Source organism: Theropithecus gelada, chromosome 9, assembly GCF_003255815.1.
Source record: "Theropithecus gelada isolate Dixy chromosome 9, Tgel_1.0, whole genome shotgun sequence".
Classification (NCBI taxonomy): Eukaryota; Metazoa; Chordata; class Mammalia; order Primates; family Cercopithecidae; genus Theropithecus; species Theropithecus gelada.
Window position 1 is genome coordinate 85,275,828 of NC_037677.1, and position 144,179 is coordinate 85,420,006.

General features: G+C 38.6%; 4 protein-coding genes and 1 pseudogene across 5 annotated transcripts in view; 3 read left to right on the forward strand and 2 right to left on the reverse strand.

Annotated features, from left to right (window-relative positions):
* LIPN (lipase family member N) overlaps window positions 1-1,326 on the forward strand; it is a 16,172-nt gene extending 14,846 nt beyond the window's left edge. Inside the window, exon 9 of the mRNA XM_025397613.1 lies at window positions 1,093-1,326. Within this exon, the coding sequence (XP_025253398.1) occupies window positions 1,093-1,326 (234 nt within the window). The remainder of the gene's footprint in view (window positions 1-1,092) is intronic.
* Window positions 1,327-9,976: 8,650 nt separating this feature from the next.
* LOC112631059 lies at window positions 9,977-11,162 on the reverse strand (annotated as a pseudogene).
* A 14,565-nt stretch (window positions 11,163-25,727) lies between these two features.
* LIPM (lipase family member M) lies at window positions 25,728-43,604 on the forward strand. Of its 2 annotated transcripts, XM_025397026.1 has the most exons (10): window positions 25,947-26,042; window positions 28,816-29,001; window positions 31,295-31,412; window positions 36,080-36,278; window positions 37,522-37,631; window positions 38,080-38,216; window positions 38,358-38,504; window positions 39,817-39,888; window positions 40,845-40,916; window positions 43,290-43,604. In XM_025397026.1, the coding sequence occupies exons 2-10, from the start codon at window positions 28,975-28,977 to the stop codon at window positions 43,557-43,559; spliced, it is 1,152 nt and encodes a 383-aa protein (XP_025252811.1). In that variant the 5' UTR covers window positions 25,947-26,042; window positions 28,816-28,974; the 3' UTR covers window positions 43,560-43,604. The 2 variants fall into 2 exon arrangements, with proteins under 2 accessions (XP_025252809.1, XP_025252811.1); XM_025397024.1 differs by lacking the exon at window positions 28,816-29,001 and having other exon boundaries at window positions 25,728-26,042.
* On the reverse strand, window positions 42,958-71,413 carry ANKRD22 (ankyrin repeat domain 22). Its single transcript, XM_025397027.1, has 6 exons — window positions 71,028-71,413; window positions 54,916-55,107; window positions 51,661-51,768; window positions 48,813-48,890; window positions 46,339-46,437; window positions 42,958-46,079 (listed from the first exon to the last, which is right to left on the reverse strand). The coding sequence occupies exons 1-6, from the start codon at window positions 71,046-71,048 to the stop codon at window positions 46,002-46,004; spliced, it is 576 nt and encodes a 191-aa protein (XP_025252812.1). The 5' UTR covers window positions 71,049-71,413; the 3' UTR covers window positions 42,958-46,001.
* Window positions 71,414-100,934: 29,521 nt separating this feature from the next.
* STAMBPL1 (STAM binding protein like 1) overlaps window positions 100,935-144,179 on the forward strand; it is a 47,401-nt gene continuing 4,156 nt past the window's right edge. The window contains exons 1-9 of the mRNA XM_025396920.1: window positions 100,935-101,829; window positions 103,656-103,816; window positions 125,627-125,709; window positions 129,422-129,639; window positions 132,952-133,027; window positions 135,467-135,562; window positions 137,949-138,306; window positions 139,385-139,509; window positions 141,557-141,694. Coding sequence (XP_025252705.1) covers window positions 125,680-125,709; window positions 129,422-129,639; window positions 132,952-133,027; window positions 135,467-135,562; window positions 137,949-138,306; window positions 139,385-139,509; window positions 141,557-141,694 — 1,041 coding nt within the window. The 5' untranslated portion in view covers window positions 100,935-101,829; window positions 103,656-103,816; window positions 125,627-125,679. The remainder of the gene's footprint in view (window positions 101,830-103,655; window positions 103,817-125,626; window positions 125,710-129,421; window positions 129,640-132,951; window positions 133,028-135,466; window positions 135,563-137,948; window positions 138,307-139,384; window positions 139,510-141,556; window positions 141,695-144,179) is intronic.

Here is a 144,179-nt window from a genome sequence, read left to right on the forward strand (position 1 = left end):
TAAACATGTTATATTTAAAAATTGTTTACATTTACAAGAAACTGAAACAAAATAAACACACACATTCAAGATTATTATGGTCAAGTACTAAAGTATTTGAGAGTGTTAATGTCCTTAGAATTTATCCACAGTTAGCTGATGCTACTCTGCTCCAAGCCAGTCCTATTTTGTGCATTAATCTTAATTGATGCCAATTTTTATTACATTCCCTCCAAAAAACTAGTCTCAACAGTTTGCCCTCTCCTCAAGTTCACAGCATTATCTCTGTTCCCACAGTGACGTCTGACTTTTCCTTCTGTTTGTGATTGTTCCCTTTGTCCCAAGCACTGGCTACTCCTCCTCTCACCACTCTGAAATGATTAGCATTCCCCAGGGATTCTTCAAAACTCTCTTTCTTCCTTGGAGAAGTCAGCCATCCCAATAGCTTTAATTTGGACCATTTCTACTACTCATCTAGATTTTTTCAGGACTTGCCTTCAACCTGTTCTTTCTTTAGGTGATTCCATTAACTGTTGCCCATACGGTAGTCTGAAGACAGACCTCTGAGAAATGACCCTACCTTGTCTCCAAACCTTCCGAAATATGTCCAAATTTCCTAGCCTGACATTCAGACCTTGACTATCTGCCTCCAAGTTTATGTCCTATCACATCCCCTTACCTATTCTGTTCTCCAGGTACATTGGGAATCTTGCCATTCCTGATCATAGCCTACAAACTCTTGCTGCCTCCCACCCACCCTCATCTCTGCTGTCAAAATGCAACCTTCCTCAAGAGTCATTTCACGGGACCCCTCTTTTTATGAAACCCTCAGGTGGAAATAGCTTTTTGTCTTTACTTCCATTTTATTTTGGGAGTGTTTATGGCATTTAACATAACTTACTTTGTATACAAATATTTGCTTAGCTATCTTGCCTTTCTCCCTCTTTTGCAAATTTCTTAAAGGTAGAGACCATTGAAAACATTGTATGTTTTCTTCCTATGTCACTGGTGCCTAACACAACTATGGCCATCGTCCATATTCATTTAGCAGCCTTTGTGGTTATTGCTTTGAGGAGCTTCCTCTCATGTATGACCTTGCTTTCTCTCCTACAGAGTCATCCGCCTATATATGACCTGACTGCCATGAAAGTGCCTACTGCTATTTGGGCTGGTGGACATGATGTCCTTGTAACACCCCAGGATGTGGCCAGGATACTCCCTCAAATCAAGAGTCTTCATTACTTTAAGCTATTGCCAGATTGGAACCACTTTGATTTTGTCTGGGGCCTTGATGCCCCTCAACGGATGTACAGTGAAATCATAGCTTTAATGAAGGCATATTCCTAAATGCAATGCATTTACTTTTCAGTTACAAGTTGATTCCAAGCCCTTAAGGGACTTTAGAAAAAATAGTAACCAACAATGATGTTGTCCCCCTGGGGGAGATGCACAATGGAGTCTGTTTTCCAAGTTAATTGTGTTAGTGTTATTTATGTTTAGAGACATCTTTGCATGGGACCATCTACAGGTCCTTATAAACAATGAGGTAGATTGGGCAAAAAAAATAAATAAGTTGCCACTCTGATATTTAAGTCTAATTAAATTGTAATTTTTAGGGCGTACCATGAAGTATAGAAATGTCTAAAGCTTCAAAGGAACAGTGAAATTCCTTTAAGGTCCTATATGGAAACCTCTATTGTCATTTTATTTATATGGGTTGCTACGGCAATGGACAGAGTGTGGGATTCGGAGGAGGGCCTGAAGCTTCTTTATAAAAGTTTCTTAGCTATCCTGAATATGTACTAGACATTTTTATTTTTTAGGTATTTTCAACATGAGAAATTCAAAAAAGTCCCCAATGATTCTTCCAGAGAAGCCATCTCCTCTTATAATCTTATCCCTGGCTATCTGGGTAAACGGAAATCTTGAACCCATAATAGGATACATGTATAAAGTCTTTCTTATTTAAGCAGAAATAAATTCTGCAACATCAATATCATTTTATAATCATAGGGAGGCTTCTTTGTTTAGCATGTAATGCCCCCTTTACAGGCTTTTTGTTCTTTGAGGGGTTTGAACATTCCATGAAAAACTGACAGATAGGAAACTGACAATAAAAGATTAAGCTAAAGATAGAAGCAGAAACTACTAGGCTAGTTAGTCTCTAAACATTAAGCATTTTCTTCATCCATCTTAAAGGCAATGAGAAGCTACCAAAATATTTTACGTAACGGAAACCTGATCGCCATATTTTTATAACGATCACTTTGGCTACTGCATTGAAAATGGATTAGAAGATGCAAAAAAAAGATTCTGAGCAAGTTTGTAAATCTGATCAAGTGTTCTGATGCAGGCCGATATCCTTCCTCTGCGCTCTCTAACAGAGATGATCCTTGGAAAATCCAGAGCCAGCTCCATAATACTGCCGTGCTCTGCTGGCAAATCCACAAGCTGCTGGCCCCTGGAGCCATTGTCTCAAAACTAGCATTCATCAATTTAATGTATATGTATTGATGGGGAATAATGGTCACTATGAAAACCATGTGATAATATGGAAAAATACCCATGATATAATGTTATGTGTGAAGAGAAGAAAATGAAACTGGTAGAACTATGTGATTGCAAATATATACAAATATTAAAACAATTATTTGACTTTATAAAATATTTGTATATAATGAAAACTGAAGCAATATAAAAAATAAAATTAGTTGTGTCAGGGTAGTAACATGAGTGATTTATTTATACTTTTAAATTTTTAATATAGTAATGATATAATGTTACAACTTGTCTAAATCTCACAAATTTAACATTCAGTAAAGGAAGATAAACATAAAAGAATACATATTTTATTATACATTTTTATGTAGGCTAAATAATTGATGACTCTAGAAGCCTTAAAAAGGTTACTTTCAGGAGGAGAATCATGCCTTGGAGGGCTCTAAGGTCCAGAAACTGTCCTAATACTAGAGCTAGGTGCAGTCAGATTAATTATAATACATTTCATTATTTTGTCTGGAATACCAAGATAACTTCCAACCAGGAATGGAGTCTAGCAACGCTTTACTGCTGGGGAACTTGGCCACAGACTTGTAATATAAATTTTTAGATATGTTGACAATGTTTCTCCTTATTTTTCTTACTTATACAAACCAAGAAATTTGACTCACCACCTTGAAACAGACTCACCAGGTTACTCTAGTTTCCCAAGCTTCAATATCCCATTGCTATTTTTTTTTATTATTATACTTTAAGTTCTAGGGTACATGTGCATAACGTGCAGGTTTGTTACATATGTATACTTGTGCCATGTTGGTGTGCTGCACCCATCAACTCGTCAGCACCCATCAACTCGTCATTTACATCAGGTATAACTCCCAATGCAATCCCTCCCCCCTCCCCCCTCCCCATGATAGGCCCCGGTGTGTGATGTTCCCCTTCCTGAGTCCAAGTGATCTCATTGTTCAGTTCCCACCTATGAGTGAGAACATGCGGTGTTTGGTTTTCTGTTCTTGTGATAGTTTGCTAAGAATGATGGTTTCCAGCTGCATCCATGTCCCTACAAAGGACACAAACTCATCCTTTTTGATGGCTGCATAGTATTCCATGGTGTATATGTGCCACATTTTCTTAATCCAGTCTGTCACTGATGGACATTTGGGTTGATTCCAAGTCTTTGCTATTGTGAATAGTGCCGCAATAAACATACGTGTGCATGTGTCTTTATAGCAGCATGATTTATAATCCTTTGGGTATATACCCAGTAATGGGATGGCTGGGTCATACGGTACATCTAGTTCTAGATCCTTGAGGAATCGCCATACTGTTTTCCATAATGGTTGAACTAGTTTACAATCCCACCAACAGTGTAAAAGTGTTCCTATTTCTCCACATCCTCTCCAGCACCTGTTGTTTCCTGACTTTTTAATGATCGCCATTCTAACTGGTATGAGATGGTATCTCATTGTGGTTTTGAGTTGCCATTGCTATTTTTAATAGAACAAGGTAAACAATAACATTAATGTCATTCAACACAAATTTATGTCAAATGTAAATTCTGACTCTGAACTTCGGTGAATTTCTTTCAAACGGTATAATCAGTTTCAGAGAGGCAAAGTCTTGCTCAAGTGACGGCCTTTCTGAGACTCATTAACCAAAGAACAAGGGACCTGTTTCACCATCAGGGCTTTGTTCAACTTTGATCACCTCTGCATTCTCTTCTCATAGGAAGGTTTCCCATATTTACCAAGGTCTGGCCACAATACCAGAAATGTTTTCTGTGAACTATATGCCCTAGAATTACCGTTCCTTCTTCTAAATCACTTTTTGTTTTTGTTTTTTGTTTTTTGTTTGTTTGTTTTTTGAGACGGGGTTTCACTCTTGTTGCCTAGGCTGGAGTGCAATGGTGCAATCTCAGCTGGCTGCAACTTCCGCCTCCTAGGTTAAAGCAATTTTCCTGCCTTAGCCTCCCGAATAGCTGGGATTACAGGCGCCCATCACCACGGCCAGCTACTTTTTTGCATTTTTAGTAGAGATGGGGTTTCACTACATTGGCCAGGCTGATCTTGAACTCTTGACTTCAGGCAATCCGCCTCGCATCGGCCTTCCAAGATGCTGGGATTACAGGCATGAGCCACCGCGTCCAGCCTAAATCACTTTTTATTATGCTTCCGAATTATCTTTTTGGAGAGTTTTATGTAAGTCTACCACCCTAATACATTTTAAGTAGCTTGAAAACAGAAGCAATTAAGACATAGAACTCTCCATTACCACACTAAATTCACTCTTGCTATTCCTTTTTGGTCAACCACCACTACTACCATGACCAGCTCTCCTTGAACTTGATCCCTGACAACTTATCTGTTCTCCATCGCTATAATGTCTTATAAATAAAATCATGGAGTATGTGTCCTTGATATTGACTTTTTTCACTTAGCATGATGTCCTTGAGATCTATCCAAATTGTTTCTTATATTGTTTGTTCCTCCTTATTGCTAAATAGCATTCCACGGTATGCATGCCACAGTTTGTTTAACCATTCACTCACTGAAAAACATGTGGGTTATTTCCAAGTTTTGGCTTTATCTTTTTGGCTTTTCACTGCTTAGTGACATGTCTTGAAAATAAAAAGAACACTCAGTTCAGATTCTTTAATTTGAATTAATTGCATGTCCCACTCAAAGCTAAATTTTCTGTGCTAACACCTTCTGTAATCTGTACACTGCCTCAAAGGGAAAATATGTTACTCAAGCCAGAGTTCCCATTGACTTGACTACACAATCCCTGATTCATATTTTAATTTGACATTTAGAGATTGCAAAATAGTGACCCGGTTCTCATTACATTTTAGAGTTCTAATGTGATTTAAGAAGTGCTTTGGAGTAGGGTGAAAACAGATTGCTAGTATTTATACCTTGACTGACTACGAAGGCCTTCTTCCAGCCATTGTCAAGATGTGACATGTCTTTAGCTCTGTCCAAACCATCTTTGGTATCATCATATCTCCCACACAACCAAACCAAATGAAAATAATCATAATCATAACAATAGGGTACCATCATTAAAAATCTATGTGAAGTATTAATATAAATAAAAGCACGAACAATTTTTAGTATATAGATATAAAAAGGTAAATTCTATAAAAACAGTATGCTTTCTATGGAATGCACCTTCAAGAAAATTTCATCATTCTCCTGCATTCTACTTCCTATAAGACTGTCCATAAATTCCATTTATGGAGAAATTCTGGAGTCAAACCTTTCTTCTTTTTGTACCCTCTATGCATATTTGCCATTTTAGTTTGTGTGTGAATTTCTTTCCTTATCAAAGCAGTCAACTTAGCTAAGAAAGATTATTAATTTGGGATATGATGTGGTCTTAATAAATTTAATCAAAGTAAGCACTTTTATAGTTTTTGATAGCACAACAGGATGACTATAGTCAATAGTTTAATTGTACATTTAAAAATAACTAAGAGTATAACACAAATAGTATCCTTTGTGTTACAAACGATAAATGCTTGAGGTGATGAGTACCCTATTTACCCTGATGTGATTATTACATAATGTATGACTGTATCAAAGTATCTCATATATCCCATAAATATTTATACACCCACCACTATATGCCTCCACAAAAATTAAAAATTAAAAACAAAATAAGCACTTAAAAATATCTTCTACATCCTGCCACTCTACCCCTACCTCAAAGAAAAGATCCCTGGAAACTCTAGGTAATGAAAATCTGGTCCTAGAGTCTATGAAAATATGACATCAACAGTGTGTGGTTCAAAGCATTCTGAACATTCAAAACAGAAGCAAACAAATCAGTATTGGGGTGAAGCCAAGGGAAAATTACTGACCACCTACTCCACAAGACTTGTCTCAGGTATGCATGGAACCAGAGAATGTTTAATGTTATAATGAAATACGTATTCATATCACAAAGTTACACATGTGTATTTTAATAATTATAAAATGCACATATCATAAGTATAATGTGATATTCAGTAGCTTCAAGTGTGTTTTTTGGCATTGGCATAATACATATGTATATTTCCATAGTTATTTATATTTATCTAATTTTAACTTTGTTTTCCACTTTTTTGATATGCCTATTAGCTATTTGATATGTTTCAAGGAATTTTTTTAGGAAGAAATGTTTTAAATATTGTTTGCACCCTTGAATGTCTGAGAATGTTTTTTGTTGCCTTAACACAAAAGGTTAAAACATCTTTCCACCACAAGATTCTGTAGACATTTTTCTATTTTCTTCTGGAGTTTAGCATTACAACAGAAGTGTGTAAAGTCACCTTCATTTTTATCTGTTTGTAGGTAACCTGTTGTGTTTTTTAAGAAAATAATTAAATTTCTGCTTATATACTTATTTTATATTATTGTAGTTTCGTTTTCATCTCTATAATGAAACGAACTTAGCAAGCATATTTTTGCAAAAGTGTCCCCTTTAATTTTGCAGTGAACTCTTTCAATCTGCACTTACATGTTTCTTTAACCCAAGTTTTCTTCTATCATGCCTTTGAATATTGATGTCTCTATTCCTTTTAGTCCTTTGTTTTAATCTAGTCAATAATCTGTTACCTATATGTTTCTTCAATGTCTACCATCTTCTCTGTCAAAGATTATTTTTATTTCTTTGTCTTTTTCTCTGACCTGTGGGCTTAATAATCAAGTTTTTCTTAGGATTACTAACGTACTTCTATGGAATTCGGTGCTTTACAGTTTCCAGTGTGTTTCCATTTTTAGTTTTCTTTCAGTTTTTCTTTGTCCTGTCCATCTTTATTTAGCCATCAAACTATTGCATTTTTATTATGAACAGTTGCAGACCTGCAAAACCGTATCGAATACATTACATTGAACATCTATATTTACTACCAGGGTTTGGAAATTAAACATTACAAATGAAGTTTGTCTCGTTGCATCAATTTTGATATATTTTTTCCAGGATATTGTTTGTTTCATCTATATTTATGTATCTTTCTATGTATGTATATTAAATATGTATTAAATCATACATATCTATGCATGTATTTCTGGATATATGTGTTTGTGTGTGTAAAATATTACATAGGAAAGCCACTTTTTAAACTTTTCCTTTTTATTTCATACAATATTCTTTTTATTTCAGTATATTCTTGTTTCTTATATTTTATTCTGAGTTAAAAAAAAAAAATCTTAGCATTAGCTGTTCTAAAAAATGAAAGTACTCCCCGAAGAAGATGCAATATTTTTAACAGCTGTGATTCACATGTGGCCAGGCTTTAGTGGTAACCACATCCTTCCTGAGTGACCTTTGGAGATCATCCACCATCTATCTCACCATAGGCTGGTAACCATATTTCTCAGCTTACTCCACATGTTTTCTTCCCTTTCCAGAATGTGAAAAGCTTGTGAATGGGAGTCAGGTATCTTAATTTCTAAAACCAAGAATCTATATCTGTTTAGTTCATTTGATTTTTGGAGGATTATTTTGTTTTACCTTGAGCAAGTCACATTTTCTGGGCCTCATTGTCTTCTACCATAAGATAAAATAATTTGATTAGATGATTTTTTCCCTGTTATCTGCAAATAAGCACCTTATTATCAAATAGTTCAGCATCAGAACAAGATTCCTAATTCCAAAGGAGTTTTATTTACATAATATTATATTGTGAGATACATATTAGAAGAATCTGACACTATGTTCCATTCCAGTTTCTCTTTTGCAATTGAGTGACTTGTTTTGATCTAAAAAGTATAAATTCTCATGCCTGTAATTCCAGCACTTTGGGAGGCCAAGGCAGGTGGATCACTTGAGGTCAGGAGTTCAAGATCAGCCTGGCCAACATGGTGAAACCCCGCCTCTACTAAAAATACAAAAAATTAGCCAGGCATGTTGGTGCATGCCTGTAATCCCAGATACTCAAGAGGCTACAGCAGGAGAATTTCTTGCACCTGGGAAGCAAAGGTTGCAGTGAGCCGAGATTACACTGCTGCAGTCCAGCCTGGGTGACAGAGCGAGACTCTCTCTAAATAAATAAATAGTATAAATTTATCTCATTCTTATTAATGCGGCCCATGAAATGTAAGTATTAGTTCCTTTTCAGATAGTACTTTATAATTATACTAGTGCCAAATTAAAGGACCTATTTTATAGTGACATGAAAGTCAACTGCAAGAAAAATACATAGTCATTTTCACTTACAGAGGCAAATCCCTCAACATAGATAAAAGTAAAAGACCTTATGTCAGGATGTGAGGCAGATCAGTCCAGGGATTTCATTCAAAAATAATACTTCATACTCAATAATCCCATGTGAGAATTTAATGACTCAGAGTAAACAGAAAATCAAAATTAGCACTTGAATCTTGGGTAATTTAATAGCCAAGGCATTTTGGTGAATTGTAATTAATGCTCTAAATTAGCCACTATTTCTCAGAATCATGGACCAGAAGAATAAGAACTTCAATAATTAGAGTATTTTAGATTTACTTTGTGCAAGTTATTACTTCAGCCAGTACTCCACAACTAAAGTTATTATCTGGGCATACTGAAGATTTAGAATAAATTGAGTGCCTACTATATGCAAGGCACCATGCCGGGTACTGACAATGTGGTAGGAACAGCACTCCTTATCAGGCTGTCTATGTGGTATCAGCCAGCTGAATAATGGAATGTTTGGGCCAGAATAGCATATACTGAGACCAGGGTACAAAGGTATCCAACTTAAGTGACTCAAAAGCAGAAATGGTAAATAAGATATTTCATTTTTTTTTCCTTGACCTTAGTCACATCTGATCAGAGTATTCAATGCTTTCTACATAAACTCTGGATGTAAGCAGATGAAATTACTCACCATCATCCTTCTTTTGACAGATGCAAGTACTCAGCCAAATGTAACTCTTCAAACATAGTATTAATTCAAGAGACATGATTACCTCTGACTTTTGCAGGGGAAACAGAAAGGTTCAGAAACTCCTTTTCTGAAGATGGGATCCATTTTTAAAGGCTTTAACTCTGCTTTCTTTTCTGAAAAAGTTCTCCAGGAAATCATAGTCCATTTATGCAAAACCTGAAATTTGTTACTATAGTCAGAAGGTTTATGCAAAACCTGAAGCAGAATTCTTCCAAATCCCAGGCGTCATACTTCACAGCAGTTCAGAGCAGAGTGACTGCACTCTCCTCGCAGATGCCTTGATTGTTGGCAGAGCTTTCTTCAACTGATTTTCTTTATAAAATGCAACCAAATCTAGCAATCCTACTGCCTCCTCAGGAGAAAGACTGGTACGGTTTGTGTACACGAATTTCAGGAAGGCCCAGTAAACAGAGTATGAAAATTCACTCATTTCTACAATATTATCCTCATCACCTTCCAAAAATGAATGAACATGCTCACATGCATCAAATTTTGAGAAGAACTTTATGTGCATAAATGTACTTTCCATCGACCACAAATTTCAAGACTGCAGTGTCCAGGTTGTCAAATTCCCTCTTCAGTGACTCAGCCACTGTGAGGGTGGTCATCAGGTTCCACAGAGAGGAGGCGCCACATGATGGCAGGAGCAGCAAAGCAGACAAATGTGTCATCAGTGCAGACGTGCAGAGGTGGGTGAGGTGAGGAAGGATCACAAACTGGCCCTAGCCCCACATGTACACATGCCCACCCTGGGTCTTGGCTGCACATGTGTGGGAAGAGTGACAGACTGCAATCTCTGTAATTCTGTCCTTTTCCACAAGGACAAAGGTAGAATAGGAATGGTGGCTTTTATTGCCAGTGCCGAACTGCCCATAATTGGCACCCCAAGCATATGCTTGGCCTTCATCTGTTAATATTAATGTGTGTCTGTAATCACAGGTAGCCTTCCAAGTGTCTACCGCCACCATGGAGCACACCTGTCCACAAGCTGTGTTCACAGCCTCTTTATTCCGTAAGCAGCCAGTGACTCTCTGAGCAATTGGCTGATTAACTGTCGATCCATATTTTACATGTCTAGAGTTATTATAACCCCAGGCAAATACCTCTCCATCAGATATTAGCACCAAAGAATGGTGAGACCCATAAGCAACCTCAATGTCTTGTTTGACAAATTAGTAGAGAAACCATGATTAGTTGTCCCAGAGCCCAGCTGACTGTACACATTATGGTCCCCAAGTAAAGACTTATTTTGTTGCAAGGACAATGTATATACCACTCCCACACCTGAGGCTGGCTATCTTTATGCCACTTAAAGAATCCAGTCTCCAACGTTTGATGGTGCTCTGGATGTTACCTAACCTCAAACAGCCACAGCAGTTTGTGCCAGGATATTACTATTGTATATAAAACTTCAAGACCAGCACTGACAAAGACACAAGCCTGAGGAATTAACTGCAGTTCTTCCTCAGAAAAAAAAGGTAAGAAAACTGGCCACTTTCCCACATCTAACTTATTCAAAGATGACAGAGTGGCCTGTATTGGCTTTCAGGGATTTCCTACCATTGTAACATTTTGTATGTAATAAAGTAACTTTATTGCTGATCCTGTGAATCCATTCATTTATTTTATAAAACCTTCCCACTTTCTTCCTAGAGAAGATGAAGTTCTTCCATATGGACTCAGTCTTGGGCAGTTCCTTGGTCAACTTTTCTCTGGGACTAGAAAGTTTCAAATCATTATGAAGAGCAGACTTCTCAATTCTCAGCTCCATTGAAGAATATATGATCTGCTAAGCTGATGGTTACAGATTTCTGGAGCCCGTATTTAGTAATCTTTAATCCTGTCCCTTTTAGTTCCTTGTAAAGTTGTCTTCTAGAGTAAAGTTAATGTGACTCAGGATAGCTTGAGCCATATCTACTCTGCCTCCTAGATCACTGTTACTGCCTGGATGATTTTAACTTTAATATGATTGAGTCTAGTTATATACTGCTCTGTTCAGTAGCCACTAGCCACATGTGGCTATATTAATTTAAACTCTCATTAATTCAAATCAAATCAAATAAATTTAGTGCTCAGTCTTAGTCACATTTTATGTGCTTGATACCACGTGTAACTAGTGGTTACTGCACACGTATAAAATATTTCCATCAGCGCTGTCCGTTGGACAGCTCTGGATAAAACCCTAGGAAGAAGATTAGTGAGACTGGATAAGTTCTAGCTGAAGCAGGACACATGGACACAGAGCTCAATTAGTTCAATTAGTTCCAGACTGGGAGAAGCACTTTAGACCAAAGCCGCTGAAATCAGCTTATTGCAGGGGAAGTTTATCAACGTTGCAACCAGACAGCACTTGAAGAAAATGTCTGCTACTTACAGGCAATATGATCTCAGGCAAGTAACTGAGTCTCTCTGAGACTCAGTTTGCACTTCTGAAAAACGGAAATAAGAAAACCAGCCTCATCGCTTTAGCATTAATAGTATAGTAGCATATATGGAGTCCCAAGCGTAGTGTCTGGCAAGTAGTTGGTACTCAGGAAAACTTCCTAATACTGACAATATCATCAAGAAAAAAAAAACTGAAGTATTGGTGATGATGAGGCCCCCACCCTAAATGCCCTTGAGGAAATTGTTGGCAAAGTTTCTGAAGAAAAACTGTCTTCACCATGAAAAGTTTCCTGATCCTCCCTATTCTCACTCTTCCATCCTCTGCTTCCAGCTAAAAGGATCGCCTCTCTGTCTGAACTCCACAGCACTTTATTGTTCCTTTTCCTATGGTCCCATCCATTTTCTACCTTCAACTGCCCTGACTTGTAGTCCTCTACCAGAAAGGGGCTCACACCTGTAATGCAGGGACTTGCCTTTACCTCTCAGCAAACCTTGCAAGGAGATTTGCATATAGCCAATGACCAATACATAATGTCCCAGAGATTTGCCATTGTCAATTTTCATTCTTCATGAATAAAATGGATAGTACCTCTCCCTGTCTTGCTGGCTCACCCTCTACCCCTGGAAAGAATCAACTGTCAAAAGAAGCAGAAAGAAAATAGTGTCACATTCCTCAAGAGAGGCCTCACGCAGAGCTAAGGGAGGGAGCATAGTCATCCCCAAACAACATGACCCTTCCCTAATCTTAAGTAGGGCAGTATTCTCCTATGGCAGTATTTCCCAAACATTAGTCATTCACATTCCTCATTCACAATGTTTGCAAAATCTGCACGTTACCAATAATATTGTTTGTTTAAAAGTCTCAAAGTTGATTCACTGTTTCATTTTTTAAAAGAAATTTTATGCAGCTATAGTATAAATGAGAAAAAAAAAAGTATCATTTGCCAAAACTTGAAGGTAACCATAAAATAATGAAAAGTACATGACTGATAATGAAGTAGATAGATGCCATGCTTATCCAGTACACCTGAGTTTAATATCTGCTTTCTTTTTGTTAAATGCATGCTCTTTGTTTGAAAGGGAGATTAGCAAGTGCTAGAAACAATGACATAAGCCAAAACTAGATTTTCTCCTTGATGTGCTCAGAAGACTGAAGGAAACTCGATAGGGAGACTGTAATAGGATGAATAATGGCCCCCAATGATGTCCACATTCTAATCTCAGGAGCCTGTGAATATGTTATCTTATATGGCAAAACGAACTTTGCATATGTGATTAAGTTGGGATCTTGAAGTAAGGAGTTCATCCTGGGTCATCTTGTTAGGCTCAGTGTAATTACAGGGGTCCTTATAGGAGAGAGGCAAGTAGGCCAAAGTCAGCAAAAGGAGATGTTACAATGGACCTGAGGTTGGAGTGATGTGCTACAGGCCAAGGAATGCAGGCAGTCTCTAGTGGCTAGAAAAGGCAAAAAGTGAGTTCTTCTCTGGTCTCCAGAGGAAAGTAGCCCTACCAACACCTTGATCTTAGAATTATGATCTCCAGAAGGTAAGAGAATAAGTTTATGTGCTTTTTAAGCCACTGAGTTTGCAGAAATTTGTTACAACAGCAAGAAGAAACTAGTACAGAGACTGACTGGCATACCATGTTATTCAAGGTCATGTAATACCATGTTAATGTATCAGCTAAACCCTTCCCTAGCCCCAGTGATGTACACCTACACATCGGGACACTGCCTAATGATTCCCACTAGGCAGACATGGAAAATGGTATCCATAAATTAAAGCAGCTACAGAAGAATTTAGGCCTGAGGCAGCGAAGCTGGTTGCTAAGGTGATGGCTGATTATAGGGAAAGCTCTGCATGGTCAACATCCTGTTTCCTCCACTACTTTGGCTTTCCTTTATAATATAGCATCTGACCTGAAGAAAAGTCGTTCCAGAATCAGCCCTCCTTCAACAAATGGACTCTGCATTTAGGTAGGTCATGCCTACGGCTCTTTCCACTCCTAAATTGAACTATTGCTTTCTTAGATTTAAATAGACTTGGCAATATTTTCTTAAATTAAAAAAAAAAACTTACTGTATTTGTCTAATTATAAAAATAAAATGTGTTTATTATAGCCATTTTAGAAAATAGAAACTAACAAAACTAATAAGTTAATTTCCTTTTCACCCAGAGAAACCTACTTGGTTAATATTTTGATAGATTTCTCTCTGGTCCCATTTCTGTTCACGTCCATTGATAATTGGAAAGTATTCAATAAGTATTATTTAGCAGCCTTCGTTTTCTCTGTTAAAACATATTATGAACACTTTTGCACTACCTGTAATATACCTCTATAATATTTTTGTAATGACTGAATATTTTGTTATAAATATGAATTATAATTTCTGTAACCAGTTCACTCACATGACTATTTATGCTACTTTCAATTTTTCACTATTTTCTTACAAATATTTTGGTTCTCCACAGATGGCTCCTAAAAATAAATTTATGAGTTAGGAGTATTTAAATTTTTTACACAAATTGCCAAATTTCCCATCAGGGAGTTACACAAATTTATCTATAAAAAAGAATAATTTTAAAGGGAATTAATTGCAAATTTGAGTAAATATGAAAGAAGGAAATAAGTGGTAAGCATTTTGGGGGAAAGAAAGAAACCCTTTTATTTTGTATTCATGTGTTAAGCAAGAGAATCTGCTTGCCTTCCTCTTGACCTAACAATCTACTGGAGAAACAGGGAAGGAGGAGATGCATGGAAATGGAGTAACTTCTTAAAGGGGAAAAAATAAGGGAGAAATTTTTTTCCTAGAACAGTTAGATGAATTTAAAAATACTGTTAGGGCCAGGCATGGTGGCTCCCACCTATAATTGCAGCACTGTGGATGGCCAAGGCGGGCAGATCGCTCGAGCCCGGGAGTTTGAGACCAGCCTCCTGGGCTCAAGGAGCAACATGGCAAAACCTGTCTCTGCAAAAAACACAAAAATTAGCCAGGCATGGTGTCATGCACCTGCAGTCCTAGCTACTTGGAAGGCTGAAGTGGAAGGATCACATGAATGTGGGAGATTGAGGCTATAGTGAGCCGTGATCACACCACTGCACTCCAGCCTGTGCAACAGAGCAAGACCCTGTCTCAAAAAATAAAAATTAAAAAATACAGTAAAATAAAAACAAAAACACTAGTAGTATCACTGTTTTGGGGTGTTAGAAAGGTTTTGTGGATGGACAAACCTCATTATGGCAAAACGTAGAAAGTCTTTTAGGCCTGCCTATTTCAAAATTCTCTTGGTACATAGCCAACCAACGATAGATCTGATGATTTAATCAACACAGAGAATCAATCTGTATAGCCTTAAAGTACATTTCTGCTTTGGCTGTCTACCCAGATTACTACATGGAGAACATTCAAATTCCTCACTTGCTAAGTATTGATGTGGCAAAGCCCATGGCCTCCACAGTAGCTGAATACTAAGCCAGCTTGAGCTAAACCCAGCCCAGTATACTGTAATTACTACAGAGCATGGTCTGTTGTTGAGAACGCCTGTTCCAGGTTTCTTATATATTAATATTTTAACTGAAAAATGAGATAGAATATTTCTAAGTAATTAACTTCACTTCTAATTTTTTCTATCTCAAGCCGACAAATTAATATTCATCCTAATAATAGCAACAACATCTTAAGTAGCTTCTGTACGCCAGTCACTATGCTATGCACTTCACACATATATTTTACTCAGGCTTCACAACAGTGCTGTGAGAAAGATGCTGTTATTATTAGCCGTTTATGAGTGAGCAATCTGAAAATCAGAAATGTGCCCAAGGGCCCATAGCTGGTGAGAGGTGGAGCTGGAATTTGAATCCAGGTCTGTTGAATTCCACTCTTCTCTACTGTATCTTCTAAGTGAGACTCCCCGCTAGGTGACCCTGTGACTTTAGGCTTCATCTGGGACTCCCAGGCCCCAAACCAAATCTGCGCATCTTTGTGCCTGCCCCTCTAGTGGCCCTGGGAAAAAAGTTTTAAAGAAATCCAATGACAGCTTGAGTCTTTTCTGATCCCTGATTTTCCCATCTTTTAGTAGGTATATTACAGGTTTGAAGGGGTGGGAGAGGGGGAAACAATTTTCTTCTATATCTTTAAGGGCAATGTTTTTTAAATTGTCTATAAAGTTTCTGGATTCTTTTTGTTGTGTGTTTTGATTATTTTGTTTGGTATGTATTAATATGATTAAGAATAGGCTCCATTTCCTCTGTTGGAAAGATATGCCAGACATCACAATCAAATAAACACTCTAGGTTAGGAACCTTTGGGGGAAAGCTTTTGGGAATGGTATATGTCAACATTAGTGACAGTTCAAGGTAGGCAACATGCTGATATGTTCTGGAAATGGAGCTGAGAATCCTAAGGCCTCAATCCAAAAGCCAGAATGCGTAAGGAGAGGCTATCTCTGAATACAGAGACACTTACCATTTATTTCTTTTAAAGCGCTGGGCTGTCTCCTGAATGCTATGAGGTGCTTAAAAGGGCTTCTTCTTACCCTACTTGCTCTCTCTCCTGTCTTCATTTCCTTCTGCCCCTTGCTTGCCTTAGCCTCCATCATGCTGAAGCTGATCTTAAACATTCGGACAAGTTGTTTCCCTTTCCTTGGCCTGAGTTTACTCATCTGATCTGCCAGGGATTTGTCAGCCTCAACACCGCATAGTCCTGTAACGTGATCACTTTAAAAATCAGAGCAGGACAACAGCAGAGTTGCACAACCTTGCCCTTCTTCCCCACAGCAGCCAGGGAAACCGCAATGCCTGCCACTTCAGTGTCTGGGTGATTCTCCCATCGTATAGTTCCCCTCTTCCTCCATAAAGGTTTATGGTGCTTTGTGCTGCTTGCTGGCTGATCCTAAACCCTAAATTTGGAAGCCGCACAAGGCTGACTCCCCTCTAAGTGCTTCAGGACTAAAATAATTCCCAGCCATTTATCTACTTCCTACTTCAATTCGCAAAGGCTGAAAATATAAGTAGACATTTTCTAATTTTTTAAAAACATCTAGATATAATGTCAGAGGAGAGAAGGATTATAGAAACCAACTTACTCAGGGACATATTTAGAAGCAAAAAATCTTTTCAAACAAAAAATGTTGGAGAGGCTTCAACACACATGAAGTAAATGAGTAGCAGTAGTATACATTTATCATATAAAATTCAAATTTATGACCTTCACATATCATGAAGCACAGTGATAAGGGTGACACTACTTTAGTGATCCCCAAAATTAGAAATGGGATTACAAAGAACAGAACTTTGGTTATATCCACCTAGACTTACACCATAGTGCTTTGTTTTATTTGGCTATATGATATGATAGAATCTGCACAGATAAGTAGTTGAAGTCATAGTTGTTTTTAAACAAACGTTTTAAACAACTTCAACTATCTTGTATAAGATAGCAAAGGAAGTTTTACTTGAAAGTTCTGGCAAAAGTTAGTAAATGTGTGGCCACTGATGTTTTGCAATTTGATAATATAATATACATTTTTGGGATTAAAAGTGAAGCAAAAATGCATCCATGTGCAACATTAGGTGATTCACAGCATTTTCCAATTGGAATTCTGCAGATCAAATCCATGTGATCCTATTCTCTAGGCTTTGCTATATTTGTTAAATGCAAGCTGGTTTTATGATGCTTAATTAATATTTAAACCCACTTTGAGATGAAAGAAAATGGAACCAACATAAACTATCATTAAAAACAAGTAACTGGCATGGTTGTGTCTTCAATCTCTGTAGTTTCTCCTTACACATTTTAAAACCTCAAAGAGGTCATGGTTAGTATGAGTCACCATTTTACTACATTTTTGATGTGGTCAATATAGGAAAATCTTTAACCCTAAAAAAACTAATCTTCTTTCACTTATTTTTATTTTTAATTTCTTCACTATCCTATTGCAGACATGAATCGTTCAGTTTCTGAGACCAAATTCCTCTCTAGGGACAGGAGCCGAGCTAGGAGAATTTGTAGTACGGGGATTAGAGCATCTCTTCCTACAGGTAGCATGCCTGTGAGTGCGGCACAGCACTGGCTCCCAAACTCAGCTCACCCTCAGAATCATTTGGTTCACCTGATGAAAATACAAAGTCGTGGGCCCCAAACCTGGAGTCTTTGCTTCAGTGGATCTGGAGTGGGACCTGAAATCATTACCATTAATTTGGTGCTTCTGATGATTCTGTGTCTGATTTTTTAATATGAAAGGTAAAGTCATGGTTGAAAATTTGTTTCCACTTGGCATGATTAAAACCAGTGCTTTGAAAAGAACACACAATTATGATATGCAGTTGCTATCCAGAGGATTCAACATCTGTTCTAGAGTTTATGAGAATGAAAAATTTCAGTGTCATGAAGAACAGGCAGCATCTTATAGAAATGAAGTAACATTACTCCTGAGACAATGAGAAAAGCTCGCATCTTTTTCTCACCTGGAAAATGGACGTCTACTAACTCACAATGGCAAGCTTATATGCAAACAACTTTTGGAAGATTTATCAACAGATACCAAAAGCTAATAATTGTAAATACCTTAATACACATGTTTGTATACCTTATTAAGTAATTCTTTTAAGACCAGTATTTATATACTGTGATGATCCCAAGATTTCTCAACCTCAGTGTGATTGACATTTTAGGACAGATAATTTCTTGTGGGGGACCTGTCCTGTGCATTTTAGGATGTTTAACAACATCCCTGGCTTCTACCACTAGATGCCAGCAGCACTCTCCTAGTAATTACAACCAGAAGTTTCTCCAGACATTGCCAAATATTCTCTGGCAGGGCAGACTTGCTCCCAGTTGTAAAGCATCCCTCTAGAAAAATCACATAATCTCTTTTGGGCTTCAGATTTCTGTAATGTAAGATCAGGGAGTAAAGCAGTATTCATAGCAGTAGAATCAGAAAAGACTAATACAGGTAAAATCAAATAACTGGTTAGGAAAAGAATAATTCAGACTTAATGTCAACCCATACTGAAAAATAAATCTCAAATGGTCTCAAATTTCAAATGAAAAAGGAAGTTAAATATTGAGAAAATATAAAGAATATATTTTACAGCCTTAGGGTAAAGACTTGCCTAAGAAAAACAGAAAACGTGGAAGCTAAAATTGAAAACCCCCAAAGACTGAACTCTATTAACATTTTACCACTTCTCTATGATGAAATAATAACTAAAGAAAGGCAAAACATGTAAACTTTTAAAAACGGAAAAAGAAAAATATATTTGTTACATTTATAACAAACTGAAGATCAATATTCATAATAAAGAAAAAACCCAAGCAAATCATTAAAAGATTTAAAAAGAAACGGAAAACAGGTTAACAATTTGATAAAGCAATTCATAACTAAAAATTAAATAGCCAAAATACACAAAAAATTTCAGTCTCATTATAACTCAGAAAAATACAAACTAAAACTACAATGAGATATCATTTTGATCCTATCATATTGGCAAAATTAAAAATACTTGTGAAAATTAAAAAGAATTGATGAAAGAAGAAACAGCCATTTTCATGCCCCATTATGCTACATTGGTTCAATCTTTTAAGGGTTGATTTTGCAGTAGCTTGTCAAAATGTAGACTGTGCATGACCTTTCACCTAGTGTTCTACCTCGATACATCTAGACCATAAAAAAAAGTTTCATACAAGGATTTCTTGCTACAGTATCGCTTTTAATAGCTAAATATTGCAAGCCATCTAAGGGCTATGATTGATACATCATCATATACATACCTTATACATCATCATATACATACCTTATACATTCATATAAGGTAGCTTTATGCAGTAGTTAAATAAGCCATATTTAAAATATTGAAAGGAAAAGGACTTTTGGATGACAATGTTTCAGAACTGTATATAAATATGTAAATATAGACATATTTTAATAATCTATTTATATAAAGTTATATCTGTTTGTATATATAAAATGTGTATATCTATGCACACAAAAATCTCTTGAAGCATTCACATCAAACTGTTAATAGAAATTAATTTCAGGGAGAAAAGTATGTCCATATAATTGTATGTATTTTATAGTGTTTGAAGTTTTACCACAAACATGTATTTTATAATTTTTAATTATATAATTTTAAAATAAATAAATGAGGATATTGAATTAAATGATTTCTGAAATCTATGACTTCAGCCCTAACACACTGTGATTTAATTAATTCTGGCTTAGAAATAAATGGAAAATTTAGGTTGGGCACAGAGGCTCACACCTATAATCCCAACACTTTGGGAGGCTGACGCAGGAGGATTGCTTGAGCTCAAGAGTTTGAGACCAGCCTGGGCAACATGGTAAAACCCTGTCTTTACATAAAATACAAAAATCAGCTGGGCATGGTGGCGTGTGCCTGTGGTCCCAGATACTTAGGTGGCTGAGGTGGGAGGATTGCTTGAGCCCAGTAGGTTGAGGCTGCAATGAGCCATGATGGTGCCATTGCACTCCAGATTGGATGACACAATGAAACTGTCTCTTAAGAAAAGAAAAGAAAAGGAAATTTAAGCTACCAAAGTTGCATTCATACCACAAATTCCTTTAAGAAGGAAAAGGGGAAAGGTATTATAATTCTTTAAGCCCCTGCTATATGCTTGTCCATGTGGTGTAGATTTTTGCACTGATCCTCACAGCACCTTATTTTTATGTTAGATTAACTGAGGCTCGGAGAGTGGCCTGACCAAGATCATTGGCTCAGAAAGGGAAGGAGCCAGGATTCACACTTGAATCAGTCTGTGGGAAATATTATTGCTGCTCTCTACAGCAGATGTTTTGTAGTTTCATGAGTTGATGGAGAAACTCTGGTTTACCTTATAAATTTCAAGGCAGACAGCAAGAGGCCATGGTGGAGGAGCAACTGTCCAGTAGCATAACCATCATAACCTTGCAGGAAGTAAAATTGCTGAGATGTGGTGGATGCTTATTCTGCACCAGGTCCTGCATTCATATCACACTTAACCCTCACAGCAACCTTAAGAGGGAGGTACCATGTTGTTACCATCTTGCAAATGAGGATGCAGGCTCAGCAAAGACAGAAAAGTTGCCCAAAGTCACATATATAGAAAGTGGTGGAGGTATCGGTCTGACTCCTCATCCTATGTTAATTACTGTATACATAGACTAGTGTAGAAATTATTTGCTACTAGCTGGACTTTGAAAAAAGAACCTTAAAACTGTAAGATGGTAGGTGTTTAAGCAATTCGTAGGCTAATGCTCAGAGTCAGAGATAAGGTTATTTGCTTACTTTGATACGGAATGGTTTGCAATATTTCAACACTGGAGTACAGTATGTGAAGAACAATCACACGTCGATTGATGTAGCTAAGTTATCAATTAGAGTCTAATTGCACATGCAGGCATGTCTGACAGACTGGGAGGGCAAGTAATCCAAACACACTGAAGACCATTTGCCTGAAGACCTCAGGGTATCTCATGAGATAACTCATGTTAAGAGAAGGAATGGGACGTAAGCTTGACTCAGTACAACAGTTTTAGTCATTATTATAGACTGGTTCTCACAAAAGCATTGACTGACTTTCAGATTGGTTCCATGGCACAGCCCCGCACTAGACTAAAGGGTGTAGTTTTCAAAACCTGAAAGAATAGTTTAATAAAACTCAGTAACTCAGTTCAACACTGGGGTAGAACAGCACTATCCTGCAAGCCCTCTAACCTGTAACTCAAACAGAAAACATTCTGCTGCCAGTTTCTTTACTAAAACACAGCAAGAGTCCAGCTTCCAACAAGTTCCTCATCTCCATCTGAGACCACCTTAGCCTGGATTTCATTGTGCATATCATTATTAGCCTTTTGGTCAAAGCCATTCAACAAGTCTCTAGGAAGTTCCAAAATTTCCCACATTTTCCTGTCTTCTGAGCCCTCCAAACTGTTCCAACCTCTGCCTGTTATCTGGTTCCAAAGTTGCTTCCACATTTTCAGGTATCTTTTCAGCAGTGCCCCACTCTACTGGTGCCAGTTTACTCTATTAGTTCATTTTCACGCTGTGGATAAAAACATACCCAAGAATGGGCAATTTACAAAAGAAAGAAGTTTATTGAACTTACAGTTCCACGTGGCTTGGGAGGCCTGAAAGGCTGTCTCGAATGGCGGCAGCCAAGAAAAGAGAGCGTGCGCAGGGAAACTTCTGTTTTTAAAACCATCAGATCGGCCGGGCACGGTGGCTCAAGCTTGTAATCCCAGCACTTTGGGAGGCCGAGACGGGCGGATCACAAGGTCAGGAGATCAAGACCATCCTGACTAACACGGTGAAACCCCGTCTCTACTAAAAAATACAAAAAAACTAGCCGGGCGAGGTGGTGGGCGCCTGTAGTCCCAGCTACTCGGGAGGCTGAGCCAGGAGAATGGCGGGAACCTGGGAGGCGGAGCTTGCAGTGAGCTGAGATCCGGCCACTGCACTCCAGCCTGGGATACAGAGCGAGACTCCGTCTCAAAAAAAAAAAAAAAAAACAAAAAACAAAAAAACAAAAAAACCATCGGATCTCATGAGACTTATTCACTATCATGAGAACTGCATGGGAAAGACCTGCTCCCATGATTCAATTACCTCCCACCAGATTCCTCCAATGACACCTGGGAATTGTGGGAGCTATAATGCAAGATAAGATTTGGGTGAGGACACAGCCAAACCATATCAAAGCTCAAGGGCTCTACAGAAGAAATGCAAGAGGACCATGCGTCCCTTGAAAAGTTATGAAATTTTGCATGGATATGTACATATTTCTGAGGAGACAGTCTTGTTTTTGTCAGCTTCTTAAAACATTATGTAACTTAAAAATGTTTCGAAACAATTGTTGGAATTTTGATCTTTATGTATTCTAAAGCCAAATAAATGTGAGGAAAAATATATTTCAGTGCATACATATTACCAGGGATACTTACGAACTGTACTGTGGGCATAAATTGGGTCACATTAATAGTACACTCTGACTCTTGAATCCTTACTTGAACCAGGATTTGTAGAAGCTCTAAACTATTCTTTTTACTATTTCATTAATTTTTGAGAGGAATAATTTCTCATGTGCAAATGGAATTAATCCTTGATAGTTTGACCTCATATCTAAAAAAGGAAGGAGAATGTTATTGTTTTACACCTCATGGTTCAAATGAAATGTAAAAGGGACTTACTAAGTCAATTTGAGGTGAGCTTTACTGGGTACCTTGTATAAAGGGTGGAAGTTTCTGAGGCTGATCTTGACATGTATTCTTTTCTCCCACCTCTTTCCCTCAGGTTAGGGTGTTGTTTTTGTTTTTAAAGTTTCAGGCTTTTATTTTTCTTAATCTTGTGTTATTGTTTTTGTTTTGTACCATTTTATTTGTTTGGTTGGTTTTTTAGCTGTTTTGGTTTTTACAGTTTTTACACACAGTATACGAATGTGTAGGGCCACAGGTTGACTTTCATTCACTTTTTTATTAGAAAGCTTTTTCTTAATGCTTATTCTATTTGACCTGTTGCTTTTCTGTATTTTGATATTTAATTTATAGATAGTGTACATTAAGGGAGATCCATTTTCTTCATTTTAAGAAGTCCAGATACTTCAGGTCCTACTTCTTTATGTATTCAGATGACAAAAACCCATTTCCTAAGGTCACAGAGTTCCTGGAAAGAAGCCTCTAAAGAGAAATCTCTCAAGATCAGCACCTTGAAATGGGAGGACACACTGGCACACCCGGACTCCCATCTCTCTCTCTCTCTTTTTTTCTTGAGACGGAGTTTCACTCTTGTTGCCAGGCTGGAGTGCAGTGGCGCAATCTTGGCTCACTGCAACCTCCGCCTTCTGGTTTCAAGCAATTCTCCTGCCTCAGCCTCCTGAGTAGCTGGAATTTTAGGCCCCTTCCACCACACACGGCTAATTTTTGTATTTTTAGTAGAGTCGGGGTTTCACCACATTGGCCAGGCTGGTCTCAAACTCCTGACCTCATGATCCACTGCCTCAGCCTCCCAAAGTGCTGGGATTACAGGTGTGAGCCACTGAGCCCGGCCCCCTCCCATCTCTTTTAAAATGTTTCTGATGCTTTCCATGGGCTAGGGATTGCTAAGGTGGTAAGGGTGTTGTAAAATTCTGCAGTGTGGAAGAACTGCACTTATTTAATATTTGCTCAAAATGTCGCTCTTTGAGTTGACTTGGGATGTGACTTTGCCTTCTTCCAAAATGACAATTATGACCTTATAAAGTTACCCAGGAATTTGAGAGCCAAACTTAATTCTATTTTCTCTGCAATATATTCAGTACCCAAGGAGGCTGGCTGCAGCTGCAGAAAGCTAAAAAATAAAAAGGAATGGGTAGGGTTTGGGCCGGGGACTGAACCAATCAGTTTATTGCCATAAACTCTCTCCTAAAAAGTCTCTACAGTATTCACAAGCATATTAATCTAATGTGGGAGTTGATCTTACCTGAACATATTACAGCAAAGTTGAGTAGATGGTATCTGCCAAACTCATAATGACATCATTGGGAATTACTCTGAATTTTAAATCCAGAAGATAACTTTTTAAAAAGACAGTTCACAGAGATTGATGTAATTGCTTCCTGATAGTAGGTTAGGCTTCATCTTTGAGGGAGAAGAGGACATCGAAGTGTTATATATTTTCCCAAGTAGTCATGACACTAAACAGCAAATTAAAATATCTGAATCTCAGTTCTGGCCTTGCCACAATCTAGCTAGGCAAAGCAAGTCATTTAGCATGTCTTCATATTTCTGAAAATGAAAGCTGAATGATATCTTTTTTTCTGGCTATATAACATTTACGAATCCTAAAATGTCAGTGATGGGAGCTCACATTCTTTTCTGAAATCTCATCTTGCCTACCTTGAGGGAGAACTCATGGGGTACTGAAGACACAGGGCTCTGCAGAGTGTTGGATAAGTGTTTTCTCTGCTCTTCTAATTAGGTCAAATGGCTCCTCTAGCAGGCATCACACTGTGTTAGTGACGTTCACACTGGTCCAGATAAGGACGCAGGCTTACCTCTTCACACCCATGCAACCAGCCCAGGGTGGAGGAGGCTGAGTCATGTGGGAAGATATGTTCTCACAGACTCATCTTTCCGGTTTCAGCATCTGGCTCCTTCACCCACCACATTCCAAAGTCTGCATATTGGTGTGGCTGCTGTTAGCTCAGCCCTGAAGAATTGATGTAATAGAGAAGTATTTCACTTTAAGTAATTTTTTTTAACTTTTAACACATTCTTTACTTAAAATGACAAATAAATCAACCCTCCTGGCCTACTGAATCATTAGTACGCTAAGGAATTGCTCACATTTGCCTCACAGTCAGTTGAACTGGGATATTTAGTTCATGAAAATAACTAGGCTGCAACCCAGTATTTTAAACAAAGCTGACAATGTATTTACTAGACAATCCATCTAATCAATATCCCAGCAATTAACTAGTGATTACAACTTAAATTAAAAATTTTGTGTATATCTATTTAATTGAACTAGACAGAAATGGGCTAAACATGGAAGATTCGTTTTCTTATAATCAATGTTCTCACCCATCCCTAAAAATGGAAAATGTCTATAAAATTTTAGATACTTTAAATAAAAGTACTTATCACAACACTTGTCTTAACCAAATAACAGTGATCGTTGAAGACCCAGAATATGACTATAGAAACTTTCAGTGCTTTCTGTAGACTCCATCTTTTGCTATCTCTCAAAGAAAGATAAAAACTAGGAGTAGAAGGAAAGAGGTTCCCTATAGTCCTTATTACCTAGTGATAAAGTACAGGGGTTTTAATGGACTGTACCAAGTGCACAAAACTCCAAGTCACATCAAAGAAAGTTCTACATACCTGGAAGTTGAAGGATCAGGGATTACAAGTTGTATGAGGGAAGAATGGGAGGAGCCAGATAGTATTGGGACATCCTAGGCAATGTTTCCAGCCCTCTTTGTGTTCTCCCTTCCCTATCAACTAAGCTTGCTTAATTTGCTTCAGAATTAGAAGAAGGAATTGCAGCAGAAAAATATGTGAAAAAGTTTTTAAACCTACAGATTCTTCTTACTTTAGAAATAGTTGTTACATTGGCAGGAAAAAATAAATGCAGATGTTGGACCATGTTGGAAACCTTGTCAAGAGAGTGGATTGTCTCACACAGAATGGAGATGTGGCTTCTGATTCTGGTGGCGTATATGTTCCAGAGAGATGTGAATTCGGTACATATGCCAACTAAAGCTGTGGACCCAGAAGCATTCATGAATATTGTAAGTTGGGATTTTTGGGAAATGAGATACTTGACATGGTAATGTTTGTATCTGTATATCATTTACATTATGTATTATATTTATACATGGTGGTGATTCATACTAGAAGAGCACAGTGATGAAGTAGCAAATTGTACTGGCAAGAATGCTAAACTGGATATCAGTAGACCTGGGGTCTCCTCAAACAAATTTAGTAAACTTGGGCAAATGACTTAATCCCTTTGGGCTTCAAACACAATTTAACTTTTCCTTGAACACCTTGGTTCATTCTGTGAGTGGAGAAATAATTAAGGCCTTTTAAGTTAACCCCAGTCCCTTGATTATTTCCATTTTGTCTGTACTTTTTATTCTTTTTTCCATATTGTAAAGGCATCAGCCTTTGCTTCTTGCTATCAGGGCACCCACTTCTGGTAGCATCTTATACCACTCTAATCTACTCTTTTTATCCTGTTTCTGGACTGGTACTTTGCTAAATAGCAATAAAAGGACCCCCAGTTAGTGCTACAGAGAACCTCCTACAAGTAAAATGCAAAAATGACAATATAGCTGTTTAGGTTTCCCAGGATTTTTTTTTTTTTTTTTTTAGCTTTTCAAATTCTAAGCTGGGTTTCAGTAATGGTCACCCTATGGTAACACTTATCCCATAGCAGGGATTGTGACACAAGGTGCAGAGAGATTGTTCTATTTCAATTTCACTACCCTGTGCAGTAGATAGGATCATTCACATATTTCAAATCCAGATACTGAGATTAAAGAGGTTAAACAAGTCGAACAAGGCCACACCAATGTAATAGCATAGCTACTATTTAAATTCAGGACTGCCTAAACACAAAGTTTATAATTATAAATACTATGCAATAAATCCTCCCAGGTAAGAAAGAGGAGAGGCTACCTCCAGATGAGTAAGATGATCTTGTGCAATGTCCATCTTCCACAGATTTATCTAACAAACTTTCAGGAAATGGAGCTTTAACATATACTCATACTGATTTAAGACCCTTTCTACAGAAGCTTCCTTACATGGGTTCAAAAACTGACAGGGCATAGAAATATTCTGTATCTGCATGGTGCTGAATATCAGGTTTCTTTTGACCATTCCAATGATTAGGTGGTTTGTCTAGGTAGTTAGCACATTGGTGTCAGTCCTCAGGAGTCATCCTTCTGGCCCTGAGACTGTCCCACTTGAATTCCTCTGGTTTGGAGGTGAGGGGAATTTTTGTAGTGGCAGACAGAAATGGTCTTCCTGGGCTCCACCCACTGGGTGTAACCAGCACCTACACGCTATTAGGGCTTCAGGAGTCTGTAGACTAAAGCCCACTGAATTAGGCTCTGCCATTAAGCTACTATGCCTGGAAAAAACAAAAATAGAAAATTCACATGATTGGTGTAAATTCAACAAAACAGAATAAAAGTAGTTGCGAGTTTGAACTGGTTCTGAGGTGGGAGACGGGCAGGACTTACTTTCTGGTCCCAACAGGACACAGCGAATAAACAAGCACAAACTGGCAGGTGGTGAAAAAAACCAGCGAGAACCAGCAGGCAGCCTGGAAGGCATTCTCTAGTTGCCCTGGCTGCTCATTAGCATGAGACACTCCCACCAGCACCATGACAGTTTACAAATGTCATAGCAATGACCCACAAGTTACTACCCCTTTCCATGGCAACGGCCTAGAAGTTACTGCCCCTTTTCTAGACTTTCTGAATAACCTGCCCTTTAATTTGCATGAAATTTAAAGTAGTTATAAGTGGACATAACTACAGCTGCCAATAGCCCATGCACTACTGACTCTGGGAGCACTGCCTATGAGTTAGCCCTGCTTTTCAAGGAGCAGTACCATTCAGTAAAAGATTACTGTCTAATATTACCAGCTCGCCCTTGAATTCTTTCCTGGGCGAAGCCAAGAGCCTTCCCAGGGTAAGTCCCAAGTTTGGAGCTCACCTGTCCTGCATAGATTTGACTCTGTATACTCATGTAATATGGATTATGGTTTGTCTTATACTTTGATAAATAACTGTCTTTATGCATGTATTTTTAAGCAAGTGTTTACTGAGCACCTACTAGGTCCATGATATTGTGCTATGCACTAAGGTTAGAGAGATTTAAGAATATTAAAAGCCCTGACTTTATGGAGCTTATAGTCCAGCAGGAAGGACAGATCCTCAATTAATCATTATAAGAGCAATGAGATAAAAGAAGAAAACATAAAATAAGGGGAACTAATGCAGAAAGCTTAGGAAAGCTTTGCTGAAGAAAGGTTTCAAAGCCTGAAATCTGAAAGAGAAATAGCAGTTACTTGAGAGGGTGGTAGCAACAAGATCAGCACATAGGAGAGCTAGAGCAGCTAAGAACATGCCAGATTCAAGGAGCTGAAAGCAACCTATATCTGGATGGTCTTTTAAACATTGACTTTTTCATACTATTACAAAAGCAATATATGCTTATTATAGAAAATTTTAGAAATACAAAAGAAGGCAATAGTCACCGATGTACTCTGCACCCAGAACGGCTTTGTCATGCCTTTATCTTCATTCTAAGTCTGTGAGGTTTTGTTTTCTTAAAAAGAAATGTCATGTACAATTTACTATTTTCCAACATTTTTTTCTACTTAACAGTGTATATCATGAAGAATTTCCCAACATTTTAAATATCCTTCCACAACATCATTTCACCTTGCTGCATTATGTTCCACTTTTTTGAATAAATATTTGCCCCAGGTTGGATTCTCTGGGGGACAGACTCTGAGGCAGAATTCATACAAAAATGTTTTTTAAGGAGAATCATCATCATCACCTGTAGAAAGGAAGTAGAGAATCAGGAGTAAGGAAAGAAAGAAATCAAATTGTGATACGGACTTCAAAACAGCCTCACTCAACTCCATTAGGAGCTCTGGAGCTAAAACTGCTCTTCAGAGATGTCCTACGTTGGGCTGAGATGACCAGGCCTTTAGACCACAAACAGGTCAGTCCCTGGATGTGGCAGGAAGGGATGTGAATTTGGAGGAAGTGGCTTTCTACAGCTGAGGCCATTCCTACAGAAGATGACAGCCAAGTGTTATCTGCTGACCGCACTTCTAGTGCATGGGACCAGTCATTTATTATCCTGCATAAACTTTCCTGCCAAGAATAGCATGTGGACCATCTTGCCACCTATAGACAACATTTGCAGCATTTGTAGTTCCTTTTCTTCTCAGATGTCCATGTCCCAATCCCTACCTCCTTGGCTCTTTTGAGCAACTTCTATTCAACCTCAAGGCCCTGTCAAATTCTTCCTCCACAAGACCTTGCCTGTCCAGCCCTGCTCATTTTGCTCCTCCTGCTCAGAATTCCTTTGCTCCTTCCTCCACTCTCATCCTTCACCCCTCATCTGATACATTACACATATCCTCTCAATAACGACTTGTCAGATTTCCTCCATTCTCATGTTTTCATATTATATTTATCTTATCTCCCCAAATAGTTGACAACAGTGGTTCCTGAAGGATAGTTGTCAGATCAGCAGCATCTGCTTTGCCTGGGAACTTGTATGTCAATTTTTTTGGTTCAGCCCAGATCTGCTGTATCAGACTGTGAGTGGGGTCCCACAATTTGTGTTTTAACAAACCCTCTAAGTAATTCTGATTCATGCTAAAATTTGAGATACTTCTACAATTTTTTTTTCTTTGAAATGGAGTCTCACTCTGTCGCCAGTCTAGAGTGCAGTGGCGTGATCTCAGCTCACTGCAACCTCCGCCTCCCAGGTTCAAGCAATTCCCCTTCCTCAGCCTCTCGAGTAGCTAGGATTACAGGCATGCACCACCTCGCTGGTTTTTTTTTTTTTTTTTTTTTTTTTTTTTAGTAGAAATGGTGTTTCACCATGTTGGTCAGGATGATCTCAATCTCCTGACCTCGTGATGTGCCCACCTCAGCTTCCCAAAGTGCTGGGATTACAGCTGTGAGCCACCGCGCCAGGCCTATAAAATGTTAAGGTTAAGTAGACAATAGTGTCTCATATACATGCATACATATACACTACATTCCATAATGCTTGGTTAATTGAGTTTTAATTATAGTGGTAGTTAACGCTTATTGAGTTCCTACTATGTCCTGGGGATTACAGTTAGTGTTATGTGTGCATTATCTTTTTGCCTTTATTACAACAGTCCCATGGACTATGAACCATTAGAATTCCTAATTTACAGATGAGTGAACTGAAGCATAGGAACAGTTTAACTAAATTTCTCAAGATTATGCAGCTAGTTCATATATTAGTGTTAGAACCAGGGTTAAAACTCAGACAGTGGGACCTGGGAGCTTTCTCCTAATGACTATGCTTTTTTTGGCCCTGTATTCTACCTGGGCATGTGATGCCTGGCCTTCTTCTCTCTTGCTCTTTTTTAAAGCAGCCCCTAATGCAAATGGTTCTTTCCTTCTCTGCGTTATAACAATGGGCAAGAATAGTGAGGATGCTTAGAAGATATTTGCAGCTGCAAATTTTCCAGAGTGTCTACATGTAACTACTGTGTAGAATAAGGATTCTTAACCAGGGGTTCGTATGTAGGCAACAAGATATCTGAAACTCCTGAAATTGAATGTAAAACCATGTTTTTTATCCATTGTATATCCATTTTTATAGTTCTCCTCAAATTCACAGAGGGAACTTTAACCTGACAATGTTAGGAATCAATGCTCTTGAGTCTGTGATTTTAGAACTGGAAAGAACCTTAGGAAATGCATGACCCAGGAACGTTCATAAGTTGTCCTGGAACAGGTGTCCCACTGGCTGCTTTAGAACCACCTGATCTGTAACCTGAAGTGGGCTCAAGACTCGGCATGTTGCAATGCCCAGATGATTCTGATGAACAAGGTTTTGGAATCAGGGTTCTGGCCCAGTGGTTCTCAAACATTAGGGTACATCACAATTCCCTAAAGAGCTTGAGACACAAACTGCTGGGCCCAATCCTCCGAGTTCCTGATTCAGTAGGTTTGGTTGGAACCTGATAATTTGCATATCTGACAGATTAGTCCAAGTGATGCTGATGCCTTTGTCCCAGGGCCCATAATTGGAGAACCATAATTCTAGTCCAGTTTCCATATTAAGACAAAGAAAGTAAGGACTAGAGAGGGTTGGCAGACTTTTCTAAGGTAACATGATTAGCTTGGGAAAAGCAAGGACTTTGTGTTTTACAGCATCAAGGAATCTACTCTTACTTTTGGATCATTGAGAACATAGCCACAGAGAACTGAACTCAAAAGAAATTGTGCTTTTTCCATAGAGCGAAATCATCCAACATCAAGGCTATCCCTGTGAGGAATATGAAGTCACAACTGAAGATGGGTATATCCTTTCTGTTAACCGGATTCCTCGAGGCCTAGCGCAACCTAAGAAGACAGGTATGAGTCACACCATGTCACTGCAACACAGTAGTCTTCTCTGCAGTCACGACTTCCTTGTGATTTGAATGTAGAAGAGAGCCTGGGTTTTTAGTGCAGACTGACGTCCATTGTTCAGGTCAAAGGATGGTGTCAGTTTCCCCATAGTCTCCATCACCACCACCATATCCCTCCCCACTGCCACTAATTATCTCAATTAAACATAGTGTTTGCTTTTCAAAACACACTTTCAAGAAAAGTTCATTTCTTGACTTATTTTAGCACTTAATTCATTCCCCAAAACCCCTCCTATGTAGACATTCTAGAATATTTACTGACATTTCCTTGAACAGACCATACCAACCTCTGCTTATGAAGAATTCAAGCTTTATTATGGCACCTGGTGCCTGCTCCTATACTCTGTATTCCTCATCTAAAGAGCACTTAAAATATTTAAGATGTTGCCTAGCTTTTTACTAAGGGTTTTGAAAAACAAAAGTTCTATACGTACATTTTATTTTATTATTTTATTTTATTTTGAGGTAGTTTCGCTCTTGTTGCCTAGGCTGGAGTGCAGTGGTGCAATCTCGGCTCACCGCAACCTCTGCCTCCCGGGTTCAAGCAATTCTCCTGCTTCAGCCTCCCCAGTAGCTGCGATTACAGGCATGCGCCACCACGCCCGATTAATTTTTGTATTTTTAGTAGAGACAGGGTTTCTCCGTGTTGGTCAGGCTGGTCCCGAAATCCCGACCTCAGGTGGTCTGCCTGCCTCAGCCTCCCAAAGTGCTGGGATTACAGGCGTGAGCTACTGCACCTGGCCTATATGTACATTTTAAATGTTTGATACATGTTTCCGTAGTTCATACAATTCCACCCTTTTGTATGTGGGATTTTCAGCTATTGTTATCTTTTTAAACATTTGTCTTCATTACTAAAACATGAATATTTTTAATTCTATTTGGCTGGATTCTTTTTAATACTAGCAGTAGGTTTATAGTAGCAACTATATTGTCTTTTATGTGTACAGATAATACCATGTCTTGTGTTATTTTGATATGCCAGATACACTGATAAGTGCTTTATTTGTATTAGTCTCATTTAATTTTCACAATTACCCTAAGAAACTGCTACTCATATATGTTAAGTAACTTACCCAAAAAGTCTGTGCTAGTGCTTGCTAGTGAGGTGTAAAACCTGCACTCAAATCAAATCTGTCTCTCTGCCATTATAGCCCATGTTCTTAACTAGGACCAGAAAATGCTAGACAAATGCTATTCGGCTTTGGTGTAAAGAAACTTTGGGGTTCTGTTTTACTCTAATTTGTACTTGTGTAGCTTTTTGAAAACCACCTTTTTTTTCTTACTAGTTGCACAACTGTGCCTTATACATGTCTAGCATGCACCTTAAGCATCTTTGAACTTAAATTTCTCCCTCTGGACCACTGTTTCATCAGATGTCTATGCAGTTTGCCTTGGCCCTTCTTTCGGCTGACTTTATCAGAGTTCTTCCCTGGCCACCCTATTCAAAATTGCAGCTCTTTGCTACCTATTGAGTTCTAGCCCCTTACCCTGCTTACCTTTCCATATCGCACTTACCATCACCTGATATAATAGATATTTTCATGTTTGTCTATCGTCTGTCTCCCCCCAATCAAAGCGTAAACTCAATGAGAGCAGAGACATCATTTGCTTTGCTCAAGGCTAGAACCAGTAACTAAATGAGCGCTGAGCACATTCTGGTGCTAATAAATATTTGTGGGATGAATTAAAGATTTTGTATAAATAAATGAAGAGCCTGGGGACACAGCCCCATGAATCCCAGGGGAGTGGGCAAAGCACAGTTCTTCCAAGCAATCAAGTGACTTAGCAATTATTAGGCATGGGGGTCATCTGCAGCCTCTATTCATGGATGGAATTTGTTTTCTTACATCCTGTTGATTCAGACTGTTCACACATTGCCCAGGTGTTTGAGATTCAAGGAATCCAGCTCCTTGGTCGAGCTGGTGCAGAATACTTCTCACTAGTGGCCAGTGTTGTTGGCATGTGCCTCTTCAGAGGCAATCTCCCATATCGAAAAAAAAGTTTTTTTCACCAACTTTTCAAAAAGAGAGCCAATGAAATTCATACTGAAAACAACTGAAAAATGTTTACTGAAAAGCTTATAGCTTGTGGAAATGGCCTTTTTATCTTTATCAAAGGATCTTAGTTGGCTTCAATATTGAGAAAGAAAATAGGCTGGGCCATCCTCAGAAATGACAGCTGTGTAGCCCTTACATACTCACCTGCTGGCTGTAATTTAAATAGAAGACCTAGGGGATGTGTGAAATGATATAAATGAGCCAGTCCTCTTGTTAGGGGAATCACAAGAACAAACTGTATGGCTAAGTAGAACCAAGGAGACCGTAACCATGGGAAATGCCCTAAAGACTCAAGGGGAGCGTTGATCACCTTGGTTTGAGTGTCCTGTGTTAACACAGCTGAGGTCACCTCCCTGAGAGCTAAGAGGATGAACTAAACGAGCAGACATCGAGGAAAACCTAAAATAACACCGAGTTCCTTTCTCCTGGCCCTTCACTAACAGTCCACAGTGACCTTAACATTCTCTCCCTTGAGAGATAAAATGAGGCAGATAGAATTCATGAAGACTGTCAAGATGCTGGATGAGTTTGGTGTAGAAGGGCTTTTGTCCTACAGGGAGACTGCAAGTGTATTTGGTACCCCTTTACAGCAATAATAACAAGAGCTACCCATCTGATCTGAGGTTGGGCAGCATGCTGAGTGTTTAATGCACAGTACCTCATTTACCCCTCCCCTGCCAAAATCCTGTGAGGTGGGCAATTGTCCTCATTTTGCTAATGAGGATGCTGAAGCTCAGAAAGTCACTTGCTTTAGAGAATTATAACAATAATAATGAAAGCAATAAAGCTGTTTTTACTACAGGTGTCTTCTAAGCCATATTGTGGTGTGGATATTGCACTCATGATTTGATTTAATTCTCACAAGTCCTGTTGAGGGCATGATGTATTTTTTCCTCCTAATAGGGCAGCACTTTATTAATCTTTCAGTCAAATGTGCTAATGACAAAATTATATATATGCCTTAATTTATTGAACACGTTAGAATTCTTAAAACCCTTCATCCTTCTCTATTCTCCACTGATATTCTTGTAATTCTTTATTTTGATGTAATTTCCAATTTATGGAAAAGTTCTGGGAATAGTACAAGGGACTTCCATATACCGTTTGCCCTGATTTACCAAGTGTTTACAGTTTTACCTCATTTATTTTATCATTATCTCTCCCCCATCTCTTACGTGTATCTTAATGCTTTTTCCAAAACCTTTGATGGTAAATTTGAGACATACATCAGGCCTATTTGCCCCTAAGTAACTTCAGCGAGTATTTTCTAAGAACAAGAGTATTCTCTTCTATAACTGCAATACATTTATCAAAGTTAGAAAACAAACATTGATTGACATTAGTATTTAATTCATAGCCTATAGTCAAATTTTGTCAATTGTCCCAAAGTCCTTTATAGCTGTTTTCCCTCCTCCGGTTTATAATCTAATCCGGGATCATTTACTACATTTGGCCATCAAGTCTGTCTCCTTCATAAACAATTCCTAAGGTTTTGTCTTTTTGATTTTTGCATTTTTGAAGAGTTTTGGACAGGGATTTAATTTGCTTTATCTGATGTTTCTTCATGGTGTGATTCAAGTTATATGTTTTTGGCAGGAATAACACAAAAGTGAAGTCATATCTTTCTTGGTTCATCATATTATGAAGCAAATAATGTTGGCTTGTTCCAATACTGATAATAGCTAATGACTTTGTTAAGGTGGTATCTGCCAGGTTTTTCTAAAGTTAGTATTTTTCCTTTTGTAATTAACAAATAAGTTATGGGAAGATATTTTCAGGATACGTAATATTCTGTCTTTAAACTTTTACTCACTAATTTTAACATTCACTGATAATTTCAATCTTTCTGAATTTGTTAGTTGGTATTATACTGTAAATCAATGTTTTGTATTTACTAAATGGCATTCTGTAAATAAGAGCTATTCCTTCCAATTATTTATTTGTTCATTTATTTATTGGTCTCTACATGGACTCGAGCATTCTTATTCAATGGGATATAATTCTTTATTATTTATTTTGATGCTCAATATTTTTGTATTTGAACAGTGGGAGCTCCTTCAAGCTGGCTTGTGGGTCCTTTTGACAAGGTCTCTTAATTACTAAACGATATATATATATATAGTGTGTATATGGTGTGTATATATGTTATATATATGGTGTGTGTATATATATGGTATATATATACCTTAATAATCATACTATACCATCTACTGGGGCACTTTCAATATTTCTGAAGAGCCCAGACAAGTCTGATAATAATTATACAAAACTAACAACAGAAGTTAAACTTTATAGATTCTTTTTCTGCCAGGCAACATGCCATCCGTTCCTTGTGCTCTATTTTATTAAAGCATAACACAAATCTTATTTTACTGATGAAGAAATCAAGACACACAACAAAGGTTAAGTAATTGACCAAGATAACCAAGCTAGCAAGCAGCTGAATCAAGATCTGAACACAGGTTTGTTTGATCTGAAAGCTCTTATTCATTACTGGATAACAAGAAAGGGAGAGAACATTTTACACAGTTGAAATGGTCTCTTTTTGCAGGTTCCAGGCCTGTGGTGTTACTGCAGCATGGCCTAGTTGGAGGCGCTAGCAACTGGATTTCCAACCTGCCCAATAATAGCCTGGGCTTCATTCTGGCAGATGCTGGTTTTGACGTGTGGATGGGGAACAGCAGGGGAAATGCCTGGTCTCGAAAACACAAGACCCTCTCCATAGACCAAGATGAGTTTTGGGCTTTCAGGTACAAGAAAATCTTGAGAATGGAGGTAGACATGTCTGCCTTTCAAAAAAATGGGTAAAAAATTATGGCTTCTAGTATTTGGTTGATTTATTTTGGTTGAGTCATCATTATCCTAACATGATATCCCCCAATTTTCTTGATTAACTAGTGATTCCTTGATTGAAGTAGTGAGGAATGCTGAGTTCCCCATGTAGAAGGTTGGGTCTAGCTAATAGGGTGAGAATGGTGGTTGGTGTCAGGTGACTGAGATTGGAATGAGAGAAGTGTAGATCCATTTCCTTGTAGGGAGGTAATAGTATAATAGTACTCCAGAAGGAGAAGAGACCAGGCAGCATTAACAAAAAGAAGGGAAATTATTAAGCCTAGTGTGTTAGTCCATTTTCACACTGCCATAAAGAACTGCCTGAGACTGGGTAATTTATAAAGTAAAGAGTTTTAATTTACTCACAGTTCAGCGTGGTTGGGGAGGCCTCAGGAAACTTACGATCATGGCAGAAGGTGAAGGGGAAGCAAGGCACCCTTTTCACAAGGCTGCAGCAAGAAGTGCTGAGCAAAAGGGGGAAGACCCCTTTATAAAACCATCAGATCTTATGAGAACTCACTCACTATCACGAGAACAGCATAGGGGAAACCACGCCCATGATTCAGCTACCTCCACCTGGTCTCTCCCTTGACACGTGGTGATTATGGGGATTATGGGGATTACAATTCAAGATGAGATTTGAGTGGGAACACAAAGCCTAACCATATCACCTAGGGACCATCGATTTGACTTACACATCTCTCATGCTCATACAAAAGATGTTTAATGCTTTTATTTAAATTACCTATTGACATTCAACTCACTTTTTATACCTATCAGAGAAGGGCCACTTCTGCATCTTTACAACTATTCCTGTAAATGAATCTGCATAGCCCCGTGCTGTTCTGCTTAATAGTAGAACAGGACACTTCCACTAGGAGTTGGGTTATGTGCTCAGCAAATATTAGCTGAAGATGATTATTGCTATGTGACAACATCTTGAGAAAACAGCAGTTCACTGACAGCCTGTAACTCCAGAGACACCCATGCACCATAGGTTTGAAAGAAATCCATTCTGAGTGTTGTGAGGGACACAGTAACAAGCATTCAGGGTTGATAACTCAAGGGCTTATTTGTAAACCCGGTGGCGGGGGGGGTGGGGGTGCTTTTGTTTGTTTCTGATTATAACTTTTCATATAACTTTGTCTTTTCCCCTTGTAGTTATGATGAGATGGCTAGGTTTGACCTTCCTGCAGTGATAAACTTTATTTTGCAGAAAACGGGCCAGGAAAAGATCTATTATGTTGGCTATTCACAGGGCACCACCATGGGTAGGTTTAAAGAAAAGCAGGTTTGTATACTCAGAAGAAATGTGAGCATACGATGTGAGCTATCCCTGAAATCAGTCACCTTGTGCTTCCTTCAGATCTGGTCTTGTCATCTTCAGATTCATGTAGTCCCCAGCAATGTGTCTAGCATATACACACATGTGCTAGATATAGCATATCTCTGTGCTATATGTGTCTAGATATAGCATATCTCTCAGTATAAACATTTTCTCAAAGCCAACATCATTATATTCAATTATTTATTTAACTCATTGAGCACCTACTACTTGAAAGCAAATATGCTGGTGTCATAAGGACCTTATGATTTTATAGGAGAGGTAAGATACAATCAAACACATAATTATTGAAATATCTTGTTAAAAGCAAAGTACACATTTTATGAGTTCTAAAAATATTCAGTATTTATGTTGACATATTTCTTCTTTTGTAGGCTTTATTGCATTTTCCACCATGCCAGAGCTGGCTCAGAAAATCAAAATGTATTTTGCTTTAGCACCCATAGCCACTGTTAAGCATGCAAAAAGCCCTGGGACCAAATTTTTGTTGCTGCCAGATATGATGATCAAGGTATGTGACTCCTCAGAAAATTTCCTGTTTACGTAGGAAAATCTTCTAGCCCAATTTCCTAAAACAGAAACTTTTTAAATTACCGTCACATCTTTTCTGGCTGTCATGTAATGACTACTATGTCACTTCATATTTTTACAGGGATTGTTTGGCAAAAAAGAATTTCTATATCAGACCAGATTTCTCAGACAGCTTGTTATTTACCTTTGTGGCCAGGTGATTCTTGATCAGATTTGTAGTAACGTCATGTTACTTCTGGGTGGATTCAACACCAACAATATGAATATGGTAAGTGGGAGCCTAGTAAATTCCCAGAATCCCAGCATAAAGCTGGGAGTCATATGGCTCACCCCTGGAGGGAGAGCTAATGCCAGTGAAGACTCATAGTAATGACATGTTCCCAGTAACTCAGTTCTCTCCAAACTGTAAGGAAATAAGGGAAATGCTTCAGTATGGACTGAAACAAGGTTAACATAAGGGCATTGCTAGATATTAAATCACAGATTGTAGATGGAAGAGGTCTGAAAGCAGTTTTACTACAGTGAATTAAATTAAAAGGCGCGATTAGCACATGTTAGACAACAGAGAGAACTGTCATGCATCATCCATCTCTACCCTCCACTGGGGTCCTGTAGGTTTGTAGTTTAAGTTCTTTGATGGAACATCAGGGACCTTTGTTTTGGCTTAGGCCACCAGTTGGTATCACTCGGTGGGTTCCCTAGGAAGCATACTCTGAGATGGAGATTAATGTGAACAATGATTTGGGTTCTGCTCTAGGGATAATACCTAGAGAAGGAAAGGAAACAGGATTAGGTAGATGAAAAAGTCAAGTAGTGACGCAGTCTCAACAGGAGCCTTCGTTGATCCTGCAGGGATTTGTGAAGTTAGGATGACCCTTCAGAACCATCTCAAGTTAGGAAGAGAGGGCTGCGTCTTTATACACCATGTCAATCAGTCATTTAATGTTGCCACAACAGTAACAGGGGAGCATTGGGCAGTGTATCTCCCTACAATTGAAGCAATCCTCAAAGCAGGCTGAGAGTGGAGGGCTGTTTGCCAGCAGCACTGCCAGCAGCTGGGGCAACATTTCTTTAATTCTGGAGACTTTTTCTTCTTTTTTAAGATTAATGATTTGATTTATAGTAACCATTTGATAAGCATATATTACGTACCAGGCTAATTTGTAACCTATACCAAACCTATGAGTGTTATTAACATCCCCACTTTGCAGATTAGTATACTAAGATTTAGTGGATTAAATGACTCACCCAAATTCACCTAAAAATGAAACTGCAGAGCTAGGATTTGAATATAGGCCCCATACCAGAGCCCTCATCCTAAATATCACTAGTAAATTTTTTTTAAGTAGAGGCCAGATCTCTGATAAGAAACTATTCTCAGATGAAAAATACCAGTGTCTGGCAATACATTTAGTGACATTTTATTTATGTGCATGTACATATTTTTGTTTCATAGATAATTGCTGATAATTTAATAATGTTCCCATTTCTTAGTCTGACACCCAGGAGACTTGGTCTTGACAGGGTATACATCTTGTGAGTTTTTCTATGTCCCCCAAAATACTCATGCTTTGTTACAGAGCCGAGCAAATGTATATGTTGCCCACACTCTTGCTGGAACATCTGTGCAAAATATTCTACACTGGAGCCAGGTAAGAATGTTGAATTTGCAGTCTTTGCTAAATGTCCTTTCATGTTTTGTGTAGAATAGTCAAAGGACACCCTTTAGATAGCCCCGGGATTACTTCACACTTCTTCTAAGATGAAATGCAATATCGTCGATGCTATTTTGATGGAGAATTTGATCTAGATCACTGAAACTTTTCAAGAAATGGGAAGAAAGGACAGAAGTAGCCTAAGGACTTCTTTAGATCTTAAAAGTATGAATTTAGATGATCCAAGTGAGACTTCTTTCTATCTCTAGACACCTCAAAGATGTGGCTCGGGAGAATTATGTTTCTACATCTTCTCTTCAGCTCCTCCAACAATACAGTCGAGTAGAAACAACAATGCTAATGTGGGGTCTGTCAAAAGAGAGATTCACAGGAATCCTTCACACTGCAAACTTACCTGCAATTACAGAAAACACACACCTCTGTGTGTCTATGTGGTGTCTATGACAGACAGAGGGATGGGGGAAGGAGAGAGTTCTCTCTGTTGAAGGGTGGAGGATGGGGGGAGAGAGAGATAGAGAGAGAGAGAGAGAGAGCAATTGTACCTTCAAAAGCAGAGAAGAATTCTAAGTTGGATTAAATTTTGGTTGCTGTCTTCCAGGATCACTACATTGCACAATTCCAGGGCACGATGCCCCATTGTAGCCCACCGAGTGGTGGAGGATACCCACTCACATTAACTACAATGAGTATGCATTCCTGGAGTTGCTAATGCAATGATTAAGAATTTATGTAGTCCCTCTTTCTTCTCAAAAGGCCTCATTCTTGTCTTACCATTTTCCTGAGACGCTTATCCCAATGTTGAACAGAAGAGCAGCTCAGCCTTTGCTCTCTGCTTCCCTCACGAATCCACACTGGGTAGCACATTTCCACCACCCCACCACGCTTATCCACTGAAACACTGGAATACCTTGCAAATTTTTGTTTCCTTTTAGGCCGTGAATTCTGGTGAACTCCGGGCATTTGACTGGGGGAGCGAGACCAAAAATCTGGAAAAATGCAATCAGGTAAGAGAATCAAATACCATCTGCTGAAAATATATACACTGGAAATGTATGATGGAGAAGTTATAATGACAGTTTATTCTAGATATGGGAATAAAATATGAAAATTTAAGCAGAAAATAATAGTTCATGTTTGACTCCATGTAAAAATGGTTAAGGTCACAGCTTAGCCAAGAAAACTCTCTGCTTTTACAACGGAGCAGGAGGCCTTTTTTGCTGAGGCTGTCTCCCTGAACAAGGTACTGGGCTTCTCAGGAGCAAGATGAAGTAGATTTAGTCAAGAGAAGAGTGTAGTCTATGGTAGATACTAGAAGGATTATTTTAGAATAAAACAAACGGGATGGTGGCGGTAAGTTTGTTTCATAGCACAGTAAAAGGAACATTAAATGGCAAGTCAGGATTGCTGTATAAGTTATGCTTCTGCACTATAAACTTCTGTAATAGGGGCTAGGCTGCTTTAATTTTTCAGGCTTCGATTTCTTTACCTTTAAAATAAAAATTTTGGGCTTAGAAAATCCATAAGCATTCTCCCTGGTTATACTTTCAATGAATCTGTAATTTGCAAGTTAAATTTTTTTAAATGTTATTACATTACCCAGGAAAATATGTAGCTAATGCTATGAACTAAAATTAGATTTCAAAGTGTGGAGATTCAGAATTGCGTAGGTATGCCCTTTAGAATGTAAAATCTTCTGAAGATTTTTGGTAATCATGTGTGTGAATGTAAATAAGTATTTACCAGAGAAACAAAACTGGAAGGGGCAGATTAGACACAGTTTAGTCTTTCTTTGAGAGCCTCACATCATAATTAACATCCTCTGCCATACATCGATCTAGATGTAAAATGCTAGGAAACTGGACAAACTGTACAGTGCCCCTGGATAGCGAGCTCTCAGTCTCTGGTATCAGCTGCTTCTCTTGAAGTCTTTCTTCACCGTGTCCCATAATATGTCTTTAGGGAAAGTATTCCTGTTCAAAGACTTTTTTTTTTTTTTACATTTATTTATTTATTTATTTATTTATTTATTTTTGAGACAGAGTCTTGCTCTGTCACTCAAGCTGGAGGGCAGTGGTGCAACCTCGGCTCACTGAAACCTCCACCTTCCAACTTGGAGCCATTCTTTTGCCTCAGCCTCCCAAGTAGCTGGGACTACAGGTGCATGCCATCACACCCAGCTAATTTTTTTTTTTTTTGTACTTTTAGTAAAGATGGGGTTTCACCATGTTGGTCAGGCTAGTCTCGAACTTCTGACCTCAAGTGATCCACCCACCTCGGCCTCCCAAAGTGCTGGGATTACAGACATGAGCCACTGTGCCTGGCCCTAAGATGGTTTTAATTTATCAACATTTAATGTTCTCTGAGTTCTAGAGAAATTGATTAATGCAGAATAGGCACCAGAAAATGGGAGTGGAAGGGAAGAGAAAAGAAACACACAAAAAAGTATCATAGAATCACAGAAACTTAGAGTGAGACATGACATTTAGTTCAATCTTTTCACTTGTAAGATGACAAAAAATATTACTAGCCCCATAGAAGTTTTCAACCTTCCTTATCCAAATTAGGCCATAGCTCTAAATTCTTAGGGAGCCACAAAGAGAAACCAGAGCATCTAGGATTGGAGCTAAGACTCCATGGTGGATTTCCTTAGTAAGAAATGGGCCTTACCACTTTTGAGGAAAGTTCTGGATGCTGATTAATCTCAAGGGCTCAGCTGGCTGAGCTAATTCTACTAACACTGCATGAATACAGAAAGTACCTAGGAATTAGGAATACTAATAGGTATATTTGGTGGGGAAGGGTGAGGAATAAGGGTTGGAGCAGGTATTTAACTTTTACTTCCCTTTAACTCAAATTACCCGTGTGCCATAGGCCATGGTTCTGGCAAATGCAGTCATGCTGGGCCTGCCCCAAAGGCTGCCTGGGATCACATAAAGACTGTGAAGATGCAGAGCCCTTCCCAGCAGGTTCCTTGCTTTTCTCTGTGGAATATAATTCTTGTCTCATGAAATGTTTGTGAAATTATCTTTTAAAAGAACAGGAGAATTATTTTTAAATACAATTTATTTACAAAATATTTAATAGGAAGAAAAAAGAAGTACAAGACATTACGTGTTTTTTGTGTTTTCTCATTTGATCTACAAGTTATTACAGATATTATCCCCAGTCACAGAGGAAGAAACCGAGGTTCAATAATGTTAAGTAATCTTACCTTTAAATAAGGACGGCAACAGAAATTCTTAAGAGTTGTGTGGCTCTGACACCCGTGTACCCTTCACCACAACAGATGGCATGTTTATTATGTCTATTTGAAACATAAATTATGAGTCTGAAAGTCCAAATGTTACCTACAGTTAAGAACTATTCCTTTTCTCTAGCCAACTCCTGTAAGGTACAGAGTCAGAGATATGACGGTCCCTACAGCAATGTGGACAGGAGGTCAGGACTGGCTTTCAAATCCAGAAGACGTGAAAATGCTGCTCTCCGAGGTGACCAACCTCATCTACCATAAGAATATTCCTGAATGGGCTCACGTGGATTTCATCTGGGGTTTGGATGCTCCTCACCGTATGTACAATGAAATCATCCATCTGATGCAGCAGGAGGAGACCAACCTTTCCCAGGGACGGTGTGAGGCCGTGTTGTGAAGCATCCGACACTGACAAGCTTAGGACAGCCTCATGAGGGATGGGGCTAGGACCCATGAAGGCAGAATTACAGAGGACAGAGACCTAGTATACATTTTTCAGATTCCCTGCACTTGGCACTAAATCTGACACTTAACGTTTACATTTTTTTTCAGTAAATTAAAGTCCTTATTGGGTAAATAGAGGTTTCACATGCTATTATATATTCTACCATCTTGAAGGGTAGTTTTAACTAACAGTCAGAAAGTATCTAGACATTCTCTATATCATTCAAGTAAAACTTTTTAAAACACTTTTTTTTTCTATAAGCCATATTTTTGGAGCACTAAAGTAAAATGACAAATTGGGACAGATATTGAGGTCTGGAGTCTCTTGATTATTGTTGACTTTAACAAAATAAGCTAGACATTTTCACCTTGTTGCCATAGAGACATAACACTACCTCAGGAAGCTGAGCTGCTTTAACAACAACAACAACAAAATCAGTGTTACAATATGGATGAAATATATGTTAAGCATTCTCAGAATAAGGCCAAGTTTTATAGTTGGATCTCAGGGAAGAAAATTTTATAGGATGTTTATGAGTTCTCCAGTAAATGCACTCTGCATTACATAAAGCATGTATGTGCATTTCAGTGTCTAGACTCTAGTCCAAGCTTGTTGGAGGCTTTACAGCTTGTTGCTAGGAGACCTAATGGCTAGAAATTTCTGGCTCAATTTTCTGCCTCCAAAAATTAAAAGCTAGGGAGAAAATTGCATAATGTCATGAGCTTGATTAAACAAATTGTCACACATTTTATCCTTTAATCTTGACAAAGTTAATGTCAGACAGTCACCACAACTCATTCACAAACCACAATTTATTTCTTCAGAAAATTATTCCACTTTTACACAATTTCAAAGATGACAGTTGTAAATAACATTGGTACTATTTTGCAGAATCTCTGAAACAAAGTCAAAGGTTTGTGTGTGTCAAAAGTATATTGTTGAAGGTACACTGGTGTGTAAAATTCACTTGTGTGGTTTTTTTGGTCCCCAAGGGTCACGTGGTAGCTCAGCTCAATGCCAGTGAATCTTAATTTATTAAGACACATTTAAAGACTTCAGAATCTATATCTACACACTACTACTTCCTTCATAAAATAAGTTTCTTAAAGCCCTGTACACAGTTGAATATATATTGCTGGATTCAATTTTCCTTAGAGCTTTCAAGGATAGTAAATCTTTCATTCTTAGACTGTACTTGTTACCACATACAGAGAAGGTGGCTTAGTCCCTGTCTGCAGCTATATGAGATTCAGTCTTGATTTTCAAAATTCAATCGTATTTTTAAGTGAGTTTATTTCTACTCTGTCTCATTCACAGAAGAAGTGGGACAGACATTTTGATATTCACAATCTCTCACTTAGACAAATAATCCAGATCCTACCTCATTATATAGCTCTGTTTCTTTTGAAGAACTTTATCCAAATAAGTTACAATAATATTTTACATTTATCAATAAAAGAAACAAAACTAACAAGCTTGGTAACCACCTTGTATTTACAAAAGGATCATGAAGATTTTTTTAAACGAACATTTGCATAGATAGTTGCATAGTCTTGCTCAAACCAAGATGGCTTTTATTTGTAAACCGAAATCTCTAGTGGTATGCTGGTAAACGAACTTTATGGAAAGCAAAACCAAACAAACAAACAAACAAAAACTCTGATTTGTCAATTTGCCAGTTTCTGTGGTGTAAACACACTCACCACTGATACTTGATAGATGTTTTCATTGAAATTGCTTCATCAAAGGAATATTTACACATGAATCTCTAAGCCCACACACATACACATACCATTCTATACAAACATATATATTTAATAATTTCATTCTTCTGCTCAGTACTCAAAGGGGGCTGGGAGGAGCAGTCTGTCTCCTAGGGCATGACATAGACTGGACAGTCTTTTTATAAGAGTGATGCAACTGGGAAGAGAGAACGCTGTTTCAGAAGATAACTCTGATCCTCTCCTTCAGGAAAGACTGAGTTTGGAACACCACGGCTTTTTTTTTTTTTTTTTTTTTTTGAGAGAGGGTCTTGCTGTGTTGCCCTGGCTGCTCTCAAACTGCTGAGTTCAAGTGATCCTCGCACCTCAGCCTCCCGAGTAGCTGGGGTTACAGGCATGTACCACTGTGCCTAGCTGAAACATCAGTTTCTGACTGAAGTGCAGACCACAACAACTTTCGTGTTTCCCTTAGAAGGATATGGCCATGGTGAACTTGACTGAGTAAACAATGCTATAAATAAAAAACTCTTCCAAAACATTAACCATGGTAAGCATCATTTTCCCCATAAAATGGTGGCATCCAGGTTAAGTGGCCCACAGACCAACAATCTAAAATGAAGATAGAATCCAGTCTTTAACTTTTTCTGTCTCTCCATCGGTGTGGTCACAAGGATTACCATGCTTTCCTTAGCATTAATTCAATCTGGGAAAATTTTAATCTCCGTGCAATATCCAGTGAGCTCTCACCATGCTGAGGGGGGGAAAATACAGTTATTTCCAATAGAGTGCCCAAGATCTCATAAATAGCTTAGACTGATTGACTCTCTGGGTTGGCAAGGGCTTTAAAAGGTAGTCAGTCCTAATAGTAATAGGACAACTTCATTCCTTAATGAAGATGATTAATTTTACTGTTGTTTACATTAGAGGCAAATAATTTACTTCAACATAAGGCCTAGATTAGAAGATGCTGCTGCTAGAGGAACCTCAGACCACGGTCCACAGACCCTTACCTTATTCTTTATTGTGGGGTCTGCACGGGCTTCCAAGAGCAGAGGGATAAGAGACTGGTTTTTCATCTCACAGGCATAATGTAATGCAGTACAGCCATACTGAAACACAAAGGGCCAAAACTTCAGCTCATAAGTTGGGCTTTCCACAGACCATAGCATGTGGATTCATTGGCAAATCCTTTTCACACTTTGTAGCATACGACTAAGCAGAAAAACAGTCTGCAAACCATTGATAGACAACTATTTCTAGTACTTAGAAAATTTTCTTCTCTGCCTCAGTGTATATGTATGTGTCATATAAGCCATCAATCTCTGCCTTTTTGTTTTTCATTTTCTGTTCTAAACTAAAGAATGCAACTTATAATAAGCTGATGCTGAATTGTGCCAAGGTTTCTTTGCAGTGTGCTGTATGCCTCAGTGATCATCACCTTGATCATGTCACCATATTTTCCCTTAAAGAGTCTCCACATGGACCTTTACATAAATATTATCCTCTATGGTTTTGATGATGATTCCTACTGAATAAGTCGGGTGCTCTTGCTGCTGCAGGACACCTACAAGATCAGTGCAGTTCTACAGAGATGTCTCCCAAATGTGATTTGTTACAGCTTTTATTATGTGTTATACGCTAGTGCATCTACTCTGTTGGTCCTAATTTAAAACACTACAGTTCAAAAAAATAATAGCTAGGGCGTTAGTGTCCAAACTTTGGCCTTTGGAAAAGTAGCCAAGCAACCATGCTGTTAATAAGTGAAGAAATAATATCTTTGGCTATCAAAACTAACAGAGTTAGCTCTGGATCCTATTCCCTACAAACACTTCTAAAATTATAGATCATGTTGCAATTATGTATTTTTATTAAGTGGTAGCATGACAAACGGAAGTTCTGGCTCTGAATTTTTTCATGTGAAATAGAGTCTAATTACCCCAAAATACAAAACACTGTTTTACCTAGAAAGTAGATTTTAATATTCAGATAGTTTTTGAAAAGTTTTTGGTATTAGAAATGGCATCTGTGTGTGTACACGCATGTGTCTCAAACTCCTGAATTCAAGTGATCCTCCCATCTCAGCCTTCCAAATAGCTGGGACTACAGGCGAGTGCCACTGCGCCTAGCTGAAGGAATGCAATATCTCTATCTAGAGAGAGATACACATAAATAGCTGGGAAAATATCCTAGAGAAATTTTGGTTATGGGCACGAATTTTAAATCTATTGAATTTAAATGAAAAGACCCAGAAAAACCTTCAACAAACTTTTAACTTCATCTTTAATAATCTCTTACTTAATATATTTCAAAATTATCTAAAAAAATGGTAATGCACAGTAGCTGTCAATACAAATTTATCCAAAAGTTCTATTTGAAATAAAAGGAAAATATATATTTCGTAAAGTTATTTTTCTTGTGCTCTCTCTCTCTGTCTCTCTCTCTCTCTCTCTCTCACACACACACACACACATACACACACAGACACACACACACCTGCCTGCATTTAAACATGATACCAGCATAGGCAAAACCGAAATGATGTAAATAATTGATAGAAACAGGAATGGGGCCATGTTCTCTATTATAAAACAATGGTAATACACAGACGTGCCCACACATAAAATATGTTAGGCATCACAAACAGAATGTTAGTATTTTGGAATCAAATTTCCACTTGCCTACTTTTTCAATAAGGAACTGGGACTCCAAAATTTCATGCAATCATCATAAGCAAAACACCATAGAAATAAACTTGTCTTCCTGTGATTATTGAGTAAGGAAGACGAGTGCAAGAGCACAGAGGTGAAAGTGAAAACAAGACCTTATGCTTATAAACAGGAAGAAGTGAGTGGATGCTGCTACTGTCGTTATCACTGCTCTTACCATCGTTGGGATTTTTCTTTGACTTTTGTATTATCTATCTTTAGTTTACACATGGGGCCTCGCATCAGTGGGTTGGGATTTTGGCTACGGAGGCAGTTATTGTCATTCAATGAGCACTTACTACATTCCAAGCATGTGCGAAGTGTTTTACATGAACAAGCCCGTTAAGATAAGTATTATCCATATCCCCATTTTACTGATGTGGATACTGAGAGTAAAATAAATTTACAACTTGCTCAAACTCATAGAATTAAAAAGTGGCAAGCCCAGACTTACTCGTGGGCTTTCTCACTCCAGCTTCTTAACTACTATGGCTGGTATTTTGTTATCAGAGCCTTCGTTTTCCTTAATGTCTCAACAACATTAAAGCCAATTCTTTTAAAAATGCTTTATAATCAATAGAGGTATTATTCCCATGAGTTCAGCAGAATATAAATAACCTCACGGTTGCCTGTCAGTGAGAAAAAAAGGAGAAAATAAAAGAAAACTAAATGTAAAACTGTCTAGGAAAATAAAGCAAGCAACAGTACAGATGACAAATACACTACCTACAAATACCATTTTGAATATTTTTTCAAAATGGCTAAAAGTATAAACTTACACAATCTGTAGCATTAACTTCGACACCAGCATCAAGTAGCATTCGTACAAGAGCCTCATTCTGCTTTGTCTTTGATACCTATTACAAATGATAATTATAAGAAAGGTTTATTTACAAATAGTTTCTCCAATTTATGCCTGAGACTATTTAATTAATAGACTGCATTTTAATCCCAACACTCCTATGCATGCATGCACCTTTCCTAAAATTTCCCCCAGCTTCTCACCACCCCAATATCAATTAATTAAAGCCAGGTTCTCAGACTGTGGTCCTGAAGTAGCCGCATTGGCACCTAAGAACCTTAGAAATGTACTTCTCGCCGGGCGCGGTGGCTCAAGCCTGTAATCCCAGCACTTTGGGAGGCCGAGACGGGTGGATCACGAGGTCAGGAGATCGAGACCATCCTGGCTAACACGGTGAAACCCCGTCTCTACTAAAAAAAAAAAAAAAATGCAAAAAACTAGCCGGGCGAGGTGGTGGGCGCCTGTAGTCTCAGCTACTCGGGAGGCTGAGGCCAGAGAATGGCGTGAACCCGGGAGGCGGAGCTTGCAGTGAGCTGAGATCCGGCCACTGCACTCCAGCCTGGGCGACAGAGCGAGACTCCGTCTCAAAAAAAAAAGAAATGTACTTCTCAGGTCCCACCCCAAACTTACCTAATTCCACTGAGGATGCGGCCTAGTACCTGTCTTTCCCTTCCTGGCTCAAAGCTCTGCAATTACTTCCCATTGCTCTGAGAACAAAAGTAAACTCTTCAGCATGACCTACAAAGCCCCGTGTGTTTTGACTCCACGTATGGCCCTGCCCTGGGCTCTTTTTCACTCTGCACCTCCTGACTCACTCTGTTCGAGTTACATTGGCCTTTATTAGTCTTTCATTCCCACCAGGGTCTCTCTTGCCAGAGAATCATTCCACAGGAAGTTCCTTCTGCCTAGAAGTCTCCTCCCTCCCTTCTTTGCCTGGCATGTTCACCTTTCATTCATCAGCTCAAGTCTCCCTTTCTCCAAGAAGTTTCCCTGACCCACCTGACCAGGTGAAATCCCTCTTTCTTAGCTATCCTAACACCAGTCGCCTTTCTGTATCATCTGCTTCATGGTAATTTTACATGTGTTTGTGCCATTTGATTAATGACTCTCCCCACCACCCTCTGACTCTCATGGGGTCAAGAACTATGCCTATTTTGTTCATCATTGTGTCCCTAACAGCTAGCACAGCATCTGGCATATAGGAGGTCCGTAATAAACATGTGTTAAAGAATTGAACAAATTAATGAAATGAACTAGGGCTCCTCAGAAATTCACTTTTCCTTCCCAGTCCCCTGAGATTCTGACCACAAGCCTGTTGGAGTCTTCCCCAACTTCCAGTCTCCTGAAGAAGCAAAGCTCTCCCTGCTTATCTGGGTATAGCCCTGGAGTTCAACCCTGTCATCACCTGGGGAGCTCCATTCAGTTATCTCTCCTTAGGCTTCCCTCTTGTGTCACCTCCTAAACGACCTTTCTCGGCCTATTTTTCTCTGAAATAACCCAATGCTTTCTTGTCTCCTCCCCTATCATTTCCTCTCATGTCACTTATTTTTTAATTCATCACAAATTTACAACTTTAGGCCCCATTAATAAATTGCAAGTACATGAAATTAGAGCTGAGCTATTCATTACGATTAGTATTTTTGTCCAGGCCTCCAGCCTCTAAACATTGAACCATCTTAGAAGGTAGAGTGTGTGTCAATACATTCTGAATGAGCCTTCTAATCACAGTTGTGATTTTTATCTTTAGAATCTCTAAAAGTGTTTGTAAATAAATGACAGATCCTCCCTGCCCCCAAACTACATATATTTAAATGCTATGTGCTAAATACACGATGAATTTTTAAAGAATTATTTGAGGATATGAGCAGATTATATTTTTATCAGTGAATTAAAGTTCTTTTCTCTCTCCTATAAATCCAAATATAAAAATCAACATTATCATGTTTAATTATAGTTCCTCAAATTCTGTAGCATTTAAATACCCAATGAAATAATAACGTTTTTGATTGGCAGACTTGTTCCGTGGCTTATGTTAACAGGTGTAACCAATATTCGCAGTTTATCAGCTACAACGAGGAGGGAGCTTGGTCATTTAACTAGAGTAAATTATGCATCTCTTGAGTCATGTCTGAGAGGTGGAACTGGGCACAAAGGAAACCAGATGGATAAAAGTAAGTCAGTGCAGATCTGTTATCCAACTGGGAAAACTAAAACAAAAACCAGCTCAAGCTTCATCTTCTACTCCTCATATGACTGAATCCCCATACCAACTACATCTTTCTTTATTCAAGAAAATTGCTGTCTGCCAAGATTCATCCAAGCATGAAGAAATTCATCAAGGTGAAAATGGGCTTAAATTCTCAACAAGTATCTTCTGTGTGTGTCAACTTCTGGATGCAAACTCTTAGGATCTGTTTTTCAACACACCATCAGAAGAGTACTTAAAAATCAGAAAGTCAGATAGATAAATCCAAAAACACAAACTCCTCTTTTTAAAAAAAAGGAGAAAAAATATTAGAAGGGGTGTTTTTTAATATTCAGATTTTTTTTTGCTCCCTTCAGAAAAGTCTTAGTTATGATTAAATTATTTTTCTAAATCGACATTGAATGGATTATGTTACCATTGATTAACTATTTTTGCTACCTTTCTTCTTGCTGTATTTCAATTACAGCACTGGATGTATGTTGAACATGTCAATTACAGAATACAAACCAAAGGCTTCTTTTGTTATTATTTCTTTTCAACATCTTACTGGCCTTGCAAGAGTCAATGAGTCACACCATTGATCTCCATATTTACCCTTTGCTCTAACAAGTGTACTCACCATGAGGAAATACCCAATAAGCAGAACAGGCATTAAGAGGATAATTAGTAGATAATCAATGAAGGTAAATTTTTTCTTCACAGCATAATGCAAGCAGGTTCTCTCTTTCTAAAAATTAAGAAAAGGATTCTTTACTAATAAAGCATTTCAAATCAAAATTTATTCAGATGGCCATCTCAAAAAGTTTCGTTTGTGCTTTTTATTTTTCCGGTAGCCATGGCATCTTTTCCTGTGGGATACATCTGATTAATGAATGCATGTTTCCATGGAGCAGAACAGGGAACTTGGTCCAATGTAAAGGAAAAGCTAGGGAAGGGCTCTTGGAAGACAACAAAGGTGAAATGTACACAGTAGAGCTCATCACAAGACAGATTCTCACACCCATTTGGTGTCTGGAAAAAAGATACACTGAGATATAAACTTAGGACTGAATTTACTATGAAAATTGATAGTTATCCCTTAATCATCTACCATGTATACGATTATCCATTTTGTGGTTTGTTCATAGGAAAACTCTTAACCACATGGCTATTTTTCATGTTCCTTCATGTGCGTAGTCTAGAAGAATGCATATAACTCAATTTTATTCTTCAAATATGTGAATATTTGTCAGGTAATAGATGTAAACTTCCAAGGGTTGTGGGAGATGTGAACTCTTAGGGCCTCATAATCAAAGATGGACAGAAGCATGCACAAATAAATATAAGGCAAAACAGGAAGTGGTAATTGGAATACCAACCAAATCAGTAAGAGGAGAGGGAGCTCAAGAGAAAGAAAGGAGGTTAGTTTCCACTTATGTGAGGCACTGTACCTAAATAAGAACACTTTTTGTTTTTCTAATATTAAGGCATTTATATTTTCTGTAAAAAATTTTAGAAACTAGAGAAGAATATAACAATAGAATTTTAAATTGCCCATTATTAAATGGCCCAGAGTTAACTGTTGACATTTTGTTGTATTTTCTTCCAGTCTTTTTAAATGCATAAATGTGAAATTTTGAAATGTAGAATTATATTGCATATGTAATATCACATCTTGCTTTTTCAGTTTAGAAGTGTATATTTAGAATATGTACATTTCTCCATGCAATTCAATATTTTTAAACATATGATTGTAATGGCTGCATGGCTTAGTATTGAGTGGAACTACTCTGATTTATTTAGTCAAGCCCTGCCTTTTGAACACTTCAAAGTTTTTGAGGGGTTTTTTTTTGTTTTTATTTTTCTGTGAGACAGGATCTTGCTCTGTCACCTAGGCGGGAGTGCAGTGGCACAATCCTAGCTCACTGCAGTCTCGACTTCCTGGGCTCAAGCAAACCTTCAACTTCAGCCTCCAAAGTCGCCAGGACTACAAGCATGTGCCAACACACCTGGATAATTTTTTACTTGTTATTATTTTGTGTAAAGATTGGGGGGGTCTCGCTATGTTGCCTACACTGGTCTTGAACTCCTGATCTCAAACTATCCTTCTACCTTGGCCTCCCAAAGTGCTGGGATTCCAGACATGATCCACTGCACATGGCCCGTTTCAAGTTCTTAACCTTTCATTTTTATAAATAATATTGCCTGAACCTGCTCATTCATAAAGTTTGGTCAACATTTCCAAATTTGTCCTTTGCATACATTTCTGAAAATAGAATTTCTGGCACAAAAAGTATTAATGCTTTTCATATTGTGCTACCAAATTGTGTCCTAACAAGACAATAATAACTAAAACTTTCTGATCAACATTTGTTTTCTTTTTTAATCTTGGTCATTTTGACAGACAAAAACAAGGATCTTTATGTTTTAATTTAATTGCTATCAATAGAATCCATATTTTCTATAGGCTAGTGCTTCTGAACCACCAGCAGAGCTTTTTGTTTGTTTGTTTTTAAGGCCTTTGTTTAGTGCTTCTGGAAATAATTTATAAACAGATTTCAGACATGAGAAATCACCAGTTAAAATTATTAATGTACAAAATTAATATTTGGAGAAAATAAAAATATTAAATGCTAACACATTAGAAACATTTGAAAGTGGAAAATGCAAACTGAAAACTTAATGTATCCACTAAAGTCTTTTTCATGGTTTTTATGATACCAGAAAATCCCAGAAGGCTAGCTGAGGCCCTCCTCTTCTGCAAAGCAGAGATAAAAGCGTCTCCTCAGCCTTGCCCACAGGCTAACATCTCCTCCCTCCATTTCCTAATGAGCGCATCTCTTAAAAGAGCGCAGGAACCCACAGACGTCTGTCCTCTGGCACTACCACTCACCGCAACTCCACATATCTGGTTTCACAGCAGTGATCTACAGAGATCCTATTATACTCTACGATGTCGTATATCTGTTCAATTCAGCACAGTCATGACTTGCTTTTAATCCCAACCAAACGTAAAATAGTAAGCACAAATAAAAAAGTCCAATAGCGATCAATTTTCTGATAGTACATCGTTACTCCCAATGAGCTAGTCTCCAAATGACTTAGAAGAGGCAAGGGGAGAATTCCAGTGTTTTCTCGCCTTGAATGCATATGAGTGGGTATAGGACAGTCATAATGATTGCAAAAAAATTACTTTTAATATTTATTCAGTGTAATTTAAACATTGCCTTCACTATGATGCAAATGCTAGATGTTCAGCAAGGAAAGGGCTCCACAAGGATTTTCACAGCGATACACACATAATCTTCTCTTCCTTGGTCCTGAAGGCTCCAAAGTAGCTAATATTGCATCTTTAAATATATTATTTACATCTTTTTGTGTGACTTCAAGTAACCTCTGGTTCATGAGCTTATCTGTCCTTGGTAAATTTCTCAATAGTACTCTTTCATTCTACAAGTACACTATAGGATCCTCTGGAGATCAGGACATTAATACAGCAGGTAAAAATCTAACTAATGAAACAGCATTTCTTTTCCAAGAAATCTTTGCCATTGCTTCTGTGTTAGTGACAAGAAAGAGAGGAGAGGGAGAAAGAGGAGGATGAAGACAGGAAGAAGGAAAAGAAAGAAGCTCTATCCAGCCAAATGAGTGAACCAGAGGTAAAAAGATATAATTTATCACAAATTATGCCTGCTGATTGAACTATGTTTTATTTTGCTGTTTAGTCTAATAAAGTGTCCTTGCTATGTGTCAGTCTCTCTAAAGTAAAGCTAAGATAATTGTTGGTATTAGGAGCTACAAGCAATTTTAAAAATAACATGCACCACTTCTAGTGATTCAAGGAGAAAAGAATGACCATGAACAATTACACTCTCCTTTTGTGTCATGACTTCACCTGGTTTTTGAGGTTGACATTAGCATTTCTTCTTAAAAGGAAGGAAACGATTCTCACATGCCCTCGCCTGCAAGCACAGATCAGGGGAGTGTCTCCATTAAAGCCATCTTGAACGTTGGCATAGCTGCTGTCTTCTTTCACCCACCGCCACACTTGTCCAAAGTCATTCTGATAGGCCGCTTGGCAGATGGGCTGAGTCAGCAAAAACAAAAGCAGGTTTTTAAATACTGGCATAATTAAACCACAAAAAGGAAAAAAAAAGTCATAACCCAATACATTAAAATTTAAATGTTTTAAAATTGTAATATATTGCTTTGTAGGTGAGATTTTCTGGTCTCGGTTATGCCAAGCCTTAAGTCTAGATCAAGAATTAGCCCATGAGGAATCTCTTACATTTTCCTAAGTTTTCTTGGCACACACTTATGCCCATCAAATAGACAAATGGATGAATAAATAATGAAATACTACAAATTCAACTCAGTAAGGAAACTATGTATGGTGCTTACAGGTAGGTAAGCCTGTCAGAAAAGCAGACATTTTGTTTACTAAAGATAAAATACCTTTATCTTTATCTTTACTAAAGATAAAATAGAAAACAAACATATGGGGAAGAGTTTAGGGCAGCACTATTGATGAAATAAGACCTGCATCGCACCCTGTATTCAAGGAGCTGAACAGAGCAGAAAAGACAGTTTTTTAAGGCAAATAATATACAAATAACAAATTATATGACTAACTACACTTGCTGTTTGGTACCTTCCATCTGGGCCTCTGCCCTGAATACTCCCTCTGCATAAAACATACCCCCTGCCCTTCATCTGAATTACACCTAGCTCACCCTTGGTGTCATAACTTAATTTTCATTTTATCCAACAAGTCTTATCTTACTTCCAACATTCAGTATCTCTCCCTCACAGCAACTGACATAACCAAAACTCTTTTCTTAATTATGTACAATCATGCATTTCGGGCTAGCATGAATCAGGAGAGGTTTGAGGCAGTGCTGAGAAGGAAGGCACTGAAGTTCAGGCTGTAAACCCCATTTGATTCACTGCTGTTTCCCCAGCATTCAACACAGCAAACAGTAAATATTTTTGGATTAATCTTCTTTACATGATGTTTTTCAAAAAGCATTTAGAGTAATACCTGGCATACGGATGGTGCTTAATGTATAAAAGTTATCGTTATTGCTACTGTCGTTCTTTAATAATCAAGCCAAATCCCTACTGTGTGCCAGTCACAGGTACCAGAAAATAAAGAGTATAAAATACATCATCTTACCCATGTAAATGTATCCATCAAGTGGGGAAATAGGACAGAGACACTCACATGCAGAGTAAATGACAAGAAAAAAAAAACTTTTGGTATGGGTAGGTACATAAGCACCTGTGGAAATTGGGACATATCAAGGGGAAAGTCAAGTGAGTGTATTTGCTAATAAACTGAGGTTCTAACATAGCCAAATATCACAATAAGTGGACTATAATATACTTTTAAACCTAAAGGCCTACTCATGAAAGAAACATCCTAACAGAAAATTAACTCAGCAGCAATTAAAGGCAAACTTCTGTACCTTAAAAATGAAATGAACGTGATACATGGGCTTTAAGTTTCAATAGAAATGCACAATTACACAAATCCCGTGTTCTGTCATCCTGAAGTCTTCCCTTTACTAAGCTTTCCAACAGGTGGGCACTTCAGTGTCTCAGCATACCGTGTGGCTGATGTAGAAAGGACTGGGGCAGTTGAAACACTTGTCTCGTGTCAGAAAAACAGGATGTAATTGCGGCTCTGTTACTACCTCCCCCGGTGACTGTGGACAATTCACTTCCCTACTCTATCTCAGTGTCCTCGGTCATTAAATGAAGGAATAAGGCGGAAGTTCCCTTGGGTTTTCATATTCTATTACTTCTGGGACTCTAGTCTCAACCAACAAATCTTCCACATCACTGCTGGAGTCTAGGGTTATGTCAACACAACAGTGCTTTAATAAAACCTTCAGTGACTTGCCATTGTCCTAGCAGCAATGCCCAGTCATTTGGATTTCAAAAATAAGTGAAACAAAACTAAATGCAACAAGACAGTGTTAAGTCACCAACTCTTAATTTTTCCAATTAAATGTATTTAAAACAATACTTTTATTTCATAAAAGATATTTGAACAAATACAAAGATAAATGAAGGAGATTTTAACAAAATATGTAAGAATATAATCACCAGAGGAGAAAGCAGTTCTTTATATTGGATAGATTTAGTTAGCTTTATAGAAAAATTCATTTTATTGTCCTTTTAAAAGATTTTACCATCAACTAGTGAAAATTTAATAATGGAGTGATTAGCAGTGGCCACTACTCATCAAGCATTTGAAAATTGATGGTCTACCATGAAGAGCTTGAAAACAAGTGGCATTAGAGCTCTCGTTCTCTTTTCTCAAATATTTACATTACTTAACAACATTTTAAAAACTAGAATATTTCATGTAGTAATCTGGCTTTCCAGCTTCTCTTTAAAAATGGAAACTTTTGGTTGGGCGCAATGGCTTACGCCTGCAATCCTAGCACTTTGGGAGGCTGAGATGGGTGGATCACCTGAGGTCAGGAGTTCAAGATCAGCCTGGCCAACATGGAGAAACCCCATCCCTACTAAAAATACAAAAAAAAAAAAAAAAAAAAATAGCAGGGTGTGTTGGCTGGTGCTATAATTCCAGCTACTCGGGAGGCTGAGGCAGGAGAATCACTTGATTTGGCAGTGATCCGAGATCATGCCACTTCACTCCAGCCTGGGCAAAAGAGCAAAACTCTGTCTCCAACAAAAAAAAAAAGAAAGAAAGAAAGAAAAAAGAAAGTTTTGCTAACATTGGACCCATATTCCTGTAGGATACCAAATAACTGGTGCTTAGTGGTGGTGACTCCAGTTCTCCATAGTCCCCTCCACTCGCCATCACATTACACTGGTTCACTTCACTCATCTATGTTACCCTCCTGGTAACATAGACCTCCAGGAGCTCTCTGCTTAGGCTTCTCAATATCTTTACTAAGAGCTAACTAAAAAGAAGAAGAGAAAAAGATGGGGAGTTGTCCTGCAAGAGTCGCTCAGTGCTTTTGAGGGCTTTCTCAACCCAATTTGAGCAATATTACATAAAATACTAACCCTGTCTTATCTTTAGTCTTTCTTAGGCTTCCTAGATCCAAGACACAGAGTTACCAGGAAGCTAAGTGTCTCCCTTCTCAGTTGAGATGTACAAGTACAGTCATGCTTCACTTCACGACAGGGATACGTTCTGAGAAATGTGTTGTTAGGTGATTTTGACATTGTGGGAACATCATGGAGTGTACTTACACAAACCTAGGTGGTAGAGCCTATTACTAATATGGTATACACTGTGGCTCCTAGGCTAAAAACCTATACAGCATGTTACTGTACAGAATACGGTAGGCAGTTGTAACACAATTGTAAGTATTTGTGCATCTAAACATAGGTGAACATACAAAAATATACAGTAAAAATATAGTGTAAAAGATAAAATGGTACACCTGTGTGAAGCAGCTCCATTATAATCTTACAGGAACACCGCTGTATATGCTGTTCATCACTGACTGTGAGCTCATGTGATACGTGACTATAATTTAATGTGAGAGTCGCACTAACAGCTGAAAAGACTCCATGCTGTTATGAACTTTCGGTTTCCACTAGGGAGCAGCAGAGCGTAAGAAAAGCACTGACAGCGGACAGAAGGGAAGTCCAATAGAAAGTGCTGGTTGACAAGCCAGGAATGAAAAAGAGAAAGGACTGTCCATTTGGGTTGCTGGAAAAGCTATCATAAACCCCTTTTAACTCCTTAAGCTCTGGAATTTGGGGGCACCCTGGGTGTAGAAGAAACACACTTGGGAAATTATTATAATAACTCTATCCCCTAATAGTCTCAGAACCCTTCTGTCCATCCTCACTGCTAAAGTGCTACTTCAGATCTTCGTCATTCTCACCAAGACCACTGCACACAATTCTTTCAATCTCAAGTATCCCATATGCCATTTTTCCAGCTTCATCTCCTACCACTGTCTTATCCATACCCTTGATCTAAATAAAGGTATGTGTGTTATTAACAACCATCTCCCCAGCTAGACTGTAAGCTATATAAGGGCACTGTGGCTACATGAGGCTACATTGTGTCTGTACTGATTCATCATTGTACCCTCAGTATCTAACATAGTGCCTGACGCATGGTAGGCATTCAATATGTACTTAGTAAGTAAATAAGAGAAGAAATTATAAGATGAGTTAACAGTTATTGAGTAGCTCATTTATTCTACTTTAATCCTCACAACAACCCTATAAAGTAGTATTAATATACCTATTTTGAACGGATGAAACTAAGGGAAATTGTCTTCCTTGCCCAAAGTGACATAGTTCACAACTGGCATGGCCAAGAGTCAAATCAAGGGGAATGACTGCAGGATGCATACATTCTATCTCCAATTACTTCAGTCTTGAAAATAAGCCTTCAAAATGTCTTCTGGCTACAAAACTTCACATTTAAGGTTTGTGTCCAGAATTAAGCTACAGTCTATACTCAAGATATTGATCTGTACACTTGTGGCATTGGCTTGCTGGTGCTTAGTTATACATCCAGACTCCTTCTCCAACCTGACTTGAATCAGCGATATCCACCAAGAGATAAGAAATGTCATCAGAGAGCCTGCAGGAGAAACCAGAAAAAGATAAGACCCAAAGGCAAAGGAGTGAAAGTTTCAAGAAGGAAGACAGAAAGATCACTGGATGTGATCATTAGCAGCCATGCAGAGGCCAATTTTCATACAGTGATGGGGCTGAAGGAAAAATACAGAGGCCTGAGCACACTGTCTATGAAGAATTAGAGAATGCAATTGGAGAGGAATTGTGGTCAGTTTGGCAGTGAAAAAGCTGTTAGTGAAAGCTAGAGACTTCAAAGAGGTGGGTAGCAGTGTCCAGCCAACGTTCCACACGTTTATAGGCAAAGTGGTGTCATCAAGTGGTTACAGATCCAGGCTCTGGAAACAAACTCTCTGTGTTCCAATCTCAACTCTGTGACTTAACAGCTGTGCTATTTGGACAACTTACCTAAACTTTTCATGCTAAGTTTCCTTCTGTTTTTGATAATCATGCCTTCTTTATTAAGTTTCAGAAAGAATTAAATGTAACTGTGTAGATGAAGCACTTAGCTCAGATCTGAGTCACAGTAAACCCTCAATTAATGTTAGCTACTCTTATAATTATTAAAGCATTAGGAGTCAAAGAAGATGGACAGAAGTGGTTATGAGAGGGTAGATAATTGCTCAAAGAGAGTGAAGAGATGATAGGATAGAGAGTATTAAGATGGAAGCATTAGGAAGGAAAATTCTGGCTCTAAGGCCAAAGCAAGGGAGAAAAGAGAGCTATATGGATGGAAAGAACTGTAGACTGACTGAAATTTTTTGCCAGAAAGTCAGAGGTTTGATCTTCATTCATTCTACTACTATATATTTGTCATAAATAAATAGATATAGCTAGATAACTGATATGGTTTGGCTGTGTCTCCACCCAAATCTCATCTTGAATTGTAGCTCCCATAATTCCCACATGTCATGGGAGGGACCCAAAGGGAGGCAATTGAATCATAGGAGTAGGTCTTTCCTGTGCTGTTCTCGTGATAGTGAATAAGTCTCACTAGATCTGATAGCTTTATACAGTGGAATTCCCCTACACAAGCTCTGTCTTGCCAGCTGCCATGATTGACTTTGCTCCTTATTTGCTTTTTGCCAGATTGTGAGGCCTTCCCAGCCATGAGGAACTGTGAGTCAATTAAACGTCTTCCTTTATAAATTACCCAGTCTTGGGTATATCTTTATTAGCAGCATGAGAACAGAGTAATCCAATAACTAAATAAATAGCCTTGACATTTAAATAGATGAATGGATTAATGACAGGAGATGTGATTGAGACAAGGGTAGATGAGGCTTTTGAGCACGATGGGGAAGATTTTGGCCCATCATAATTAAAACTGTCTACATGAAATGAATAAAAATATAAAATGGCATTGAAAACCAGGTTGTAGAAACATAGTAGGAAGACGCAGCTTGCCATGTAAGTTTGCGATTTTCTCCAGCAAACCTAGATGAGGGAAGAGTACAGAAAGTGAAGAGGCTAAGAGTAAGGATTAGGAAACATGTCTGGCAGGAAGAGAAATGAGAGGAGAGTGGTTTACCATTAAATTCAGACTGAACGAGCATCATATGTAAGCCAGATAAAGACAAATGAACTTGCAAAAAGAGAGAGAGAAGCAAATAGAAACACAGAGAAGGATCAGGGCACAGTTCATACATGTGGTCTATTAGAAAAGTAATCAGTTAAGAAGTTGTCATGAGAGATGTTACAGATAAACTGTCTAGGAATGAGAAGTCAAGGGTGGCCTTGTTGGGTATTTGATTTGGAGTAGAAACACAGGTCAAGAAGGGAGAATGAAGCTTGTGGATGTTGAGGTCACTGAGGATGACCCTGGGGGACAGAAAGAAAGGGGAACTTGTGCTCCAGGGAGGCGGAAGTGGGTCCTGGAATACAGTGGACAGAGGTGAGAATATAGAGAAAGGGCCATAAGCAAAGATTTCAAGTAAGAAATTGAACCATGGTCAAAAAATGACAATGGTGACCAAGAAGCAGACTGAATCAGCAGCCACCATAAGAGAGGGTGTCATAATGCCCAGGAAAAGCCAGATTCCAGTGAAGGCACAGAGGAAAACACACTAGCAGGTGAGGAGGAGATTGAAGAGAAAGAGTATTTACCAGCAGGGTGCATGAGTTCCCATGGGTCAGCTGTTCCCTGTGAACAGCACTCCCTAGAGCTGTGCTCTGGACAACCTGAAAAGCTAAGACACAGGATTAACAGGGTCCACTGACTAATTTTCTCTTCAGCCTCATCTATCAGTCTCCCTTTTGCTCACAACTTTGTGGTGATTTCTGGGGCATTCCAGGTTCATTTCTGTTTTCTGGCCTTGACACTTGCATGTGACCTATGTAGTGGGCTTCCTGCTAGACCAGATCAAGTATCAGCCCATGAATCACCTCCTCAGAGAGGCCTTCCCTGACCACTCAGCCTCCCAGCCCAGGAACTTTCTCTCTCTCACATCTTCCTGTTTTATCTTTTTAAATTGGACTAATTGGTATTGAAATTGGGTGTAACGTGCCAAATTTCCTAGAGAGTGAGGTATCTATGACTTTTACCTGGTTTTTAAAGTGCCCCTCAGTGTGCCAACTGTGTGCCAAGTGTGTGTGCCAACAACCACTGCTGTTCTGCAAGCTCTCCCATCTCTGGTCAGGCCAATTTCCTCACTTCTATGTTTGGGCTACCTTCTTGCCACCCTTACCGTTTAAATTGTGCTATCTATTCTTCAAGGCCCATCTCATGGTTCATCTCCAAGAAATCTCTTTCATCTTTCTTACCTGCAGCAGGAAATATACAGAACCTCAAGCAGCTCATTGGCCTTAAATGAGCTAGTGGGTTAAATTTAGTTTCTTTAACTAGACTATAACCCTCCTGAAGTTAGGCTTCCATAAGGTCAAGCACCCAGAACATGGATAAAAGTCGTTTGTTGGTTGACACACTGATTCATCCAACCTGGCTGGGAAGTGAGGCTAGGAAAGGGGTTGATGTTTACAAGGTAATAGATCATGTAAGGACCAGGACGATATTTTGCCTCAGTGGTTCTCAACCTTGGCTAAGTATTGCAGTCATGTTTGCACCAGCCTAATATTTAAAACATGACCCAGGCCTCACTATTGACCAATTAAATAAGAATCTGTAAGAATAGGATTGGGGCATTAGTGCTCTTTAAATTTCCCTGGTAATTCTGATGGACAGTGAGGGTTGAGAATATCTGGAAAAGTAAAAGAAACAAGCCCCTATAATGGAAGTAAAAATTTAATGTAATATTATAGCTTTTAAACTCATATTAGCTAAGAAGCATTCAAAACTCTGGAATAATGAAATATTAGGAAAAATCTTGTGTGTCCTTTCACCTTCCCACATGTCTGTCTTAAAAAGTAGTCAAGAATTTGGAGGTAAAGTTTCACTCTGTCCACTTTCCATCTTACTTGCCCAGGCCCTAAAATTTAAGAAGTGTCCATGGGTAGAGTATGACGCACCCGGTATGTTGATGATTAACTAAAATAATCAACATGTTGACGATTAACTGTATGTATTACTTAATAATGTTTTGCACTGCTCTAAGTATAATAGATATCACAGCTGAAGAAATACTTAGTATTATCTTAATGGTGTAGAAACATCTGAACAACTTGTACCATTATGGATGTCTTTAAAAGCAAAGCTTCCCCCAAATTACCCCCACTTTTTGGTGCTGTTTCCCTAAACTATAATGGAGCTTCTGTAATTCCCAATCAAAGGAAAGACCATGTGGAACTTTGCCTGTGGCTCAGAGGAATTGGTTCACTGTTTATTAGCCATCTCTATGCTACAAGCTCCCCTCACTTAAAATGTTCCATAAAAATTTCTGAGAAAGATTTGTAGGTTTTGGAGCAAAATAATTCCAGTAAAGAGCCTTGTGATTCATGAAATGTCTTCTCAGAAAAGGAAGGAAGATATTTTTCTTTCTCTTCAAGTTAAGAAACCTTGGGGAATGATAATAAGCACTAATTTGATTTCTACAATTAATCCCAAGCCTTTGTTTCTGATGACTCATTCTTCACATACTGTATTTTACAAATTCCTTAGTAAATTTCTTCTTTCAGACAAATAAAAAAGGCACAATAACTTTTTTTAAGGCTATTCTAGGCCCACTCAGTCTTTATGCAACATGGAGGAAGGTCCCAGCACTGGCTGGAACAAGTAGAGAAGTCATAGTTCCTCATGAACAGTAGCAGAAGGGGAAATAGAAGCAGGGCACATATTGATCTATGTTTTCTACTCTTTATCCTGAAAGGTCTATTTGAGAACATGATGTTATGTTCCTTGCCAGGAAGCTAAAGAAAGCCCATTGCCACACTTCTGATTCCAGGACATCAGAAACTGAGGTCATGAGGACCAGGGGAAAGCAGAAGAGCCTTCACCTCCAGCGATGAGGAGAAAGGGTGGAGGAAGAGTGGGCTCTGGCTGCTAGAAAATGGCAAATCGGAAGCCCTGATATTCCCCTACTACCCTCTGACCACCACAGAGGTAGGCATAGAGAAGAGAGAAAGCAGTAGGGTGCCCATAACTAGGTAACATTCAGTTTTACAAAAGGAGGGAGTAAGAGAAAAGAAAGAAAAAGAGAAAGAAAGAAAGAAAGAAAGAAAGAAAGAAAGAAAGAAAGAAAGAAAGAAAGAAAGAAAGAGAGAGAGAGAGAGAGAGAGGGAGGGAGGGAGGGAGGGAGGGAGGGAGGGAGGGAGGGAGGGAGGAAGGAGAAAGAAAGAAAGAAAGAAAGAAAGAAAGAAAGAAAGAAAGAAAGAAAGAAAGAAAGAAAGAAAGGAAGGAAGGAAGGAAGGAAGGAAGGAAGGAAGGAAGGAAGGAAGGAAGGAAGGAAGGAAGAAAAGAAAGAAAATCTTCTTTGTGGTCTTCTTCCATTTCATTGGTGTTACTACTCCTACCTGGCTAGTTTCAACCCACCAAGAAGAGGGCACTAAACACAGAGTTGGGAAAAATTGGCTTTCACAAACCAGTTCAAGCTGACTCTAGCCAGCTCCAGTCAGCTCCAACACACCAGCAGTAGGAACTGGCATGTATTTCTGTTGAAGTAAATTATAATGGAGACCAGGCTTGAAGAATTTCTGGGCCAGACAAATCCATTTAGACCTCATAAGTGACCTTGCTCAATTTGCAAACATAAGCAAAACTTACCTTTGGCTATTTCTTATAAATTTCTATATTAAAGAAAAAGGAAACAAGGTTAACTAATCCGAAGCCTAACTTACATAGAGACTTTCCAGCAGAATCGACCAAATAAAGCAACTATATAACTGTAACCAATCAAATATTTTATTTGCTTCACTACCTTGTTCACCCCATAAAAGCCTTCTCCTTGCATTCCCTCCAAGAAGACCCCAAACCACAGCTGTCCAATTCATGAATCAGTATTTGCTCAAACTCTTTTGAGCTTAACTGTGCCTCAGTTTACCTTTTGACATCCCAAGACTTTTCTACACTGTCTTATTTGTAACGTAGAAGACAGTTTGACTGGGGAAGGGCCCAGGATTTGAACTCTCAGAAGCCAATGTCTCTAAACATTTAATGGACCCAAACAGGTATTTTAGCATTAAATCTCTAAATGTAAGTTTCCTTTGAGAAAAAATAAAAAATAACTGTTTTGTCCTGTCCTCTTACAAAACTTGAGAAAATCACTTTTCTCCTCACCACTTTTGGTGCTGATCAGCTCACTTCATATACAAAAGTTGAAACTCCCTAAGTTTTCAATTTTGCATAAAGAAAAATGTGTTTCCCCCTCAATCCCAGAAAATCTCCTGTTTGACTAAATGCTTATGTTTCTTGAGTGTTACAAGCTCTAAGGGTGCTCAAAGGAGGTTGTCCTTTAATATTGCCTTCCTTCTCTAGCAAAACCATACCTTCTTATAATGACCTGGTATCCTTTGTTATCTCTACATTCTTTCCATATCTAAACTCATCCCTTCTCTTGGCATTAAATACCAAGAATATGCAGACAAGTCCTAAATTATTACCTCTTGACCCAGCCTCTCCTTAAAGGTACATTTCCTGTATTCATCTTCCATCCCCACCTAGATGTCTCACGGGTATCGCTAAGGTACCATGTCCAAATAGAACCCTGAAACGCATCCTTCCTTCTGCCCCTCTCTGAGTGTTCCCATCTCATCAGCACCACCAAGTGCTGGCTGTCCTAAGGCAGAATCCTGAATATCAACTTTAATTTCTGGCTTTCTTTCACTGCCAACCTACAAACCAGGAAATCTTTCAGTTAAAAACTTATCTAAAATTCATCCATTAGTCTAATGCAACCATCATTATCACTCCATAAACTACTGTAACAGCTTCCTTCCAGGATCCAGCTTCACCTCTGGCATCTCTCCAGTTTATTTTCCCGTGCTATCAGAGTGGCCTTTTAAAACCCTAATGGTCATATTATTCTTCTCTTAAGATCCTTTACTTACTTTCCATTGTGTTTTGCATAAAATCTAAATTTCTCATCTTGGCCTACAAGACCTGCCTGATCTGGCCCCTGACACCCTCTTTACAGTGTTAACCACCATCCTCATTTTCACTATTATCACAATCACCTTGAACCATTTCAGCTATTTCACCATTGGTTAATAAATGAACAACTGGAGCCTCATTATCAGTGTTAAAAAAAAAGCTACATATGAAGCTTTGTGGAGTGTTTTTTTTTTAAATTTTTCATTAACTTCAGCATAGGACTTCAACAGTTTCTTTGAGTTTCTTTGAGTCATACATGGTGGTCATTTCAACACCATACTCTTTTTTTATTGTTTCTTTTTTTGAGGTGGAGACTCACTCTGTTGCCCAGGTTGGAGTGCAGTGATGTGACCTCAGCTCACTGCAACCTGTGCCTCCCAGGTTCAAGCGATTTTCCTGCCTCAGCCTACCAAGTAGCTGGGATTACAGGCATGTGCCTCCACACCCAGCTAATTTTTCTGTTTTTAGTAGAGACAGGGTTTCACCTTGTTGGCCAGGCTGGTCACAAACTCCCAACCTCAGGTGATCCATCTGCCTCAGCTTCCCAAAGTTGTGGAATTACAGGCATGAACCATCGCACCTGACCTCAACACCATACTCTTCTATAAGACATTTTATAGCTATACCACTGTCCAATTTATCTGAAAGCTTGACTTTCTGTGTTATAAGTATAAATAAATACTTCCTTTTTTTCTTATTACTGTTACCCATAACTATCTGCAGACTTTTTGGATATTTTCAGTAGTATATTTACATTACAGAGTAGAGAAAAATAACAACAACAAGAGAAAAAAAAACCACACACACAGAGAAATACACATAAATCTTGACCCCATTAAAGCAGAGTGGAAAATCTGCTGTAGGCTCATTCATCCTGCACAGGTGCCATTTTTTACCCTTTGTGGACTTGTTTTTGGGGATTTTATGGGAAATTTATTGGAAAATCTGGGTGTGCAAGAGAAAGATAACACAGCTGAAAGGGGCTGGGAAAATCTTTTTTCTCTTGTTAATGCTTAATAAACTGTGCATTGTGCACCTGCATTTTGACTGTGACCCTCATGATCACATGAGGTCAAACAGGAAATGTTCTACTTGTTTCATGTTTGTGCTCAAAAATTTGGGGTTTTGGAGCACTTCCACTCAAATTTTCAGACTAGGGATGCCCAACATACATATATATACCAGGAACTAGCAGATGCTTGAAATATAATATGTACTCAATAAATATGGTTGATTAAACAAATGGATGAGTTAATGACTAAATAAATACATGTATATAAATTTTCAATCCTGGTGTCTTTTCATATGTGAAAGTTATCATTTTCTTTCTGAACTGTTGTGACTCAGCACAACATTATAATTTGTAAAATTGCTTTCAATATACAAGGAAAGAAGTAGAAAACCAATTGGGGTGAAAATGCCTGATGCTCTTCTTGCATGTGTTGTTGAATGCCAAAATCCTTCTAGGAATTCATACATAAACAAAGTAGATGGAGAGAGTTGGGAAGATTGTGAGAATGCAATTTTTCCCCATTGTCTCTGCCTTGCCTTTCTCATATCACAGAATGACACGATGTTAAATGTTAAACCAGATCTCATTAAGCTCTCTTGCTTTATAATATTAAAACTGTGACTCAGAGAGGTTAAATGACTTCCTCTCAAGTCCCATGAAGTTCCTGGCACAATCAGGACTAAAATATAGGTTTTCTTGACTTTCAGTCCAATGGCCATTCAATTAGTCACATCTCTATTCCTGTACCCCCTGACTTCTCCTCAACTGTACCAGCTTTTCCAATAAAACTTGCTTGACCTAAATTGCTCTCCCTAGGCATTGTATATTTCAAGACAATCTTTCTGTTTTTTGAACTATATTTCCTTTTTCTGGAGTAACATCAGCTTCTCTGAAAAACATATCTATTGCCAAAGGATTAATTTTAAGTTTGTGTGTGCATATGCATGTGTGTGTGCGTGTGTGTGTGTGTGTGTATCCTTTTACTCACTGCCTTATAATGAAATCTTCCCAATGTTTAAAGGAATACATCATTTAAGATATGATTCAAGAAACACTTTTTGGCGCCTATGTCTGCAGTTGACAGAATCAAAAGTCTATAAAGATTCTTTAAGTCTTCTAAGTGTTAGTTCCTGAACTCTTTTAAGTTCTCAGCATTTTTCTTCTTTCCAATTTTTGTGCTACTTCACAATGCAACAGTTCTCTGTTGCAAGGTAGGAGTAGAATGTACCTCATTGGACCTGGATTTAGTTTACCCATTCTTTCCACTAAGGGAACAGGGCACCATCCTAGTTAGAACAGTGGCAGAACAGCAGAGTGGTTAAGACCAGCTCTCTTACGGAGCATGACATATCTGTTGAAATAACAAGTAGTAAAAGAATTTAGTAGTTCAGCAGTGATGTAAGAAGAATCTCTTTGAATGAGTAAACACAGGACTCATCCTAGCCACTAATCTCCAGCCAATAAGCACTTTTCAACTGTATAACTATGAGCCAGTGACTATCTTTTCCTCAGTTTCTTCATTTGTAAAATAAGGATACTAAAAGTGATTCTTATAAGATTGCTGTATTAAATGAGTTAATACATATAAAGTGCTTAAAATAGGGCCTGATATATAAGAAGCCCTAAATAAATGTTTGTTGCTATTGTAAATATTATGAACAAATATATTTGATAAGGGTTTAAAAGAATCAGCCTTGTTTAAAAGTCCATCGTACACAATTGGAGTTACTTATTCAAAATTAGGGCCTCTCACAGAGCTCTAAGCTTATCCTCTAGCGCAGATTTCAGGACCAACTCTCTGGGATCCTCCCTCATTCTCTCCTTCTTTCTTAAAAATATATATTGTGGCCGGGCGCGGTGGCTCACTCCTATAATCCCAGCACTTTGGGAGGCCAAGGCGGGCAGATAACAAGGTCAGGAGATCGAGACCATCCTGGCTAACATGGTGAAACCCCGTCTCTACTGAAAAATACAAAAAATTTGTCGAGCGTGGTGGCGGGCACCTGTAGTCCCAGCTACTCAGGAGGCTGAGGCAGGAGAGTGGCGGGAACCCAGGAGGCAGAGATTGCAGTGAGCTGAGATCGCACCACTGCACTCCAACCTGGGCGACAGAGCGAGACTCCGTCTAAAATATATATATATATGTGTGTGTGTGTGTGTGTGTATATGTATGTGTATATATGTGTGTATATATGTGTATATATATGTGTGTATATATATGTGTATATATATGTGTGTGTATATATATATTGCATAACTATTAGCACTGCAAAGCTCTAAGGAAAAAATGGTAATCCTATGTCCCCAATCTAAAGGAGCTTCCCACACTCAAATTGGGGGAAGTTTTTTTAAAAAATAGATTCTTCCAGGCAACATAGGACCAGGGATCCAGCAGCCTTTTTCTTGTCCTTAATGAGTAGCTCACAGTCTTTATTCTTAGGAAACACAGAGCAAATGGTGTATAACAAATGAGTAGGCTATGTTTAAATATTTAAGAGATTTAAGAGATTACTATTTAAAGATCCTACTTCCAACTTTCTACGTCAGAAAGTTGAATGAAAGGTGCTACTTCCAACTCTCTACATCAGAATACCTGAGGATGAGACTAGGCTTTTTTTTTTTTTTTTTGGTTTCTTTTTCCAAATCATATATAATTCCCACATGCAATGCGAAAAAGCAACCAAAATGCAGAATCTTAGGTCCCAGATCTACAGACTAAAAATCTGCATTTAAACACGACCTTCAGAAGATCTGTATGCACATTAAAATTGGAAAAGCACTGGCCTGTGGTAGTCTTTCTTTCTCAGGATGGTGGTAAACAGATCACCCCTGTGTCAGAACCACCTGGGATGCTCCTTCTAAAAAGTATACTTTTGTGTCCCACCACAGACTGAGTGAAACAGATTCTGGGTTGGAGTCCCTTGAAACTGCGTTTCAGACAAACTTCTTTCCCTGACACTTGGGCAATCTAAAGTTTGAGAGTTACCAGAGTAGCTTTTAAGAGCACTACATGTTTTGTCATTTTCATGTATATTATCTCTTCATGAGACTAAAATCACTGAGCAAGACGTACCTAGAGTTATAAACCAATCAAACAGTACGTTTGCACACACAGAGAGATATACACACACGACATTAGAAATAACTGCAAATAAACTGTCTTTAATACTGTGAGATCAAAACTATCCAAGGAGGTTCCCCTGAGCATCTGCAATGAAATGCAGATTAACCAATTAATTGTGTCAGAGAGGAGAGGTTGTAAATTATGTATAATGACATCATTATACCTCTTGTACTCTTGTCTAAATATTCCTTGCTTGTACTTTCTTGAAACATTATTAAAAATCCATTTGATTCTAATAAGTTACTTCCAATACAAGTAAAAGTATAGTATCAGATGTGAAAAGAAAATAATCAGATTATCAAAATATATTGTTATTATTCCTCTTCTTCATAGTGATGGTCTTTACTAATAATTACTAAGGGTGAATTTCCCTTCAAATACCAAGCTGAAAGGCATTACTCTGGTCATGTGGTTCCATAAAAGAGGCAGTCAATCCTTTGGATATTTAGAAAATCCAATTGGGTAAAATTTTCTCTTTTTCTCTGAGCGTTTGTCATGAGAAAAGCACAACTGAAACTCAATTTTGCCCAAATTATCCCTGCAAACATCCAGACACTATGAAATATGTGTTATATTCATCTCACCTTAGATCTAGCTAATATTTTAGAATTACAAAATACTTTGTCTTAAACTATTAAGAATATCAAAAAGAATAACACATAGGACTTTATTTTTTCTGACTTAATACTCCCCCAGGGAGTTGAACAGACAAAACAGAAATATATTAACAGGGATAGACAATTGCATTTGAAAAGCATGAGCAACTTTTAACATCTTTGGAACTCTGCTTTCAGAAAGGTGATGTACCTCGGAGTATAGGATTCCCATGCTGGTCCTTCACAGGCTTACTTCACCTCTACAGCTTCTTGAATCTTCCAGAGGTATTTCTGATGAATATCAAAATCCTTCCTGGCTGAGAGGAAAGTCTCTAGAAGTCCAAGCTGGTGGCAAGGCTCAGGAGTCCTTTTCTAGCAAACACCTGTGAGTGGTTTTCCAGCAGCTCAGGCAGCAGCACACCTTCCAGGGAGCCCAGCCCAATGAAACAAAGGCACTGGTGTCATGTGTAATGACCCAAGCCTGTATCATCTAATGTTACAACCCTGAGGAGCCGGTTTCTGAGTCATATTTGCTCTGCCAGTGGTAACATGCAGGAAAGAAGGAAGCAAATTAAGGGAGGAAGAAACGTTCTTACACTGGCAGGAAGGACTCAGGGTTCAAACCAAGGTACTGTATTTCACACATTTCCTAATCAAAATCTGGTTTTCAGCGGTCATTGAGAAAGTCTAGAGACCAACAAACTTACTTGTGAGAGCCATATGTGTCTGGCAAAGAACTTGAAAAAATAATCTTCAAAATTCGCAGCCTAACAATTAACAGTTTTCCAGCTATTTATGCAGTTTTGTAAACTAATAAATTTACTAACATAATAAATCTTAAGTTGTTTTAAATATTCTAATACTATTCACACATTTAGCCAAATTACTTTATAATATTCAATTTAAAATCATAAGTCTAAAATCAAATACTCTATGATGCATTTTAAATTGCATCATCAATTTATGTATCAAACATGCTAGTATGCCAAATCTCTTAAATATTGTAAACATTTTATATGCTATATATAATATTAATTATTCACACACTTTCTCTGAACTGAATACAATCACATCAAACTTTCCTAGAACTGAAACACCCAACCATCCACACACCCATTATAATCATGGGAGCAGCCCAAACGCGCCCTACTTTGTTGATAACAAATGTCAAGTTACTTGGTAGCTATAACAGAGTTGAAAACTGTAAGTCATTTAGCCCAGGCACGCACAATTAAAATGCTTTTGCCTCTAACAGCACCTAGAACCAATGATCCCTTCCCTGGGAACCAAGAAGACAAGGACATGATGGGAACCTAATGTAGGAACTCTTTCAGAAGCTAGGGGCTCATTGGCCCAGAAGATCCAGGACTGAAATCTGCTTCAACATACCTTTCCTTAAATGGTCAAATCTGAAGCCCTTCAATCAGTCCCTGCCAAGCCAACATTCCTAAATCCTTTCCCTTGCCCTCTAAGCCATACATTTTCTTGGATTCCAAATTGGGAAGACAGATTTGAGCCCACCTCCTGTCTCCTAGTAAAATATTTCTTTCCTCAAAACCCAGTGTTCTGGGTATTGGCTTCTGTGAGCACAGGGCAGCAAGTCTATTTGCTCAATAACATCGTGGAAGAACTAGTTCAACCATCTCAGACAAATTGATGTGATTTTCCCAATCGGTTGAGGCTCCTTAGTGGCCAGAAAGTAGTGGCCAGAATACTAGGCCTGTGCCTAGCATTCAAGGAAATTCTTCTTACTCCACTGGTGGATACACTGAGCTATTTTTATAATTATTTCAAAGATTTTATGTTTCACTATGCAGTTGGCATCAAGGCCAGCCTCCCTGGAGTTTAAGAATTAGCTAATTCTTCCGTTGGAGGAGAGGGAAGTCTGCAATACCCAGAAAAATTGCAGCTGACTTCCTCTTTGGCTTGGTTTGATTTTGTATTTCTGTAGTCTCTTAAGACATTTAAGTGTCTTCTCATTGACTTAGAAAAACATTAATGGTATATCCATTGGGTACTTCACTCTGTTATGCAATATTTTGTAACCTCTGGTAGCCTGTTTTGTAAGCTCTTTCAACTAATTGTGTGGACAGAACTCTTCACTGTCATTGCTTCTCTGCTAAGGTTGCTGCTAGCTTTCTTCTTCAAGCTCTTTCCTCCCTGACTGAGCTCTAAATGTTTCTTTAATTTTCGATCAGGACCAAAACTCATTTTATTAGATTCTGCATCTCTTGACAACATCTGGTTCTAAAGGAACAATACTCATTATAATTGCAAATGATGTAGGGTTGGCTCAATAAACAAACCAATGAAAAAAGCAGTTGACTCATTGCAATTGGTAAAACACTTGGATTTAACTCTAGGCCATTGGGTCTCAACCAGGGGTGATCTTGCCCCTATATAGACTGCAGATTTTGTAACTAAAAAGATAAGATGTTCAGTTAAATTTGAATTTCAGATAAATTTCTGAAATGTCATATGGGACATACATATACTAAAAAATTATGTTGCTTAATGGAGAACATTGTTTTATTGGAAACTAAAGACATTTGGCAATGTCTGGAGACATTTTTGATGGTCACAACTAGGAGTGGGAGCATGGTACTCTAATGTGGAGGGCAGAGGCCAGGGATGCTGCTAATCATCCTACAGTGCACAGGACAGCCTCTTAGAGCAAAGAATCACCCAACTCAGAGGAGTGCTAAGGTAGAGAAACTTTTGTCTAAGCCAAAAGGAGAATTAAAGGTGAAGGAAGAGGACTTAGTAAACTATACTGTCAAATTGGAATATGGCAGCATACTATCAGAATGAAGTTGGATAAACAGATATATTTTTAAGGGTTTAGGCTTCTTCCTCTGGCAATTTGAGCCTATAATTACAAAGACAGATAAAGGAAACAAGTTCCAGAAAACAACTTTCACAAGTAAATGTCCTCTGTCAAGAAATAACATTTGAATTAAACACTAGGGCCTTAAAATTAGTGATATCCTTTGATCCTGGCTGTAAATGCAGCCAACCTCCACTAACCAGCAGCCAACTGTTTATGAGGGGTGAGTCTCTGGTAAGGTGTATCCCAAAGACTTTCCCCCAAGAGGGGTTCAGTAGAGCATAACAAAGAAGTGTGGTCCACAGAAGCTCAGTTTTACGCTGATATCTTGATCTTTCAACATTATCTAACATTGTCCAACATTGACATTAGCAGCGGAAGTTATCTGAGTCACATGGCACCAAAATATGTTACCGGCCAGCAGTGAATCTGTGCGGGTCTGCAGCAAACTCAATTCCTACCTTCTCAGAAGAAAGAATTTGACTGGCCCATAAGATGGAAGAAGAGATCAGGGCAAGTTTTAGAGCAGAAGTGACAGTTTATTAAAAAGCTTTAGAGCAGGAATAAACAAAGTAAAGTACGTTTGGAAGAGGACCAAGCGGGCAACTTGAAAGACAAGTGTGCAGTGTGACTTTGACTCTTGGTTTTCATACGTTGACATACTTCCAGGGTCCTGCATTCCTTCTCACCTGATTCTTCCCTTTGGTGGGCTGTCCACATGTGCAGAGTGGCCCACCAGAATTTGGGAGGGGAGCATGCACAGTGTGTTTACTGGAGTTGTACGCATGCTCACTTGAAGCACTCACTCTTCCCTTATCAGTTGAATGTCCCTAGGAGGTAATATACCAGTTAAACTCTGCAATTTTGTATCTTAATGTGCATGCTTGAGTCCACTTGCCCAACTCTTGAGATCTTATCAGGAAGCTGCTGATCACCAGTTTCAAGTTTTTTCTATCTGTTTGACGGCCTTTCCCTGGCACTGGCTGTGACCAATTATTGTTTTATTATTTATTTATTTTTGAGATGGAGTCTTGCTCTGTTGCCCAGGACGGAGTGCAGTGGTGCAATCGCAGCTCATTACAACCTCTGCCTCCTGGGTTCAAGCAATTCTCCTGCCTCAGCTTCCAGAGTCACTGGGATTACAGGCTCCTGGCACCTGTATTTTTGTATTTTTAGTAGAGATGGGGTTTCACCATGTTGGTCAGGCTGGTCTCCAACTCCTGACCTCAGGTGATCTGCCCACCTTGACCTCCTAAATTGCTGGGATTGCAGGCGTGAGCCACCATGCCTGACCCTCAACTATTATTTAGACAGACAGTTAACAAACTCCTTACTATCACCGAATGTTCACCTGACATTCCTGGTAGGTGGGGGGAGCCCTCTCCTACTCTGCTCATGTCTGACTAGCTACTTACTGTAAAATTGGCTCCCATTGGAGAGATTTAAGTAGAGGAGTGTTGTGATCAGAATTTTATTTATATAGTAAAGCTCACTCTGGCTGTTGTATAGAGAGTGGATCTGAGGCAGGAAAGAAGAAACAGCAAGTAGTTAGGAGGTTATTGCATTAGGTCAGCTGCATGATAATAGTTACCTGGGGCAGAAGAGCGGCAGTGTGGATAGAAAGAATAAAATAAACTCTAGAGTTTAGGAGGCAGAAATAACAGACTTTGCCAACTACAAGTTATTAGGCTAGCTCCTAGCATCGAACACACTTTTCTATGTTTGTTACTTCAATGCCTACCCTGGCATTCTGCAAGCTACTTTTTTTTTCCTACTGGTCTATGGAGACAAAAGTAACTTCATCTTGGATGCTAATCCACCATGTTGACTTCTCATTAACCCCAGTCGCATAAATGCCTTCGGATTCCTACTTTATTTACTGTCCTTAGTGTAAGAACACATATTTACTGTAAATCCTGCCTTTACACCAAAGCAAACTTGATGTTATCACACAAATGATAGGTTATGATGCACATAGCACTCCTGCCTGTTCTGGGGGGTTGTCTTTCATTGTCTCTATAGTGCATGTATCCCCTTCCCATGTAAGCCCGGGGTCTGGGGAGTAATGGTGTGGAGATCTACCTGTCTTGTTACCGCAGGCCACACTTCTGTCTATAAGTTCCCCCAATAAATTACCCTTTATCAAAAAACTGATTTTGCCTGTCTTATTCTTTGGTTTCTTGGCTCCTTCCTTGTTTGGAGATTGCTTTGCATACATGACCCTTTCATGAAACCTGGTCTATTTTCTAAGGAGCACTCCATGTGAGATTACAAAGCTAAAGAGGGAGAAAGAGACCTACTCATTTCTACATGCTTGCGATCCTATTGGCCTCATCCCACGAATAGCTCTTTATCCTAGAAAAAGCAGTTGATCAAGCATATTTTCCACATTCCCAGAACCAGCCTACTTACATCTTTCAGAGGTTCCCAGCACTCATTGTTTCTCTCCCCGAGCCCAAATTCATGCAATTCTTGCCTTGAGATTCTGAGGTACGAGCAGCTACCTAGAAAAGGCTCCTCCTCGAGGCCTGGGGCCCAGAATTTCAAGGCCCCTTTCTCTCCTAAGTACTAACAACCACAACCTCACTCTGTTCCCTCAGTCCAAGAGGTGGTAGCTTCTCCTGCAATTCTATCTCTGTGTTACCTTAATATTCTCTCTTTACTTTCTAGTCTTCCGATACCTACTTAACAAATTCCAGACATTAAATTCTTTGTGTTTAAATAACTAGGTGGTTTTCTTTACTTAAGTTGGACTGACATAGTACTATGGGGATGTTTAGAAGCTAGAAATAACAGGAATTATCCATCTGATATAAGACACATGGGAAATGGCAGAACAAGGATAATATGCATGTATCTGGCTTGGGAAATTTGGTAGATTTTTATCTTTCACAGAAAACTCTGGAAGAGTAAGATTAGGGAAAGGCTGGGAAGAGATGATTAGCTCAGGTATGCACAAATTTTATTTAAGGAACATATTTGTAGCACACTAAGTGGAGATGCCAATAGAAAGCTTGTTATATGACTCTGGAGTTTTAGAGTAAGGGTTACACTACAGATTAAGATTTTTGATGGTCAGTAGCATTACATTAATAATCCTCAAAGTAAGAAATAGAAGAGTTGAGAAACCTTATTAAAGTTATTTTTTCCCTCTACAACTTTGTGAAGTCCTTGGTTGTACAGAGTTATTTCTTCTTTAACTCACTCAAGGACGTTTTTTATTGTATGCCTTTTAATGTTGACAGTTACTATTTAATCAAATAAGTACATTTGCTAATCAGAATGTTTATGTTTCTGAGTTTTATGCATTGGACCCCTGCTATCTTTTTCTATTTTTCTCTTACTTGTGGAGGTTTTTTGATTTTGAATGTTAACTTTAAGTTAAGTACAGGAGTCAGAGGCCAAATTGTAATAGTAATAATTGCTTTACACTAACATAGGGTCTTTATTCCTTTAAAAAGGTAAACTGAGGCACAATAAAAGTCTAAAGAGTTGATTTGAAGAAATAACAATTCATGAATTAGGCAGCACCAAACTAAAAGTGGTTTGGGGGCTCTTTGGAGGAAATGCAAGGGGAACAAAGATGAACATGGAAGTAAAGCAAAGAAAATATTTGATTGATTATATTTATACAGTTGCCTTATTTGGTTTATTCTGCTGGAAAGTCCCTAGCCATATGTTAATTAGCTGTTGACTTCTGATTAGCTAACTTTAAGTTTCCTTTTTCTTTAATACAGAGATTTAAAAGAAATAGCCCAAATTAGTTTTGCTTATGTTTGCAAATCAAGCAAGGTTAAGCTTACTTATGGGGCCTAACTGACTTTGTGTGCTCAGGGATTCTTCAGGCCTGGTCTCTAATTTAATGTACTTTAACTCTCCCAAGACTCAAAAAATCTTGTAAAATTTGAAATCAATTTTGAATTTTTTAGTAACTAAGAAACTTATTATAATGGAGGAGGAAATGGTGTCAGACAGTCCTTAAAATAAAAATACTGGCATTGTAAGCTTAAAATAAGTCACTTAATTGTTTACCACTTATGCAACACTTAATTTCATGCTGTTCTATTTCTTTGTCATCCTCTACCATGTACTTGCAGCTTTAGTTATTATCATTTGCTTTAATGAAAACACACAGAGTACATGTCATGATCAAGGTCCCATAATCATTTAAATGTTATGATTTGTGTTTCTTAATTTTTGAGGTATCTTAATATATCTAAGACAAGGAAGTTTATATTTCTTGGTAAAAATAGAATAAGAAACAACTCTATTACTGATAAATCCTTACTGAGAAATCCTGTTGTGCTAGATGACTGTTTCCAGAAAGAGTCACCTGCATCTGCAAACTGTCTATTACTTCTCCAGTGACTCAGGACTTGTGTAGTAAAACCAGTTTTACAGTATGAGACAAGCTATACTTTTTAGGGTATAAGTCTACTACTCTGACCTAAGATGAATGGTGCTGCCTACTTTAAACTTTGCACCACTTTTTTTTTTTTTTTTTTTTTTTTTAACTCCACGTGCCTTTTCAGGTTGAAAAAGAGATGTTGTATCTCAACTCCCTGCAGGGCCTTAATGTTCACACACCATATTCCATTCTGAGTCAATGAAATGTAGTCTCACATTTTCACAGGGTTTTGTCTGTTTATTTGTTTTGTCCTTTTTTATATGTAATAAAGGGTTATTTGGACTACGTTGGAGGGAGAAGGTTTGCTTGTCTTTTTAAATTAAGTTGTTGTTAAGGTCATGGCAGTCAGCCTTTAGGTTGGCCAGATGCCTATCCTTCCTCTCTAAAATCCGACCTACTTCCTTACTACTTCTTGGTAATACTCAGACCTTTTACAACCAACCATTTATCATGAAATAAGGCAGCTATCTAAAGAAATACTATCACGTACCTCATTATCAAATCAAAACATTATTTCACTTCCTCTATCACTCACAAATCCACCAAAACAAGTGAACAGAACCCATTCACCAACCTGAATTAAAACATTCTATTCTGTCGACTTTAAAATTGCTTTGAAAGGACTGAGAATTGAGCATCTAAAATACTTAAAAACTATAAGATTAAAACTTCATTCATGGCCAAACATTTTATAAGGCACTCAGCACACTACTATATCGAATATTTTTTTCCACGTTCTTAGCCTCTTTTCTCCTCCTCTACTTTACATTTCTTACCCCCACAATTATGTTTTGAGCCAGGTGTATGAGGCAGTGTTTAAAAAGACTAATAAAACTGTGACAGAGAGAAATTCGGCTGACATTTAGTGTATAAGAGACATCATACATTTTTATTTTTTAAATCAAATTATAAGTGTCTTGAGTCTTTCCAAAGTTTTGAAGAAATCCAGTATTGAACCAGTTTCCTAGGATTTTGTTTTCCTTGAGATAACCAAGAATTCTTGGTGTCTGGCACACAGTAATCTCTCTATGTGTGTTCTCTATCATTGTCATTAGTATCATCCTAATTATCATTGTGTAATGTGCCTAAGAATAACTTGCGGGCCACATATGGTGGCTCACACCTGTAATCCCAACAATTTGGGAGGCTGAGGTGGGCTGATCACGAGGCCAGGAGTTTGAGACCAGCCTGGTCAACATGGTGAAACCCCATCTCTACTAAAAATACAAAAATTAGCCAGGTGTCGTGGCACATGTCTATAATCCCAGCTACTCATGAGGCGGAGGCAGAAGAAACGCTTGAACCCAGGAGGTGGAGGTTTCAGTGAGCCGAGATCGAGCCACTGCACTGCAGCCTAGGTGACAGAGCAAGATTCGTCTCAGAAAAAAAAAAAAAAAAAAAAAATAACTTGGGGACTTACTAAAATGTAAATTACCCCCTCCAACATGAGAAATAATGAATCAGAATCTCTAGGTGACGACGTGAGAACCTGAATTTGAATAAGCATTCCAATAAGTGATTCAAAAGTTAGGGGTACAGTTAGAAAAAGGCAATTTTTGATCTTTCCAACACAAAAGCCTAAAGAGAAAATAGCACAATGGGAAATTTCACATTTTATCTGGCTTCAGGTACAGTTTTGCACAAATGTGTTTGGGTTTGAGATTCTGATAATTGTTTACATAAAATTAATGAAGGTGTGTAATGAATAATGTTTCTAATCTTACTCTTTCAACAGCTGCACTCATCTTTTGATGGGCATTTTTGGGGCCAGAGCTGCCTGCTCATTTCTATTCCAGGCATGAAACTCAAAACAGCCCTTGCGGTAAATAACCCATGAAATATCAACAGGTTTGTAGGTGTATCTGAATTGCTACTACCAGGATTTTGACCTACTAAACTTCCTAGACAATATAGCTTTCTTCCTTGACCATTAATATGGGGTTGTTTTTTGTATTTTAACTCATACATTCTCAATGAGAGTAATATTGTTTTCCCAGGAAATGAAATTTGTTCTTGAGGGGAAAAAAGTCTATTATCCTTATAAACATAGCACAGGTAGACATATACGCAGGGGAGGGGGAAAAAACTTTCTTCTACTTTCTTTATGTTTAGTCACCAGGGCCTGCGAATCAGACTAACAAAAGACAGATTAACAGGAGAAAATTACAAAGTTTATTCATTCATGCAACATGCATACATGTGGGAGAGCTTGGCGATGAATAACTCAAAGGGGTGTTTAGAATTTGGGGCTTATATACCATTTTAGTAGGTAAAGGGATAAAGGCACGTATGGGAAACAAACGACTTTTTGGAAAGATAAATGCATTTGCAGGAGCACAAACAGGCAATAAGAAAGTTTGTGAAAATGTCTACACAGGACAAAATGGTCTTTCATCTCCTTAAGGGTCATAAAAGTTCCTGGAGGAGAGATTTGGGGTAGGTTTTATTTGTTTTCTCCCTTCTGGGAGTAGATCTGCCCTGAAAAGGATTTGTGGCAATCTTGTTTCCCAGAAGTTGCTCCTTTAGTCAGAAAAGGGAAGCTTCAAAATTGCTTCTTTCTTTTTCCCCTTTTCTAAATTTGTTCAATCTCAAATGTCTTCAACTTAAAATAATCTTTTTACCAATGTAGCATATTTTGGAATGGCATATTCTGGTTCCCTTCAAGTACATAAATGGATAGACAGTATATATATGGTAATAAAATTTATGGAGGAAGGACAATTTAAAAGAAAAAGTCTACAAAGATTCCTTGGGGAGGAACAATGAAAAAAGATTGAGAAATCCTGCTTCAACTGATCCCAATTGATTTTCTAGTCTTTAAAATAAAAACTTCGAAATTTGGAAAATAGAAAAGAAAAAAAATACCAAGAATTCTGCCACATATATATAATACACACACACACACAGCATCTTCGAACATGTAGATAGTATTTGTTGTACCAGAAAATAGTCTAACCCCTTTACATGTATTAATACCTTCAACAGGGTCAACAATCCTGTGAGGTAGGTACTATTATCACCCCCTTCTAACAGATGAGAAAGCTAAGACACAGAGACATCAAGTAATTTGTCTAGGGTCACACAGCTAATAAATGATAATACAAGGATTCAAAGCCAGGAGATTTCGCTTCAGTATCTATTACTCTAACCACTAAAGTATATGGCATCTCTTTGGGTATATAACCTAATCTCTTTCCTATGGATATGTACACAATTTATGTATTTGCAAAAAATGAGACTTTGTGCACGTTTTACAACCTACACTTGCCTTTTAAAAGTATATAATGACATCCTTCTATGTTGTAAAATAGGCTTCAATATCATTTTTAGTGACTACCTAGCATTTACTTGATACTGATAAAACAGTCCTCATTTATTTAGCACGCAGCATATGCTGAGCCCTCTGCCATGTGCTTAACACATATTGTCTAGCTCAGTTATCATAATAGTCTCTTTAGATAATAATGAAAAATAATGTCTTTTTGGAATAATATTTGTAAAAAATAGTAATAATGTCTAGTATTCATTGAGTGATTCCTGTTCACTGGGCATAGCTCATGAACCTTATCCACATGGCAGCCTTTAATGCTGTTTTACAGTAGCCCTCTAAGATTGACGCTATTATTATTCCCTTTTTACTGATAAGAAAATTAAGACTCTGAGAGGTAAAATTATCTACTCAAGATGAAGACATGAGGTGGCAAAGCCTAGACCCAAACTCCGATGTTTGCCTCTAAAGTCCTCCACCATACTCTTATACACTCCTGCTCCCTCTAGGAACTGTAGTTTATTTCATTTGAATGTGCTTTATTCCTTAAAGGCAAGTAGACTTTCTGCTATCATAATAGTTTCTTGGTTTCCAGACCTTGACACGCTTTGGCCTCTGAGAACCATTGAACCACTGACACTCCATATTGCTAATTGTGATCTTGCACTCCCTGACCTTTCTATTATAAAATACAACTTAACCAGCTATTGTCCTGTTGCATTACAACACTGGTGTTATTAACGCTATATAAATGTGATGGTGGGCAAATTCACAATTCTCAATCTTTCCCTCTCAGAGCAAAAAGCCTCTGACACTAGCCCAGAGGCAAACAGCATGAGGCAGAATCCGTTACAGGTGTTCCAACAAGAAGGCTGAATTAGCTAGTAGCTGATGTGAGATTTTCTATACATTTTCCCAGTCCTTCACCTCAGAGCTCCTCTCCCCCATGGCTCCTGATCACATAGAACAGGTGGAAACAATAATTAGTTCACCGCTGCCTCCTGGATGGCCAAGCACACCCAAGGGGCTCAATACTCAGCAGGTCGTAACACTCAGATGAGATAATGGGGAGCCCTGCAGGCATGGCCACAGATGCTGAGTTACTTCAGTGAGCTGGAGTGGCAGGTGCTTCTCTGGGGCTTTGGACATCTAAGACCAATATAGGACCTTGGTTCAAGCTCCTGCTCTGATCCCTGTAAGAATTTAAACCTATTTAGGCTTCACTTTTCTCATCCAGCCCTTGAACTCAAAGTTGTTTAAATTTACCCCTAAATTGTATCCTGAGCAATACTGCAAAAATGAGAAATGCTATAGGAAACTAAAAAGAACACTATCTTCTTAGAAAAAAAAAGAGAGAGAGAGAGAGAGAAGGAGATACCTTCCCTGGCTTTATCATTACAAGATTAATGACTTTGGGCATTTATTTGACCTACAGATTTCTGAACATAAGTTTCTTCATCTGAAAAGTGGAAGAATAAGCTGGGCACAGTGGCTTATGCTTGTAATCCAAGCTACTTGGGAGTCTGATGAGGATTGCTTGAACTGTGGAGTTCAAGATCAGCCTAGGCAACATAGCAAGACTTTGTCTTTTAAAAAAACCATCAAATTTGCAGAACGGTGAAAGAATAGTCATCAAAATTAGATGAACTAATGATTTGAAGTGCCAAGAATATGAAGAGTGTGGGAAATTGTCTGCAAAGATGGCCACCAACAATTTCTCCCACATCTGTGCCTGCAGGCTGCTCTTGCCATCAACATGGGCTAGCAGAAGGACTTGCTTTGACCACTAGGATGTGCCAGAAGGGATGGTATGCGAGTTCTGCACCTAAGTCTTAAGAGGTCTGCCAGTTTCTTTTCTACTTTCTTTTGAAATCCATCCACCACAAAAATAAACCCAGAATAGGCTACTAAATGATGAGTGGCCATTATCTTTCCCTGTCCTCCAAATTTTTCCCATATAATCAGAATAGGAGAAAGTAGGGATATGGCTGTGGTATGTATATTCAAAATTTTTCAACAGATACAACATACCCTGGAAACAGAGGGAGAAGCCAACCTGATTAAGTGCACTTAATACGAGTTCTCTGCACTCAAGAAGAGGTTAAATCTGGGATGAACAAGGGACCAGCCTTAGATGCGGTAACTCACTGACCTTGAATGTTTCTTTTGCTCTTAATTCAATTTCTTGGACCCAGAGCTGGATTATCCATATGGTGTAGTCAGGATATTAAATGATACGTCCAACATGCTTGGTTGAAATGACTGCCACTAATTAATTTGCATCAATACATCAGCGATTCAGAGAGCCCAGAAAAACATTTGGATTCTCCTTTTAATGGATCTCCTCTCCTTCCAATCTCCATTCATCTCTTGTCTCAATAGCTCTTTATGTATCTTAATCTTGGTGGAGCTTCATCAATTAGTGTAAAAACTGAATTGAACACTTCTCTTCAATAGCACAGTGTAGAAATTAAAAGCACATGGTCTGAACTCAGAGTTGAGTCCACTTGTTGTAGAACAAATTACTTACTTTCATATATTAATTCTTTCCCTCTCAATTGATTGGGTAGAATTTACCCAATCAAAATATAAACATGCCTGCATCGAGACATACAAAAATGTTCAAGTAGCATTATTTGCAATAGACAAATGTTAGCTTAACCCCAATTCCATCAATTGTGGAGCAGATAAATAAAATTTGATACACTAACATAAGAAAATACTACATAGCAATAAAATCTTAAAAATTATTATTACCTGCAAAAGCATAGATAAATTGCACAAATGTAATATTGACCAAATAAGCCAGACACAAAAGAAGATATAATTCCATTTTGATAAATTTTAGAAGAGGCAAACTAATGCATGATGTTAAAATCAGAGTAGTGGTTACTTTTGAGGAATGAAAAGGGATGGTAGTTGGAGAACAGCTTTTAGGGAGTTTCTGGGGTGTTGGCAATTTTCTGTTTCTTGATTTGGGTTGTGATTTTATAGGTATATTCACTGTAGGATAATCAATTGACCTTATGATCTGTATATGTTTCTATATGTATGTTACTCTTAAATTTAAAATACACACACACACACACACACACACACAGGTTGAGCAGGACAAATGGGCTTAAAATTAGTTTCCAAGAACTGTGATTTTCTAGGACCCTCTCCCCTGTATGCTGCTTTCCCACTCCCACTAACTCACCATCCTCTAAGAGAATTCCCATTCTCAGTCTTTCCATCTTCTTGCTGTCCCAGGTAGTAGTGGCTCAGTCCCACCTATGGTTATGTAAGGGCATGGACAACCTTAGCACATGCCTCATCCAAGCTCTGAATCACCTATGGCACCACTGGAAACAATCTTATTTAAGAAGCATGGTAGGAAAAACTGGGATGTATTCCTCTACTTTTCCTACTTTTCCTGGACTCTGATGTGCACTGACTTGCCCTCCTATCAATAGGCTATGGGGGATGAAAACACTTCATTCAGTTTAGTTAGAAGAAAACAGAAGTAGAATTACAACTTAGAGTGCCATCTGGTGTATTTTTGCCAAGTGACACAAACAACTCTGCTAAGAGCCATGGACTTTAAGGCCTTTCCCTGAGGGATGTTATAGACCTATTTTTGTTATTGTTGTTGGAACAAGCCTTTGACAGAGTCAAGTTCCTATTATGTATCAATTTAAAAAATACAGAAAGACTACTAACAGTAGACATTTGTCTATGATTTTGGCTGTGGTCCCAAGCAAGCTATGTTTGGAGAATTTCCTACCATGGAAATTCTAAAAAAAAAAATAATAATAATTAGACTTCTCAGACTCCTTTTCACCTTAGACATATGACCTGGTGTCCAACATTGTAAAACAATTAGAAGTACCTGCCGTCTGAGCATGGCATTAGAAACTCAGAAGAGAAGAAGTTGATATTCTGCCATTTCCATTCCAGTGTCTGCCTCTAATCTCTAAAAGCAGTAATGGCAACAATTCTAGCAGAAAGGTGCAAAAACTGTGAAGGTTTTGAGATTTTACACTACTCGCTGGCTACCAGGTTAATCTGCCATTTTAAGGAATGCTGGTAGAAGACATGAGACACATGGGTCATAGAAAAAAGTCTCTACTACTCAAAGCACATCAAACTACATGAACATCAGCATGTACCCTGTTGCACTTGACCTGCATTCTTTTAGAGGTGATGTGGATGGGCTCACAGAGATGCCTGAACACACAATGGCTGTGTTACAAAAGAGGAACCTGAATCCTTTATAATGGGCAGTAAGCATGTCTGCCCTTTGCTCTGGAGGAAAATACTATATCTTCCAAGACTTTTGCTACATGAACATACTTGAAAAGTTAATCTGGAACAAAGGCAAACCAGTGCTTCTGCTTCTGCTTGCAAGATGTGAAGAAATGCAAGACACCAATGAAGAATTGTCTTCTAAGACAGGTTTTAATAGCCAGTGTTGTCTCAATGATTAGTGACTCACCCTGACAATGGTGCCAGTGGTGTATCCACCAGACCAGTTCTGCCGCATAATTTTCATCATTGGCCCTGGCTGCATTGCCTTCAAACCTGATTCTTGGACTCATCTGGAGTTTGGGAGCTCTAGCCAAGATTTTCTGCTTGGTTTCTTTCATTCACAACTATTAATCCTGTCTAAAACACTAAAGAAGTGGTTGCTTCTCCTTATACAATGCCTATACATACCCATTTCTTGTCCTTTATTTTGGTTGATTCATTTAGCTTCTTAGACATTGGGTAAATCATCTGCCTTCCCATTTACTAAAGCCAGGTGTAAGATCTATCCTGGGTTCAGTCTTAAAGAAAAAGGAACTGGGTATTTATATCATCCAGAAGGCCTGGACCTGGGGTAAAATCTTCAAATAATATAATTTCTGAAAGTGTTAAATCCCTCACCTGCAAGTTTCTAGAATCTTAGAGATTTTATCTGAATCTATACGAAAAAACACTTCTTCATGAGGACCACTGATGACAGTGACTGTTGGTTGGTTGCTTACTCTGCAACAAGGCTTCCTAGAATAGTGTTTCTCAGTTCTTGTGAGATACAATTTTTGCTCCTTGATTTATACAAGTACATTTATACTAGTTGGGTAATGATCTAAGTTTTAACATTTCTTGTTTCATGTACACTTCAATGCTGAGATTATAAAATAAAGTGCTATATCTGAAGGATTGCTTCTCAAAAAGTTCATAATATAGACTTTCTGATCGAAAAGTGTTCTGCCTCATCCTTATAGTAAAACAAAATAATATTTTTCTAGCAATTTCCAAATGAATTGTACATATTATATCATCTTCCTTCAAAGATAAGCTGCTTTGATTATGTTCCCATTTCTATGGTTTACATTAGTTAAATGTCACATTGCACTCTCTTAAAGAATTATAGACTGCTAGAGTCAGAAGGGGCCTTATGGATCATCTTCTGGTTTACTGCTCAATTGAAAAAGGAGGAGGGAATTCCACATGCTACAAATTCTTATTTGTACTACTATTTTTTTAAAACATAACATTTGCTATATTTTAATCAAAGCAAAAAAGTAACACTTGCTTATTTTTTTAATTGAAAAATAAACATGATTCTAAAAACTCATTCAGGGAAAATTCACTATCAATAACTGTGTGCATTTTTCCCAATCATTTTATTACTCTCTTTGTATATTTTCACATGCTTTGATTTAAAATGCATATTTCATTTACATCTTGACTGTTTTACCACTAAGCTGCATGTCATTTTTTGTTATTTAAGTGCCAATGTTTCTAAAGATGTGAAGATGTTCTCCCTCTTTCCCCTAAGTGGTGAGAATAGTGTATTAGTCAGGGTTCTCTTAGACGGACAGAACTAATAGGAGAGATATGTATATATATATATATCCCACAATAGGATGTCTGCAAGCAGAGGAGAAAGGAGAGCCAGTCTGAGTTCCAAAACTGAAGAACTTGGAGTCCGATGTTCGAGGACAGAAAGCATCCAGCACGGCAGAAAGATGTAGGCTAGGAGGCTAGGCCCATCTGGTCTCTTCACATTTTTCTGCCTGCTTTATGTTTGCTGGTGGCTGATTAGATGGTGCCCATCCAATTAAGGCTAGGTCAGCCTCCCCCAGCCCACTGACTCAAATGTTAATCTCCTTTGGCAACACCCTCACAGACACACTCAGGATCAATATTGCACCCGTCAATCCAATCAAGTTGACACAGTATTAAACACCACAAAAAGTTAAGTTTTATGAAATAATTGTATGATATTAAATTGTTTTCAAATTTATTTTTTACTTTCATATGAATAGTCTGTCGTTAATTTTTTCCCAAAAGCAAGTTTGAATTGGGCTTCCTTAGATTTGAATGGAGTGGTAGGCATACAGTGTGTATGGCTATGATCAAATGTAAAGTTAGATTTTTTGTGTCTTTACTGATGTAGATTTGTTTCCTGCAGCATTAAATATCTTTATTCTTCAATGATATATTTTTTCTTTTTTTTTTTTTTACAGTGAGCAGGAAGACCAAAATAAGAACATATTGGGGAAAGACCTAAGGTTTTACCATCTTAAGCCCAGATGATTGCTTCGAGTCTGTCTCCTCTCCAAATCATCTTGAACACAGTGGCCTGAAGCCCTTTTCAAAATGGCCTTTTACAGAGGTGTAAGAGAGAAGATGTATTTCTTTTACAACTTTTAAAATTTTTATCATTATACAAATAATAGATTTTTTTCAGAAATATTGGAAAAGTAGAGAAATAATACCATTCAAAAAATAAAGAAAAAAAGAAGAAACTGAAGATCTCATATAATTCCATCCCCCATCATCCAAGAGCTTCTAGAAGTCAAATCATTCTCCAGGCACTGAGATAACGCTAGAGGAAGTTATTTATATTGCAAAAGCTTCCTTAGGCTAAGTCAATACAGATTTTAATCAAGCTATTATCAAATCTTAATGAAACATGTGCTGATAGATGCATTTTGTTGCATCTCCTAGCCTGCTTTGAAAATGTCTCTTTTCGGCCCTGCCATCAGGGCTGAAAGAGAAACAAAATACTTAAGTAAAGTGCATCATTGTCCAGAAAAGTAAGCTTGGAAATTTGCATGCTAAATGCCCTGTAAATACAAAGACAGATTTTGCTTCCCCCACCACACACAACTTCTTATTGCTGTATGTGTGAATTTATGAACTTACGGGATAGCTCAGAGGTATCTCTTCATGTGTTTCAGCCTTAACTACTACTCCTAATTGAGAATTGTCTTTTACTACTAACCATGATGATGACAATTTGTTGGGTATCCACACAGGCTAAGTACTTTAGTGGACTAGCTCACGAATATTTACAAACTCTCTTTAAAGTAGGATTATTCTCCCTGTTGTATAGATGAGGAAACAGAAATTAATTTACTGGCTCAAAGGCCACACGACTGCAAAGTGGCAAACTAAGCTTCCCAGGTCTATCTGGCTACAGAGCTTTTTCTCTTAACTGTTGGAGTAGATAGCTTCATTTTCTGCCAAAGTGGCTTGTGCTCATGGTTCCAATAATCCAAGTACAGAACAACATTTTGGATCAAGAGAGTGTAAAGGGTCATTGTCATTGACTCAATCTTAATTTTCTAAAGATCATACCTGATGACCTAAAATTCAACTTTCTTGGGGTCAATAATGGCTGTTTGGTTCAATACAGGTGCCTATTGAATTTTTTTTTATATACTTTAAGTTCTGGGATACATGTGCAGAACGTGCAGGTTTTTACATAGATATACATATGCCATGGTGGTTTGCTGCACCCATCAACCTGTCATCTACATTAGGTATTTATCCTAATGTTATCCCTCCCCTTGCTCCCTTCCCCCTGAAAGGCCCCTGTGTATGATATTCCCCTCCCTGTGCCCATATGTTCTCATGGTTCAACTCCCACTTATGAGTGAGAACATGCGGTATTTGGTTTTCTGTTCCTGTGTTAGTTTGCTAATAATGATGGTTTCCAGCTTCATCCATGTCCCTGCAAAGGACAGGAACTCATTCTCTTTCATGGCTGCATAGTATTCCATGCTGTATATGTGCTACACTTTACTCAGTCTATCATTGATGGGCATTTGGGTTGGTTCCATGCCTTTGCTATCGTGAATAGTGCAACAATAAGCATACGTGTACATGTGTCTTTATAGTAGAATGGTTTATAATCCTTTGGGTATACACCCAGTAATGAGATTGCTGGGTCAAACGGTATTTCTAGTTTTAGATCCTTGAAGAATTGCCACACTGTCTTCCACAATGGTTGAATTAATTTACACTACCACCAACAGTGTAAAAGCGTTCCTATTTCTCCATATCCTCTTCAGCATCTATTGTTTCCTGACTTTTTAATAATCGCCATTCTAACTGGTGTGAGATGGTATCTCATTGTGGTTTTGATTTGAATTTCTCAACCGACCAGTGTTGATGAGGCTTTTTTCACATATTTGTTGGCCGCATAACTGTCTTCTTTTGAAAAGTGTCTGTTCATATCGTTTGCCCACTTTTTGATGGGGTTGTTTTTTTCTTGTAAATGTGTTTAAGATTTTTGTAGATTGTGGATATTAGCCCTTTATCAGATGGATAGATTGCAAAAATTTTCTCCCTTTCTGTAGGTTGTCTGTTCACTCTGATGATAGTTTCTTTTGCTGTGCAGAAGCTCTTTAGTTTAATTAGATCCCATTTGTCAATTTGGGATTTTGTTGACATTGCCTTTGGTGTTTTAGTCATGAAGTCTTTGCCCATGCCTATGTTCTGAATGGTACTGCCTAGGTTTTCTTTTAGGGTTTTTATGGTTTTAGGTCTTAAGTTTAAATCTTTAATCCATCTTGAGTTAATTTTTGTATAAGGTGTAAGGAAAGGGTCCAGTTTCAGATTTCTGCATATGGCTAGCCAGTTTTCCCAGCACCACTTATTAAACACGGAATCCTTTCCCCATTGCTTGTTTTTGTCAGGTTTGTCAAAGATCAGAGGGTTGTAGACGTGTGATGTTATTGCTGAGGTCTCTGTTCTGTTCCATTGGTCTATATATCTGTTTTGGTACCAATACCATGCTGTTTTGGTTACTGTAGCCTTGTAGTTTTTATACGAGCAATTTGGGAAGATAACTTCTGTCTCCCCTCAGCCTTTACTGATGAGATTTCAGATATAAGAACTTCATATTGGAATGGATACCAACACATACTTTTGGCTCTGCACTTTTCTTTTCATCCTTTTTTTCTGCTTTGGTTATATGTGTGGCAAGGATACATGTTTATACGTTAAAAAAAAAAAAAAAAAGAAACAGGGTCTTTCTCCATGGCCCAGACTGGAGTGCTGTGGTGGGATCATGGCTCACTGTAACCTCAAACTCCCTGGCTTAAATGGTCCTCCTTCCTCAGCCTCTTGAGTAGCTGGGACTAAGGTGCATGCCATTGCACTTAGCTGTCTATAGATTTTTGCAATTGTCCACTCTCTTCTTGGACTCGGAGAGTAGCAGGAGGCAATGAGAGGTTTCTTGTTTGCTGACCTAATTTCTGGTCCTTTCTTGTTTAAAACCTGGATAAGGATAGCAGATAATGGAAAATAAGTCTAGGAGGCTACACTGATTTACATAATAAAGAGTCAGACCAGAAAGGGGAGATGAAAACACAGACACACACAACCCTGCACAGGCTGTGTTGGAGAGATATTGGTAAAGTTGGAGTAGGGGAGGAATACAAGAAAAACTTTGGAGCCGCTGCCATTGATAAGATACTAAAAAAATTTAGCACTACACAAACATGCTCCTCGGCATCTTTATGACACACAGTAAAATTTACATTGCTCTCTAAAGTTTGGATGCGGAATAAATATTTCTTGAATGAAAAAGTGTGCCAAGAAAAAGTTACAAGGTAGCAGAACTGACTCTAGTTTATTCCTCTTCCTCCCAAAAACCAATCTTCCTTCCTGCACCCTTGATCCCATCCTGTCCTGTCCTGCCTCCTTGAGGTTCTTACTTTCTTCAATGTCTCTATCCACCTGCTATAGACTTCTGTTTCCCGCTTTCTACCATCCCCTTTCCTCTGCTTCTCCACCCAGAGGAAGAAGCTACTCTGCCCTCAAGGCCCTGCGGTGACTAATCTAGTCCTGACCTTCCTTTGGGATTACTGGCCTGCAGTTGTCACCCCTATTTCCTTCTCAAAATTTATTTCTCAATTCCCTGTAACTGGCTTATGAGCCCACTCCTTTTCTGAAAATTCACACTCCATGACCAGTAAATTGCAAATCTAATTACCTTCTTTCAGACTTTGTTCTTCTTGTGATCTCTGCAGCGCATGGCCCTGTTCATCGTTCCCTCTCCCTGAGATTCTCCCCTCTGGTGGTTCAGAGCACCAGCTGTCATTATGGCTGCATCACTCCATTATCTCATGAACAAATGAAGAATGGGATAACATGATCTATCTCATAGGATTGTGTGGACTAAGTGAGATGATGCAAGCAAATCCCTCCGCATAGTGCTGGGCAAAGAGAAGGGTCAGTAAGGGTTAGCAACTGTAATCACTATTACCATCCTCAGTTATTTCTGGCTCACTACTGAGATCATACTTTCCTGGGCCCTCTTTCTCCCATTGCCTGGTACAGATAGGCATTTGTTAAGGTTCAATCCGTGGTGTTCAGGCCTTCCCCAATTACTGTCCTTGAGGCTCTGATCCATTACCTTGGTTTTACCTATCACCGCTCGGCAGATGATCCTAAATTTATACCATGAGATTAATTTCTCAGGATTACTAGGCATTTCCATTTGATTCATCTGCATTCATCTCAAATACATCACCATCTCACTATAGCCCATACTATTGCTTGATTTCTGTTTTTTGTTTGTTTGTTTGTTTTTGAGACAGGGTCTCACTCTGTTACCCAGGCTGCAGTGCAGTGGTGCAATCTCAACTTACTGCAACCTCTGCCTCCCGCGCTCAAGCGATCCTCCCGCCTCAGCCTCCTGAGTAGCTGGGATTACAGGTGCATGCTGCCACACCCAGCTAATTTTTGTATTTTGTATAGAGACAGGGTTTCACAATGTTTCCCAGGCTGCTCTCAAACTCCTGGACTTGAGCAATCTGCCTGCCTCAGCCACTCAAAATGTTGGGATTACAGGCATGAGCCACCACACTCGGCTTTTTTTTTTTTTTTCATTTCTAATAAAGATAATACCACTCCTTTTGTAGTCTGGGCTCAAAAACCTTGGATTCCTTCACTTCACTTCACTTGGACATAGTACTAGATGCATTATAAATGTGATTTCATTTAATCTGCATGAGAGTTCTATTGTATTTACTCATCAAAAAAATGAAACTTAGAGAAACTAATTAACCTACCCTTAAACTACAATCCTTTCAACCAAAAGTGCCCACTTTTTGTGCTTACTCTGCCACTTGATATCTTACTTTCATAATCATGTATTCCTTTGTAATATGTAAATAATGCCCATTTGCTTTCACATGGCATTTCAGTTCCACTTTAATTTTAACCCTTATTGTCACACATTTTACAGATTTGCAGTTACTTCTCGTAAATTCCTTTCTGTGTACCACTTCTAGAAACAAAATCCTTCATCCTTTGGCCTAATATGTGTCTTCCTATCTCCCAGGATTATTAAGGGAACCAACTCATATCATGCCTGGGAAAGTAATGTGCAATTAGTAAAAGTAGAATCTAAGAAACCTAGGTAATAGCAAGCTAATCATGTTTCCTGATCAGAATGGAACAGATAACTAGCTGTAGTACAGTCTTCAATGACTTGGATAAGTTACTGGCACTTTCAAGGTCTGTTTCCTCTTTTATAAAGTAAGGAAATTGGACTAAATGATATTTCTGGTACCATCTGATACTAAAACTAGAAGTTTTTTCTTGCTCAGAGGGCACCTTGTTTTCTACCTCAAAGAACGATAGTAGTTTCTCTTAATAAAATTATTAAGTCAAAGAAAGATAGTATCAACAACTTATTAGAAGTTCTCCTTCTCTTTTTGGAGAGGGGCATGCATTTATTTGTGTTCACTCAAGCCTCTGAAAATATAAATAATGTATTATGACAGAGTGAATTATGATGACAAAGTTTGGCATTTAATCAGAAAAATGGAATAAATTAATGTATAAAATGACCAATCCATGATTACACTCCTTTGTAATGCTGTAGTTCCTCAGACACTGGCATGAAACTATGTGGCTTCATCCAAAGTCTATTTTGTACTTACTTTCAAATGGCAAATGACATGTAACCTCCTAAAATTCATACGTTAAAGTTCTAGTCTCCAATGTGACTATATTTGGAGAAAAGGTTTTTAGGAGGTAATTAAGGTTAAATGAAGTCATACAGGTAGGTACCAATCTGATAGGATTGCTGACCTTACAGAGATCTCTCTCTTAGCCTTATGAGGGCATAGCTAGAAGGCAGCAATCTGCAAGCCAGGAAAAGGACCCTTACCAGGACTGAATCAGCAGGTACCTTGACCTTGGACTTCTCTGTCTCCAGAACTGTGAGAAACAGATTTCTGTTGTTTAAACCAACCAGTCTGTGACATTTTGTTATGGCAGCCTGAACAGACTAAGACATAGTGTTACAGCATTATGAGCCTAAGTGTTAAGCCCAGAAGCACATGCCCAAATATGTACTTAGGGATTTGCAATTTTTAATATTTGTCCTTGGAAAGGTCATGTCTTTGCTGATATAGCCATAGATAAATTTAAGCATTGCATTTTAAGATAGTATTATTTACTCCAGTGAAATATCCAGTGGTCACATTTTTCTTTAAACAGAATTTTTTTTCCTGACCAAAGAAAATTTAAATACCAATACAGTACCATCTTGTATATCTACCACTTTTCTTTAAAAGGAAGTTGCTCAAACCTACCATAAAGCTGTTAAATAACAGCAAAAGTCTATGATGGAAGGGTTTCTATTGCACTGGAGCAGCCCCAGGGGAGATGCAATTTTTACAGAATATATTTATATATTTTGATTGTGAGGATTAGATGCTGTTCTATGACCTCCCATCAGGTCTCCTTCCACCTTTCTGCCCTTGTAAACATATATTTTACATTTGTAAATCAGCCTGCAAAAAAAAAGTATTTAAAAAAATCTAACACCCCAAACACTATTAGTATTTGCTCCACATTCACCAATGGCTTATGTACCTAAATCAAAGGGGTTAAATAATATTAGCAGAAAAGAGAATTTACATTTTTCATCAAATGTCTGTCTGTATATTGAAATGTTTACTAGTAGTAAGCCTTATATTAATACCTGCAAAGCACATTATAATTTTTCAGAATGCTTTTTCACTTCCTTCATAACTACCTTAAGAGCAATCTAGAGCCATTATTCCCTGTTTTCCAATGGGAAAAAATAAGCTCAGGTAGATTAGGTCCAGGATAATTTTTAAATGGCAGCAGAGGAAAAGATTCCATGTATTTCCCAAACCTCATTCAGTATCTGGATATGGGGACATAATGGATACAAAATTGTCTTAGTTTAAAGTAACAGGAAGAAAGCACCAAAATAAATCACATGAGTGGAAAAAATCAACCGTGCCTGCCGTTTCCAGTTTTGAAGCAGTTGCTTCCTGCATTTAATGACATGGGCTAAATTACCATAGTTATAATTCCTCAAATAAAAAGAACAGGTTATTTGGAACTTACTACTCTTTAATAGCATAGACCAGTGTTTCTCAAACATTTTGCCCTAAAGGTTTCTTTATGTTTTTAAAAACTATCTTTAAAAATGATTGAGAATTCCAGAGAGCTTTTGTTTTCATGGGTTATATCTACCCATGTTTACTGCATTGAAAAATAAAGCAAAAACTTTAAAAATATTTTATTTTATTTTATTTTATTTTATTTTATTTTTTTGAGACGGAGTCTTGGTCTGTCACCCAGGCTGGAGTGCAGTGGCCGGATCTCGGCTCACTGCAAGCTCCGCCTCCCGGGTTCATGCCATTCTCCTGCCTCAGCCTCCCGAGTAGCTGGGACTACAGGCACCCGCCACCTCGCCCGGCTAGTTTTTTGTAATTTTTAGTAGAGATGGGGTTTCACCGTGTTAGCCAGGATGGTCTCGATCTCCTGACCTCGTGATCCGCCCGTCTCGGCCTCCCAAAGTGCTGGGATTACAGGCTTGAGCCAAAAAATATTTTATTAATTTATTAAAAAATAGTAAATTAATGACATGTTAAACTAAATATTCACATTTTTATTACAATTTATTTCTCAAAACAAAAATTAGTGAGAAAACTGTCATTGCTTTCTATTTTTACAAATATCTTTTGAGTCTGGCTTAAGAGATGACTGGATTCTCCTATCTGCATTTGCGTTCTAGCTGTGGTGATATCATACATGTAGCTGAGACACTCCACTGCAAATCCATGAGAATGAGAGTGAAAAAGCCAAATAATGTGTTTGCGTGTTTTTTAAATAGTTTTGATCTTATAGGCTGTCAGGGATCCCTGAGCCATATTTTGAGAACTACTGGTATAAACAATAACAAAGCCAGAATTTTAAGAACATGTGTTTTCAATAATATAACAATTTCTGACATACATACTTTTAAATGCATAATAATCTCTGAGAAGGATATTTTTTCCAATATAATCATTTGAGTCCTAGTTCTTTTCTTTCCCTGGATGCTTTGTCTTTACAGATAATTCAGAGCCAGGAAATTCTAAATTTAAAACAAAGAACAAGGACTCCAGCCTATCTAGTGTCAGGAAGAACAGTCAATGAGAACACCACTTTGTGTGCATACACCAAACAACTCCAGTACAGTATATGAAAATAGTTTTAATCTCCTGATTAAGGTAAATTCAACACTAAATGTTCTCTTTTTGTACCGTCAGTTCTAAGAAATAAGATCCTAGTCGGGCGTTGCCAGATGGGGAGATGAGAGATTACTCCAAGCTCGTGGCCTTTGGGGTGCCTTAAAGATAGAGTGACAGACCTCCATATTAAGACCAGTCAGAGGCAGGAAAGGTCCTCTTTGTCTGGAATACCAACACTTTGAGGCTATGCCAGCTTCTCAGAACAGATCTAGCTCTGACGTTGTGAAACAGAATAAAATCTGAGTGCTGGCTCCATATTCCCCATTCAGTGAGAAAGGTATTAATGTCTTGTCACTTGTCATCAGTTGGGAAATACTCAAACACAGCATTAGTTAATGAACCAATTTAGAATGTAATGGCCTATTCCTAGGTATGGCATAAACTAAGCAAATGACAGGGCAGTCACCATCACTCACTTCATCACTCTTCTTTATGAAATAATGTGCCTTTCCTTCCTCCCTCTCTTCTTTATTCTTACCTTTGTCCTTTTCTCAAATACTTAAATTGTACCCATCATGAATGAGGTACTGTAGCAGATTCCAGCTCATATTTATCTGGCTGCCAAATCTGGTTTCTCTTTTTTTCCATTTTTTATTTTTGGAGACAGGGTCTCACTCTTTTGCCCAGGCTGGAGCGCAGTGGCACTATCACAGCATACGGCAGCCTCAACCTCCCGGGCTCAGGTGATTCCCCCATGTTTGCCTCCTGAGTAGCTGGGACTACAGGCGTGCACCACCATACCTGGCTAATTTTTTGTATTTTTATTAGAGGCTGGTCTTGAATTCCTGGGCTCACGTGATCCACCCTCCTCAGCCACCCAAAGTGCTAGGATTACAGACGTGAGTCACCACGCCAGGCCTGTTTATTTTTAATTACTAAATGTTTTTTCTTCTAAAATAAAAGGAAAGTATGTCCTTTATAGAAAAATTAAAGTTAGAGTAAAGTAGAAACAAGTCCATCATAATTGCCCATAACCAATCTCTAGGAGGCCATTTAAATAATTTATCCTGGATTTGCTCCTGTATTCTTATCCATTGGAGATTTACATACTTGAGATATATATGCACGCAATTTTGTATCCTTGTTTGCTTAACATTGTATCATAAGCACTTTCAACGTCATTAAAAGTCCATCATAAACATAATTTTAATACCCAAAGTTGGTGATAAATATCTCAGTGCAGGAATCTTCCTTCTTTATTTCAGATTTCCTTAGGATAAATTGCTTCTTAGAAGTGGAATTACTGTGGGCAATGGGAAGAGTACATTTTAGAACGTTCCTTGACACACTGACAAATTGCTTTCCAGCAGTGTAGCAAAATCACACCACCAGATAAGAGGGCTGATTTCATTGGACCCTCACCAATAATGAAGAGATGTTTATTGATAAGCAACATCTGTTAATATTACTGGTAAGGGGGAAAAAAACCCTATCTTTTAAAAAAGTCTGGAGTTGGTTTAGTCTGAGACAGTACGGCTGCGGCGTTTTGGTCTTTCAGATAAGTTCTTCTGCCAGCGCTGCAGATTTCAGTGTATCCTGGCATGAGAGGCTCCACCTCCACCTGCTGCCACTGTCCTCTTGGAGCTAAAAGATACCTACTTACAGATAATATTGTGAAATTATAAGAATTTCAGCATAAGAAGATGGTTGTTGCATATAATCTTCCTGGCACCAAATAAATCTGTTTTAGAAACTTGGAAGAGAAACTGACCTAGAACAAGCTCATCTTGAAGGGGAAGTTAAGAACCCTACTTCATTTGTGTGAGTCCTGGGACCACGTCGAACTGGCTAAAAATGTCACTTGCAAGTACCATACAGAAAACAGAAATGTCACTTTGGCGGATTATAAGTTTGGACCACTTTTCATAAGACTGTGTTATGACTCGAATCTTGAGGAATTTGCAATGGAGCTCATGAAAGATGAGCATTTACAAGGGTTCTCAGACTCCACACAATTTACTATTTTGATGGATATGTTATTTACCAAAAGCAAATATATAAGTGCTTTGAAAATATTGACAGAGATGAAAAACCCAGATGGGAAGTTCACCAGTATACCTATGTTCTTGCTTTTGCAATTGGCTACAAAATGAATAGCTCTCAATCTTTCAAAGTCTGTACTACATTAAGAAATGAGGCCCCAATCAAAAGAGTTCTCTCCAGGAGAGCATCCTGTTTCCTGTGGCATTAGAACCAGGTGGCAAAAGCTATGCCCATTTTTTTCTCACATCATGAATCCAGAAAGCATAAAGTTTACTAATTTAGATATGATAATCCATATCCAGTCAAATATGTTAGCAACTGTGATAGAGATAACAAAGGGTGTTGCAGAAGGAAATGTATCAAGATTCGTTGAAAGACCTGAGTTCTCAGAGGAACTGCTGGCCAAAGTGAGGAAAAAAGGGAAAGATGCGCTCGTCTTTGTGGCCAGATATCATGAGATGTATGGAAAACTGCATGTCGTTGTCCAGGTCACCACTTACACTTTGGATCCTCTGCCTTGCGACATCCCTTTAAAAATGCAAGGGACGGGAAATCCCACATGTTGCCGTAAAACAACAGGATGGTCACCAGTTAGACCTTCACCCTCTCTGCTAGTCCCTGCTGGCTGAGGAAATCCTAGTTTCAGTCCACCCGTGGGTATGAAGGACCTGCTTCTAGTGAGTTATTGGCTTCCCTAAGAAACAGGCATCACACTTCACCAGACACTACAGTGACACTCGATTTCCTCCCTAAAATCACTGAATGGTGGCATGCTGCTCTCTGAGAAGTTATGTCGTGTCACTGTGAAGATCTAGATGCAAGCACAGAAAGCTTAGCTCCTTCAGAAAGCAGGCTTCCCCTGTGCACACTATTGAGGATCCTTGAAGGAATATGGTCACTGTCTCCAGTCCAGCTTCCAGTACTGGAGTGGAACCCCGTAGGCACCATCAGGAATGAATTTCACTACAAGTGTGGTCAACTCTGATTTGCAAGGGAGTAATTACTTGCAAATTATACCCTTGCTGAATTCAGGAGTTCCAAAACCCTATTCTACCATATCAGAAAATAGCCCAGGATTTCCTCACTGCTCTGCCGTCATTTTCTCATCTGCAAAATAATAGTGCTTATGTGTATTTGCATATATATTTGAAATCTTCATTCAAGGTTTAGTAGGGTAGAATTTTCTCAAAAATAAGAGAAATAAAGGTTCTGGAGCAAAAAAAAAAATCTGGATTTTAAATTACTACTGAGATTGAATCTTTAAAAATGCAAGTAAAACTATAGGTAACTTAAAACTTCTCTAAGATAAATGTTGTATAAATACACTGGTGCTTGCTCTTCATTAACTCAACTAATAAAAGGGAAATAGCTTAAATCATACGTAAAGTTGCTATATCAGAGTTCTTGGTCGCAACACTGAAATCATTTCTGGCTGACTGAACCAGAAGACAAATATATTGGAAAGTCATTAAGTAGCATACCAAAGGGACAGGAAGTTCGGCAAATCAGGCTCCTTCCACAGGAAGGGAAGCTTAGCAGCTGAAATTAGAACAGGTGGGTCATCACACCATTCAAACAGCTCACTGAGGACACCACTGGCATTGCCACAGTGTCACCTCTGGCACTACCGTCTCTGAACACAAAACCCACTTCACAGATAATGGAGACATTTCTAAAATGTTTCTTCTTGAAACACATAATCCAGACTCAAATAACGGTACAGGAGTCTCTGAGGCTGGTGTAGGGTCACAAAATGATACTCTAGCTGCCAGGGAGCGGGAGACGGTGGGTATTGGGCCATTTTGGCTTTTATATAAATTTGGATGCCAGATAGCAAGACCAGGATCAATGACCGCTCTAAACACGTATGTGGAATTTTTTGTTTCATAATGCTTTTTAGGAATCTGGCTAACCTTCTTAATTATCACTGAATTTTAAATTGTCCAGGAGATCATGAGATTATCTGGTCCAATACTGCAAACTCAAATGCCTACCATATTCTCAAATGTCAGTGAGGTGGGGGTGTATGGGAGTGGTGGGGACTGTGGAAAACTGAAGAGTGTCTTCACAGTCTAAAGGGGACACCCGCTATTCAGCTCCAGCTGATGGCTGCTAGAACTCGCCTTGGACCAAATATCTGATGTTACAATTTTACAGAAAATGTGAAAAGTCTGAATTTCTGTGAAATCTCCTAACTTCAACATTTGGAACCAACTTCAAACTAAGAAAAACAACACTGTTGCTTCTTAAAAATCAAGGCTGCAGGCTGCCTCCAACAATCAAACCTCCTCATTTAAAAGAAAAGAATTCAGGAAGATGAAGCTTAAGAAGGTGAAATGCCTGAGACCAAACAACTCAGTTGGTGGCTGAGCCAGGGCTAGAATTTTGGTTTCCAGAGGAAAGACTAACTAAGAAAAGCCAGTGTTTTCCCACCCCACTCTGCAGCCATTTCTCTCATTTGGAGGTAAGCTCCCAACCAAGCTCAAGAAAAGCGACTCTATTTCAACCAGCAGCCGCAACCTTCATAAAATGTTTATCAATTAATAGAAACTGTCGAGCCAATAGAAACAGCCTTCAGTATTGGATCAGAGTTAAAATTTAAGCTTCTACTACTTTCTAGGTGATTAACCTGGGATAAATTATTTTACTTCTCTGTCTCTCGTTCAGGGAAAGAACAAAAACAAAAAATGAGTCCCTTTTATATATAGGTTGTAGCAGATGGAATAAGATCTTGTGTACCGACTGCCTAACACAGTGCCAGAACTGTAGTAAGAACACTGCATGTGATAGTACCATAATATCCAAGAGATATTCTAATAATTCGTATTTTCCAAGTACACACAAATTGGGGGTAGGGGGAAGAACTAAGGTGCTTCATGGTGGGCGTAGCCAGTTGTGGATAAATATCAAAAAGGAATTCCTGATATGAGGTATAAGTGGGATTTTCAACCAAAACCCTATCCTTCCCCAGACTCCAGTGACAGTTTAACGGTCAGCTGCATCAAGGCTTGTGTACTGTGCAGTCTTCAAAGGCACCACTCCTGTCTATCTCGGTGAAATTGATAGTGGAGCAAAAGGGACTTTAGGTGGTTCCGGGCTGGAGAGAAGACGTGCAGGATTTCAGATGCGAAAGTGGCACCCAACCGCTTCACTCTCGCTCTAGGCCATCCGCAGGGGCCCTGCTTCCTTCCACCTGCGGGCTTTTTCTGCAGAATGCGGGAAGCCGCCGCCGCCGCCGCCAGGGAGGAGGGGGCGGAGGCAGAGGCGGAGGCGGCACCCAGGGGCCGGGGCAGGGGAGGCCGGGACCATCGCAGTGACAATTTATTTTCCTGCAGCAGCGGCAGCAGGGACGGCTGCTGAAGGTTCGGGGTCGGCGCGTGGGTTTGCGAGGAAGCTGTTCATCCCCTGCGCTGAGGTGTCCGACAGTGAGGAGGAGAGCGACGCACGGAGCCCGCGCGAGTGGAACCAGCAACGCTCCATCGGTCGGCACAGGAGAAGGGGGAGGAGGCACGGCCGAGGCAAACGAGCGGACGCCTAGTCGCCGGGTGCCGGTATCACCCCGCTGCAACGCCTTCCAGAAAAAGCCACTGCGGCCCGGGTTGCAGCGGCCGGACGGATGCCAAGGCCACACGGCAGGCGCGGGGGCAGCCGTCGCAGTCGCCGTCCCACGCGCGCTGCGGACACCCAGGGTTGCTGGTGAGTAGCGGCGCGCGCGCTTGAGTGAGAGCGCGCACCGGACGGGGAAGTACGCACGGCGAGTGCGTGTGCCTCGTGGCCTGGCGCGCGCCGGCCCTTCCGCTGGCAGCGTCCGGTCCCGGGCTGGCTCCGGGGGAGGAAAAAGGCACTTTGGCGGCTGATCGCTTCCTTCCTGCCAGTCCTGCGATCGGCCGCCTCCATCGGCGCCGCCTGCATGCGCCTCTCCGCGGGGCCCTCGGGGTTAGTTTCACCTTGATAGGGAGGCAGGAAGCCCTGGCTGCTGGTGGCGGGGCGGGACTCTGGCCTGACCTATACGTGGGTGCGCCTGTTTTTCTGGTTCAGCCCTGGGTTGCAGCCCTGGAGATGATGTCGACCTTGGGAGAGAGCACTGCACTGTCGTCTCTAGCGGCGCGGTGTGGAGGAGGGAAGGGCGAGGGTTAGAAAAACGGACCTTTACCCTGGCCGAGCAGGTGCCATGCCTTTCCAGATGATGTTACTTTTGTGCCGTTTATGAGCGACTAAGACATTGCGCCGCACCTGAATAACTTAAAGCCTTCACCTAAAGCCCCCAGTGAGATGCACAAAGAAATGGAATGTCTCCAAAACATATTTTTTTTCAGAACTTTCTCTAAAACAACTCACGCTGCTGATACCCCCAGAGCCGAAGGTGCCATAATTGCTGAAGTTTAAAAGAAAATTTATACAAGGAATAAGTAATTCAGGAAACGGAACCCAATCTAGAGGTTTAAAAAAAAAAAAAATTCAAGTGCCTGGGAAGTGGGGTGGGGTGGCCTGCTTCCTGGAAATCTGTGTTCGGTAGTAAGTAAAAAAGACAGCTTTCAAAGTAAGCCCCAGTGAGCACACTGCTTTCCAAACATCCTGCTCATTACTGAGAATAACATGAAGTCCTGGATTTTAAGCTATTTCCGAAGACATAGTAGGTATCACTAGGATGCCGGTTTATGGTCTCATGATTTAAGGCCCTGTCAAGGTCATTAACGTAGATTTGTTCCAGCTGATAAATTATACCTGAATGTTTGATTGTCCGTGTCAATATTTTTGAGGGTGGATTTTGACGGTTGTTTTACACAGAAATTAAGCCACCGTGTTTTGTTTTTATCCCGACCTTGTTTCCATTGGAAATTTTGTGTTTTCAGGATGGATGCTACATTGTATTTCAAAAATATACTCTGCCACTGGATTATAGTGGGCATTGTGTAACTACACTGTACATATCTTTATTTTTAATACAAGTTAATGTCGCTGAGCAGTAGTCTCTTTTTGTTTACCATTTGCACCATGAGAGCTTCTCCATTCAAAGCGTGAAATGTTATTGGAATCTACCTGGAAAATGAATTGGCTGATTGTTTTCTGTTCAGAAACGCATACAGCAAATTGCCACTGAGAATCTACTTTTGCATATACTTTGGCTGTAATTTATGTAGCAACTGGGTCTTGGGAATTTCAAGAAGAAACTTGTTTTCTTATCCCCACCTGTAAAGTAAACACCAAAATTTAAATTATAAGGCAGATAACCTAAGTCCTTTACCCCTATCTCAGCCTTCAAGGCCTGTTTCTTGGTACTCTTTCCCTGTTTCATAGGAGTCTTACAGTTTGTGGGAGGCTTGAAGGGAGTAATGAGGGACCTGTTTCCTAAGGATGTCCTCAGTAGAGAGATTTGCTTCTGGAGGAGAGAGTGTCTTTGGGGTTGGTTCCTAAGAAGGACTGATAAAAATAGTTATAAAGAATTGTTAATAATAGTTCCCTCTTCTTACTTTCAGCACATAAGACTTAATTAACACCATTTGATCATTTCCTTCCTTTAGGACCCTTCCCAGCTGTAAGAATTTACTGCTACAATCCAAGAAATGAGATTACATTTTACAAGAAAAGAAGGCTGATAATTCTTGCCCAAAACATGAGAAGTAGAAGGAATGTGAGAGAAAATAATGTAGATTCCGTCCAGGAAGTGCTAGGTGCTTTCCTGGTGGGTACATTTACCAATTAGAGACATTTTAATTAATCTACCAGATTTACGATTCTGTCTACTACTAACATCTTTTTCTTGACCTTATGAAAGATTTATAGATGGCTTCAACTGAAACTACAGGAAATGACTCATGGTTATCCCTGAAGATATTAGAGCCAGCTTTCCATTCCTTAGGGCTGATGCATAGCAGCTCTTTGATAAATATTTGCTAAATAAATGAAAAATTTTAGAATGTCTTCCTAACCAAACTACATCACCTCTTTTGCTATTGATTTTTTAAATCATAACTTTATATGAGTCACCAAACATTCCATCAAATTGAATCCCAGTTCATATAATCAACTAAGAAGGCCAACATCCTCAATTGAAGAAACAATAATAAAATCAAAACAAAACAAAAACAAACAAAACTCAAAAACAAAACAAAAACAAACAAAAAATACTATTGGTACCTGTTGACTTGCTTATTCCAGCTATCTGAACATGTGAACTGTCCAGTTGAACGTGTGAATGTACATTCAGAAATCCTGAGTTGACATCAGAATGTTCAACTCAGGAATAATCTGGATGTAGCTACATCTGGATGTGGCTTTTGTCAGAAATTATTTGCATTTCTAAGCAAATCAGATTAACTTCTAGTACAATCTTGCATCTCTGCATGTCAAGTGGACAGGCCAGTGTAACATTTGGCATATTGCTGAGTCTTCAAAACACATATTGTTTGATTCTCTAACTTTTAAATTAAATCCATATTATTTTTTCTATTGATGTGGTTGGTTTAGAGACATTAAATTAGACTGGTGGTTACTTAGTAACTTGTGTTTGGTGGTTACTTAGTAACTTGTGTTTATTAAAAGAAGCCCATTGATATAAACACCAGTACTTCTTATGTCTTGATTTGCTCTAGTTAACCTTTCAAGGTACTCTTTTGGAAATGGGTCCATTGTCTTGAATATTAAGGACGTTATGACTCCTTTTTTTTGTTTGTTTTAATTCTGACTTTCCATCTCCCATCATTAGAAAGTCTCCCAGTTATTCAGGTTCCAGTTTCAGGATGACAGATTAGAAAGCTATCTGAAATTTACCTGGATATTAACTTTCTAGTGGATAATAATAATGCAAATCTTATTCTTGAAATTCTTCCTTTTATATCCTTCTCTGATCAAGCTTGTTTCATTCTGAACAAAAGTAAAATAAGATTCTCAATTTATTTTTTAAAATTGGGCTATGTCCAAAGATAAATACATAGAAGTAAAATATTATGTAAAATAAAAAACTGCTTATCACTGTTCTGAAGTAGCACAAACACTGCTATTCTCTGCATAATGAAACGTGGCCATTCCTATCAAGTATTTATTTGATAAGTAGGCTCTTGAGCACTTGAACAGGAGTTAAAAGCAGGTTTCCTCCATGTCGTATTAAGGCCCTTGAAAGCTGGGGGAGGAATTTTGATTTGAGGTGGTAGCCAATTGTAGGTTCCTTGAAAGGGAGCAGGTGCGAAAAGCATCTTGTCAGAAGAACTCTTTGGCAGTTGGGTGGAGAGTGGATTAGTATTAGCGAGTGGAGGCGACAATCCAGTGTCTGATGGTGACAGCCTGATCTCAGATCCCATTGCGATGGAGAAAAGAAAACCTCAGGCAGATATCAGGATTCTTTGTTTTATGTGAAAGAGATCGAAAACCTGTGGCACAAGTGTGATCACTAATACCTTCCACACCCACAGGGACATCACCAGTGGATTGCAGCATTCTTTCCTGTGGAGCCCTGGTGTAACCTCAGAATCTTGCGAACGTTTGACAAATATTTATTAATAGCTGTTCGTTATTGAAGATGTGTTATATGCCAGGCACTGTACTGCTTTAACACAAGTTTATCTCAATGGTGATGGAGTGGTTGGAAACAGGATTTTTTCCCCCCACTTTCTAGTTGTGTATCCTTGGACAAGTTACTGACTTCTGTGAGTCTCAGTTTCCTTGCTTTTCAATTGAAACATTAGTTTCTATCTCAGAAGGTTTTAGGGAGGGTTAAATAAATAGCTGTAAATACAAAGTGTTTAGAACAATGTCTGGCACAAAATTAAGTGCTATATGTGTTCGTTGTTATTCTTGTTATTATTCTTTAAATAACCTTATGCCTAAGTACCATTTTGCAGATTTAAAAAATGGATGTACAGAGGAGCTATGTGAATTGCTCAGCATCATAGGCTGGTAAATGGTAGAGCTGGCCATCAAACCCAGGCAGTATGACTCCAACACCTCTTGTCCTGACTTGTATGGATCCCTGTCTCCTCTACTGCATACCGGGTGCTGGGGATACTGATTGGAGCAAGAAAAGTAGGGGCTTGTCCTCATAGAGCTTCAGTGTTCCAATCCTCTCCAATGTAGATCTGTCATCTCCAATGTAGAATTAGTAGCCGGATTATAACTGTTTTTCCTTGATGTTTTGGTATTTTGTAGGTAATGTTTTTATTAAGTTCTTTATTAAGAAGTGCTCCAATTTGTGTTTTCATATATGCTTTAAAAATGGATTATTTTCTGGATCTTTACCCTAACACAGTTGGCATATACAATACTCATGTCTCTCCTTATACTCAAGGTTTCTTATGTCTCCCTCATATAATGTGTCAGATTCTGGGGCAAGTTTTAGTATTCTGAAAAGCTTATATGCCATCCACTTACCTCCACACTCCCAGAGTCTTAGATATCTCCCATTGTAAGCTGTGGTGGAGTGAGAATGACATTTCTAACCATCTTTTAATTCAGCGTATTCAGAATATTTTATAGAGTAATGGCAAAGCAAGTTTTAGTTGTTCTTTGACTTGTTGAAGTAATTATGTCTAGTTATAAGAAGCCACATTTTATTTATAGGTGGGAAGACTCCTGTAGCAGTGAAGACTAAGCAATTCTTAACTCCTTCAGAGCTTTAGGATGGAATCTGCCATCACTGACTCCCGTATATTGACTTTATTGCATTAATTCTTATAAACGTTTGTTCTTATAACTCTCAGAAATCTATAGCTAGTATTGTTTTTTTCTAAGTAGGTGAAACTTTTTCTTGGTCTTGTATAAAGTTGAATTTGCCTCCAGCAAAGAATCATTGAGTATAAGGAGAGATATATGTGTTGTGTATGCCAACAGTGTTAGGCAAAACAAAAACAAAATAATCAATTTTTTAAAGCATATGTGAAAACGCAAATTGGAACACTTTTTAATAAAGAACTTAATAAAAGCATTGCTTACAAAATACCAAAATACAAAATACCAAAAATTGCTTACAGAATACCAAATTTCCAGTCAAGGAAAACTAGCAATCCTCTGGGTACTAATTTTACATTGAAGATGATAAATTTACTTTGAGATTTACTTTGGAGATGGTTGGACCCCTGTAGTGCCATGAGGGCAAGCCCCCACTTTTCTTGCTCCAGTCGCTATCCTCGGTACCCAGCATGCAAGTATAAAACACTAATAATTTTGTTGATGGAAATTTTGAAATCTCACTGTCAAAAATATACTCTGCATCCTTTAATTTACCTTTTTGTGTAAATTACACATTATATTATTTGGCAAAAGTTCAATTCTTTTTAAAGAAACATTTTAAATTTCATGAGTCTAAATCTGATTAAAGATGAAAGAATCTGAGATTTGGTGAATTTGGCTCTTTGTTTTTTAAACTGTTGCGATACTTAGGTTTCAGTGGCATCACAGTAACTGAACCAGATTCAGCAAAAGCTCATGCAAGAGATAACTGTTAAGAGGCCCATCAGGAGTTATTCATTTTAATTGTGTGATTTGATGCTTCTCTGGGTTAATTTAGAAACAGGAAGCCAATGATGACTCATTTTTAACCCTTTCTAGCTCCCTGTGAACCCTGCCTGCCTGTTTTGCATTTGCCTGTGTTCAGAGACAGGCTCAGCTGCAGGTTCACTTTGAGAGTGTTACATTTCAAACTTGCCTGGCTAGTGCACTCATCAGCTATGCACGTTTAATTAAAAGTGTAGGAAAAACTATAGCCAGGAATGATGATTATGGCTAAATTTGGCTCATCTAAGGACCCTGTGATTCTATTTATCCTGTCACTACAACTATCATTTAACACTAGAAATACAGAGAAGTCGTTCTGCCTTTGGGCCCATGCTTCGGTCTTCTGGTGGGTTGACTCTGGCTTTTTTCCCAATCTGTTCTGTCCTTGAAAGGTTGGTTTATAAATTGTTCCACAAGATAAGTTTTCTTTAACTATAGGAACAAATGGACATGGTGGATGGAACGAGATTGGGAAAGAGAGGCCTGAAATATGCCCTTCCTATGCTAATGTTGCCATTAACCTGGGCAAAGAAACTGCTTACTTAATCTATAAAGTAAGCTAAATAAATTAATTAATAAATAAGATGAAAATCACTCAAAATCATTGGTGGGTGTAGAACTTTTTTTTTCAATTCATGAAAAATTCAATAAATTAAAATGTGGATCTTGAAAGAAATATAACTATCATATTCTTATGGCACACTTAGTTATTTTTCTTTTGTCAAATATAATATTATTGAATAACTTAGGTAACTAGGGCAGTGATTCTCAAACTAGGCTCAAAATAAGAAAATGTCCCCCATCCCACCCCTAGAGATGATTATTCAAAAGATTTGGGTAGAGCCTGACAGCCTTCCTTTTTATCTTTTTAAAACAAGGGTCTTGCTCTGTCACCCAGGCAGGAATGCAATGGTGTGATCATAGCTCACTGCAGCCTTGACCTCATGGGTTCAAGTGATCCTCCCACCTCAGCCTTCTAAGTAGCTGGGACTACAGGTGTGTGCTGCCACACCTAACTATTTTTTTTAAATATTTTTTTTGTAGAGATGAGGTTTTACTGTGTTGCCCAGGCTGATCTTGAGTTTCTGGGCTCAAGTGATCTTTCCACCTTAACCATTCAGAGTACTGGGACCATAGGCGTGAACCACCGTGCCCAGCAGCCTTCCTTTTAGCAATCTTCTCAGGAGATTCTGATGTAGGTGCTCAGTAAACCACCCTTTTGAGAAGAATCTACTTAAGAGCTAAATCTAATCTTATATTCAAATTCTTTCTTCTACTTTTATGTTTTGAGCATTTGTTCCTCCTGATTTCAATAGACATTTTCATGTAATAACATATATGTCAGTGCTGCCTTGGAGTTCTCATGAAGGTACGATATATTGCCTTTCCTAGTCTTGATATGATCTATCTTTTGATGGGTGGAATCAAGATACCACAGGGTTGGTGGGAATTTTTAGAGATAATGTACATTCTTCTGAGTGGCAGATATTTGGATAGGGCAGAGATGGTTCTGATCAAAGGAATGTAAGAGAAGACATATTCTTACATAAGTAGTGGAAGACACAGAGAAGGGGAAAGGCTCAGATAACAGAGGCCACTGAAGGGCTGACGAGGGTTTAGACCTCTTCTGGCAGGCACTGGGTTGCTGCAGTGCAGTTTTTGAACAGGGGACTAACTGGATGCAAACAAGTGCACACCTGAGCTAGATACACACAGTACCTGGTCCAGAAACAAAGGATCAAGGAGCAGGTGGGTGAAGCAGGCTGGTTTGTCACCATAAAGGCAGAAAGAAACAAGGGTGAGGACTTGGGGCCCAGAATTTGGTAGGACTGATTTTCAAGGGTTTATGCAGTAGGGTTCTCCAACTCTGTATTCCTGAAGGTCTATAGCTTTTTGGTAAATTGCTTTTTTCTGCTATTGATGTTATGGTGTGTACATTAAGACCACCCAGCTCAGCCTCACGCCAGGATTTAGGAAGTCCTTGAATAATTGCTACAACTACCAGTACCTTAATATTGTGAGGCAAGGAAACCTCAATTATTCTTAACTTTGGGCCAGAGAAATAGACTCAGAGAGTTAAGTAATTTACCAGAATTTACACATGTAGAAATTGGCAGGGCTAGGATTCAAATTCAGGGCAACCTATTCAAAACTTGTAGGTTTTTAAAAAAAGTATAATTTGATTACAAAGTGATACATACTTATAACAAATTGGATAGCAACGAACAAATAAAAAGTGAAAGTCCCTCATAATCCCACCCTTGAGAGAACAGCTGAAAAAAATTCAGTAAATGTTGTTCCAGACTTGTTTCTTGAAAAATTCCAGTATACGTAATGAATACATGTGCATTCATATTATAAGGGTGGAGCTATGTTTTATATGTTATTCCATAGCTAGCTGTTTTCACTTAATGCTGTAACTTGGGTGACATCCTGGTTCAGTACAAACAGATACAAGTCATTTCTAACAGCTTCATATGCTATAGAGGTTATTTATTGTAAATATTCCTCTTTTGATGGCTATTTATTTTTATTTCCAAAATTTTAATATTTTAAAACCATGCTGCAGGTGTGTGTGTATATATTAAATGGTCAGGGAAATCTATGGGGAGATCTTAGAATTGGAATTGCTTAGTCAACATGAGTGCATATTATTTTAAAACTTGACAATTTTTTCAATCCTCATCCATACTGAGTTGGACAAATCATGTAAATTTTATCAAATACCTTAAATACCTGGCTTAAATTCAGTTTCTTAATTACTAGTGAATTTAGATGTTTATTTCTTGTGACTTAACTGTTTATATTTCTCTTATTACTTGCTCATGTCACTTGCCCATTTTACTCAACTCTTTCTTACTGTTATGCAAATGATTCCTATAGTTTAGAGATAATAGATATTATAGCTGTCAGTGGTGCAAACTTTTTTATTCTTGTTGAAAAGATTTTTAAAAGTACTATTCAAGCATTTACAAAATATTTTATTTAAAAATAATTTTAGACTTTCAAAAGATTTTGGAAATAGTACACAAAGCTTTTATACAAACTTTACCCATATTCCTCAAATATTAACACCTTGCAAAACCACAGTAGTTGTCAAAACCAGTAAATTAACACTGATACAGTACTATTGTCTAATCTGCAGATCTTATTCAAGTTTCACCGAAGTCCTTCTGGACAAGGATCCTGTCGGGGATCATGCATTGAATTCATTTGTTATGCCTCCTTAGTCTCTTTTATCTGCAACAGTTCCTAAGTCTTTCTGTCTTTCATGATCTTGACACTTTTTAAGAGCACTGGCTGATTGTTTCGTAGAAAATACCTTGATTTGGGTTTATTTGATGTTTCTTCATGAGTATGTAATCAAGAGAGTGACCTAGTCTGATGATGGTCAAAAATAAGTTGCCTGAAAAAGAGATGCTTAAGCTAACACTGCAAAGATGGGTAGAAAGTGGAAGTGTGAACTGAGGATGGAGTGCCTTTGCATTGACTTTGCATAGTGCATCTCAGCAACTGAAAGAAGCCAGTGGAGGAGGTGGTGTGAAAGAAGGCTCTAAGGAGGCAGTCTGGTCAGACCCAGCTTTGTGGGACTCATTAAGGATATAGGATATTAACAACAATAGAACATCATTCAAGTGCTTTAAGCAAAGGAATGGCAATATCTGAATCAGATTTTTTAAAGATCACCACAGGTAGTTTCTTCGCCAGGTAGAATTAATCGAAGGGGAGCAAGACAGAAACAAATACAACAATTAGAAGGCAATTCTAGCAATGCAGGCAGAGAAAAGGGTGGGGTGTACATTAAAGAGCCTCCCTGCAAAGATGGTGAAAACCTGCAGTTTTGAGAGATGCTTTGGAAGGCGAATCTGAATCTGCACATTCAGATGGTAGAATGGATGTGGGGTTAAGGGAAAGGGTAGGTGCAGGATTGCTAATATCAGAGTTTGCCAGATTTTGTGTAAATGACTGGATGTTGGTACCATCCATGGAGATGAAAGAGACAATTCTTCACCTTCTGATAGTGAAGTCAGAAGCATCACCATCTCCAATTCATTTAGATGTCAACATTTACAATATCTTTGCTTATTTATGCTCCTGTATCTCGTTACAGCCACTTAGCTTCCAAGTTCTATGGCTTTTCCTCAGAATCTTCCCCAATAACTGTTTGTCCCTCTCCATTTCTTTCATTGCTCTTCAGTTTGGACAAGGGTTTCCTCATTCCAGTGTTGCATACTTGCTTCCTCTCTGGGCTACCAATTCCTCTCTTCTCTGTAACTTTATCCATCGCTTCCAGAGTATTTGCATTTAATAATTATGTACTAAGTGCCTCGTTAGGGCAGATCACCTTGTTGGGAAGAGTTGGGAATTAAGTAAGTTAAGTATATTTTAGATAACTGGAGTCAATTCCCAGTTATAATTGAGGCAGAAGGAAAAAGGCCATTCTGCCTAGCGGTCAAGAAAGGTCCATATTCTTCTTTCACTCCTTACATAAAAATAAATTCCACACGGATCAAACATATTTATCCAAAAATGGCTAACCACAGAAGTACCAGAAGAAAAGATTGGTAGACATATTTATTTCAAGACCTTTTAAAGAATGTTGAGAAACCTAGATACCATAAAGAAAATAGGTCCACTTGAAAGCTTAAATTTTAAAAATTCTATGTAAAAATTAAACAACTTTCAAGCACGAATGTCAACTGAACTAATAATTATAGAAGGAATAATGGAAATAGAAAAATGGCCACTTTCAAACACCACAATAATTGTCTCGGGGAAAAAAATCTTTGGATGCTAAAATTAGTGGGCAATGGCATATTTGCATAGTCTCCCTACAAGATACTTTTCAATTGTAAAGAGAAAAATAGTATCGGGGAGAACCTGACAGATATAACTTAAACAAATATCAAGATTAACATCATTAATAATTGAACAAATCAATAACATATGTCTCCTGATACATTATGAAGGATACACCATCACTTATAAGGTATTTTTGCCAAAAAAAATGCATAACTCTCATTGTTTTCTGTATTTCATCTTTGTCACAGTTACCACAATCTTTATTAGATAATTGTGTACATAATTGTTTGTTATTTTTACACCTTTCTGCCCCATTCCTGGCCCCTAGCAGAATGTAAGGTCCATAAAAGCACAAAGTAGGGGCTTTATAAGTAACATTGAATAAATGAATGAATGAATAAATTTATTTGGAGCTATCAATATTCACAGGAAAGATCCATCTAGCCTTGGACTGTATCGAATGAAAAATCACAGTTGGGTGTCCTGGTGGAAATGGATGGAGGACATTTGAAGGTACAATGCTAAAGCTCAAATTAAGCCGAAGCCACAATTAAAAAAAAAAAAAAAGTGTCTTGTAGAATAACGATACATCAAGAGAAAAAGATGGAATATTAATATTTGAGATGCAGGGTGAGGGAGGAGAAAGGAAACACCTCCACTTCAGAGAGGCCAAGGCAGGAGTTGATTTTAAATAGGGAATGTTCAGCAGCTCAGGGCCAGGTGCTTCGTGGGGGTTTGTAACTGTTTAATGCAGTGAGTCTCAAGTTTTAGTGTGCATAAAAACATCCTGGGCTGCTTGACAAAAACTAGAGATCCCTGGGGCACCCTTCCCAGAAATTTTGATTCAGTGGGGCCTAGAAATCTGTGGGGTTTGTGTGTGTGTGTCTGCGTGCGTGTGTGTGTGTGTGTGTTTGTGTGTGTGTGTGTGTGGCCAGCACACCTCTCCTCCACCAAGGCATTGTAATGCAGGCAGGTTATCCAGGAAGCACTCCCAGAGGGAACTTGGCATCAAAATCGGGGGGATGTCAGCTCTAGGGTAGGAAGGTAGGAAGCGGATGAGTGGTGAGCAAATAGGAACAGCAGATGACCACTTGCTAACAACTTTGCCAGAATAAGGAGCTCTTCAAGAAAACTCTTTAAAATGGATTGCCAGGGAAAGTTAAGAAGGAAACTGTCTTTTCTGCTTCTGCCTGCTGCATCGAAGAGATTGTCCAGTGCACAGCCAAACATATGAATACAGCCTCCATTGGGACATGTTAAACAGTTAAGATTCTTATGGTTGGAGAACAGTGGAGACGCAGTGAATGAGAAGTACTTCAGGATAGCCCTCTTTTGCTTTTGAATAATAGTGCTGGACTCAGTTCATTTGGTTGAACTACTGTCCTTAAGAAAGTTATGAAACTTAAATAAAATTGATTAATAATGCCGAAGGACTAACTCCATTTCTGAGCTTTCAGGCAACTGGCAGGCAGGAAAATGATGCTATTTAAAACATTTATTTGTGACTCATTATACTTCATTGAACTAAGTATTTTTTGGATAGTATTTTCTTAAAAGCAAATTGCAATAAAAAAGGAAGTATATTAAAATGTACATTAAAGTTTAGTGCCTTATGGGTAGCTTATCTTTAGAAATGCATTATTTCCAAGAATTTTAAGTATTTTAGCAGGAGGAGAGCACAGTTAGCAAGTTCATATGAATTTATGGTGAAAAAATACCTGTGTACAAATGTGAATCTCCAGCACCTCAAATTCATTTGCCAAGTGTTTTGTGATGCATATTAATTGAATCATCACATTTAGAAAAGAATCTAAAATGAGTACAATGATGAGCATATGAAATGCCTTTTATATACCACAAAAATGTAGAATTTATATTAAAAACCAGCAAATATTTTGAATTGAACTGTGTCTAGATAGAATAATTATGGATTTGAATTTCTTAACTACATATACCATGTAGTCAGTCCACAGACACGAAGTCATTCTGACGATGAAAAAAGTGAAGGGGGCTGGGCACGGTGGCTCACGCCTGTAATCCCAGCACTTTGGGAGGCTGAGGCGGGTGGATCACCTGAGGTCAGGAGTTCGAGACCAGCCTGGCCAACATAGTGAAACCCCGTCTCTACTAAAAATACAAAATTAGCCAGGCATGGTAGGCCATGCCTGTAATCCCAGCTACTTGGGAAGCTGAAAGAGGGGAATCGCTTGAACCTAGGAAGTGGAGGTTGCAGTGAGCTGAGATTGCACCATTGCTCTCCGGCCTGGGCAACAAGAGTGAAACTCCCTCTCCAGAAAGAAAAAAAAAAAAAATGAAGGGAATGAATTTCCTTTTATTTCTTTGGCAGGGAGGAGATTATGAATCAGATATTTGTAATGCTGAACTGAACACTTCATTTCCACAGTAAATTTTGTCATTCTTGTCCAAGGCCCAAGGATGTGACCTTCTCTTGGATTTTCCCGATTTCTATGAGAGGCCAGTCGTTAGTGTTGTTGTATGACTGTGAGTATGAGCTCTGGACTCCTGCGCATCTGGAGTCCCTGTTCTGTCATTTGCTTGAGTTACTTATCTCTTCTAGGCTTTAGTTTTCTTATCTGTAAAATGGAAATCACGGTCGTAATCATTTGTTGAGTGTTTACTGTCACCAAGCATTGTGCTATATGTTTTACAAGCATTATCTCACTTCACCTTCTCAGTACCTCTATTCATTAGATACAATTAGCAACCTCCTTTGCAGTTTGGGAAGCTGCAATTCTGCAGTTAGTGGTTCTTGGAGCCAGAATTTGAATTCAGATGTTCTAACCCTGGAGACTGCGTGTCTAATCCCAAGGCTCAACTGCCTCCTATTGGAAAAGGCTAACTGAGATCATGTGTGTTCATGCATCCATTAGCCAGGGAAGGAAAGTATTCTGTTAATGGTACCTGTTATTATTATATAGCCTCGTTTTTTGTTTGTTTGTTTGTTTTTGCTATCTTTTTCTATTGAAGACGACATAGTACCTCACCTGCTCAGAATTCAGCTCGCTCTTACCTAGAAGACAGTCTAGGAAAAAAACAAGTAAGATAAAAGGCTTTTTGAGCAGCAAAATTAGAAATCATGTAGCACATTCACTGTAACCAGCAGGTAGTTCACACAGAAGATCTCTCCTGATGCACACCCAGTCTACACTTTAATTCATAAATAGTCTCAAATAATTTTATCAGTGAGAGAAAATAGATTAAAGGAGGAAAAAGACCGAAGTCAAGAAGTTTAGTAAATAAGTTGCCTTTTAATTGATTTTTTCCTAAATGAATGACAGATTAAATGGAGCAAATTAGAAATGGAGGGAAGCATTGTTATTGGCAGGTACATGAAATAAAATGTTGAATTATCAAGAAAAGGTTAATGTTTCTATATTAAGGAGTAAATAATATATCTTAGAACTGTTTCCCTTCAAAAATATTTAAATCTCACAATATTTTATTATTATTGTTTACTATTTTACTATTCAGAATCACCTTTTTTGTCATGGGATTCATATAGCTAAAGATTTTCTTGTATTTCCAGAGGAATCCTATACTAATTAGGGAGCATATTACAGAATCCTAAGTGTCTTATGTAATGGCATTTTAAATCTTATATAATAACACTTTAGAAGAGAACGGTTGCAGGGTAAGATCAGCAGCCCAGCCATGTGAGCAAGGAGCCGGGCTCATCCACCCTTGGGCTCTGCCATCCTCCAGACACTGGCTGTCCTTGGGCTTGACCCTTCTAGGTTGCAAAATGGCTGCTGCCTTTTAAGACTTATGTGAAGTCACATGTTCAGCTGATGAAAAGGCATATATTCCCTAGGCTGTCTCTTTGCATTAGAGATGGAAATTTCTCACAGAATCCTCCCAACAGATTTCCCCTCAGGTCTCATTGTCCGATATTTGGTCACCTGCCAACCAGCCAAGTCCCGACTACAAGGGAGGCTGAGAAGAAAGTGACTATCTCTAGTGGGACTGGGCCCTGCTGGCGAGGAAGAAGTAGTGGTGGCTAGGGGATAGATAACTGTTGTCAAAAGCTCATTGCAAAGAGGCAAGTAATTACACATCAACCAACCATCTGATATCTGTAATATAAGTCAACTTTTAGCAGAGGTCATTAACCTCACCTCTCCAAAATTTGCTGTGAGAAAGAATCTGATTTTCTTTGAGTTTCTTCCTGCAAGCTGGGAACTATAATGGAACTTTTATGTATTACCTCATTTAAGCTTTAGTTGAATTCTTCTGGAAAGCTGTTGTTAGCCCTATTTAATAGATGAAGCTAAGGTGCACAAAAAGGTTAAATAAGCTGCTGTAACACTCCCAACTAGTGATAGAAACTGGATCCTCCCAAAGTAGTATATGGTCCCCAAACCTGAGATCTTCATGCTAAGGGCACTGAACCACTTCATCTTGGTGGCTGGATAAAAAGTTTGTATTACGCTATGCAAAATAATTATTTTATGGCCCAGTGTGTGACTTGCTTGCACTCAGAGTAGCCTAGATCTACCTCCAAGTAATTTAACACATACATCAGGAGTGGTTTATTTAATCATCTTTCCTGTAACAACTGCATTCTTGCTCATTGATCTGATAGAAACCATTCTGTTGTGACTGGTATATTTAATGTGGAATATACCTCTAAAAGTAACAGACAAGCACCTGGCACCTGGTAAATGATCATATATAGTACTTACAATTATGGGGAAAAATCCAATAAAGGCTATTTCTAATATTATGATCATTTCATTTTTATCTTATCAATATTTTAGTACAGATAATATATCATCTAGGTCACAGCATATTGCTGATTGCAGATATTACAGAAGATAAGTGTAAAAACAAATCAATGTAATCTTTGCTTTTGATGGCTGAATTTTTATTTTTATTTTTTATTTATTTTTTATTTTTTTAATCAGCATTTTTATTAATTGCTTTTTTTATTATTATTATACTTTAAGTTCTAGGGTACATGTGCATAACGTGCAGGTTTGTTACATATGTATACTTGTGCCATGTTGGTGTGCTGCACCCATCAACTCGTCATTTACATCAGGTATAACTCCCAATGCAGTTCCTCCCCCGCCCTCCCCACAATAGGACCCGGTGTGTGATGTTCCCCTTCCCCAGTCCAAGTGATCTCATTGTTCAGTTCCCACCTATGAGTGAGAACATGCGGTGTTTGGTTTTCTGTTCTTGTGATAGTTTGCTGAGAATGATGGTTTCCAGCTGCATCCATGTCCCTACAAAGGACACAAACTCATCCTTTTTTATGGCTGCATAGTATTCTATGGTGTATATGTGCCACATTTTCTTAATCCAATCTGTCACTGATGGACATTTGGGTTGATTCCAAGTCTTTGCTATTGCAAATAGTGCCGCAATAAACATACGTGTGCCTGTGTCTTTATAGCAGCATGATTTATAATCCTTTGGGTATACCCCCAGTAATGGGATGGCTGGGTCATATGGTACTTCTAGTTCTAGATCCTTGAGGAATTGCCATACTGTTTTCCATAATGGTTGAACTAGTTTACAATCCCACCAACAGTGTAAAAGTGTTCCTATTTTTCCACATCCTCTGCAGCATCTGTTGTTTCCTGACTTTTTAATGATTGCCATTCTAACTGGTGTGAGATGGTATCTCATTGTGGTTTTGATTTGCATTTCTCTGGTGGCCAGTGATGATGAGCATTTTTTCATGTGTCTGTTGGCTGTATGAATGTCTTCTTTTGAGAAATGTCTGTTCATATCCTTTGCCCACTTTTGATGGGGTTGTTTGTTTTTTTCTTGTAAATTTGTTTGAGTTCTTTGTAAGTTCTAGATATTAGCCCTTTTTCAGATGAGTAGATTGCAAAAATTTTCTCCCATTCTGTATGTTGCCTGTTCACTCTGATGGTAGTTTCTTTTGCTGTGCAGAAGCTCTTTAGTTTAATTAGATCCCATTTGTCAATTTTGGCTTTTGTTGCCGTTGCTTTTGGTGTTTTAGACATGAAGTCCTTGCCCATGCCTATGTCCTGAATGGTATTACCTAGATTTTCTTCAAGGGTTTTTATGGTGTTAGGTCTAACATTTAAGTCTCTAATCCATCTTGAATTAATTTTCGTATAAGGAGTAAGGAAAGGATCCAGTTTCAGCTTTCTACATATGGCTAGCCAATTTTTCCAGCACCATTTATTAAATAGGGAATCCTTTCCCCATTTCTTGTTTTTGTCAGGTTTGTCAAAGATCAGATGGCTGTAGATGTGTGGTATTATTTCTGAGGACTCTGTTCTGTTCCATTGGTCTATATCTCTGTTTTGATACCAGTACCTTGCTGTTTTGGTTACTGTAGCCTTGTGGTATAGTTTGAAGTCAAGTAGCATGATGCCTCCAGCTTTGTTCTTTTGGCTTAGGATTGTCTTGGCAATGCAGGCTCTATTTTGGTTCCATATGAACTTTAAAGCAGTTTTTTCCAATTCTGTGAAGAAACTCATTGGTAGCTTGATGGGGATGGCATTGAATCTATAAATTACCTTGGGCAGTATGGCCATTTTCATGATATTGATTCTTCCTATCCATGAGCATGGTATGTTCTTCCATTTGTTTGTTTCCTCTTTTATTTCACTGAGCAGTGGTTTGTAGTTCTCCTTGAGGAGGTCCTTTACATCCCTTGTAAGTTGGATTCCTAGGTATTTTATTGTCTTTGAAGCAATTGTGAATGGAAGTTCATTCATGATTTGGCTCTGTGTTTGTCTGTTACTGGTGTATAAGAATGCTTGTGATTTTTGCACATTGATTTTGTATCTTGAGACTTTGCTGAAGTTTCTTATCAGCTTAAGGAGATTTTGGGCTGAGACAATGGGGTTTTCTAAATATACAATCATGTCATCTGCAAACAGGGACAATTTGACTTCTTCTTTTCCTAACTGAGTACCCTTGATTTCTTTCTCTTGGCTGATTGTCCTAGCCAGAACTTCCAACACTATGTTGAATAGGAGTGGTGAGAGAGGGCATCCCTGTCTTGTACCAGTTTTCAAAGGGAATTTTTCCAGTTTTTGCCCATTCAGTATGATATTGGCTGTGGGTTTGTCCTAAATAGCTCTTATTATTTTGAGATACGTTCCATCAATACCGAATTTATTGAGCGTTTTTAGCATGAAGGGCTGTTGAATTTTGTCAAAGGCCTTTTCTGCATCTATTGAGATAATCATGTGGTTTTTGTCTTTGGTTCTGTTTATATGCTGGATTACATTTATTGATTTGCGTATGTTGAACCAGCGTTGCATCCCAGGCACGAAGCCCACTTGATCATGGTGGATAAGCTTTTTGATGTGCTGCTGGATCCGGTTTGCCAGTATTTTATTGAGGATTTTTGCATCGATGTTCATCAGGGATATTGGTCTAAAATTCTCTTTTTCTGTTGTGTCTCTGGATGGCTGAATTTTTAAAATCCTTCAAAAGGGAAATGAAGGGTGGGCCTAGATGTATTTATTTTTCCTGAAGTAGGGCTCAATCTGTAAGGCTGTGACTCGGGAGATCCTTCTTTGTGTCTCTGTCATTTAACACCTGGGAATGACCCTTTACCTCCCTTTATCTAAATCAGATTAGGTCTTTGAGGTCTATAGACTGAGTTACAATAATTTTCTTTATCTATCTCCAACTGAGTAAATTGCACCATATTCTTCCTGGAAAACATGACCACTAACCCAGTGGCTGTTGGTTTGGCCAATTAGAAATGAGACTCCAGGAGGAGGTATAAGGTACTCTGTCCTCTCTTAACTGCCAGTGGGCCACACCTCCTTATCCAGGTCACTAGGGCACTCAAGTGCCTGGGAGAAAATGGCACATTTGGGTGATGGTCTCGCTGGCTCTTTACTGTATGCTGAGTCTCTTAGGAGACTGTTCGCTGCCTAGTAGTCACCTCCTTTCTGAATTCTGGAAAATATTTCTCTGTGGATGAAAATGGGTCAGGATTCTGAACTTTGCCACACAGACACATGCACACACACTATTTTAAGAGAAAGAGAGAGAGAGAGAGAGAGAGAGAGAGAGAGAGACAGAAAGAAAGAAAAGAAAGAAAGAAAAAAGAAAGAAAGAGAAAGAAAGAAAGAAGGAGTTAAGGAAATTAAGGCTGAAAAAAATCACAAAATAAGCACCATGCTAGGTCAGATATTTTCCTCTGTTCATTCTTGCATTGTTTGCTGCTGGTTTTAAAGGGCAGAATTGTTGAGACTCTTCCATGTTTCCGTGGGGGACTTCAGACTTGGAGACATTGCAGGGACACAGAAGCCAAGAGGATTTTGCTATGGTTATATAGAGAGTAAACTGTTACAAGCTCAGAGCTGTAAAATATCAATTTGGAGAGGATACCTGCCCCTTCCCAGGCCAGTCATGGATGAGAATGCAGTTTTGCCACATCCCCTCTGGGCACAGTTGACTGCTTATTTGGTTCCGAGAGCTACTTGTTAGCTGAATCTCTGGGACAGGAGTTGGCCTCAATGTGCTCACTGTGAATATGTAGGATTTTGACATCGTGATTCCTCTCATTCTTGTGAGTCAGGATTAACAGAAAGCAGACACTCCCCTATTCCTCTATAAAAGGTCAGATTAAAGAAAAAAAAATGATGATGTCTTTGGAGGTTATGGTCAGGAAAAGGGGCTAGCAATAAAAGCAAGAAGGCAAGAGTTCTGAAGCAGGAACTCTCAAGAGGTATCTTACAGGTTAAATAGATCACAAGGCTGCAGTTTAGATCTTCAGATGTTATCAAGCCACAAGAATGTGAGGTAGAGGTTAGGGAGTAGGCTGAGATTAAAACAGGCATTTCTGATTAATGTTTTCCATTAGTTCTAAGCCACGCTGAAAGCAGTAAAGTGGGGCTGTGACAAGCCCCCTGGCGAATGGGGAAAGTAAACCTTGGAGGGGGCTCAGTAAAGGATATTTGGCAAGCAAATGATAGAGCCTAGACTCACACCCAGGCTTATCTCACTCCAAAGGCTGTTTGCACCATGTGCTTTATAGCACTTTGGACCTCCACTTTGGAGGGGGAATTTGTTTTATTCTTGCATGATACTGAATAGTTCCCATTAGTTAGCATCTGTGGATCTCAAGTACTATGAGGTGAAGTACCTCTTACTGTACCCTCAGTTCAAATTTTCTAATTGTTTTAGTAAGACCACAGTAGCACAAATGGAAAGTGGTACTTGCCATTAATGTTCCCTGTTTTAGATTCTCCTGGCCCACTTTATTTCTGATTAGATTGAGGTAGCATGGTGAGTTTTTGTTTTGTTTATTTGTTTGCATTGTTGATTTAGAGCCATGGTTTTCCAACTTTATTGGTCTTGGAACCCCTTTACACTCTGAAGTACTAAGGGCACGAAAAGGATTTGTTTATGTGAGGTATATCTATTTATATTTACTGTATTAAAAATCAAAACAGACATTTAAAAGAGCACGCAAGTAAGCATTCCATTAACTCTTGTACCCTCTGGAAATCTCCACTATACAACTGTGAAAGATTGATATTTAAAAAGTCATATAATGTTTTAGCAATATTATGAAAGTAATATTGACCTCACAGACTCCCTGACAGGATTGTGGGGAACCTCGACTGTATTTTGAGAGCCACTGAACTAGAAAACATACCCGTGTATGTTGATATTGGCAATTGTTTATAATGCAACTGTAAGTGCCAGGACTGGGGGCAAAAAATAAAGGAATTAAGGCAAGACCATCAGGTAATAAATGGCTTAAAAAATAGTTACTGACCAGTCTGTGAACTTCTTTCATCTTAGATTTGAGGGGAGTTGGCTTCTATTTCTGAATTTTGAATATATTCTTATGTGGGAGTGAATAGTTTTTATCTATAGTAATTTAATAAACTCTGATGTTTAAAATATGTTTAAACATTTCGTGCATATGGAAGCTCATTACGGAGATGTTTATTTCATTGTTTCTGCTCACACTTACCCTTGTTTTTTGGTCACCCAGCCCTGAATCCACCTCTCCTCTCTTGGCATATCCCACTGCCTCCTACAAGAGGATAAAGTCCTAGATATTTACATCTTCGGCCATCTTTTCAGCCAGGCTGCAGGCATGGGACCCAGACTCTGCCAGTCAGACACCTGCATCTCATGCTTTGAAATAGAAACTAGAGACATAGAGAAGTACATGGCAGCTGCACATTATTCCCAGGGCAGCAGCTAGTTGCTGGAGTTGCTGGTGTTGGTAGTAGAAGCTGTAGAATCCCCTGTTCATCAAGTGATAGAGATAGCAGAGGTGTTTTCACCAGACCAATGCTGCTGTGTAGTCTGGGGCAGTGTTCTTGGATATGTAGCTTCCAAACCTGATTTCTCTGGCCCTCCTAGAAGTTTGTGTTTCTTCATTATCCTTCTGTGAATTCGAGAGTCAGACCTTTGCCTGCAACTAAGAATCCTGCTTAATTCATTCTGAAATGCAGTGTCTGTCAAAGTATTGTTTGGAAACCTCATGTGTTGGAATCACTGGGCCATATCTGACAATACCTACTTGTGGGCTTAAAACTGACGGATTCAGAATCCTTAGAGTGGGTCTTAGGAAACTGCATTTTAAACAGATCTCAGGGTTATATGATTTTAGATGCAGTAAAGTTTAAAAACCCCTATCCTAGTATTTTCAACTTTTTAAAGTCTATGCTCTCTCTTTATGAATCTGAGCAATCATCAAAAGAAATAATTCTACTCTTTTTTATTTATATTTTATTTTATTTTATTTTTGAGCTGGAGTCTTGCTCTGTCACCCAGGCTGGAGTGCAGTGGTGCGATCTCAGCTCACTGCATCCTCCGCCCCATGGATTCAAGCAATTCTCCTGCCTCGGCCTCCCTAGTAGCTGGGATTACAGGTGTGCACTACCACGCCTGGCTAATTTTTGTATTTTCAGTACAGACGGGGTTACACCATGTTGCCCAGGCTGGTCTTGAACTCCTGACCTCAGGTGAACCGCCTGCCTCGACCTCCCAAAGTGCTGGGATTACAGGTGTGAATCACTGTGTCTGGCCAATTCTACTCTTTTATAAGGCCCTAATAAATGACTTACTAGTGTTTCCTTGTTCTGCTCCCTCCCCGGCTTCACATTCCCCATAAACCTTTACGCTGTCTTTTTAACTCTTTTAACGTCTTTTCCTGGTTTACTTCTTCTCACTGAGAAGTTTTAATTCCTCAGTTGGTATTGCCTACATTCAGTGGTGCCAAAATTGTTAACTCGATTTCTAAACTGCACTGTGATGAACCATGTTTTTTCTTTCTTGGGCATTTTTGTAGCCTGCAGGCTTAGAGCTCAATGTTTACCCCAGGGATTACTGGAGACAATGGAGGAGAAAGACTGGAATACAAGAGTAATTTTTCTTGAAGGGTTCCTCCACCATGGATTTAGGCCAGAAAATAGCACTGGAGGTATTGATTGATCTACTTCTGAGATTTCTTTTTTTTTTTTTTTTTTTGAGATGGAGTCTCGCTCTGTTGCCCAGGCTGGAGTGCAGTGGCGCGATCTCGGCTCACTGCAAGCTCCACCTCCCGGGTTCACGCCATTCTCCCGCCTCAGCCTCCGAGTAGCTGGGACTACAGGCGCTCGCCACCACGCCCGGCTAGTTTTTTTTTTGTAGTTTTAGTAGAGACGAGGTTTCACCATGTTAGCCAGGATGGTCTCGATCTCCTGACCTTGTGATCCACCCGCCTCGGCCTCCCAAAGTGCTGGGATTACAGGCTTGAGCCACCGCGCCCGGCCGATCTACTTCTGAGATTTCTAGAATCACTGAATATTATAACTGAAAATAATCCATCTTAACCCCTTGTTTCCTAAATGAGGAAATCAGGAGAAGATCCATGTTCAAAGTCATCTAAGTGATGTGTGGGGTATAAAGGACAAAATAAATTTAGAAGTGGAAAGTGGTGATGCAGAGCTTGACCTAAACAAGCATAAAAAGGATGGGAATTACTAACATTTATTGAATTAATATTTGAACTTGGGTACATTCACTTGACTTCTCTGAGCCTCAGTTGTCTCAACTATAAAATAAAGATTCTAATAATAGCTAACATTGATAAAATATTGACTATATGCTAGGAGCTATTGATACTCTAAGGACTTTATGTGCTAACTCATGTGATCCTAACACAATCACGTGATGTAGGAACCACTGTTTCACCCGTTTTGTAGGTGCGCAGGAAGTCTATATAACTTCCCTGCAGTCACACAGCTAAGCGTATTTGTTTTCTATTGCTGCTTTACAAATGTTTATGAAATTAATGGCTTAAATATACATGTATTATCTTGCTGCTTTTTGGGTCAAGAGTCTAGGCACAGCTTACCTAGGTCCCCTGCTCATGGTCTCACAAGGCAGCAATTGACTTGTTGACATGGGCTAGAGTCTCATCAGAGGCTTCGAGTCATGTTCCAAGCTTGTGTGGTCATTGGCAGAATTAATTTCCTTGCAGCTTTGGAACTTGTGGTGGCTGAGTCTTTAAGGCCAGCAGGAGAGAATCTGCTTCTTTTAGAGGTCTTACCTGATTAGATCCAGACCACTCAGGATGATTTTTCTTTTAATTAACTTAACATTATTAGGGTGGATTCATATATCTACAATATCTCTTCATCTTTGCCATATGATTCAACATAATCATGGGAATAATATTACGTGACCTTTGCTATCTTCTATTGGTTAGAAGCCAATTACGGGTCTTAACCACACTCAAGCAGAGAGGATTACACAAACCGACAGATATCAAGAGGCAGGAATCACAGAGCTATCTTAGAATTTTGCCTGTCATAGTTCTAAGGTTGAGTTTAAATCCAGACCGGCTCTAGGTTTAACAGTCCATGCTCATAATCAATATGATCTTCTTTATTCCTTTGAAGAAAGCAGACCTACTTTATAACCTTGCATAGAGTTCTAAGTAAGGTATCCCCCAGAAGATTCATACTGGATGCCAGTCAAATGTTAATTATTTTCACACCTTCACTTTCAAAGGTCAGCTTCGAGAAACCATCACCACTTGCAGTTTTATATTTTCAGGAAGAGATTTCCAACAGTCTCTCTGAACACTCTGAACTTATAACTTAAGGTTATATAAGTTATTTCCATTTGTTCCTGTTTGTCTGAGGCAGAGATAACCCTGGGATTTGGGATTTCAAACTTGAGTCTCAAAAAATAACTTTAGTTCTGCTTCTTGTTTTTGAAACAGATGAAGTGATTGAGAAGAAACAGTGAACATCCTCATTTCACAGATAAGACAGCATGGATCAGCCTTTTACTGTGAATTCTCTGGTAGGTTGCACCAGCTGATATCTAACATTTGGTTGGAAAGCCCAAAAAGAAGAACAGAAACATACAAATGTGAAATGAGTCACAATTACTTTAAGAAGTTTAGCACTTGTAGTTTTTCATCCATCTGTGTGGTTGTCTCCTTTGAGGAAGTGACTAATAAAGCTATCTTTGTAAGACTTAAAAATAAATTTTATTTTCCACAAAAGTCTAAAATTTTAGTTTATCTAGCTAGATTCCAGGAGTGTAGTCCTTTGGCAAAACACCAGAGAGAAGAATTTCAGAGTTGATATTTTTTAAAGCTCTTTGTGTCTCAGCTTCTTTATATAGATAAAAATTGGAGGCTCACCTTGTGTGGTGTTAGCTGAGAAAAACATACATAACACCTAGGTATTGCTTTGGATCCTTGTGTAAATGTCTTTGTACTTGACGCTCTTGTTCTTCTCACTTTTCCCCTCACTGCCCAGCACTGTGCACACTTTCTCTAGCTACATCACATGGGCTTATTCTGTGTCCTAGATCAGTCTCTGACTGTGAATATAGACACATTATGTAATCTCCATGGTCCTAATTTTGTACTTTTTGCCCAATGACAATTGGAAACAATATTTTTTGATGCTCCTGGCCTACCAGGATGGTACAATAAATGGAAACTGTCATTCCCATTTTTCTCCTCCCGAAGACCCTTCCCAACCACTCACAGCGACCTTGTACCAGTGTGCAGTATACTAAATACCCTGTATGCACAGAGACTAGCACCAGGACATAAAGAAAGAGAGAGCCTTGTTCTTGTACTGAAACAGGTTGTGACCTAATGTTTTTTCTTGACCAAGAAAGTCCTTCACAGAGCTTAGTTGTCTTCAGAGTATGTTTGGAAAGTTGACAGTTGCAGAAATGTTTTCATTTTCTGTCCCCATGTTGTTGTTCCACTATGGTTAATAAATACTGACCCATTTCCACCTCTTCAGAGGAAGGAGTCATCCTTATGAGATGTCTTCTGTGTTTTTCTAGAACATTATATAACAATAATTAAAATTTTTATTGTATATGTCACTGTAAAAATGAACACAAAGGCTATGTATCTGGAAAATTTGTGTTTTCATCCAAGAAGCTTGCATGCAAATGAAATATTATAGATTGGCCGGGCGCGGTGGCTCACGCCTGTAATCCCAGCACTTTGGGAGGCCACGGCGGGCAGATCACGAGGTCAGGAGATTGAGACCATCCTGGCTAACACTGTGAAACCCTGTCTCTACTAAAAATACAAGAAATTAGCCGGGTGCAGTGGCGGGCGCCTGTAGTCCCAGCTCCTTGGGAGGCTGAGGCAGGAGAATGGCGTGAACCCGGGAGGTGGAGGTTGCAGGAGCCGAGATTGTGCCACTGCACTTCCAGCCTGGGCGACAGAGTGAGACTCTGTCTCAAAAAAAAAAAAAAAAACTATAGATTGATGAAGACTTTAGGTTATTTTCTAGCTTATCTTTGAAATCAATTTTAAATTTGGGAAGGATAGGACCATTTAGAAGAGGAAAAATCAATCTAATTTTCATTGTCAGGGAAAAAACTAATTATAATCTCTTGTTGCTTCCTTCTCTCACTTCTTTGTCTCTTTTATTTGATATACTTATTATCACATATGTGGCAGGGAAGATGCTACAGGGAACAGAGATAAATGGAAAGTGATCCCTTTTAAAACCCCAAGGAGTTCATAAGGGATCAGACACATTTGTACAGAAATAATTGTAACTCAGTGTGGACTATATAGTAGTAAAATATGAACACATTACTTTTATACATATGAGAGGCTGGAACCCCCTTTAGAAGACATTCTGATTTTCATAGATTTTTTTCTCTAGTCATTTTCTGATATCATTGAAGCAATTATCTGTGGTCAAATGACAGTATTTTCTTTTAGTGCTGTTGAGTTCCATAGGTGAGTGTGGTCAGGGAAAAGTGGATGGATTGCTGTAGGATTTGAGACATCTCAACTGGAAAAGACCATATACTGAAGCCTGAGGCTCAAAGTTCAGAGCTCCAATTTCTGTCTTTGATGTAGTGAAGCCATATAATAAAACATACAAGGGACATGGTATGGTTCTTACTCAATGAAGCCTTGAGAAACAAGTTCATGGGTCTCTGGTTACATGTTAAACCTTTAGGACCAAGAATCATTTCAGATCTCTAGGGTTCTATTGGCTATACATTTACCACCAAAGTAGGCCAGATGGCATTGGAAGAACTCCAGATATCTAATTCACTATGCCCTGCCTCTGAAGGTTGGCTCAGTAATTCATGGCCAGACTAAAAGTATGCTTACCTTGACTTCTTTCATAGCTTTCTGCAGACCTGAATTAAGTGCTCCACCCACACAGTAGTCAGACTTGCAACCTACCCTTAACTGACCAAGGAGGCCTTGAGAGGCTAAATTTGCTCTAGGCTCACTCTGTTCTGGGAGCATCCAGCAATGGTAGAAGTGGTTGGTCTAAAGCCTTGCTTCTCAAACTGTGCATGCATAAGTACCTCTGGAAAGACGGATTAAAACATTGGTTCTCCAGCCTACCTCCAGAGATCCTGAGATCCTGACTATAGGTCTAAGGTGAGACCTGTTAGGAATTTGCATTTGTAAGAAACTCCCAGTTGATGCTGATGCTGCTATTACATGGACCATGCTTTGAAATATGCTGATCTAAAGCAGGGGTCAGCAAACTATGGTCTAAGGGCCAAACCACCTGCTTGTTTTTATAAATAAAAATTGGGGGGACACAGCCAGGGTCATTTTTTTCCATATTGTTTATGGTGACTTTCATGCTGAGAGCTGAATTCAAGTTGCAATGGAAACCATATGGCTAGCAGAGCCTAAGATACTTGCTATCTGGCACTTAACAGAGAAAATTTCCTTTCTGAAGCACTGACTTTTTATTGAATAATCATTCTGAATTGTGTATGTTCTGTGCTTTACCAAAAGTGTATAGATGCTGTTTTTATTAATAAAATCCAAATTACTATCACTGACATTTCTTAGTAACATATCATTATTTTCTTGGTTAAGGACTAATTTAACAGTGTAATTACTATTATACGGAGGTCTGAGATTCTTTTTATGTTTAAAAAAAAATGGGAGGGGCATCCTTATGCTTGAAAAGGCTTCTCCAGGACTTATTTGTGTTTTTTGGTTTTGGTGTTTTTTTTTTTTTTTTAACTCGACGAAGATGCAGAGAGGCCCTGAAAACTTCTTACTCAACAACACTTATTCTGGAATAGAACTAAATCTTTACAGTAACTTGAATACAAGTTACCTCCTTGGAGACCCTTCAGAGTAGACTGACATGAACCCTACAATGGCAGGAATTCATCTTATGACCTGCTTCACATGATCCCAGATAGAAGCATGCACAGGGATATGAGGGGCAATGATATTTTACCTAACATGACCTGAAACATGTGCATACCCTGGAACTTCCAGATAATTGTACCCTGAAACCTACAGTGAGATCCCACTCCAATAAAACTGTATGTTTACCCTGGAGGTTTGTCTTTTTGTTGTATAAACCATGTTTACGCAAAAATGCTTTACTTTGATCATATCATTAACTTATGAAAAGATTTCCTTAGATGATAGTGTTAGGTTCCTCATAAAGAAAATACATCTGTAATATTAGTCATATCCTTTTCTTACTATAATCAGCAATTAATCAGAGATTTAAATTTTGCTTTACAGAAAAAGTTAGCTGCTATGCCTGACCATACAGATGTTTCCCTAAGCCCAGAAGAGCGAGTCCGTGCCCTAAGCAAACTTGGTTGTAATATCACCATCAGTGAAGACATCACTCCACGACGTTACTTTAGGTCTGGAGTAGAGATGGAGAGGATGGCATCTGTGTATTTGGAAGAAGGAAATTTGGAAAATGCCTTTGTTCTTTATAATAAATTTATAACGTAAGTTTTTTAAAGGCCTCTGAAGTGAGAAAATTGGAAAAATATTTACATAGTTATTTTGATGTGGCAGTTTGGGTATCAGTAATGTTTTCATATTCAGACCAATTGCACAGTCTCTAGGAGCTTTAAATGTTCAGGTTTTTAAATTACCAACTAATGTACTCACAGGCATCCCAACACCATCTCTGATGCTTAGGGTCAGGGAAGGCAGGAGGCTCCAAGGCCAGCACAATAATCTATTTAATACATGCTTCACTCTTCATAAATGTAATTTATTTTTTCATGTGATCCCCAACAGAAACTGAAGCTTTATGAGAGCAGGAACTACAGTGTAGCTCCACTTAAAGCACCTAGAACATGTCATCAACATTAAAAAAATTTGATTTGGTGGTTTGAGTCTGGGGGACAAGTTGGGAGACACAGGAAAGATCTGATTCAGGTTCAGGGATAGGTTCAGGAAACTCATTCAAGTTTCATATAGCATTTATTATTTCTTTTTTAAAAACATTTTATTTGGCTATGAAGAGCACTATGTACAAAAGAGCTGTCAAAATGTTGAGTAAAAGTGGCTACATCAAAACAGCCATATCAAACTATCAAATTTCCTATTAGATATTTGCTAGTGGCATATCCTAGTTGAAGAGTTAACAGAAGTGGGACTTGGACTTGCCTTACTATAAATCTGGTAACTTACTAGTTGAAAGGATGTCCTGTTATCAATAATTATATCTTCTAAGCTGAACCTCCTATTTTTTTATTTTAATTGAAAGTCACATGTCGATTACTTTTGCTAGCTTATTATTAATTTGATTTAAATTGACAAAAATTATATATATATTGTGAGTGTGCAACATGTTTTGATACATATATGCTTATATTGTTGAATGACCAAGTCAAGCCAATTAACATATTTATTACCCCACAGACCTTTTACTGAGACAGGGCCTCCCTGTTGCACAGGCTGAGTGCAGCAGCACAATCATAGCTCACTGCAGCCTCGACCTCCCAGGCTCAAGTGATCCTCCCACCTCAGCCTCCCAAGTAGCTGGGAGTACAGGCATGTGTCACCATGCTCGTCTAATCTTTTATTTTTGTAGAGACGGGATCTTACTATGTTTCCCAGGCTGATCTCCAGCTCCTGGATACAAGTGATCCTCATGCTTTGGCCTCCCAAAGTCCTGGAATTATAGGCATGAGCTACTGTGCCAGACCCAAGCTGCATAATTATGCAATACATTGTTATTAACTATAATCATCGTATACACTGGACCTCCTGAACTTATTCCTCCTGTCTAACTGAAGTTTTGTATCCTTTGACCAACATCTCACCCCTTATCCTCACCCACTGGAACTCTAATAGCCACCTTACTACTGTCTGCCCTGCTATAAATTCAACTATTTTAGATTCCTTCTACATTATAAGTGAGATCATGCAGTGTTTGTGTTTCTGTGCCTGGCTTATTTCACATATAATTTCACTAGCTTAGTCAGGGGCTTAGCCTGAGAACATTTAAGTTGAAAGATACAATATTTTAAAAATTGCCTTCCATGGCTCAGCGCGGTGGCTCAAGCCTGTAATCCTAGCACTTTGGGAGGCCGAGATGGGCGGATCACAAGGTCAGGAGATCGAAACCATCCTGGCTAACATGGTGAAACCCCGTCTATACTAAAAAATACGAAAAATTAGCTGGGTGAGGTGGCGAGCACCTGTAGTCCCAGCTACTCGGGTGGCTGAGGCCGGAGAATGGCGTGAACCCGGGAGGCGGAGCTTGCAGTGAGCCGAGATCGCGCCACTGCACTCCAGCCTGGGTGACAGAGCGAGACTCCGTCTCAGGAAAAAAAAAAAAAAAAAAAAAAAAATTGCCTTCCATGATTCTACCAAGGGCAAAATTAAAGGTGGTTTACATGGTATACAAATTGAGATCTGCATTTTATCCAAGTTACTGAACTTGAAAATTTAGAGAATGGTTGGCAGTACTTACCCTACCTGGGAAAACCACTTGTTTTTAGAAAGTTAAGTAATAAATATGAAATTGGAAGTTATTCTCCACCATTGATAGCCAAGCTTTTCCAATAAATTTTGTTTCTGAATAAGTTACCAATTAATAATATTTCTTTTTCACCTTCTGCTCTGATCTTGCATATGCTCCTATGTAATTGTGAGCCTGGTGAAAGGGAAAAGGCCCCTATATCTCAGAATTATTGTGTAATCAAAATATTTGAATTCTCTTGTGTGATAATTTGTAATTCACTCATTCTTCCTGGGCCTTAGTTCATCATCTACGAATGAAAGATTTATGGGAGAAAATCTCTGAGGTCCCCTCTGCTCTAAATGTCTTTGAATTTACTCTATTTATAAAGGCTTAGATAGCTAACAACTTTTAAAGCTTCTTTAAGCCTTAATTTTCTCATTTAAAATGGGAATTACTCTAACATTTCTGTCTAACCTATAGCCTGTTGTCAGAGGAAATTAAATGATGAGTATATGTGTGTATTATTTGGTTTACAGAATCAGTAAGTATAAGGCATATTATTTGATCAGAAACAGCATTTACAGCTCATTATGATTTTTCAAGGAAGGGTTATTCATTCATTTTGCAAATATTTATTGAGCACTTATTATGAGCTGGATTCTATTCTTCAGGCTGAGGATACATCAGTGCATAAAAAAGAATTCCCTGCCCTTGTGGTAGCAGTTTCTTCACTTTACCTGGAAGCGATGCACTTGGTTTCCTGTAGGAATTTCCTTTCACTGCTGCTGTCTCTTGTTCCTCAAATGGTGACGAAAAATAATGAATTCCTAATTAGCACCTCCTAATTCACTAGGGATTCTGGTTGTCACTTTTCTTAGTTACAAGTTTTCAGTTAAGAGTTTTTTGATACACACACGATGGCGCTGCTGGTTCATCAGTGGTCATTTGAGTTTTTTTCAAGAGTGAGAAGGAATTTACATCACTCTTTCCATGCTCTGATATTTTTATGTGATTCTCTGTGTTGCCAGCACTACACAAAAGTAAGATGGTGCTCTTTTGGGGTTAAGCATGCAGTACCTGAGAAAGATCAAACGACTTGATCTGTTTAGAGAGTACCCTGACCTTAACCTTGTTAGCTCTGGTGCTTAGTTTGTTGAGTTTAACCGTTAATACCAAAATAATACTCATGCCAGACTTTAGTGAAAAGGCAGATGGAAAGACTGTAGGTAAATAAGTTATTAAACGTGATTTTTGAAAAAAGATGCTCATTCCCTTATTAGAAACCATGATTGAGCTTTTGCTGTTACATAATGCTAAGAACATGTTTTCTCTTTCTTAGCTTGTTTGTAGAAAAGCTTCCTAACCATCGAGATTACCAGCAATGTGCAGTACCTGAAAAGCAGGATATTATGAAGGTATTGTGGGTTTGCTTATCCGCTGTGGAATCAAATGCTCTATAAGTATCCATTATTGATTCATCCTTCCCTTTCCTCCGCTTTCTCTTTCTCTTGAGAGTTTGAGCACGAGAAATTTATTCCATTAACCATGATGTTTCGATTTTTTTCTTAGACGTTTAATGATCATCATTGAGCCAGTGTGGTTTGTCTAATTGATGCTGGGGGAAAAGAAAGAAAGAAAAACGTTACCTAATGGTGTGAAGAAGGAATTATTTTACAATAATCTCTCCCGGAGATTAAGAGAATGTTGTGTATTTCTCCGAACTTTTTTCAGACATTTTGGCTGCTTTTGATTATTTTATACAGCCCTGAACTCAATAACTGTTTGAAAATTAGTGTTAGTTATTAAGGCAACCACAAAGTTCTAGCTATTTACATCTTATAGAACTGTAACTATAGATTATAAAGTATTGTGGGGGAAGCAGGAGGTGGAAGGCTAAAATACTATCAAGGAAAAAGAGTGTTGCAATTTATCATCATTTTTTAAGTGATTTGTTTATCACCAATAATTGCCATATCTATAATTTTGGTTATGTCTAGCTGTGAATATATTCTTTTAAATAAACATTTACAATATTTCCCATTTATTTGTCTTTAATAGCTTGTGTTGGTCTTATATGAAGGAAGATAAAATCATGTACACAAAGCCAATTGTAGCATGCAATTTTAAATAATTTTTGAAAAACACTTTACCAAATAATGAAATAAAGGCTTTCCTATGAGTCTTTTCAGACCTGAGGATGCATAAGCAAAATGCAGATTTTGTCAGATGGTCATCTACATTATTTATTTATTTATTTGTTTGTTTTGAGTCAGAGTCTTGCTCTGTCACCTAGGCTGGAGTGAAGTGGCGCAATCTCGGCTCACTGCAACGTCCGCCTCCCGGGTTCAAGCAATTCTCCTGCCTCAGCCTACTGAGTGGTTGGGATTACAGGCACCTGCCACCATGCCCAGCTAACTTTTTTTTTTTTTTAAACAGAGTCTCACTCTGTCACCCAGGCTGGAGTGCAGTGGCGTGATCTCGGCTTACTGCAAGCTCCATCTCCCAGGTTCACGCCATTCTCCTGCCTCAGCCTCCCCAGCAGCTGGGACTACAGTTGCACGCCACCATGCCTGGCTAATTTTTTTGTATTTTTAGTAGAGACGGGGTTTCACCATGTTAGCCAGGATAGTCTCGAACTTCTGACCTAGTGATCTGCCCGCCTCGGCCTCCCAAAGTGCTGAGATTACAGGCGTGAGCCACCACGCCCAGCCTGATTTTTGTATTTTTAATAGAGATGGAGTTTCACCATGTTGGCTAGGCTGGTCTCGAACTCCTTACCTCAGGTGATCTGCCTGCCTCTGCCTCCTGAAGTGTTAGCATTACAGGCATGAGCCACCACGCCCAGTCAACTTTTTAAATGTCTACAGTCACTTACCTGAAGTATCATTTATTATCATGTCTTTGTGTAGCACTTCCCCTCAATTCTCTTGTTCATTCAACCTCAGAGAGTTCCATTTGGAAACTAAAGGTGCCAGGCTGTCAAGGTGACTTTCAATTTAGGGTTATGCTTATTTTTTTTTTTTTGTAGGAGAAAAATTCTGCAAAACCATATACATTTCTCTTGTTTATGCTTATTGAATAGATATATGAATAAATACATAAATGAATGACAAAGGATTAAGAGAATCGAAATTTGGTGAAAGAGCTAGAGTCAGGAGACTTGAGTTCCAGTCCTAAATGGGCTGCTGGCTGGTTGCATGATACCGAACAGGACTTTCAATCTCTCCAGGCCTTTGCTTCCTCACCTCTAAAAAAGAAGAGGTAGTTGGGCTTTATAAGAATTCCCAGATATTCCTGCCATTAAGAATCTCTGAGGAAGCTGTTTGAGATCCAGATTCCCAGACCACTTCTCTAGGTGTTAATTCAGTAGATCTGGATTAGGCTTGGGAATCTGTATTTTAATAAAAAGTGCCCCAGCTATTCTTTTTACAGTCTAGCATGTGTAGAAATCCCTATCCACCATATATTCTCTCACATCCCTTCTAATTCGGATGCTACATGATTTATGTACTGTAGAACGAATGATTGATCTCAAACTCACTGTCTAAAAATGGGGTACCACAAAGGTAGCCATGAAGTTCTAGCTATTTACTTTTTATAGCATTGGGCTATAACAAAATGCTTATCTAATCAGTGGGGCCAATAAAGTTCTTACAAAAGGGATAATAGTGTTTCTTTTCTGCTGGAAAGTTATATTTTGGACCCATAAAAAAGATTTATTTTTCTGCCATCATCTTTGGTTACTCATGACTTTATTTGCAACACACCTACCAGCTGTTTTTCTTTCTCACCTGAGGATCTGAAAGAGTGTATTGAAAATCCCACTAATCAATATGTATATATATTTTTAAAAGAAACTGAAGGAAATTGCATTCCCAAGGACAGATGAATTGAAAAACGACCTTTTAAAGAAATATAACGTAGAATACCAAGAATATTTGCAAAGCAAAGTAAGTTCATTTGGTACACTTATTTCATGACTATTTTATGTACAAGTGGTTTTTGAATTTCATTTTTATGTGATGAGTTTTTGAAATGTTCTGTGCATTTAAATTAAAAATTAAAGATGCAGTGATGTGAAACCAATACAAAATTTATGCTGATATCCAGGTTAAGCAGTTGCACCAACAATGTGGTATTTCTATTTCCCTACAACATCTAACAAAGCAATGTGTTAGAAAAGAGATTTCCTATAGCGATTTAAGTAGAACTTTTTGATCGACTCTTGCCAATATAACCTTGAGCCAGATGGCTGCTCTTTTGCCAGATGAACAGCCAGTAGGAGGTAGGGAGAGCAGTATATGGTTTTTGATGTGCCTAATGATGTAGGCCTTAGAAATGTGAATTTGATTCTTAGAATGTTATAGTCAGGATTGCATTGAGATGGAATAACAGCTAACCATGTGGTTGAAATGTAATTGTATCACCCAAAAGTGGTGGCTTCTGGGTTGTTATTAATAAACAGTGACCATTATGATAATGTCTGAGAGGCAGAAAGGCATTGGAAGAAGAAATTGGCCAGTCAGTGGATCGGATACTCACATTCAACATAGCATTCTTATAAAGCTATTTTGCTTTTTTGTTTGTGTTTTATTTGCTTTGGAAGTTACCACCTTCACTGACTCCCACTTCAGTTCAATCTCATCAGCTCTGAGAATGCTCATTGAGCTTTTTGACTTTCTATGGGCAAAGGTGGAAGGCTAGTTTGAGTGGTAAGTTTTAACGAAGTGGTAGAGGGAATGTTGAAATTGGAAATGTCCCTGAAGTGTGTATGTTAATAATGTGACTTGAAATATGAAAGACAGAAATGATCTTGGAGGGTAAGACAAAGCAACAGCAAGGCAGACGAAAGCCCAGTTCAAGTCTCCCTTCTACAGTCGGCAATGTGTATGATCTTCCTCTTCATGATCTTCCTGGGAGGAACAGGCTCTGCAGCTGTTGCATGTTCTGCCTTTGATACCAGTCACTTCATAGCCTACGGTAGTGTCCCATGTAGAAATCTCTGTGGGGTTAGAATAGCAGGACTGAGCCTAGGAGAGATGAACAGCGATGCCTGTGAGCCCTCGCTTCAGCCAGCATTAGCATCATTTGGAAGATTGTTAGACATGCAGAATCTCCGGCCCCATCCCAGACCTTCTGAATCAGGATTTGCAACTGCAATTAGCCCCAGGGTGATTTGTATGCACCTGAATGTGCAGCTATCAGTTGTGTCCCCTATGCTACCGCCATCTTACGGTAGCTCCCAAATCTAGCTTCTCTCAAAATCACTTGAAAGGCTCATTAATACTTCATATTATCTGACCTAATAAGCCTGAATATTTTGTTAGGACTGGAGAGCTTGGGACTCCTCATTTTTAGCAAAACTCTTCGTTAGTGGTGACAGAGAAGGTTGGAACACATTTTAATAACCTTTTTTTTTTTTTTTTTTTTTTTTGAGATGGAGTCTCGCTCTGTCCCCCTGGCTAGAGTGCAGTGGCGCAATCTCGGCTCACTGCAAGCTCCATCTCCCGGGATCATGCCATTCTCCTGCCTCAGCCTCCTGAGTAGCTGGGACTACAGGCGCCTGCCACCGCGCCCGGCAAATTTTTTGTATTTTTAGTAGAGACGGGGTTTCACCGTGGTCTCCATCTCCTGACCTTGTGATCCACCCGCCTCGGCCTCCCAAAGTGCTGGGATTACAAGCGTGAGCCACCACGCCTGGCCTTAATAACCATTCTTTTTAGTGATTCCTTCTTATCCATAAATTTCCAGCAGAGTATGAGTTCTAGAGTCAAATGCAAAAGGTTCTAGGGCAGCACTGTTCAATAGAACTCCCTGTGATGATGGAAATGTTCTGTTTGACACTTTCCAATATGGTACCCACTAGCCACATGTGGCTACTGGGTACTTAAATGTGACTAGTGTGCCTGAGATGCTGAATTTCTAATTTTGTTTAATTTTAATCAAGTTCAAATAATCACACGTGGCCAGTGGTCACTATATTGAAAGTGCAGTAGGGGTGAGGTATTTTGTTTCATATGGTCTTGTCGGTCTGACTGAGCAAACAACCTTAACGTTGATTTTCCAGTATTTACAAGCATAAGGGAATGGAGGGATCCTGATTGTCATGGCCTGTCTCTGGTAAAATATCAGTGGATTTAGAACTGCTATCTTAATCAGATCAAGGGGCTTTTACCCTGATGTTATGTATTTCTCTCACTGTTCCCTGAGTGTCCCTGTGGGTATATCACAGTATCTAGCCTTTTCTCTGTCTGCTTGAAGACTGAAAATGTCTAATTCCAGTTCAATGTTTTTCCTTGGACACTAACCTTCTCTTCTGGCTGCCACACTTTTTAGAACAAATATAAAGCTGAAATTCTCAAAAAACTGGAGCATCAGAGATTGATAGAGGCAGAAAGGAAGCGGATTGCTCAGATGCGCCAGCAGCAGCTAGAATCGGAGCAGTTTCTGTTTTTCGAAGATCAACTCAAGAAGCAAGAGTTAGCCCGAGGTCAGATGCGAAGTCAGCAAACCTCAGGGCTGTCGGAGCAGATTGATGGGAGTGCTTTGTCCTGCTTTTCCACACACCAGAACAATTCCTTGCTGAATGTATTTGCAGATCAACCTAATAAAAGTGACGCAACCAATTATGCTAGCCACTCTCCTCCTGTAAACAGGGCCTTAACGCCAGCTGCTACTCTAAGTGCTGTTCAGAGTAAGTGATGAAATGCACCCCCGTGAGACACTGAGGCTCATCGGATGGAACCATATTTCTATAGCATCTGGGAGGGTCCTCCTCATTTCATTACTAATTGTAGTAGGACCCCTGCATAATATGGTATGCATGACAGAACTAACCTTTCAATACTCTCTGGCTTTTACTATATATAACCTTAAAATTCAGGAAATATGATGCCCCCGATAGAGCAGAGACTCAATCATAAATGGGAAGTATTTTATCATTGAACAGAGATTTTAAATGAGAAGAATTTCAAGTCCTTTTGTCTTCTATGTATTTTAACTAAGAAATACATACATCTTAAATACATCCATCTTTCTGGAGAGAAAAGGTGTTGAGAAAATTGTTTATCCAGGACTTTGCTCAGCAATAAATGTTTATACTCGGTATGCTTAGCATCATCCTTGGACTGAGAGAATCTCATACACATAGATAATTAACCTCCCAATGGCCTGTGTGTTTCTGCAAGAATTAGTGCTGCTCCGTACTGCCAGATCAGTGCTGGCAGGTTTCCAAAATACAGAATTCTTCTTCACAGACACTGTCAGATGGAATTTGTGTTCCCATTTATTTGAAATGAGTGATAATAGGCGACCATTTTTAAAGTTACTTTACTGCTAATTCTTTACCAAAACATTGTGCTTTGACTTGCTGATCACCAACTTTCATAAAGATATAAGTAACGTGGTAAACACAATATTTATCATATGTCTTATGGGGTATGAGATGCATTCTACACAGCCTATGCATTTAACCGTATATTTACTTCCTGCCAAAAGATAAAATAACATGTAAATAGTTGACCCAAGGTACAAACATGTAAAAGTGCTGGTACCTCCTCACTTTGCTTATAAAATAATTTATATACATAATTTAATTTTACTTCTAGTTAATGTTTACTTCTAAGAGTTTTAAAATAAAATATGCAAAGTGGAACACCTGATACTTTTATTTTTGAAATTTATGTCCAACTGCGACTGCTTGCCAAAAGCAATTTTGAAAGATGGGACATACAGTTTGTTTTTTAGCCCTTTCTCCCTTTTTTGTTTCTTAGATTTAGTGGTTGAAGGACTGCGATGTGCAGTTTTGCCAAAAGATCTTTGCCACAAATTTCTGCAGCTGGCAGAATCTAATACAGTGAGAGGAATAGAAACCTGTGGAATACTCTGTGGAAAACTGGTATGATCTTTATATTTATATATATGTGTCTGCATAGGATACTTTTAATAGTACTAGATTTCTTCTGATAAGTGGAACAGAATAAAAGCATGCTAAGAGTTATCAGTATTATGAAATTAACATTACACAAATTAACTTTATAAAACTACTGTCATTATTAATGGAATGATCCTTCAAGAAAATAGATTGTAAAATTTCAGAGACTCTATAAAAACTTGTCCTAAAGATCAACCTATAAATCAAATCTTTGATTAGAAAAATGGTATGAAATATAGGTCTTCAGATTTCCAAATCTATCTGGTTGCCAAATCAAATTTTCATTGCAATTGTTAGCTTCACATACATTCGTATAATTAACTTAATCTGTGGCATGTATTATCTTGCTGTCCTTTTTGAGAAACACATGGAATAAAACTAGGATTTTGTTGTTTCCTTTAGTTTAAGGCAGTAGTTTCAACAAAAGCCTATAGGCACAGGACATATTTAATTATGGAAGATATCATAAGTATGTGATGAAAGACAATGTCATAATAGAAGGAGATGAAAGAAAGGAGATGCATTCAATTTCCTATCTACAACAAAGATAAATAATGTTTCTTTGGGCGTGTCCTTTCATAGTCTGTTTTGAGTGCTAGTTTATATATCTGGGTCCAGGCATATTTTCAGTCCTCAAAATTTAGCTTAGGAACCTCTGCTTTATTGAATAATACTACATTGTATTCAATACACAATCTCCTCCTGCATTCCAGTATTCTGTCATCTCTTTCCCTCCAAGATAGAGGAAGCCACTGGTGGCAAGCACAGGAGAATGGGCATCTACAGTCACCTCTGTTGCACTTAAGGAGACAGTGTGCTATTGAAACATCCACCCCCACATCCTGTGTTGTATTCAGATTGATTTATTGATTCATTTGTGATTCATTCACTCCGTTGTCAGACAAACATTTACCGAATATCTAAATGTGCCAGGCAGTGTGCTGGGTATTAGCAGTGGGTGTCCAGCAACAGCCTGCCTCACGATACTTATGATGCTGTGAAGACCCAGACAGATGACTAATGATAAGTGGGGCTGAGTGCTGTCTGTGCAAGTGCAGGGAATCATGGGAGTGTGTAACTGGTAAATCTAACCTTGTCTGAAGGGTGGAGAAGGGTTTCCCTGAGAAGTGATGTTTGAGCTAGGCCTGAAGAATACATAAAGGAAGAGGTTGGATGGAGGGAAGAGTTGAAATCAGGGCAAAGGAGCAGTGCATAGTGTGCAGGAAAGCCCTAAGGCTAGAGAGAGGATGGTCCTCTGGACAGAGAAAGGCCAGCCTGCCTGGGGGAATACAGCCTCTCACTGCACAAACATCTCTTCCTTCAGGATCCCATGGCACTTCACAACCCTCTTCCTCTCAACTCTTACCTTTTGCCTAAGGGGAATAATTTGTTTTTTCCTTTCTCTTTATCTGATTGCAAATCCAAAACATTATCTTAATTACAGAAGATCCTAGTGAGTCCTCGCAACATTCGAAGAATGTCTTAAATCTTGAAGTGACATTAAATATAATTAGTAATATAAAAACAAAACCATCAACCTTCACAACCCTAAGAAATGCCTTTTGGTAACAACACAAAATTATTTAACTAGTATCTCCCCCTCCAAACAAATCTGTCCTTGTTTTGTTCAGTTTTTCCATTACAGCTGTATCAAGACATCATTTATTAACTAAACTTCCACAGAAGCCTGGCATGCAAATTCCTATTTATGTTATGTTTTCTATTGTGAAAGTGGGTTTCAAGCTACAAACAACTGAGTCTCAAACTTTTGGCAAAGAATCCATTTTTACTGTTGGGACTTGTTTTTGAATTGGGAACGGTTGTGTGTCCCGGTACAGGGAGGGATAATGTAAGTGGTCCCTGTACCTAGACACACACCCCTATTGGCGGACTCTTTAGTCTTAAACATTGCACTTCCTGTTCCGTTGTGTTTTTTTTTTGTTTTTGTGTGTGTGTGTGTGTGTGTGTGTGTGTCAGATGCATGTCATTCTTTCTGCTACTTGTTTTTTAGACACATAATGAATTTACTATTACTCATGTAATTGTGCCAAAGCAGTCTGCGGGACCAGACTATTGTGACGTGGAGAATGTAGAGGAATTATTCAATGTGCAGGATCAACATGATCTCCTCACTCTAGGATGGATTCATGTACGTTTGACCTTTTGGGTTTCAGTTTATTTTTGTGTGGCATGCTATTTTCCTCCTTGAAAAAGTTTAGCCTCTTTTAAATAGCTTCTTCTTTTTAAATTTTTCAAATGTAATAAAGGTCATCATTTAAGTAGTGGTTCTCAAGCGGAGAGAAAAGAATAACAGATATTAAAAAAAATAAAGTTCATCATATTATGGCATGTTTTTCAGTGTTAGACTCTGTCTAAATCTGTCAAATCTGGATTTGGAGAACGTGTATCTTTTGCTTTTTCGTATCATCTAAAGTTAAAAGAGGTAGGAAGAAAGAGAGTAACATTTGGAAATCAGGTGATTTGTTTCAGATGATTTTACATAGCCTAGTGAAGGCTGAGCCAAATTGTTAACTGATTTGGCTACACAACTATTAATGTGGGTCTAAATTAGATTATTTTAAGAAAATATCTGAAAATGTTTCTTTTAAACGTGTTTGTATATATCAGCTACACTTCCTGACACCCCTCAGATAGGCAAACGATGTATGCATCACTGTATAAACAGCCACAGAGTAAGGCAAGAGGATAGGGCCCAAAACATTGAATTCCAACATCCACCAGGCCATCATAGGAGCAAGTCAAATAGACATGAGGTTAAATCTTGGCTGTGCTAAGAATTTACTGTGGGGGCATTGGCAAGTTATTAAGCAATCTGAGCATCAGTTTTATCGTCCATAATATGGAGATCATAATACTTGACTTCACAGGATATTTCATATTAAATGAGATACTATTGGTGAATTTCACAGCACATTTTTTGAGGGACTCAGAAAATTGTACCTATTATAATTGGTGATAATAATCTATCCTTTCTAGCCATAGTGCAATCCAGCTGAGGGAAATTTTTTCCATTCAGTCTCACATAAGCTGGATCTAGGATAACGTCTTGGTGTGTTTTTGCTGCTATAACAAAATGCCTGATATAGGGTAATTTAAAAAGAACAGAAATTTGTTTTGTCTGGTCCTAGAGGCTGGGAAGTCCAAGATCAAGGCACCAGCATTGGTGTCTAGTGAGGGCTGCTCTCAGCTTCCACAAGCAGCCTTCACTAGACACCAATGGCACCTTGTTGCTGTGTCCTCACAGGGTGGAAGGCAGAAGGGCAAGAGAGCACTCCCTTCAACCTTAAGCCCTTTCACAAGCATCTTAATACCATTCATTAGAGTGGAGCCTTTGTGATTACTCACCTCCCAAAGACCACACTTCTTAATACTGTTGCATTGAGGATTAAGTTTCATCATGAATAGTGGTGGAGACCCCACCATTCAAACCATAGCAGGCTGGGATAAACCATCCCTCTAAGATGGGATACTGGCCAAGAAAATTTCCAGGACGCATTCTGGGGACCTCCAAGTGCCCTTGAAGAATGATACATGATCATTTTTACTTGCTTTATAGAGAAGCACTGGGGAGGGGCAGCATCCACACACACACACACACACACACTTCCTAAGCATTTGGTATTATGCAGTTCTGGAGGGTACAGGAGACTTTAGTCCCAACTCCACCTGTAAATTATTATGTTCTATCAGTCAGGACTTCTAGCCTAGTTTCCAGATTCCCTCATTGGCTGAGTGAGGTTCATGAATGCCTTCTCTCCTCACTGGATTTCTGTGAACAGGAAACAAGATACAAGGTGTGAAAACTCTTTGAAAAGTATAAACTGCCTCTCAAATGCAAGAAATTATTTATAATGAAGAGTTTGTAAAACTCTACATATGTGTATTTGCTTTACTTAACAGTAAGTAATATGCATTACAGTTTGCCTGGAAATTGCTGTATTATTTAGCTTAACATGATTTCTGTAAAAAGAATGCCTTATTTAGCTTGACATGATTTCTGTAACAAGAATGCATTTTAAAGCAAAACAAATTCTAGCAAGAATGACAGTCTATTAAACTATGCATTTACATTGACAAGTCAATGTTAGTTTATCTAACAAAACATTTTCCAAATTAGAAACAAAAATTTTCCCCTTATGAGCTACTGTGAACATAATGCATGCAATTGTGAAGGTAAGTTGTTTAATAAGTTTAGCATAATTCTTGAATTCTAGGACTTTTTGTTAAACTCATTTCACCATATCAAATTATTGTGGTTGGATGAAAATACAAAAATGTTACATTTCTAAACCTCAGTGATTGTAATGACTTTTTATGATGTTTTTTATCAAGTGTAATAATAGCAACAAATTCCAGAGCTGGCTTTTTTCAAATACAAATTAGTCATCGGGAAAAAAGGTCTGAAATATAATCAGACAGACATGTATTTGAATTTGGACTTTTTGGTTTAACTAGCTTTATGAGCATCCACAAGTTATCACTTTCTTGCTTACCTCAGTTTCCTCACCTGCAAAATGGAGATAATAATAGCACTTGTTGCTGTGAGAATTCAATGATATGACTCATGGAACGTGATTAGTTCACATTATACAGTTGCAATAAATGGCATCTGC

Excerpts from the sequence above, each read along its gene's own strand:
- LIPM (XM_025397024.1), top strand. The coding sequence starts at position 25,896 with ATGTTGGAAACCTTGTCAAGAGAGTGGATTGTCTCACACAGAATGGAG. Across the intron at positions 38,505-39,816 it reads ACACCAACAATATGAATATG|AGCCGAGCAAATGTATATGT; the intron begins GTAAGTGGGAGC and ends GCTTTGTTACAG. Across the intron at positions 40,917-43,289 it reads ATCTGGAAAAATGCAATCAG|CCAACTCCTGTAAGGTACAG; the intron begins GTAAGAGAATCA and ends CCTTTTCTCTAG.
- ANKRD22 (XM_025397027.1), bottom strand. The coding sequence starts at position 71,048 with ATGGGAATCCTATACTCCGAG. Across the intron at positions 51,769-54,915 it reads ATGTCAACCTCAAAAACCAG|AAAGAGAGAACCTGCTTGCA; the intron begins GTGAAGTCATGA and ends CTTAATTTTTAG. Across the intron at positions 46,080-46,338 it reads ACCCCACAATAAAGAATAAG|CATGGTGAGAGCTCACTGGA; the intron begins GTAAGGGTCTGT and ends TCCCCCCCTCAG.